Below are 144,179 nucleotides of genomic sequence, written 5' to 3'. Positions count from 1 at the left end.
AAATCCATCCTTTTTGTAGTTGCTGTTGTTACTGTTTTGGGTGTAAGTTCTATTTACCTGTTTAACCTCATAGATCAATTATTAATAAAATTATATACTCATCAAATTTTCTTCTTTTTCTAACCTCAAGTAGAGAAGAGAAATGATCCAGAAAAATATATTAATGGGCCAAGTTTTTTAGAAAGGGTGAGGATGGCTCCAGGGCAATAAGGAAAGTGCTATGAGCACATGAAGTACACAGAAATGATCTCGGGAAAGCTGCTGAGAGAAAGCTTCTTTTACAAGGAGTATTTCTCATTGCTAAGTTCATACCCTTTTACATTAAGATGATAATATTGAAAATAAATTTAAAAAGAGGAATAAGGGAAAGAATAAATGGAGGAGGAGGGGTTAAGGCACCAATTTGAATTGGAGAAAAAAATAGAAGGAATATAATATATTTTATTTCATCTGTTACCTAACATTACCTATATTACCTACATTTAGCCCTTCTAAGATCAGAATTTTCATTGCTTTACTTCCTGAAAATAAAACCAGTTTTGTTTTTTTTTTTCCCTCTAGTTCTAGTTATTTTTCCGCCTGGTAACCTTTTACCCTTTTCTGGACCTGGAGGCCAATGAATTTTTAACTCGAAATGATGCAAATATGTGTCAGGAAATAATGAGAGGATGTAATATAAGACAAACATGAGCCATATAATTCCATTATGAACCTGGGCTGATGCTGGAATAAGTACATTAAGGTTAGAAATTTATACTACCTTATTAAATACTCTAACTGGGATATAAATTTTTTTGAATGTATGCAATCAAGTTGAATTAAGTCTCCTATTTTGTGTGTAAGAATAGGGATGGGAGGAAGTATTAATAGTTCTTATTTTTCTAAGCTATTCTAAACTGATTAGGTGCCCCTCACCATCTGGTAAAAACTGCTTTCAGTTTAGGCTCAAGGGCTTCTGGAAATTTATCTCTATATTGCCATTTTTTAATATTGGTTATTATGCTTACTGACTTGTATATACAAGTATAGTACCTATATTTTTACTCTAAAGCATAAGCTTAATAAAACAATGTATCTATCTTGGTCATTTGTGTTTCTCAACACAAATACATTTGTGTACACAGTGTATTATGTATTACTAGTACTGTCATCTGGTAGCCTGCTAGAATTATGTCAGTGTCATGGATTCAGGCCCACCTTGGCCACATAGGACTTTCATTGCAAAAGTATTTTCATTCACACAATGATACTAGAAGAGGACCATTCTGAAAGTCTTGTATGCCCTCCTGTCTGTCACCCTCAGCAGCCAGTTCTAAGTAACTATACTGTTTAACATACCTGGTTTGAGTCATCCATCTGCCTAGGTGTTCCATCTTTGCACCTGCCCACCACGTCTACTAAAGGCTTGCATTTAGGGGAATCTGAGGCTTTAGAGAAACATGTAATGTCTGACTAGGACTAAGAGTTTCCCAAAGGCAGGGGATTAGGTGTCATGGCCACAACTGTATTTCTAGTGCCATAAACTCATTGTAAAAAGAAGGAAATATCAAGAAATTCTGAACTTGAGTAGGGTTCACAGCTTTATCAAGGCAGCACATATTAGTAAACCTTCAGAAATAGTAAGCCAAAAAGAACCATGCAATAAAATCAGGCTGCTGGTTCATTGGCTTTTCCCAAATCCTCTCCCTGTCCTAACTTGATGATAGGCCCCCACCTTCAGCACTTCCCCTCTTGTATTGACCTGAAATCATCATTGTTAGCTTATCTAAATTGGTTTATTTATCCAATATATTTTGTTTCAGATCAAGGGTGATTTGCTGTATCTTATTTTCTATTCTCTTTGGCTGAAAGTCCCCATTGAACATGCCACCAGAATTATGCCTTTTATTTATTTCCAATTCTCACAGTAGTGGGCTGAATAAAAATCGATGTCATTCCTTTCTGTTCTGTGAGATTAAGTGCCTTCGGGGACCAATAATGTGAAGGGGCAGGATATAAGATAACGAAGAAAGGAAGAATCTATGATAAATTTGAGAGCTTGTACCCTGCCTAAAGCCATGCACTTTAAAAATAAATTTAGACATTGCAATGAACAAACTGTACATCTGCATGCAGGATTACACCCCAGGTCTGCCTGGTCTACCTGTGTGATAGCCTCATGTTGAGTCTTTAAATGCACATGCTAAAATCTTAGGTAGAGGCACAGCTGGATATAGGCTGACTTTACCAATGTCTGAGACTGACTGTCCCCAAAGCCTGCACCAGATGCAGTAATGGGATTGCAAGATTTAAAGGCATGACCATCAGTCAGAGCTTGCTGTCTGCATTCTCTTAGGAAGGCCCCTTATTGACACAGATGAAACAAATAGAGTCATTGTCCCCAGGTGACTAGGTGTCTGTTAATTCTCAGAAGGATATTCCCATGCTAAAGAAGAAAGAATAAGGGAATATAAATAAAGATGTGGATTCTCTACTGTGCTAGAACACAGAAGCTGCAGATGCTGTAGGATTTGAAGCCTTTCCACGCTCTATCTGGAACAAAGCAGCCAGAAGCCTGGTAGGTGTCATGGAGCTCAAATTTAATTTCTCTAGGATGCTTTTGTCTTTCCCAATGAAAGTATTGCAGCTTTTACAGATCAATTCTATGTCTTTCACAGAACTGGAGGAAAAAAATGCCTCATGGGTTGTCCTACCTAAAGATCAAACTATATTTTGGTCAGGGTTTATGCCTAAAAAATTTAGGATCCATATGCGGGATGGGGTACTTATGTGTATTTGCATGATGAATACACTTGGAAAAACAAGGTTGTTGACAATAACTTATTTATTCATGAGATAGTTTTGGAGCTTTATAAGAAAGTCCTCAGCATGGAATCTTGGAAATAGTCTATTTTTGAGGGGACTCACTGAACAGGGATGTACCGTGTGTCATTTTTCTCCATTTGTCTGAATCCCACTCTTCTGACAAGGACAGACTGTACTGGTAGAGCTTTATTTGGTCTATAGCTCCTAAAAGGGGCATTATCCATGTTGTCATTGGTACTGGCACAAGGAGCATGAGCAGGATCAAATCCAAATACCAGAGGTAAGAGCCTGCATTGGTCACAGATCTAAAGGGTAGACACAGAGAAGCCAAAAGCACTGGGAAGGGAATTCAAGAACAGGGAGAGAAGGGAAAAAGCTGTTACCATTCTGAGCAGGGTCAGTAGCAACTGCAAGGAAAAGTTGTGATTGCTTTAAATGGCAGCTGTCATGTGTGGTATGTGGCAAGGGCACATTAACCACATTGGAAAGGCTGAGACAAAATGGACACTTGATACTGTGAGTAGGAAGTATGTTCTCCTCATCAGCCTTATCACTGCTCTTCTCCCTATGGCATGTCCATACATACCACTAAACCTCCTTCATAGCTCCTAACTCAGGTCAACTTGAGGCAAAAGTCCTTTCAAAATACTGGCAGTAGAAAGAAAATCTGGCTACTGTTTCCCTTCTCCTTCATACCTTTCTGTGTCCACCCATCACCCTCTAATTTCTTCTATCTGGATGCGACCTCCTCTTTACCCTTGCCAAGAAATGCTAAGAGACCTTCCATGAAAGGACAAAGGCTCATGCCTGGCCATTTGTTTTGGCAATTACAGTGATCGTCCTGCTGGCGGCTGGTCACCTGAGTAATAACAGCTGGTGTCAGAGGAGCCCTTCCTCTGTCCCTGAGGAGCTAAAATCACTCACGCTGCCCTGCCTCAGGCTACTGTCCAGTCTGATCAGTGGTGCTTGGTACTGGAGATCCAGCTGAGGTTTGGGGCCTGTGGTTCTGGGAGTGATGCTCAGTAGGACAGTTGATATGAGGAGAGAATTAAAAGAGTATAGAAAGGTACAGAGAGAACGCACAATTCTGGTGGACAAATTTAAATATTTGTGTATTTGTTTCATGTGCTTTTGTTTTTTGAATGAAAAATTTAAAAATTACTCTTAAATTTGAAGTTACTATTGACCCATAGTTCAGTCCCATGATACACATTTATACTGCCATGATTGTGATAGTGTGTGTGTGTGTGTGTGTGTGTGTGTGTGCATGCTTGCTTGCATAACTTTTTAGTTTGGGTGTTAACAAACTTTTTCTGTAAATGACCAGGAAAAATATTTTAAAATTTTCATTTTATAAATTTTATGTAGATATATACTGTCTCTAATATGTATACATTTATTTTCTCTTTTTTAAATAAAATTCTTAAAAAATATAATAAGCCCACAACTTATTATACCAAAACAGGCAGATAGCTGAGTTTGTCTCTGCACCATAGTTTGCCAGCCTCTGTGGCAGATCAATTTTATTTTTTGACATCCATGTACCATGTACAAGAACATAAGATTTAAGCCTCCTTTAGTTTCTGTTACTATAGTGTCTGTGTTTTATGTGAGTACATGACCCCTGACCACATTCACGGTATTAGCCTACAACATATTCCACTTAGTTTACTTGATGTATAAATCTCAACAGGTGGTGATTTCAGGAAAAAGGTGTCAAAATGCCTTGTTTCTTCTGAGCTATAAAGTTTGGAACTGTATTAGAAAATAAGAATAGATTTGAAGTATAGCATAAAGGTCTTAAATGAATGCTATGAAGAACCTGTTTAAATATACACCATTTTTTATGTAGGAAAAATTTAATTACATTATTTCTTGACACCTAAGATTGAGCTATATTAAATAACCCACAACGGAACTTGGTTATGATCAGTAAATAAAGCTAAGAATTTCTGACTATTCTTGATATTTGGTTTGACCCAGGGACAGATAAACAAGAGACGGACTTACAATGTTTCTTCTCAATGCCTCAGAGGTTGAAGTCTCCACTTTCCTGTTGATTGGGATCCCAGGGCTCGAGCGTGCGCACATTTGGGTCTCCATCCCCATCTGCCTCATGTACCTCATGGCCATCCTGGGCAACTGCACCATCCTATTCGTCATCAGAACAGAGACTTCCCTGCATGAGCCAATGTATTATTTCCTGTCTATGCTGGCCCTATCTGACCTGGGCCTATCTTTCTCCTCTCTCCCCACTATGCTGAGAATCTTTTTGTTCAACATCATGGGGATTTCTGCTGATGCATGCATTGCTCAGGAATTCTTCATCCATGGATTCACAGACATGGAGTCTTCCGTCCTCCTAATCATGTCCTTTGATCGCTTTGTAGCCATTCGCAGCCCCCTGAGATATAGCTCCATCCTCACCAGCTCCAGAGTCGTGCAAATTGGGCTGGCATTTGCTATTAAAAGCATTCTCCTGGTGCTTCCCCTTCCTTTTACTTTAAAGAGACTCAGGTACTGTAACAAACACCTGCTATCTCATTCCTACTGCCTCCACCAAGACGTCATGAAGCTGGCCTGCTCTGACAATACGGTTAACTTTTACTATGGTCTGTTTGTTGCACTCTGCATGATGTCAGACAGTGTCTTCATTGCTATTTCCTATGTGTTCATCCTGAAGACTGTGTTGGGTATTGCATCCCATGGGGAACGGCTCAAAGCTCTTAACACCTGTGTCTCCCATATCTGTGCTGTGCTCATCTTCTACGTCCCCATCATCACTTTGGCTACCATGCATCGCTTTGCTAAGCATAAGTCACCATTAGCTATGATTCTGATAGCAGATGCATTCTTGCTGGTACCACCGTTGATGAATCCCATCGTGTACTGTGTAAAAACTCGCCAGATTAGAGTAAAGGTCCTGGAAAAACTTTGCCTGAAGTCTAAATGATGGGGCAAAGGTGGAAGTTCCATTTTCTCTACAATAAATTGTCTTAAGAGCAGGACAGTGTTTCATCTCAATAGGAGATGGTTTCGTTTACTTTATAGTCTTTAAATTAACATGAATTAATTAGTTAATAAATTAATTTTATCTCCTTGTGTGCTGATAAAAAGAACTCCCCCACCCAAAAAAATTGTCAGTCAAGTTGATGTGCTTTGTAAAGGAAGAATAGTGTCCTTGGCTAGCCAGCGGTGGTGATAGCAACCATTATATACTTGAAGGTTTTGACAGAATTGATGTGGATTTGACCAGTGTCCAGAAGAGAGTAAGAACCAGGACAGCAATTGAGGCTCTTCTGTGATAGAGAGAGAGTTCTTTGCTACACTGATTTAGAAGAGTAATAAACACATGGAGGCAGCCAGAGGTCTGGGCTTTAGTTCAATATTGATTTACTGCTTTTCATTTAAAATACATTCTTATGTAATTCCAAAAGAACAAGAATGTTTCAATATCAAAAACTTTATCAATGTGTTAAAGCAGACAATTACAAATTTATCAGTGGATGCTGAAAAAGCATTTCATAGTATTAGGAAGGTAAGCCTTTTAAAAAGTAAGGCTGGGTGTGGTGGCTCACACCTGTAATCCTAGCATTCTGGGAGGCTAAGACAGGAGGATCACTTGAGCCCAGAAGTTTGAGGTTGCAGTGCGCTATGATGATGCCATTGCACTCAACTTGGGGTGAAAGAGTGAGACTCTGTCTCAAAAAAAGTAAATAAAATTGAAATATAAATTAAATATTTAAACATTATAAAGTTTACCTAAAGATCTAGAAGCAAATCATCATTTTAATAGGTGAACTCTGCAATTTCTATTAAAATCAGAAATGAGATTTAAATGTTCACATTCACTATTATCTTTCAAAATTGCTTTGATGATTCTAGTGAAGTAAATGACAAACAAAATGAAATAATATGTATGACTACTGGGAAAAGTTAATAATAATTTATTTTTACTTATATATGCTGTATGCAAATAAAATCCAAACATTAAAAAAAAGTAACTGTAAGGCATTTGATAATTTGGTAGCATGTTTTAATGCAAGATAAGACATTTTATTTATAATAGCAACAAAAAAGATACATCTATAAAATACATAAAAATAAACTTAAACTAAGTAAATACTTTTATTGGAAATATAAAAATGTTGTTAATAATTGAAACACTTATATATTCTTGGATGCAAAACTTATAATTAATGCTTATTTTCTTATATTTAACCCATAAATAGAATGTAATTATTCTTAGAAATTTAAAGCTTTTGTTTGTTTTGTGTGAAAGGGATTACTTTATATCACATATTAAGTAAATCACACTATGAAGCTACTGTAATAGATCAGTGATATGTCACCATCCATGAAAAGATTTGTAAAGCAAAAACAAAATGCATAAACATATATATATGTGTGTGTATGTATATATAATTTATAAGATGATTTACATAGTATTTTATATCAGTGAGAAAGAGAGAATGTATTTAACAGATGATTCTACTCTTACTACATATTCTCCTTGATTAATACATATTTGGATTTCTGACATAGGAAGACTTAAAAGTAAAAACTGTTATAAAAATTTTAGAACAAAAGTATAAGAGATGATGTGTAGAATATAGGGGTCAGTTATATCTTTTTTAAAGCGATATATGAAATACAAAAATTTTTAAGAAAAGTAAAGGTTGTTACATAAAGGTTGTTGCTTGTTATATAAAACTATCTATATTTACTTTTTGAGTTGGTTGGCAAAAAAAGGTCAAAGACAAATATTAGATTGGCAAAGACATAAAATTAAGATCTTTTGCAAATTTACAGATAAAATAAATGTTATAGACATTGGCCTAGGCAAAGAATATATGAAGAAAATCCCCAAAACAATCACAACAACAACAAAAATAAATAAATGGGACCTGATCAAATTAAAAAGCTTCTGCACAGCCAAGGAAACTATGAGGAGAGCAAACAGACAGCATAGAGAATGGGAGAAAATATTCACATGTTACACATCTGATAAAGGGCCGATAACTAGAATCTACATAGAACTCAGGAGAATCAGCAAGAAAAAATCAGGACTGGAAAAAGTGGTGGAGTAAAGGTAACCCCCTGGATTCCTGCTCCCAGAGAAGGAGACATAGATCTTGGTCTCCTACATGTGAATGGATCTCCCCCCTACAAGGACAGCATCTAGAATCCACAGAGGTTCAGCACAGGACTCTCAAAACAAGAATAAACAAGGTGACCGGGAGATAAGGTCGGTTCTCTGAAGAGTGCAAAACAAACAATAAGGCATAGAGCGTGGGAGGGTGCCAGTCCCCCCAGGCCAGGCGGTGAAGTGGGGTCAGACCCACAGGAGAACTCCTTGCTTCCCCATTGACTTCCACACCCACCCAGCCAGGGACCTGTCTAAAGTTGGTGCAAAATCGCAGCAGGAGAAGAGGGTACTGGAGAGTGTAGTCATTAGTGGAAAGTACTGTGAACTCCCTGGAGCCCCGTGCTAGGACCGCTCCAAGAGGGGAGGAAACCAAACTGAGCTGATAGGGGAGGCAGTTAGATGTCTTGTTCTGGTAATGAGCGGGGCCAGTCCTACAGAGCTGTTCACTAAGTCAGGGACTCTAAGCTGTAACTACCTTGGACAAATAAGACTGCATAGGGTGGGTCAGTGAGAGTGAGAACTATGGCTGTATGGGCATTAGCCATAGGGAAGGCAGCATAGAGGAGGCAATGGGGCATCCTGATGACTCAGACCCCCAACCCAGCACCTGCCACCTTCAAAACAGTCGCCCCCAGTGCTGGTGCCCTGCGAGTGGGCAAGTGGTTGCCACTGAGGGAGTCCACAGTGCAGCCATTGTGGTGCGATACAGTGTGGTGGGCATATCCCCTCCCCAGTATAGAGACTCTCCTGACAAATTCTGCCCCTACACAATCTGCAATTGGCTGGCCAGGCCTGGCTCGATCAAGGAACTACTGAGAAGACTCAGACTAGAGAGCTACCTCCTCCCCCTAGCTTGCATCTCTCCTGCCAAAAGTGGTAGGCTCCACCCCTGGAGGTGGGGTAAGACAAGAAAAACCACTCTCCCCCAGATCTAGGGAGAATCCGCTGGGCCTGTGTGCAGTTCGTAAGTAGGCAGTATAAAAGACTTTGCTTCCCAGAACAGTTTAAGTCACCCAGTTGATCAAAATGCTGGTGCTGGATCTCCTCCCCTGGTCAGTGGCCAAGAGTCAGGGACATGGTCAAAGAACAAATCCCCTGCAAGTGGCCAAAATAAGCTCCACAAGTAACCCCTCCCATCAGGGGTGCCTTCCAAGTGTGCTGGAAGAACTCTCCCCAGTGCCAGATCAAGAAACTACAGAAGAGAGGACCCCTGGCCGGCACAAAAAATATCAGCTGGTCCAGATGTGGAGAGCTCAGCAAAAGAATTCTGGAATTTTGAAGTATCAAACTGAAAACTCTTCCCCTAAGAGAAACACCAGCTCTCAAGAAATGGAAACTGACCAAACCCAAAACCCTAAAATGACAGAAGAAGAATTTCAAAATTGGATTGTAAGAAAGCTCAAAGTTATGCAAGAAAAAATGGATAACCAACACAAAGAAACCACAAAGAAAATTCAGGACTTGGAAAAATAATTCACCAAGGAAACTGAGATCTTAAAGAAAAATCAATCTGATCTCCTGGAAATGAAGAATTTATTCAGGAAAATACAAAACACAGTGGAAAGCCTCAAAAATAGTGTGGACCAAACTGAAGAAAGAATCGCAGAGATTAAAGATAACACCTTAAAAATCAAATAAGTTAATCACAGAGATAGATCAGAAAAATAAGAGACATGAGCAAAGCTTACAAGAATTGTGAGATTAAATGAAGAAAAATAACCTGCAGCTCCAGTGGATTCCAGAGGAGGAAGAAAAAACCCAAGGGATGGATAAGCTATTTGAAGAAATAATTGAGGAAATTTTCCCAGGTCTGGTCAATAACTTAGAATTAGAAATACAAGAAGCCAAAGGACTCCTGGGAGATACAATGCAAACAGGAAAACACCACGACATGTAGTCATCAGACTGACTAAAATATCAACAAAAGAGACCCTCCTACAAGCTGTAAGGTGAAAGAAGCAAGTTACATACAAAGGAAAACAGATCAGAATAACACCAGATTTCTAAACATAAACATTATAGCAAGGAGAGACTGAGGCCCCATTCTCAATCTTTTGTAACAAAATGCCCAGCCTAGAATCTTGTACCCTGAAAAACTAAGCTTTACATATGAAGGAGAACTTAAGACAGTCTCAGATAAGCAAAGTCTGAGGGAATTCACCAAGACAAGACCAGCCCTACAAGAAGTACTCAAAACAGTGTTGTTCACAGAACAACATAATAAATACTCACAAACATAAAAACATCCAAAACCTAAAGATTAAAGGCCAGATATTACAATGGCTCAAGAGAGAAATCAAAGCAATGACGTCCAACCCAACAGAATGAACAGTAATCTGCCTCACCTATCAGTTCTCTCAATAAATGTGAATGGCTTAAACTCCCCACTAAAGAGACATAGGATTGCTGAGTGGATAAGAAAATAAAAGCCAAGTATCCTCTGTTGACAGAAACACATCTAATCTGCAAGGATGCATATAGGCTAAAAGTAAAGAGGTGGAGATCAGTATTTCAAGCAAGCAGAAGCCAAAAGAAGGCTGACGTGGTGGTTCTGATCTCAGATGATTTAGTTTTTAAACCAACAAAAGTAATGAAACACAAAGATGGTCATTATATACTTGTGAAGGATACAGTTCAACAAGAAGATATAACAATTTTAAATATATATGCACCCAACTTACGTGGACCCAGATTCATTAAGCAAACCATACTGGATCTAAGCAAATTGATTAATAGCAACTACATAATAACCGGAGATTTCAATACCCCACTGACTGCACAGGAAAGATCTTCCAAACAGAAAATTAATAAAGAAATAAAGAACTTAAACAAAACTCTAGAACAATTGGGTCTGACTGACATTTACAGAACATTCTACCCAAAATCCACTGAATATATGTTCCTCTCATCAGCTCACAGGATATTTTCTAAGATTGACCATATCCTAGGACACAAAGTAAGTCCCCTAAAATTTAAAAAAATAGAAATCATACCATGTATCTTCTTAGATCACAGTGGAATAAAAGTAGAAATCAACCCTAACAGAAACTCACATTTCTACACAAAAAGGTGGAAATTAAACAACCTTCTACTAAACGATTACTTCACCAATGAACAAATCAAGATGGAAATAAAAAAAATTCTTTGAACAAAATTACAATGGAGAGACAACTTATCAAATCCTCTGGGACACAGCTAAAGCACTACTGAGAGGAAATTTTATTTCCATAAATGCCTATAACCAAAAGTCAAGAAGGTCACAAATAGACAATTTAATGAATTGACTCAAAGAGCTGGAAAAAGAACAGACCAACCCCAAACCCAGCAGAAGAAGTTAAATTAACAAGATCAAATCAGAACTAAATGAAATTGTCAACAGGGAAGCTATGCAGAAGATTAATAAAACAAAAAGTGGGTTCTTTGAAAAAATAAACAAAATTGACACACCTTTGGCTAGGCTAACGAAAAGCAGAAATGAGAAGTCTCTAATAAGCTCCATCAGGAACAAAAAAGGAGACATCACAACTGATCCAAAGGAGATACAAGCTATAATTTATGAATACTACAAAAACCTTTATGCACACAAACTGGAAAATGTGGAAGAAATGGACAAATTTTTAGAAACACATATCCTTCCTAGGCTCAACCAGGAAGAAATAGAATTCCTGAACAGACCAATATCAAGAGCCTAAAAAGAAACAGCAATTAAAAATCTTCCTAAAAAGAAAAGTCCTGGACCAGTTGGTTTCACAACTGAATTTTACCACACCTACAAAGAAGAACTGGTGCCTATCCTGCAGAAAGTATTCCACTACATCCAGAAGGATGGAAACCTCCCCAACACATTTTATGAAGCAAATATAACCCTGATACCAAAACCAGGAAAGGATGTAACAAAAAAAAGAAAACTACAGACCAATATCCCTAATGAATATAGATGCAAAAATTTTCAACAAAATCCTAGCTAACTGAATCCAGATGCTTATCAAGAAAATAATCCATCATGACAAAGTGGGCTTCATCTCGAGGATACAGGGATGGTTCAACATATGTAAATCTATAAATGCAATTCACCACATAAACAGAAGCAAAAACAAAGACCATATGATTCTTTCAATAGATGCAGAAAAAGCTTTTGACAAAATTCAACACCCTTTCATGATACGAACACTTAATAAAATAGGCATAGAAGGGACATACCTAAAAATGATGCATGCCATATATGACAGACCCATAAGCAACATCATACTGAATGGGGGAAAATTAAAGCATTCCTACTTAGAACTAGAACCAGGTAAGGCTGCCACTATTTCCACTTCTATTCAACATAGTGTTGGAAGTCATGGCTATAGCAATCAGACATGAAAGGGGAATTAAAGGTATCCAAATTGGGGCCGAAGAGTTCCAACTTTCACTGTTTGCTGATAATATGATATTATATTTAGAAAACCCCAAGGATTCAACCAAGAGACTCCTGGAATTAATAAATGAATTCAGTAAAGTCTCAGGATACAAAATCAATACACAGAAATCAGAGGCATTCATATATGTTAACAACAATCAAATTGAGAAAAAAATCAAAGACTCAATTCTCTTCACAATAGCAACAAAGGAAATAAAGTACCTAGGAATATACTTAACCAACGAGGTAAAAGATCTCTACAGGGAGAACTATGAAACACTGAGGAAGGAAATAGCAGAGGATGTAAACAGATAGAAATCCATATCAATCTCGTGGGGTTAGCAGACTCAACATCATTAAAATGTCTATACTACCCAAACTGATCTACAGATACAATGCAATACCTATTAAAATCCCAACATCATTCTTCACAGATATGTAAAAAATAATTCTACACTTCATTTGGAACCAGAAAAGATCCTGCATATCAAAAGCAATTCTAGGCAATAAAAACAAAATGGGAGGTATTAATATGCCAGATATCAAACTATACTACAAAGCTGTAGTAATTAAATCAATATGGTATTGGCACAAAAATAGGAATATTGACCAGTATAACAGATCTGAGAACCCTGATATAAAACCATCCTCATATAGCCATCTAATCTTTGACAAAGCAGACAAAAACATACATTGGGGAAAAGAATCCCTTTTCAATAAATGGTGCTGGGAAAACTGGATAGCCACTTGTAGAAGGCTGAAGCAGGATCCACACCTTTCACCTCTCACAAAAATTAATTCATGCTGGATAACAGACTTCAACCTAAGGTATGAAACTATTAGAATTCTAGAGGAAAATGTTGGAAATACTCTGCTAGACATCGGCTTAGGCAAAGAATTTATGAAGAAGACCCCAAGGCAATCACAGCAGCAACAAAAATAAATAAATGGGACATGATCAAACTAAAAAGCTTTTGCACAGCCAAAAAAATAGTCATGAAGTAAACAGACAACCTACAGAATGGGAGAAAATTTTTGCATCATACATATCTGAAAAGGGGCTCATAAGTAGAATCTACTTAGAACTCAGGATAATCAGCAAGAAAAAAATCAAACAACCCTATCAAAAAGTGGGCAAAGTACATGAAGTGAAGCTTTTCTAAAGAAGACAGAATAATGGCTAGCAAACATATGAAAAAATGTTTAACATCTCTAACCATCAGGGAAATGCAAATCAAAACTACAATGAGATATCACTTAAACTCCAGTTAGAATGGCCTTTATCAAAAGTCCCAAAACAACAGATGTTGGCAGGGATGCGGAGAGATAGGAAAACTCCTACACTGCTGGTGGGACTGCAAAGAAATATGGAGATACCTTAAAGAGACACAAGTGGATCTACCATTTGATCCAGCAATCCCATTACTGGGCATCTACCCAAAAGATGAAATGACACTCTACAAAAAAGACACCTACACTCGAATGTTTATAGCAACACGATTAACAACTGCAAAGCTGTGGAAACAACCCAAATGCCCATCAATTCATGAGTGGATTAATAAAATGTGATACATGTATACCATGGAGTACTATTAAGCTCTAAGAAACAATGGTGATATAGCACATATTGTATTTTCCTAGATAGAGCTGGAACCCATACTACTAAGTAAAGTATTCAAAGAATGGAAAAACAAGTACCAAATATACTCACCAGCAAACTGGCATTAACTGAGCAGCACCTATGTAGACATATAAGAAGTACATTAACTGGGTATTGGGCAGGTGGGAGGGGGTAGGAGGCGATGGGTATATACATACATAATGAGTGAGACGTTTACCGTCTGGGGGATTGTGACGCTTGAAGCTCAGACTTGTGAGGGAGGGGGACAAGGGCATTATTTGAAACCTTAAAATTTGTACCCCCATAATATGCTGAAATAAAAAAAATCAAACAACTCCATTAAAAAGTGGGCAAAGGACATAAACAGAAACTTTTCAAATGAAGACAAACTAATGGTCAACAAACATATGAAAAATGTTCAACATCTCTAATCATTGGGGAAATGCAAATCAAGACCATGATGAGATATCACTTAACTTCAGTGAGAATGCCTTTTATCAAAAAGTCCCAAAACATAATGAGTGCAATGCACTCCATCTGGGGCATGGATACACTTGAAGCTCTGACTCGGAGGGGGAGTGGGGGCAAGGGCAATATATGTAACCTAAATATTTATACCCACATAATATGCTGAAGTAAGAAAAAAAAAAAGATTAAAAAAATGTCCCAAAACAATAAATGTTGGCATGGATGTAGAGAGATAGAAACACTCATACATCATACATTGCTGGTGGGACTGCAAATTAACACAACCTCTGTGGAAAGTAATATGGAGATACCTCAAAGAGCTACAAGTAGATCTACCATTTGGCCCAGCAATCCCATTACTGGGCATCTACCAAAGGAAAAAAAGGCATTCTATAAAAATGACATCTGTACTCGAATGCTTATAGCAGCACAATTCAAAATTGCATGGATGTGGAAATAACCCAAGTACCTATCAATACATGAGTGGATTAACAAAATGTGGTATATGTATACCATGGAGTTCTACTCAGCCACAAAAAACAATAGTGATATAGAATCTCTTATATTATTCTGGATAAAGCTGAAACTCATTCTATTAAGTGAAGTATCACAAGAATGGGAAAACTAGCACCACATGTACTCATCATCAAATTGGTATTAATTGATCAACACTTATGTGAACATTTAGTAGTAACATTCATGAGATGTTAGGCAGGTGGAGGTGGATGGATATATTCACACCTAATGGGTGTAGTGTGCACCATCTGGGGGATGGGCACACGTGAAGTTCTGACTCAGGTGGGGCAAAGGCAATAAATGGAAGCTAAATATTTGTACCCCCGTAATATGCTGAGTTTAAAAATAAAAGTCTCAAAACAACAAAATTTGGTGTGGATGTGAAGAGATAGACACTCATACAGTGCTGGTAGGACTGCAAACTAGTACCACCTCCATGAAAAATAGTATAGAGATACTTCAAAGAAGTAAAAGTAAAAGTAGCATTTGATCCAGCAATCCCACTACTGGGTATTTACCCAAAGGGAAAAAAAAGACATTCTATTAAAAAGACATCTGCACTCAAATGTTTATAGTAGCACAATTCACAACTACAAAGATGTGGAAACAACCCAGGTGTCCACTGATACGTGAGTGGATTAATAAAGTGTGGTATACATATACCATGGATACTACTCAGCCATTAAAAATTATGAACTAATATTCATACCTCTTGTATTAACCTGAATGGAACCTGGAGACCATTCTTGTGAGTGAAGTATCACAAGAATGGAAAAACAAACACTACATGTACTCATCATTAAATTGGAACTAATAGATCAACATTTATGTGCACATATAGAAATAACATTCATCAGAAATCAAGAAGGTAGAGTGGGGAGGAGGGGATGGGTAAATTCACACCTAATGGGTACAACATACACTATCTGGATGATGGGCACACTTTGATCTAAACTATATGAAAGCAATGTATGTAACCAAAACATTTGCACCCCCATAATATTCTGAAATTTAAAAAAATTAAAAAGAAAAGAAAGAACCCAATAGAAAAATGGACGACAATTGTTTGAATAGGCCATTCATGGAAGAAGAAACAAAATAATCAATAAATGTGTGAAATACATTCATTTTTACTATTAGGAAAATTAAAAATAATGAAAACAAGATAATTCTCACTAGTAAAATTGGTAAACATTTAAAAATACCAAAGTAGTCAATTTTGGTGTATATTCCAGAAAAAGGAAGTCTCCTACATAGTGTAGAAATATAAATCTAGATAGCCTTTTAGGAAGGAATCTATTATAAACAGAAAATAAAATCTCAGGATACCCTCCAACTCCTTATGCAAAAGATTCCATTTTTCTCTTCCAAAATTCTCCTTGTCTTATGGAAAAATATAGATTTTTCTGAGTCTTACAAGAATATAACCATTTTGTCTCATTACCCCCATCCTCATACCTTGTTTTTCTTCTCTATGCCTTTAAATGTTCAAATTTCCAAATTCCCTTTCAGAAAAAACAGCAACAGTTTTGCCTGTGGTTAGTGTTTTTTCTGGACACATCCTCAGCTTTGGGTTAGTAAGCCTCCATTGATTGAGATTTTGTCTTAGTCATTTATATTGGGTGGACACTACCAATACATGCTTAAATTTTTTAAATGTGCTATCCTTTAAAGCTATCAGTCATGCTCTGCAGTTCAGAGATCAGTCTTAGAGAAATAACAGCATAAGCACACATGGGTAGTTGTATGAGAATGTTTATTACTACATTGTTTAGAGTGACATAAAACTGAAGACAACACTAATATCCATTAATAAAAAATAATTGAATAAATCACAGTTCATTCATACTATGGAATATTATGTAGTCATTCAAATGAATTCAATCCATATCAATTGACTTAGAGGGATTTATACCAAAAGAAAAGCAAGATACAGAAAAGCATACAGAAAGTTGTTCAACCATTGTGCTACAAATGAGGCAAGCTCCTTGTATATATGCACTAATAATTGTATTGACATAAATAAGAAAACATTAGGAAATTAACCATGTTTATAGAATAAAACTGTAATTATACTGTGTTAGTCCACTTTTGCTGCATACCAACCCCAAAATCTCAGTGACTTACCGATACAGCATTTGTTATGATGCTCGCTGGTCATTAAATTGACAGAAGTCCTCTTGATCTAGGCTGCTTTGACTTTGTGGCTCTGCTTCAGTTCTCCAGGCACCAGAGACTGGCCCCAGGCTGTGGATTTGGCTGAGGTCTGCACCACGTATCTCATTCTGGAAACCAAGTTGACGGGGAAGTACCTCCTAGTGAGGCACTACCCTAGTATAAGGATTCAGACCCCATTGTAAAATCACAATTAAGCTCCTGCTCTTACCACATACACTAGCATCTTGTTGACCCAAACAAGTTATGAGCACCGCAGTGACCAGAGAAAATCATGTTTCTAAGTTCAAATTCAGAGTGATGGTAAATACCATCTGCACACTTTGACCCTGATGATGTGAGTGTGGTTGTGTAATACTACCACTGGGAAGTAAAGAACTGAGATCAATAATTCTACCACATGTAAGATTCCATTTATATGAAACATTATAAGTGTTCACTAAAAAAGGTAATTGTAGTTAAGTTTTGATGACATGATTTATGGTATTTTTTATTTATTCTATTTTTTCTGAATTATGTGAAATTTTTTAAATTTATTTAATGGAGAAATAATAATTGTACAGATTCATAAGATATGTAGTGATACTTCCATACATATAATGTATAGCAATCAGATCAGGATAATTAGCATATCCATCATCTCAAACATTTATCATTTCTCTGTGTTGGGAACATGAAATAAAGCATACATATTTAAAATTTATACCAACATTTGAAAACTAAAGGATGAAGAAATATTACTTTCCCTCTTCTTTTTCCTGGACTGATCAGAGTTAAACAGCCTGGTTCATGGTGTGAGGAGCTAAGTGAGAGACTTACTTGAATCATCTGCCTTTATCTAATCCCTAAGGACCGGTGAGAATTCCTACTTCCTATGAGGGTCCAAAACTGGTGGAAGGTCTTCCACCCATTTGTGTAGAATATTTCTGTCTTCTTTTTCCCTTGCCATGCAGCTGTTTAACTCCTCAGCTTTCTCCATTATTCAGGTACAGATATAGTGAGGGAATTAACTGCAATAACACAACAGCCACACACTTAAATGGCTGTGGCAACGTCTCCACTCTGGCCCTTTCTATGCCATTGACATGCAGTGTAACAGTGGGAAGATCACCTCCATTCCCTGGCGCTTGTCATTTTTCATGGCTAAACACATGCACACTTATAGAGACAGGCAGACACACCCATGTACCTGCCCTTATGTGTGCCTGTATGACCATTTCATGCCTGTGCACTGAGTCCTCAGTTATAGAAACTTTTGTATCGGGAGCCCTGTAGCACCAAATGTGGAGGGACATCCTCCTCATTGAATACACCCCACCTTCCCTGGCTGTAACCTCTTGAGTATTCTCTCTCGAATCTCCTTCATTTTGACACTGTAGAGCACAGGGTTTATCAGTGGAGGAAGCAGGAAGTGGACATAGGAAAGCAGGGTATGGGCGTGCTGAGGGATTGGCAGCTTCAGGCGGTTAATGAGAGCCAGGAGGATCATGGGGATGTAGAAGAGAAGCACAGCAGACAGGTGGGCAGCGCAGGTTTGCCCAGCCTTCCAGCGATCTTCCTTGGACCCCACACCTTGCAACACTCTGCCAATCAGGCCATAGGAGAGGAAAATAAGCAGGGGGTCCAGTCCCATGGCTGACAGGACCACGAAGAGGCTGTAGAGTGCACCCCAAGCTCCCGGGCAAGCCAAACGGGCCACATCGGGGTGCAAGCAATAAGAATGTGTCAGGACCTGTGGGTGGCAGTAAGGCATGTGGGCCAGGAGGAATGGCAGGGGCAGATGGAGACCCAGGCATCGGAAAACAATGGCCAGGCTGATCTTGCTGATGACGCTGTTGGTCAGGAGTGCCGGGTAGTGGAGAGGTCGGCAAATGGCCAGTGCCCGGTCGACAGCCATGGCGAGCAAGACAGAGGACTCCATGACGGAAAAGACATGGACAAAGAACATCTGTAGAAGGCAGGCTGAGGCAGGGACAGCGTGTGCATCAGCAAGGGCGAGGCCCAGCAGTGTAGGCATCAGAGCTGTGGCTAAGCCAATGTCAGACACGCTGAGCAGGAAGAGGAAGAAGTGCATTGGGCGGCGCAGGGCAGGTTCCAGAGCAATGATGCAGAGGACGGTACTGTTGCCCAGGGCAGAGAGCAGGTAGATGGCGAGGAGGGGCAAGGCCCACCAGGAGGGTGCAGCGGACAGGCCTGGCATGCCCACCAGCAAGAAGGTGGGGGCCATTGACGTGCTGCTATTGGGGGTTGCCAGGGTGGGAAATGTTGACATAGTTCAGGATTCTGCTTTGAACTCTGGAACCTGAAAACGGATTAGAAAGAGTCACTTAATGCTGTGTCAAATTTACATGATGCTTAGCCTGCCTCTTCCCTCCCCTGACTCACACAGTCATATACAGATACATTTCCTCTTTCCACCCACATTCATTCAATAGTCTATGAAGTATTCATGCCTTGCCTTGGAGCTTTTTCTGTAACTGTCCTAAAAGCTCCGTGGCTCCATTTCTTTCTGTAAATTGTTTTCCCTTTGTTGTTTAACTGTGCCTATCCCTAGTGTTTTTCGAATTTATCTTCCCCCTTTAGTGACAAACTCCTGAAAAGAGGGTCTATACTCTATATCCATTTTTTTTTCTCCTCCCAATTTCAGACACTGTGGCTTCTGTGCTGCTTTAACACATTCACATTTTGGTATGCTTAACCTGCTTTTATTAGGTCACTAATTGCTCCCTTTTTCCTAAATCAAGGGACACTCATTTTTTCCAAGCTTGATTTATTTCTTAATGATCTTTGGCTGGTATGAGTCCATTTTTTACTTTTCTTTTTAACTCTACTTCTTAGAATTTAACTTTTTAGTTCATCTTGCTGTGTCCCTATAACTTTTACATTGGTACTTTTGAGGAATCTTTACTCAGTCCTCCTCTTTTTCATCAGTGGTCTTATCTACTTTCATGACTTCAACTAAACTTGAAAACTTAGGAATCACAAATATATTTCCTTATTCTATCTTCATCCATATTCATCTCACTATGGAAATCTCTACTTGGATGTCCCATGCATTTTAAATAAATAATCCCAAACAGATCTTAACAAATGCATCTTGAAACCTCTCCCAGAGTACTCAGTTTGGAAACAGTGAAGGGAAAACTACAACAATACTAAAATCAGTGAGACATATCTTGGTTCCCTAAGTCAGTTGATGCTGGTACCACTCATTAATTTTCCAAAATGAAAGCCTCAGAAGTAGACTCTTCTCACATATGACATTATTATATTTAAAATTTCAACAAGAAGGACTGGGCAGACACTATAGTCTTATCTCCTTCCCTTAGCCAAAAGCCCCCCAAATATTTGGAAATTCCAGACAAAATGACCATGAAAATAGAGATCTAAGGAAAAGTAAAATAAAAACTTATATTCTTAGGGAATGACATAGATATAAATTAACCTTCAATGTTTATTACACAATTCTAAATGTATATGTCCCAAAACATGAAATTAAAAAAATTCAATACTATGCAGTAATTCTCAAATTAAAAAAGGAAAATAAATGTAACAAAAAGCTTAATTGATCCCACAGAAAATGTTAAGAAAGGAGTAAATAGAAACAGACATTCGTTTCTGGTGTGATAGAGCGAGGAGGCTGACCAATCCTGCAAAGCATCTGCAAAGCTGGCCAACTGTCACCAGCATCCACTTCAGCACTCTGGAAATCCACCAACGATGTCGACCTGTGTATTAAAAATACCACTTTTGGCATTCTGATCTGGGGTCCCTCTACTCACCCCTACTGTCTCCAGCTTTGTCTACAGTTCTGGGACAGGGAGAGCCAACAGCTTTGTTCTGGCTGCCTGCGGCAACATCCTTTATTCTGAGCATTGTAAGTCAACATGCCAATTCTGGTGGCAAGTAAATAGGGAGGGCCAGTAACCTTAACCCCCCGACATTATGGTCTTCTTGGGGGTGATACATCTGCCAGCAGACTAGCTGAGGATTTAACATGAAGTTATGGCTGAAAGGAAAAAAACCCCAGATTTGGTAAGTGGAATTCACAGGAAGAAATGAAGAGAACCAGACATAGTCGATATGTGGGTAAACGTAAAGGACTCTAGACATGCTTTTCTTAATGTTCTCTAAATTTCCTTGAAGGACATATATTATGTGAAGAAACAATTATAATGCTGTAGTGTTGGGATATATATATATATACATATATATATATACATATATATATATTATACAAAAAAAGGGAGAATGGAAATATATTGAAATATAATTTTCAAATTTTACTAGAGTTAGGTTGATATTATTCAAAAGAAAATTATATGTTACTGTTGTAACTCTAGAGCAACCACAAATAAAATAGTTTAAAAACATAAAAAAAATCAAGAGATGCATTAAAATGGTTCATCAGAAACACTTATTTAACACAAATGAAACCAATGGAAGAAGAGAAGAACAGAAAAGACACAAAACTAACAGAAAACAAATAACAAAATGGAAGGTAGAATTTCAATCATATCTATAATCACTAATGGACTAACCACACCATACAAAAAGCACACATTGTTATGCAGATTAAAAAAACAAGTTGTAACTACATTCTCTATTGAAGTGACACACATTAGATTCGAAGGCATAAATAGGATGAAAGTAAAAGATGGAAAAATACATACCCTGCAAAAAACCATAAGAGAAATGGAGTGGCTATATCAATATCAGACTAAATAGACTTCAAGACAGAAAACATTATGAGACAAAGTGGGACATTTCATAATGAAAAATGGTCAATATCAAGAACATATAATAATTATAAATGCCTATATAAATAAAAATAGATTCCTAAAATACATGAAACAAAACTGACAAAATTTAAAAGAGAAATAGGCAATTCAACAACAAAACTTGGAGATTTCAACATTACAATCTTAATAATTGATAATTATACAAAAAATCAGCAAGGAAATAGAAATTCTGAAAAACACTATGAATCAAAAATGACATTTATATAATACTCTCCACAACAACATTATTATGCACATTCTTTTCATACTCATATAGGATCTTCTGCATGAGAAACTATAGTCTGGGAGACAAAATAAACATTAATAAATTTTAAAATATTGAAATCATACAAAGCATGTTTCAGGCTAAAACAATTAAATTAGAGCACCACAGTACCAAGAAATCTGGACTTTAAACAACACACTTCTAAATACCAATGAGTCAAAGAAGAAAGAATCAGGAAAACTTAAAACTATTTTAAACTAATATGAAAAATACTATGCAATGTATCAAAACTATGGTATGCAGTTACAGCAGGGCTTTGAGGGGAATTTATAGCTTAAGATATCTATATCAGAAATAAAGGTCTCAAATTAGTAGCTTAAGCTTGTACCTTAAGTAGTTACAAAAAAAATCAAACCCCAAAATAAACAAGTATTGGTGAGGATTTGGAGAAAAGGGAACCCTTATACATTGTTAATGGGAATGTAAATTGGCATAGTCATTATAGAGAACAGTATGGAAATTCCTCAAAAAATTAAAAACAAAACTGCCATCTTATTCAGCAATCTCACTTCTTGGTATGTATTATTGTAAATACCAAATCCCACTATGATTCTAAAGAAATTAGAGCAATGTGATATTGTCACAGGTAGACTATTATATATCAAAAATCTAGAAATAGATTTAGATCTATAGAATAGATCTAGAAATAGATCTATTTCTAGATTTTTGATATAGATTTTTTTCTTTTGGCCTTTGTGTGTGCAAGATATAGATTTTTGATATATAGAAATTATATATGTGTCATTTAAAATCTATGGGGCCAAGATAAACTTTAAGACATGTTGTATTTTTAAAAGTTTAATTTAGATCTCAGTCTTATAGCATGCATTGAAAATAAATTCTAGATAAAACCAAGAATGAAAGTGAGGAGAAAAATATCATTATATTTAGATTAAAAAAATAGGATACTTTATAACATTGAAACAGAAATGTTTTCCAAAAACTGGACCCAATATGTTCAAACTGTAAATTAAAATAATAAAAATGTGACGATGTTAAAATTAAAACATCCAATATGACAATGGTACTAGATATGAAGTTAAAAGGTAAGGGGCAGAATGAAATAGAATGTCCAAGAATGGGACAATATTTGCAATTTACATTACTGATGAAAATTTAAATTTTGGAATTCATAAAGAACTACAAATAAATAAGAAACAGATGGGTAATCTAATATAAAATGTGGCAAAATGTGAACAATGATTCATTTAAGAATAAATATAAATGATAAACAAATGTATAATAAAATCAATCTCAGTGCTTATTGAGAAAATTCATATTAAAAATGATAAGAGATTCTCTACCTATTATATTGGATAAAATTATAAAAATTGATAAAATTATGTTTGGGAAAGGTATTAAAAGACTTCTTTGAATCAAGCTGATAAGATCATGACATTTTACAGCACCTCTGGGAGCAAATTGGCAGACTCCATTAATATATGAAATCAATTTCATTTGGCAATTGTAGATATATATATATATATATATATATATATATATATATATCAGAGAGAGTCTTATGCATAAAGAGAAATTAAAATAGTCTGTGTTTCATAAATCTTTTACACTTCTATTTTGTACTTTTTAAATTCTACTTTTCTAAACTTTTCTCCTGAATTTGACCCCTCTTCCTGAAATGTCCATTTAGCTTTCTTATTCCTTTCTCAAAAATTTCCCATTCACCTCTCATCTATGACTCATATGAGTTTCCTAAAATATGTTTCTTCACAGCATATTTCTAGTCCTCACTTCTCATGACCCTTAGAGCCTCTGCCTCTCCACATGGAGCTTGTCAGTGGCTGGGCTTGTAATCAGGAGAATAGAGGTTTCTGATGCATATCATGCATTTCATATTATGTCCCTGCTCATTAAAAACAGGTCGGGTAGCAGATGTGTTTGATAGAAGATAAAGTAGAGGAAGTTTGGGACAGGTGCCTATTGAGAAAAGCCTGTGAGTCTTTGTGGGAATATTTAAGCCACCGCATGGGACCTTTATGTTCCACAAGTATACTCCTTACCAGAATTTTGAAAGCCTTCTTATACATACCTAACTAGCATACAAGAATTATATACATCTTCTCTTATGACCACTGTTCATTCACAAAAGGATATTCAACATTTAGTAAGCAATGTCCGTAAGCACACATAACATAGACATACACACATGCACAGGCCCACATCTAAATTGATGCACAGAAACAAATACACACACATACACACATGTAAGAATCATTTACATCATATACAGAAATATTTATGAGGCAGACTCAAGTCAAATTATAGGTATTCAAACAAAATGTACATTCATACTCATATATATTTTCAAGGATGCAGAAATATCCAAATAAATGCTTATTCTCTAAGATAGAAGCACTTCTGTATATGTACTGATATTTAATATATGTATATATGCATATGCTCACATAAAAAAGAATGTGACTACACAAATACCTGTACATGCACATATGTTGTTATTTTATATACATTTATCGCTAAAAATCTTGAGTGGCAAGTATTCTTAATTAATTCCTTGTTTCTTCACACAATTAGACAAGTAAATGCAAAGACTTGATCCTTTTTCCACAAACACACATATGTAGACAATGAATAAGTTCTTTTCCTTCACATATACACATATTCACAAAAAGCCCTTCGATATGAAGCATACATGCATTTATACAGATTAGAAAAGAAAGTGATCATAAACACATCTCTTGTGATTACATCTCACATCATACATACTATTACATCATTCTTATTTTACTCCAAATATTTGGTAGATTACTGCAAGGACAAGTAAATATTTCTCTTGTTGAAATCATCCTGTCTATAGATTTAGTTTTTTGGATTCAAATTATAAGCGGGGATATTGTCACCAAAAGACATTTACAAATATTTTTATTCATTACCAGATTGGTTCCCAGTAAGACTATTAAAGGGATGGAATATGGGATATTTAGGTATATGGGTGATTGGATGCTGGTGAAATGGAGAAATCTGAGCAGCCACATGGAAACAGCAGATATTATGAACAAATTCTATCACTTTACACTAGTGTTCAGACCCTGCCCTAGCTATGAGGGTCCTCTTCAAAATTCTCTCTAGTACTTACCAGACCAGTATTGAAGAGTGTGGGTCAGACAGGGTCTTTGGCAGCAGATAAATGCTGCAGTATCAGAATCGGTTTAAGGAATGGGAACTGTGAGAAAATATACAGCATTGACTCTCCAGGAGTTGGGCCATAGGGATAAACCAGAGTAGGAAGAAATGGCTAGGAGGGGTGGACTTATCACCAAGGCAATTGTTGCCCCATCTGTATCTTGAGAGACCCCCATGTGTCTCCGACTTAACCCTGAAAGTGCTAAGAGAGATATCGTCAGTGCTGAGCACCAAGCAGTTTGCTGGAGAAATGTGGTATATTCCCTGGATAAATTAGCTAATAAAGTAAAAGATCAAATCAGATATATTATGTCCATAAAATATGGACATGGTAAGAGATCTATGTATATAGGGATCAAAAAATTAACAATGACAACAACAAAAGAAAAACAAACACAGCATCTAGGGTTAAGAAATAAAATACTATAGGGAAGAGACATTATTAGGTAAGTTACAGGTCCTCAATTTAGATAATAACCTCCCATATTCTAAGTTTCAAATATTTGTGGGTAGTTGGAACATACGGTAACAGTCGGTTCTGCTGCTCCCTATATTCACATGATTTCTCATACTTGTCTTCACAAAAATTCCTATGGGATTCATCCTTGCCCTGAAGAATCTGAGGATGAGGAACCAAGCAGATTATCACTGTAGCAAGGTAGGTAGAAAGTCAGACCATATATAAGGGATGGAAGATACTGTCATTGAATTTGCAAGATTTCCTAAGTCTTACCACCACCCAGAATCTTTGGTCACCAGTAAATTTAGAACTATACTACACAATTTTGAGACACCTCTCAGCTATAAATTTGATCAGCAAAGCCTTCTCCAAGTGCTTTCCTAGCTTTAAAGTATTGTATTAAATTATAATGTCCTCCTTTATCTCTAGTTGTATTAGTCTTTTACCCAATTCCAAATACTGCATGCTGCTTCATAGCCCTTGCCTTTGCACCTATGGTTATGTCTGGCTTCTCTCAATTTTCCATCTCAGGAACCAATTTATCCTTACTAGAATTCATGCTACCAGCTCCCACAGGCCTTCCAATATATTACTCCCCTTCAGATGAATCTCTCCTTATTCTACTACCTCTATCCACGAACTCTGCACATCGGTATAGCATAACCTAGCTCACTATTGTAACTCTTTCTACACCTTCTTCCTATATTGTGAGCTATTTGAAGATAAATACTATGTTTTTTATTTTATATTTTTCATTTCTATAACTATATTAACAACATCTATCCTTTATACCTAAAGTGAGTGTGGTGAATGCCATGAGTTGTTTTGAAGATTGTGCTGAAACAAAGTATTCTCTCATTGCTCAGATACTGAGCTTCACATCTGTCTATCTTCTGCAAAAGGCACTGTGTTTTTTCTTATCGCTCCACCTGCTCCATCCTAGTCCCTCAGCCTCAGTCTACATTTTAACTTTTCAGAAATTGAAGTAACTTCCTGAGAAGGTTCTGATTCTTTGTCCTTTCTCCTTTCTTTCTTTAGAGGCTCAGGAACAGGAATTGACACACCTTTTCTCCCTGCTCCTTCCTCTCTTTTCTGCTTCGTCTCCCCGTGTCCTATCCTCTTCCTGTTTATTCTATCACTGTCACTCCCAATCTTAGTGTCCTATCCCATACCTGCTTCTCCCTTTGTGCAGTACACTCACCACACCTGGTTTCTCCCAGCGACTCTTACACACTTTGGTGTTGTGGTGAGTTGCCTTGACTGCATTCTTTATGCTACCTGATTGAACCATGTCTGGAGGTGTGGGGTACAGGAAAGGTGAGCACAGGTGTCCATCCTCTCATTGCCAGAGCCCCATGGGAGAGCCTCAATGAGACTAGTTAAAAGCCTATTTTTCTGCCCAGCAGGAGGACCATAATGACCTTTGAACTGCAGCAGGAATGGAAAAATCTCTCCATCACTAGCACCCCGTTCTGCTCTTACAGCCCATGAAACAGGTCCTGCTCCACCCCATACTAGTCCTGAATTCATAGACTTTGTAGACCCTAATGCTCTGTTATGTCCTGACCTGTCTGCTCTTGTGCCATTACTATAGCCCCTCCCCAGCCTTTGTTCAGAGAATAGATAATGAGCCCCAGAGGGTGCTCCAGTTCAGTCCTCAGAGACACTTTCTGATTTTGATGCTTACCTTTGTTTTGACTAATTGCCATCAGCTTAGTGGGATAACACATGGGGTTCATGGCACTAAGGTCACAGGGTTCACCTCAGGCTGCATCCTCAAATAACTCAAGGACTGCCTGGGCTTCAGAATGAGCTCTTATCCTTGTTATGATTTAATCCCCATATCTGGCCACACGTGCACACTGTTACATATAGTCAAATCTCTCAGAAATGCATTAGCTAGCTGAAGGGTGAAAATCCCATCACTCTTCTGGGCCACTTGTTTTGACTCTTTCTTTGTCTCTCTTCCTTGTACTTTGCACTTTTGCATTTTTCCTTCCATGTCTTGTTATTAATAAATATCCTATTTTCTGATGGATCAAGTGTCACCAGACACCCCTATTCCCCTTCCCAGCCTGTGTTTTTTTTTGTCACACCCTGAACATAGTCAGCCCAAATCTCTGTCAACAACTTGGGCATTCATTGTGCACCATGCCATGCACTGCTCCTCCCCTCCTTCAGACCTTTCTGGGAGTGTTTTTGTCCTGTAATCCCTGTAGCAGACCATGGAAACCAATCCGAGATCACAGATTTATCCTGGCTGGTCCCTGTCATTTCCATACTCCCTTTCAGGAGATGGTGCATTAATCTTTCTATCCCCAGGGTACAGCCAAATGTCTCCTGGACTCAGCTTACAGTTTCCCTTCTCCCACTTCCTTCTAGACAATTCAAGCCAGTGTTATCTATTAGACCTGGAGGCTGCCCTCAAACCTACCAGCTGATATTTAACCCCATGTTTAATGGGACAGTGAATATTGATAAAATTCACCTTAGTGTAACCAGTTCCCCATTAAACAAATTTCAGTGACCTCTCTATAAACCTCTCCTTTAACTAAGTACTTGTCATTTTGAGTTATTTCCCCCAAATGGTGGATTTTCTGTGAGACAAAAGAGCTAAAATTCTGAATGACCCTGGGCAGACTTCCTGATAAGATTCACCATCCGTGACACTCTGCCTCAATGTACCCTAGACATCAAGACCTACCCAAGGCATATGGACCCTCTTTTAAACGTCCATGATGGACGTTGGGGAGATGGGGAGATGGATTTGAGGCAGCTTTTTCCAGTTTTCTGACAACTACTAAAAATTCCTTTTTTCCTTGTCAATCTTTGTTGTTGTTTTTGTCTCAAATATTGATTCTTCATGCGGCGAGTAACTTTATCAAAACACCTGTGCCATTTCAACAACATTACCTCCTCAGAACCTCCACAATTCCATATTCAGATTCTGTCTTAGGCTCCCTATTCTTTTCTATGTACCATTCCCTATCCCTTTGTCATCCTGGGACCCAAGGGTTTCTTTCCTCCGATAGGGCACCTGTATCTACCTGTTCTATGGTGTCCTTGACATCCAGGTTGGTAATTTATCAATGTGAGAAATAAATCTAGCGTAATAGGTTAGAGGGAGGGACAGAATTAAACTAGCCCTAGAAGCCGCCTTTTCTCAGATGAACAAATGTGTTGTTTGATATTGTATTTCATGAGAACACAGTATGGTGCTATTGAATTCAGATATAGACCAACCTTGGTGAAAATATCCACTTTGCTACTTTCTCACTATAAGGCTATAGACAAGCTACTTTATATCGATGAGCTTCAGTTTCATAATAAGTAAAAAGAGCTCAAATATAAACTGAATGGAATATTTAACACAATGCCTAACTCCTATTATTTACAGTATTTGCTGATGAATATCAGTTTTCTAGTTTCCTCCCTTTGCTGTCTAAAATGGGTTTCAGATGTGGGGGCGGAGCAAGTTGGTGGACGAGAAACACCGCCAGACAGAGTATCTCTGCAAAAAAAGACAGTTTCTAGAAGAAATTATAAGAAAGAAACAAGCAGACGAGCATACACTGGATGAGGGTTGGAAGGAGGGGTACCGGAGACTACGGGAGACACCATGAAAGGAGGTTGCAGAGGAGAACTGGAAGCAGAGACCTCCCAAGAAGCTCGGAGACCAGCAGCAAGGGTAGGTGGAGCAGTTAACTTTCCCCTCCCTTGCATCTCGGACTGCTGATGGGCTCCCCAGCGGGTGGAGAGACCTGCAGACACCAGCCTAGAGATTGCCACTGCCAGTGAGCAGTAGCAGACATGGCACCAGGCTCCCAACTCCCTCAGGGCACCTCTGTGTGCACAGACCTGACCGGATGACAGGTGCCATATTGCTTCATTCTCCCCTCCTCCTTCTCTATCGGCCGCTGCCAAGAGAGACAATATAGCTACCAGCTGGAGGCATCTCCAGGGAATGAGACCTTCCCTTTGGGGGCCCTTTAGCTGACTGAGGGATACTCAGACTGTGAGCTCTCTACCTGCCAGCCCTCCCAAGTGCTGCTGGCCTGGTGATTCCAGGAGAACAGGGCAGACCCTGAGGCTGAGAGATGTTGACCCAGCTTGTGCTCCCATGGGTGAATTAGGACTTGTACTCCTCTCTCTGGTGGGGTTAGGGAGTGAATTCCAGGGCCCATAGGTCAGACCTATGGACCAAGACCAGATCCTGTGCACCCAGGTCTCACATTGCCCGGGGCACAGACAGGATATTTGTGAATGAGCCTGCTAGGGCATGTGTGCCTTAAAGGGCAGATCAGCATGCTTGAGGGCAACCCTCCTCCAAAGGGAGGGCCATGTGCCTAGCCCAGGTTGCAACTTGGTGCAGGGAGCCTCCCAGCCTGCATCGAAGCCAGAGGAGACCCGGTGGTATGGGGTCTGGCCTGCTGGCAGAGGCCCAGGAGAAACTGTGGAGTTGGGGAGGGTGGAAAGGAGTGGGGTCCACTCCAGACTGTGGGTCTCAGACAGCCCCATCCCCACACACAGACTTTCTGACTGAGTGGGGCCATTCCAGCCCCATCCCTGACAGCTTTTCCCAGAAGCAGAGAACAGAACTTTGACCTGCTAACAGCATTTGTGGTGTCTGAGGGCAGGCTTAACAAACCCAGCTCTGCCCAGACTCACTCCCAGACCAGCCCTCACTGAGGTGAGAATAAGGACACACCTGGAAGTCCTAGGGCCTCACCAACCACCTGAGGCACTAGTGTGCCTCTCCAGAGTAACAAAAGCTGGTTACAGGACCCAAAAACAACAGTGTAGTCTGCTCCTCCTAGCAAGTGGCACCTACCAACAGTGAGGACATTCTGCACACCCTTTTATGGCATCCACTGACATATCATACAGGGTGTGGTCGAATCTCACCCACAAACACCACCTACTGGCTCAGAGACTAAACAGGGCGTGCCATTACCCAAACAAAAACCTAAAGGTAAGAAGCAACAACTGACCCACATGGGAAGAAATCAGTGAAGGAACTCTGGAAATATAAAAACTCAAATGAAAAGCACACCCCCAAAGAGGAACACCAGCCCCTCAGAAATGGACATCAACTAAAATCAGATCACTAAAAGTGACAGAAGAAGAATTTCGAGCTTGGATGGTAAGAAAATTCAGTGATTTGCAAGAAAAGCTAGATGACAAACACAAAGAAAATGCAAAAAGATTCCAGGACCTGGAACAAAAATTCAGTAAAGAAATTGAAACAATGAAGAAAAATCTAACCAAACTCTTGGAAATGAAGAATCAATTCAGGGAACTACAAAACACAGTGGAAAGCCTCAAGAACAGGGTAGATCAAAGAGAAGAAAGAATCTCAGAGATTGAAGATAACACCTTCCAATTAAATAAATTAGTCACAGAGACAGAGCAGAGAAACAAGAGAAAAGAGCAAAGCCTAAAAGAGATATGAGATTATATAAAGAAACCTAATGTGAGGGTTATAGGGTTACCTGAAGGGGAAGAAGAAAACACTCAAGGGTTGGATAAGCTATTTGAAGATATAATAGAGGAAAATTTCCCAGGCCTTTGTAAAAATCTCGATAAACAAGTTCAAGAAGCTCAAAGGACCCTGGGAGATTCAATGCAAACAGGAAGATGTCATGACATGCAGTCATCAGACTGACCAAAATATCAACTAAAGTGGCCCTTCTAAGAGCTGTAAGATGAAAGAAGCAAGTAACATACAAAGGAAAGCCAATCTGAAAAATGCCAGACTTCTCTACTGAAACTTTACAAGCAAGGAGAGACTGGGGCCCCATTTTCACTCTTTTGAAACAGAATAATTCCCAGCCTAGAATCTTATTCCCTGCAATTTGTGTACGAAGGAGAAACCAAGACTTTCTCAGATGAGCAAAGACTGAGGGAATTCACCAAGACAAGACCAGCCCTTCAAAAACTACTAAAAACAGTGTTATCCATGGATCAACAAAATAACCACTCACGGATGTAAATCTATTCAAAAGCTAAAGATCAAAGCCAAGGAACCAGAATGGCTCAAGAGAGAAAGTAAAGCAACAAAGTTCAACCCAACATAATGAACAGAAATCTGCCCCACCTATCAGTTATCTCAATAAATGTGAATGGCTTGAATCCCCACTCAATGGACATAGGCTGGCCAAATGGATAAAAAAATACAAGCCAAATATCTGATGCCTTCAGGAAACACATCTAACCTGCAAAGATGTAGTTAGACTAAAGTTAAAGGGGTGGAGAACAATATTTCAAGCAAACAGAAGCCAAAAGAAAGCTGGCTTGGCGGTGCTGATTACAGATAACTTAGTTTTTAAATCAACAAAAGTAATAAAAGACAAAGAAGGTTACTAAATAATAGTGAAGGGTACAGTTCGACAAGAAGACACAACAATTCTAAATATATATGAACCCAACCTTGGTGCACCCAGATTCACAAAGTAAACTCTACTTGATCTAAACAAATAAATAAACAACAACACCATAATAGTCAGAGACTTTAACACCCCTCTACAGCACAAGACAGATCTTCCAAACAAAAAATCAACAAAGAAATAATGGACGTAAGCAGAACTCTAGAACAAATGGGCCTGACTGACATTTACAGGACATTCTACCCCAAAACCACTAAATATACATTCTTCTCATCAGCTCATGAGTCATTCTCTTAGATTGACCATATCCTAGAACACAAAGCATGTCTCAAACAATTTAAAAAACATAGAAATCATACTATGTATTTTTTCAGATCACAATGGAATACAAGTAGAAATCAACCCGAATAGGAACTCTCATTTCTACACAAAGTCATGGAAACTAACAACCTTCTGCTAAATGATCACTTCATAAATGAGGAAATCAAGATGGAAATCAAAACATTCTTTGAACTAAATGACAAAGGAGACACAAATTACCAAAACCTGTGGGACACAGCTAAATCAGTCCTGAGAGGAAAGTTCATTTCCACAAATGCCTATAACCAAAAGTCAAAAAGATCACAAATAGACAACCTAATGCATCATCTCAAAGAGCTGGAAAAAGAAGAACAGACCAACCCCAAACCCAGCAGAAGAAGTGAAATCATTAAAATCAAATCAGAACTAAACGAAATTGACAACAGGGAAACCAAATGGAAGATTAACAAAACAAAAAGTTGGTTCTTTGAAAAAATAAACAAAATTGACACACCTTTGGCTAGACTAACGAAAAGCAGAAAAGAAAAATCTCTAATAAGCTCCATCAGGAAAATAAAGGAGAAATTACAATGGATGCCACAGAGATACAAGATACAATTCATGAATACTACAAAAGCCTCTATGCAAACAAACTGGAAAATGTGGAGTAAACAGACAATTTCTTAGAAACACACAGCCTCCCTAGGCTCAACCAGGAAGAAATAGAATTCCTGAACAGACTAATATCAAGTACTGAAATTGAAACAGCAATAAAAATCTTCCTAAAAAGAAAAGTCCTGGACCAGATGGTTTCACACCTGAATTTTACCACACCTACAAAGAAGAACTGGTACCTATCCTGCAGAAAGTATTCCACAACATCCAGAAGGATGGAAACCTCCACAACACATTTTATAAAGCAAATATAACCCTGATACCAAAACCAGGACTGGATGCAACAAAAAAAGAAAACTACAGACCAATATCCCTTATGAATATAGATGCAAAAATTCTCAACAAAATCCTAGCCAATTGAATCCAGGTGCTTTTAAAGAAAATAATCCATCACAACCAAGTGGGCTTCATCCCAGGGATGCAGGGATGGTTCAACATATGTAAATCTATAAATGTAATTCACCACATAAACAGAAGCAAAAACAAAGGCCATATGATCCTCTCAATAGACATAGAAAAAGCATTTGACAAAATTCAACACCCTTTTATGATAAGAAAGCTCAACAAAATAGGCATAGATGGGGCTTACCTAAAAGCGATACAAGCCATATATGACAAACTCACAGCCAATATCATACTGAATGGGGAAAAATTTAAAGCATTCCCATTTAGAACTGGAACAAGAAAAGATTGCTCACTATCTCCACTTCTATGCAACATAGTGCTGGAAGTCCTTGCTACAGCAATCAGACAAGAGAGCAGAATTAAGGGTGTCCAAATGGGAGCAGAAGAGATCTCACTCTTTGCTGATGACATGATATTATACCTAGAAAGCCCAAAGGATTCAACCAAGAGACTTCTTGATCTGATAAATGAATTTGGTAAAGTCTCAGGATACAAAATCAATACACAGAAATCAGAGGCATTCATATATGCCCAAAATAGTACAAGTGAGAACAAAATCAAAGACTCAATTCCCTTCAAAATAGCACCAAAGAAAATAAAGTACCTAGGAATATATTTAACTAAGGAGGTAAAAGACCTGTATAGGAAGAACTATGAAACACTGAAGAAGGAAATAGCAGAGAATGCAAGAGGTGGAAGAATATACCATGCTCATGGGTTGGCAGAATCAACATTGTTAAAATGTCTATACTACCCAAAGTGGACCTACAGAGTCAATGCAATCCCTATCAAAATGCCACCATCATTTTACACAGATATTGAAAAAATAATTTTACGCTTTGTATGGAACCAGAGAAGACCCTGTATAGCAAAATTAATCCTAGGCAATAAAAACAAAATAGGAGGTATCAATTTACCAGACTTCAAACTATACTACAAGGCTATAGTAATCAAAACAGCTTGGAAATTGCACAAGAACAGGGGCATTGACCAGTGGAATGGAACCAAAACCCCAGATATAAAATAGTTCTCATATAGCCAACTAATCTTCGACAAAGCAGACAAAAGCATATACTCGGGAAAAGAATCTGTATTCAATAAATGGTGCTGGGAAAACTGGATAGCCACATGTAGAAGACTGTAACAGTACCCACACTTGTCATCTCTCACAAAAATCAACTCACACTGGGTAACAACTTAAACCTTATGTGTGTAACTATTAGAATTCTAGAGGAAAATGTTAGAAATACTCTTCTAGACATTGGCCTAAGCAAAGAATTCATGAAGAAGACCCCAAAGGCAATCACAGCAGAAACAAAAATAAATAAATGGGACACGATCAAATTAAAAAACTTCTATACAGCCAAGGAAACTGTCAAGGAAGCAAACATACAACCCACAAATGGGAGAAAATTTTTGCAAACTACATATCCGATAAAGGGCTGATAACTAGAATCTATTTAGAACTCAGGAAAATCAGCTAGAAAAAAATCAAACAACCCTATCAAAAAGTGGGCAAAGGAGATAAACAGAAACTTCTCAAAAGAAGACAGAATAATGGCCAGCAAACATATGAAAAATGCTCAACATCTCTAATCATCAGGGAAATGCAAATCAAAACCACAATGATATATCACTTAACTCCAGTGATAATGGCCTTTATCAAAATTCCCAAAACAATAAATGTTGGCATGGATGCGGAGAGATAGGAACAGTTCTACACTGCTGGTGGGACTGCAAACTAGTTCAACCTCTGTGGAAAGCAATATGGAGATACCTTAAAGCAATACAAGTAGATCTACCATTTGATCCAGTGATTCCACTACTGGGCATCTATCCAAAAGATCAAAAGTCACTTTACGTAAAAGATACCTGCACTCGAATGTTTATAGCAGCACAATTCACAATTTTGCAAAGCTGTGGAAACAACCCAAGTGTCCATCAATTCATAAGTGGATTAATAAATTTTGTATATATATATTATGGAGTTGTATTCAGCTTTAAGAAACAATGGTGATATAGCACCTCTTGTATTTTCCTGGATAGAGCTGGAACCCATTCTACTAAGTGGAGTATCCCAAGAATGGAAAAACCAGCACCATATGTACTCATCAGCAAATTGGTATTAACGGATCAACATCTAAGTGGACATATAGGAATAACATTTATTGGGTGTTGGGCAGGTGAGGGGTAAGGAGAGGATGGGTGTATACAAACACAATGAGTGAGATGTGCAACATTTGGGGGATGGTCACACTTGAGGCTCTGACTCGAGGAGGGAGGGGGGGCATGGGCAATATACATAAGCTTAACACTTGTACCCCCATAATACGCTAAAATAAAAGCAAATAAAAAATAAATAAAATAAATAAATAAAATTTGTTTCACTCAACAGATCATTTCTGATCACCTGCTATATGCCAAGTTTTGTTCTAGGCTGCAGTGGTAAACAAAGAAGATAAGACTTCTTTTGTGGATCTAATATTTCAGAATTGAGTGACAGAAAATAGATGAGTCAACAGTGATGAAAATTTCAGATGGCTCTGTATAAGGTCTATTAAATAAACTGAAAGGGTCATAGGATAATAAATGCAGAGTGGCTAAATTTTATATGAATGATAACGTGTTTGGAGAGGTAATATTTAAGCTGAGACCCAAATACTGATAATAAACCAGCTATGTGGAGATATAGAGAAAATGTGTACCAAGGCAGTGAGGCAAGACTAAGCTTGGTGTTTCTGAGGAAAAGGAGGGTGACCAATGTACCTGGAGTTAAAGGAAGGAGGGAAAGATTACAACAAGAAGTAATTGGAGGTATTCACAGGGCTGTGCTATGTGCTGTCATGAGACATGGTTAGGGATTTTTATTCTAAGTACATGAGAAGACATCAGTGTGTTTCAAAAGCAGAGGGGTGTAAGGTTGTGATTTGTGATTTTAGAAAGTTGCTTCCACCTGCTGTGCAGAGTAAGAATGGACTTTGACAGACAAAAATGGAAGCAAGAAGATCATTTAATGGAAACCTTTCAAAGCAATTAAGAGTGGAGGAAAAGTGATTCCTATTGCCTCTCAAACCAATATGTTTGTACATTTGTATGTGACACCACCATCATTTTATCTATCTGAACAGAAATTATGAAGTCATATTCTCTGATCAATCATTATTTACCAAGTTCTAATTATCTATGATCCTATCGATAGTGCAGCTTGCTCTTCTGTCCTGTTGTCTTGACCTTCATTTATGCTGTGTTAAACTCATTATGTCTCCTACTCTCCATTGCCTCCTCCTCTTTGAAAGAATATATCTGATCATTTTATTTTCTTCTGCAGAATTTTTCCACTGTTCATTCCCCATGCCTTGGATAAACTCCAAATTAGTAAGGCATTCAAGGAACCTAACACATTTATTATAAGCAGCGAGATATAGAGGTTAAGACATTGCAAGTAGAGCAGTTCTACATGTTAATTATCTGAAACAATATTTAAGGAGCGATTCTGTGATACAGGGATGAATTTTATTTAACTTAAGAAACTCAACATTGTGAGAGACTATGGCATTCTAAGCATAATATGCATCAATACTAAATTACTTTGGGACTATATAGATGAATGATAAGTGAATAAAAAAGTTTAGAATATGAACCTCATTTTATATAAGCATTTCTTCCTTACCTAGCCATAGTGACCTTCAAGATCCAGGAAGTCCAGAGCACGCGTAGGACAGCGAGGGGCCCTTGCTCTTTTATTCCTATGCTAAGTAATTACTATAATGTAATTCTTACAATTACCTCAGGAATCTGGGACGATTTTCTATGTGAGATCCTCTGTTCTCTTCTGAACAACGAGGATGATAATTACCATATCCACTTCACAGGATTACATTTATGAGGATTTATGAACATTAGAATGATTATATTATGAGATAAATGTAGTAATTATGACTAATTAAGCTCAGCGTTTATATAGGATATTATTATTGCTGCTGCTATTATTATTATTGATAGGACAGGTAGAAACAGTAGCTTCTGAAGGTGATTATTAGATATTGTGGCATATTTATTGCCTTTTGGTTGATTGGGACAATAGTTAATGACTTCCTGAAGGAACTTTTGCTATACTTTTACACAGGGCATGATTTATGACTAGACTTACTAGATTGACATTGAAGACTAAAAAATGCAGGTGGAATATCAAAAGAAATTTATTTATCAGGGAATTGTTTCAACTTTAGAATCCCTTTTGAATTGGAAAATCATAGACTCACTTTTCCTTGAGTTTTTGTTGTTGTTGTTAGTTTTCTTGTGTTTTGAGAAAAATAAGGGGAGGTATCATGTACTCACATGTATTCGGGGTATAGAAACAGTGAGATGGCTAAGAGATTGTAATTGAATAGTAAGTATCCTCTGGAACTTCCCAACCCCTCAAGCACACACACACACACACACACACACACACACACACACACACACACACAAACATGCACACTCACACACACACACTACTTTCATAATAGCCTCCCCAATACTATCTCGTTTCCCAGAAATGAGAATCTAGGGAATGATTTGACAGCCCTGGAAAGACCTCCTGGGTCTTGAACCCCTGGGAATAACTCTGTTTGTGGATCTGTGAAACTCGCCATGGCACAATAAAGAGAGGAATGCTGGAGAGGCTCAGGGCATAAAAGTCCTCAAGGGGTAGTAATGATGATTCTTCCAGATGAGCCTCATGCTGCTTAAGAATCTTCTTCTTGCTGGGGTTCCTCTCAGCAACCAGGTAAATTTTTCAGTAAAACCAGAGGATATGGTTTGTCTGTGGCGAGAGTATGTTCAGATATCATTACTGAAGTCTCTCATTGACTTCCAGTCACTCCCTTCTGTGCCCCTTTTCTTCCTTGCCCTTGAGTCCCCAACCCAAGCACCTATGTCCTCTGTGTTGTCATCTTTCTCCCTCCCATCTGCTTTAACGGAAAGATGTGAAGTCAACCACCTTCTTTAACATAATGGCGTATAGGTGACCCCTTTCTAAGAGGTGGGTAGGTATCTGATCCTCTTTAGTGAAGGCAGTGTCTTTAAAGGGAGGGGAATCCCAATCACTGGAACTAAAGTAGGCAGAAGGTAACTGTCACCTACAGAACACTGCATGCTTATCTCCATGTTGGTTAGACATTGAGTCTTTAAAATCCCTTCTCTATAATTTAGAATGATTGAAGTTGGAAATGGTCCTTTTGAGAGAAGAATTTGTGCCATTATCTGGCGAGGGGTGTTTACAGTTAATCCCTGCATCAGGAGGGCTTTTATCCCTGTTTCCTCAGGTCTTCAGGACCCATCATATGTCCCAGTATGATGAAGGGTAAAATTATCTTTTTAAGACCAGTCCCAATCTGATTGTAGTATTTCCAAGTGTCCTAGAATGTCTAGAAACATGGAAGTTTTCCTACTACTTATAGTAAATGAAAGTTTGCTTTTTGTTTCGGCAATTCCTGTAATAGAGAGATTTTATAATTTACTTTATTTTCTACCTGTTCCTTCAATCTAAGATCTATAATGAAGTCATATAACTTGTGACAGCTTAGGGGCAGATACAGAACATTTACACCGCCGTTTTTCCCCCAAGTGTGGCAGTGTAGATAGCAGAGGGTCCAGACCAGAGAAGACTTTCAAAGGCAGAACTTGGGGTCAAAGACTCAAGTCTCATAGAATAGACTTGAACTCTACCTATTTTCTTGATGCTCACCAACACAGATAAAAAAGTCTGAGGACCCATATCAGGGAGTAGGGGTCTTGAGCAGAAGATGCAATTTTGACTTTGTATTCCCTAAGTGAGCCCCCAAGCTCCCATTGCACTTAGTTGTGATTTTCCTCAATGAGGCTATGCACTCCCCCGCCCCCCCAACACCCCTGTTTTCTCATCTGTGTTGCACCTAGAAAGGTATTTGACTCAGGGAAAGTTATTTTCTTTATCTAGGTTTAAGGTTTTTTATTAGTAAAATGTGAAATAGATCAATGTTACCTCTGCCGTATTTTGAATTTTTTTTTTATTTTTTTCTCTTCTCTCCTTCCCTCCTCCCACCTTATTTTCTTCTCCCTTCTCTCACTTGCTCATTCTTAAAATTTTCCTCATTACCACTTTTATTACAATTATTTAGGAAACTTAATAAGCAAATTTTTCCTCAAAATGTCCTAACACACACACAAAAACCTACAACAACAGTTTATTGGAAGGACATAAAGTGTATTTTGGCAATCTAATAGGCCATGTATTTGAACTAGCAGTCAGCTATCTTAAGAGACAATATAAGATAAATCTTATGTCTTCCATAAGTGCAATGAAAGGAAATGGATATGTTATAGAAATAAATATGATATCCTGGCTAACACTGGAGGAAACATGATCAGAAATCTTTCAAAGAGGATTTTTTGGGGAGATTTTGAAAAAAGTTATAATATGGTGTTTGAATCATCATAAGAAGGCTCAGCCAGATATGTATGTAGAGAGAGCAAGAGCCTGGGGGTGGGATGCTTGATACTTACAGAGCAGAAGGTAAATTATTTTTAAAAAATTACAAAGAGTACAGAATTAAATGTGATTCTTTGTAAAGAAGAGAATCGATCAGTCTTTACTTTCAGTGATTACAAAAAACTGGCTGAGAAACCCAAACCAACAAAAAACAAGAAAAGATAAACCCAAATCCAATATCAATACTGAGAGTATGTGAGTAGCAGAACATTTTTATTTCAAGTACCCATAATCAGAAGAACACATTTTTCTTCTAGGGACTTTGCCTTTTAATCCACACACTAATCCTGTGGAGTAGGTGTTGTCTTTGCACAACATATTGCACATGTAGGGACTATACTGAAGACCGGGGAAGCTGGGATCTGAAGACGGGAAATATGGACGTCAGTGCTTTTACTACTACGTTGCTTCTGAGTCAACTTGATTCCAATCAATTTATAAAAGGAACTGATAAGTGTCTTATGTTTGAGGGCTTTTCAAAGAGAGAGTGTTCTACCTGTGACTGGCAATCATGTCCAAAGTTGACTGACTCCACCAGGGGCCTTTACTGGTTCTGGCAGTATGAGCATACCTTCCAGATCTCCACTGAACCTCCATACTGGCTTAGTCAGGGTGTAACGTGATCACTGTGCCTTAGTAATAAGAGATTGCTGAATAATCGTGATCCTGAAAATGTCTTCAGGTAAGCCCTAGGTGTCTTACTTTCTTTTGGACAGAATGGGTTACTCTAAACAAGAATTGCTATTATTGCTTTCCAAGGTATAATTTATTTCCCCTTATACTAATATTTCACTAATGTAGAAATGATAAACACATTTCATTTTACACAATTGAAATGGTTGTCTGTGGTTCTACGGTTGAGAATGATTCTAAGGCTACATCCAGCCTCAGGGAGAGTGAAAATGCACCCTACTCAAACAGAGGCATAGGCACGTGCTCTGTGTATTTCCACCCCTACCCTCCATACATGATCTGTCACCTTCATGAGAGTCCTGAGAATAAGGCATATGATGGGTGGGGATGACATCTTTGTAGGTACTTAAATAATTCATATTTTATATTGAAACATATTTATATTGACTGGGTTATTATGTCCTCAGCCTTCGACTCAACAACTTGTAAGTTATTGTTTAGAAAGAGGGGAGAAAGGACAGGAAAAGCCATCAGATGTTTTACCTAATGAGTTGTTACTACAGTGTATATTTTAAATATGACTTGTTTTTACTTGAGTGAGTAATTTTCCCCCTGCTCATTGGAAACCTCAACAGGATACACCGTGGAGTAGTAATTTCAGGGATTCCGTCCTTTCTTACCCTTTGCCGCCCCCTTATATGCACACCCATGTGGAAATAGAATGGCCCCACCCCTTGGGAAGTCAGAGTCTAACATATTGTTAATCTCTGTCATTGTATTTTTAGTACTCCATTCATCAGGATCTCACAAGTTCCCTTCCCATGCCTACTTCACACTGGCGTCATGGCAGATAGTAACCACTCCCACTTTCAACATCTTTACTTTGTCTTAACTGGAATCCCAGGGCTTGAGCAAAAGTATTACTGGATGGCATTCCCGTTGGGTGCTATATATGCCATTGCCCTCTTTGGCAATGGTGTCATCATTGCTACCATCAAGTCTGAGTCGTCCCTGCATATCCCCATGTACTACTTTCTGTGCATGCTGGCTTTGGCAGACATGGGACTTGCCCTTTGTACTTTGCCTTCTATGCTAGGCATATTCTGGTTTAACTACAAGTCCATTGCTTTTGATGCCTGTCTTGTTCAGATGTATTTCATCCACACCTTCTCAGCCATTGAGTCTGGTGTGCTGGTGGTGATGGCCTTTGATCGGGTTGTGGCAATCTGGAGCCCCCTCAGGTATAGCACCATCCTAACCAGTGGTGTGGTCTGCAAAACGGGGGTGGTCATCTTGTCAAGAGCAGTCTGTGTCGTCTTCCCTGTGCCTTTCCTTATCAAGCGGCTCCCCTTCTACCGCTCTAACATCTTGTCCCACTCCTTCTGCCTTCACCAAGATGTCATGCGCCTTGCCTGTGCCAGCACCCGTGTCAACAGTCTCTATGGCCTCATCGCTGTCATCTTTACCAAGGGTTCTGACTCCCTCTCCATCCTCCTCTCCTATGTGTTCATACTCCGAACAGTGATGGCCATAGCCTCCGGGGAGGGCCGGCTGAAGGCACTCAACACCTGTGTTTCACACATTTGTGCTGTACTCATCTTCTATGTGCCACTCATTGGGGTGACTGTCATTCATCGTTTTGGAAAGCACCTGTCACCACTGACTCATGCCCTCATGGCAAATGCCTACCTTCTTGTACCCCCTGTGCTGAATCCCATAGTCTATACTGTGAAGACCAAGGAAATACGAAGAAAAATCATCCATATATTTGTTCACACCAAGATTACTGTGGAAGGTTAGGGTTGACTAGTTTGAGAGAGGAAGAATTTGTTCTGTAAAAGGTCAGTTATGACCAGGAGAAATAAAGGTTTATTTATTTATTTTACATGTTTTATGCGTGATTTGAATTGGGCAAAGAAAGATTTCCCTGCTCACAGAGAATACTTTCTTTCCTTGTGCCAAATTGTCTTCTTCCTAATACAGAAAGTGCAGCATCCATAAGAATTGTTTGATGTTCTGTCTTATAACTATACATTTAAGGCATATAACAGCTGAAGGTAGGGAACATTACTAATTACATTTTTAAATAACTCTTTTGAACAGAAATAGACCATGGGTTTTTAATGCCTTTAGGTTCATTAAATTAATTTAACATTCCAGTTTAAGAGTTAGGAGTGGCCTCCATAGCCTAGTAGGAGAGAAACAAACTATACTCATTAAATAATAAGAGAATACCTGGGGAGAATACATTAAATTAATGTACATTTTATTGAATGCATTTTATTAAAATAAAATATAAATCAGAAAAATTAAAAAATGTAATCAGAAAATTTAAAAAATTCAGAATTAAGAATACAAATGTGGGCCGGGCGTGGTGGCTCATGCCTGTAATCCTAGCACTCTTGGAGGCAGAGGCAGGAGTATCGCTCAAGGTCAGGAGTTCAAAACCAGCCTAAGCAAGAGCGAGACCCTGTTTCTACCAAAAATAGAAATTAATTGGCCAACTAAAAATATGCAGAAAAAATTATACCATATGCTTATATCATGTGCATAAAATATAATTTAGATCTTCTGGACTTTGTGGGGAGACTTGAGCTCTACCATGCCTGGAGGGCCTTGTTAAGAGTTTGCCAACCTTATCACAGCCCTGAGTCTGGGATGGGGACTATAACCCTAGAGCTGTTCCTGTTGTTAAGAGGCTAGACCTAGAGCGACTTCCTCCAGTGTGGGGGAAAAGGTCCTAGAAGCAGTGTAACGCAGCCACCATTATCAAGGGATGAACAAGATTCTCTGAGGACTTTTGGATCTTGGGTGTTTTCAACCACAGGGGGTGCTTGAAATTTGGGTGATAGAATTTAGAGGTATTCTAAATCATACTCCACATCTTAGAGACAAATAGAAATGTTCCTCATAGTTGCTATCTCTGGTGTCTTAAGTACATAAAGGTGGCCTCCAGAAACAAGCATAATGGTGAGTTTGTTATTTTCCCATATCCCCTTTCAGCTTTCTTCATTGTCTCCTTTAAAGATGAAGAAGGTAGCTGCAATAGGATCAAGACCAGAAATATTAGTAGTCATAGCTACAGTATCAAGTACTGACCACAGTAACTAGTGTTTTTGTGGATTAAGACACTTTAAGATAAGGATATTATCCTGGTTTACTTTTGTGGGCCTAACGTAATCACAAAGTCATTTAAACATGAACGATGGAGGCACGGGCATCAGTATCAGAATGATGTGATGTGATATAAGATTGACTTGACTCTTCATTGTTGGCTTTGAAGGGATCCACAATCCAAGGAGTATAGAAGCCTCTAGAAGCTGGAAAAGGTAGGTCTCCCACAGGACCTCTTGAAATACATCCCTGATGAAACTTTAATTTTAGCTCAGAGAGACCCATTTCAGACTTCTGACTTCCAAAATAGTAGGATAATAAATTTGTATTATTTTAAACCATCAAGTTGTGGTGATTTGTTACAATACCAATAAGAAACTAATATAGGGATTGATGTTGAAAATAAAGAAATAAAGGTGGGTTTTGTACGCTGATAGAAACACTTCTACACTCACCTCCTAATTCTTCCTATTTGAATTCATCCTTAGACTCTAGGCGGTCATCTCAGGTGGAAACCATTCTCTACTGTTCAAAATGTGAAGCCGACTGTTTTATAAAAAAAACAAAAAAACAAAAAGAGGGCCGGGTGCAGTGGCTCATGCCTCTAATTCTAGCACTCTGGGAGGCTGAAGCGGGCAGGTCCTTTGAGATCAGGACCCGCCCAGACCAGCCTAGCAAGAGCGAGACCCTGTCTCTATCAAAAATAGAAAAAATTAGCCAGGCATGGTGGTGCATGCCTGTAGTCCTGGCTACATGGGGGGCTGAGGCAGAAGGATAGCTTGAGCCAAGGAGTTTGAGGTTGCTGTGAGCTAGGCTGACTCCATGGCACTCTAGCCAGGGCAACAGAGCAAGACTTTGTCCACCACCCCCCCTCCCGGCCCAAAAATGGTATAGCTTTAGAAAGTACAAATCATTATTTAGAAGTGGAAAGAGATACAGGCAATCTAAAATGATATAGGGTCCCAAAATGTATTGCAACAAGCTTTAGGATGTGATGTAATCAATCCCATTTATCTATCTATAATATATTTTCATAGATAAGCATCACACATCAGTGGGAATTTGAAAAATGCACACATAGATGTATGGGCAGGGATGTGTATCCACTTTCAGGTATGCATGCACTTCCATATAAAGCTGTACGAATAGATGTGTATGCACACAGAGATATATATATTGACAACTCTACACAGCAATGGAAATAAACTCACACATCTCTAAATAGTTCTGCACATACATCATTACTCAAATGTTGACACATTCACCTTTATGATTTGTATAACAACCCAGATAATTTTTAACAATTTATAATCTCATAGTATTACAAGTATTTAGATCCATATAACTTTATCTGCACACTATATGCTCATATATACATGAAAACTACATGTGGAGTCAAATTCGGCCCATAGCCTGTGTTTGTACAAAACTGTGGACTTTTAAAAATATTTTTAAATGGCTGTATTAAAAATAAAAAGAGAGAGAAGGAAAGGCACAGACATGGTATGTGTCTGAGAATTATGAAATATTTGCTTTCTGGTCATATAGAGAAAAAGTTTGTTGACTGATAGATTAAAAAATTATACATGCAAGTGCACACACAATCATGGTAGCAGAGGTGAGTATGGTGGGACTGGGTCAACAGGAACTTAAAATTTAGGAAAAATGTTTTACCTCTTCCATAAAAATCACAAAAACTAAAACACATGAAACAAACACACAAATGTTTACATGCAAACACAAGTGTTGCTCTCTGTACATTTCTATGTTCTTTGAATTCTCTCCTCATCTCAACTGTCTCACTGAGCATCACTCCCAGAACCACAGGCCCCAAACCTCAGCTGGATCTCCAGTACCAAGCATCACTGATCAGACTGGACAGTAGCCTGAGGCAGGGCGGCGTGAGTGAGTGCAACTCCTCAGGGACAGAGAAAGGGCTCCTGTGACCCAGCTGTTATTGCTTTAGGTGACCAGCCGCCAGCAAGAAGATCATTGTAAGTGGTGAAAACAAATGGCCAGGCATGAGCCTTTGTCCTTTCATGGAAGGTCTCTGAGTATATTTCTTGGCAAGGGTAAAAAGGAGGTCGCATCAAGATGGAAGAAATTAGAGGGTGATGGGTGGACATAGAAAGGTATGAAGGAGAAGGGAAACAGTAGCTGGATTTTCTTTCTATTGTCAGTATTTTGAAAGGACTTTTGTCTCAAGTTGACCTGAGTTAGGAGCTATGAAGGAGGTTTAGTGGTATGTATGGACATGCCATAGGGAGAAGAGCAGTGATAAGACTGGATAAGGGTGGATGAGGAGAAAACACTTTCTACTTACAGTACTGAGTGTGTCAGTTTTTCAAATGTGGTTAATGCTTTCTTGACACACCACAGCTGTCATTTGTATGTGCTTATAGCAATCACCACCTTTCTGTGCAATTGCTACTGGCCCTGCTCAGAATGGCCTCAGCTCTGTTCCTTCTCTCCCTGTTCTTGGATTCCCTTCCCAGTGCTCTGGGCTTCTATCTGTGTCTTCCCTTCAGATCTGTGACCAAGGCAGGCTCTTATCTCTGGCATCTGGATATGACCCTGCTCATGCTCCTCATGCTGACATCACTGACAACTTGGGTAACTGTCCTTTCAAGAGCTCTAGACCAAAAAAAGCTCCAATACTGCAGCTGACAGTCTGTCCTTGTCAGAGGAGTGGGATTCAGACAGAGGGAGAAGAGTAGTAACATACCATCCATATCTGCTTAATAAGCGCCAGCCACTCATCTACCTCCCTTTGCGAAGTGCCTGTTTGATCGTTTGCTTATAGTTTTAAATAGCTGTTTGTTTTTCTATTAATTGATTTTGGGGCTTTCTTTGTTAGATATATGTACGTCGAATATTTTCTCTATCTGTGGCCTGCCTCTTCACTTTTATAATGGTATATTTTGAAGTAGTTTTTTTTTTTTGAAGTGCAATTGTTGTTACTCTTTTCTTTAATGACTAATGCTTTTGTGTACTGTTTAAGAAATCTTTGCTTTCCTCAAGTTCATGAAAATATTATCCTGTGTTTTTTTTTTCTTTTGGAAGCTTTATAATTATAGATTGCAAATTTAGGCTTATGTTACATCTCAAATAGAGATTTATTCTTTTTGTACATAGAGGTAGAAAGTGAGGTTCATTTTGTGTTTTTTGGACAGATACCTTGTTGTTCTAGTACCATAATGACATTTTTATGTCACTGAATTGTATTGATTTCTCTATTGAGAATCAATGAATTATATGTTTGGAGTTATTTCTGGTTTCTTCATCATTTTTCAGTAATATATACATTATGGAATATATATATTACTGAATATTATTATATATTCAGTAATAAATATATTCATTTTTCTATCTTTGCATAAATACTAGGCCACCCCTAGGGTGCCAGGGACAGTAGGCAAATACATTTTGTAAAATTCCTGTCTAGATAAATTATTTCATTAAAACTGTTTAAAAGTCCACCAGCCCATGAAAGGTATAATTATTTATGGATGTACTTTTAGAATAACGGATAGATATGAGCTTTTGTTTTATTGGTTTGCTAGGACTGCCATACTAGACTGCCACAAATGGAATAAGTAAACGACAGAAATTTGTTGTGCTGCAGTTCTGTGTTTTTGTTGGCTGTGAGGGAGACTCTGTTCCACGTGTCTCTCCTAGCTTCTGGTGGTTTGCTGGAAACCTTTGGTGTACAGATGCACCACCTTGATAGAGATCATGTCCTTCATGATCATGGCCTTCATTTCCACATGGCATTCTCACCATGTGTGAATCTCTGTGATCAAATTTCCCCTTTTAGATAAGGACTTCAGTCATACTGGATTATGATGGCATCATATTGTGGTATGAACTCATTTTAATTTAAATACTTGTATCTTCAATGACCCTATTTCTAAATAAGACCACATTCTTACATATTGAGAGTTAAGGCTTCAACATTTGAACATTGAGGGGAACTCAATTTAAACCATTAATTGTCCAATCAAGGAATATACGTTTTCTTCTTTGTTTTGGGGGGTTTTTGATGTTTCAGGGACTAAGCCCGTCATCACAATGTTGATATCAACAATATTGTCTCTGAAATTGGAGGAAGGCAGAGTGTAGACCTAGATATTTCCCCTCTAACCAGACTTGAATCTCTACTTGAATGTGGTAACACACCCCTGTTGGAGAAGATGATGGAGAGAGCATGATGCTTAGGCGAGTAAGAAGCAAAGAGGCAGGCAAAAGCCACTCCATGTCCCCCTTTCTCAGGTCAAAAATAAGGGCTTTAATCTTCACCATCAGTCCTGGAAGTTCTACTCCCAGAGGAGATGCTTAAAATAAGGAAAAATATAGCATATCATTAATCTTTATATTAGATTCATGTAATATATATATATGTGTATATATATACATACACCCATATGTATGGAATCAATGACATGAAAGAACCTGAGATGAGTAGAAGAATTAGAAAGATGGATGTTATACTTAAAGATCAAAATGCTCAAAAATTTAGTGGTCTAGTGTCTCTGATCTGTGACAAGGTCTAGGCCATGACCATAGGTGATTGATGGAGACATAGTGGAGAGAAAGATGAATAGGGTATGAATGTGGCCCAGCTTTCTACCTAGATATATGGAATATATATATATATATATATATATATATATATATATATAGAGAGAGAGAGAGAGAGAGAGAGAGAGAGAGAGAGAGAGAGAGATATCCCAGAATCTCATGTCAATATCCTTGACAACCTTCTTTCTTTCACCAAAACTTCCTTTCCAAACATGCTTCTTGCCCCACCCTTATAACCTTACAATTGAAGATTGGTATGCCTCCAGGTTTATAGGAACAAATCTTATCTGGGCTCCCAGTATAGCTGAGAAATCCTTGTATCTTCTAAGGGAGACTGGGCTTCAGGGGAGGGATGTAGGCCATGTTCTTAAGCTTTCAATGTGTCCTGCAGAGGTACCAGCTTTGGAACTACTGAAATGATGAGGGGCAAATCAGGAGGGTGAATCAGAATAATACTGACATTTCTACTACACACTCATTTCAGCCTGCCATCCTCCACTGATCTTGAAAAGTCATGTGCTTGGCCTGAGGGGTACTTTTTTCAAGGGCCCTGGTGTCACGTCTGTTGGAGCCACTGAGTCATTTGGGTTGGTAGAAGAGTCACAGATGAGGAAATACAGTTCCTACCCTCGATGGCACATTCTATGTGGGGAGGAAAGTGCCTCTAAAAACAGAATAAGAAAAAAGAAAGTTAAAAGACTGAAGTTTTATCTGCTTACATTGTGCTGAGCACTTCACCAATCCAAAATCCAAAAGAAACAAAGAAAAAAAGTTTGCAATCTGAGATGAAAACAAAATTTCAATGTACAATGTCAGCCTAATCCCCAAAATAATAAAACCTTGAATATTTCTGTAAACCTGGACTCTAACAAAAACAATTATATTTCTGATTTTGTAAGGCTGATATTTAAAAATAAATTATGACCTTGTGACTATGATGATCATAACCTACCATAAGCACACCAAAGTAAACCTGATAACCTTGGTAATTTTTGCATTATTTTTCTCCATTTATATGTATGTCAGGTTTTGTATTTTGTGAAGCATGTCTTCTGAAGTTTGACAGCTTTGGATTCTGTTCAAGTAAGTCTTTATTTCTGTTTTTAAATGCTTATTTCTCAAATCTTCCTTTGACATCTCATCAAACATCAGATTAAAATAATCAGAAAGTGCTGAGAAAAAATAATTGCAAGAATACCAGTAGGTATATATAGAAACTGAGAGAGAGGAAGTTCTGTGTATGCTTTTGTGTATGCTGTGTATGCTGTGTATGCTTCACTCAACTGTTCAGGTTGAGTGAAGAGGGCCTTCCAGCCTCACAAAGTCTCAGAAATGACTTTGGCACCATCTCCATTGGAATATCTTTGCCTGTTTACATAATACCCACTCAGAAGTGGGGGGCATTGGGACCATACCTACCTCAGTAAACACTGAAGCAGTGACAGAGGGTCAATATCCTCATCAAACCCACACTACTTGTAAATACATACTCTTATATATATACTGATATGCAACTTCACACTTTCAGGTACATAGCTAGGCATGTGCCTTCACAAAACATGTGTATTCAATGACCTCTCACTCAAAGCTTGATGGTAGAAACTAATTACACATACTTAAAGTAAATGATTATTTATACTTTCACATATACACATGCTTATACAAACACATACTCAAATTCATATGCAAATTCATCTCATCTCGTATGCATGTATTCATTAATGTGGCTCTCAGATATACATACTGACTTATATAGCATTATCAACATACTTCTATATTGCACAAAATATCCTTTCAATTGTAAATATGCATACTCTAACAAAATGTGCATACAGATGAACCCACACTCATGTAATTTCAATAATACATTTGAAATAATGTATTTATTTTAATACTTTTGAAAGCATGCACATACTTTCAAATCCCCTGCCCTCCCATTTGTGCATACAGAGGAGAAAGGAAAATTAGAGGTCAATGTTTCCAGCTTTAGTCTCCAGTCCCAGAGGAAGCCAGTGTGCATATGAGGCAGTGGGACTCAGTGGGAGTGACAGCACTAATGCTCTGGGGAGGGAAAGGCTAGACACTCCTTTAAATAGGCCCTGTGAATTTCAGGACCTTGTTAGAACTGCTTATGGTCATGCTCTGCTTGGTCAAACGTAGAGAAGAGTGCAGGGTGAGTGATTTACTGTGTCTGAGTCACCTCTTCCCTTCCCAGAGCAGTACAACTCCCAGAGGCTGTGAGAAGCAGGAAGGCCAGGCAAAACACTGCAGAATGGCCTGACTCACTGGGATCTTCAGGCTCCTGGGATCTAGGACCATGGGGTTTGGTTCTGAGATGGGGAGAAGACTCAGTGCTCCTATTGTGTCATCCAGGGGAGCTTACGGAGGTAAGAAGACTGCCTCCACATACAACAGCTCTGTGAAGGAGGTTGGCACTGAACCTCACCTTGCTCCGGCATGAGGAGAGCCTGAATTTCTCTGAAGCTATTTCTTAGTAAGAGATCAACCTATTTTATTTTTTATCCCTTCACTGGCTTAAGCAGCACAGCTGACTGATGGACTCACTATTTCCACACAAAGAGTGGAATAATTGAAGTCCAACAGAGCCAATAAGTATTATTGCTCGACTCAAACCCATCCTCACAGATAAAAGCTGAGCTCTTCTCAGTGGGAGAACATGGTTCTTGGAAATGTTTTTCTCAACCAAAAATTAAGCACTAGTTTTATAACTTTGATTTTATTTTGGGGAACAGAAAAACTCAATCTAAAGTTAAAAGTTTGATTACCCTAGCTATTATATTTGAAAAGGACATGACAACTTCAGCTGTTAGTATGCTTTATACCCACAAGAGTTTTAGCCTATGAAGTATTAAAAAATAACATACATAGTAGCAGTTTAGGGGAGGAAGTAGTGTTGGTCAAGAAGGAAAATTATATTGTTCTTCTTTTTCCTACCTTTTAGAGAATTCTACCCTTTTCCTACCTACATAATAGCTATAGGTTTGCTCAAACAAGTACTGCTACCTTGATGACACTGGTGAAAATTCAAAATCACTTTATCTGGGTCCAGGGGCTTTGCTCTATTCCTTTCTGCTTGGACAAGTAGGAAAAAGAAGAACAATGTAAATTAACACTACGATGGCTAGACTGACTACTTGCAACAGAGACTATATGACCTACAAGTCCTCAAATTTTTATGATCTGACTTTTTACAGAAAAAGGTTTGCTAACCCCTAATCTAGGATAAGCTTATACTAAAGATAATACATTTAATTGTAGGTATACAACTGGTCACTCAGTTATTTTCCAGCCCCAAACCTCATGGTAACAAATTTAAAGTCAAAGATAACTCAACATCTACACATAAACTGCTCTACTGGCTTCCAACCCTGAGAAGTTACTCAAGAAACTTAACAGAAGTATAAGAAGATCTGTGGGAAAGTTTGAAAAAAACCGAGTTGTTAGTTATAAAGAATACAGGGGCAGGAATCACTATGATATTATTTGTCAAGGTAGTTTTCCCTTAGCAGATTCTACTTTCAAGAAAAGTACTGATTCTTGAAAAATAGCTACCTTTGTGGCTAGTATGATGTACCCCACTTTGATGACATAAACATGGATAAAGAATGAAGACTATCATTTAATGCTGCAAAATTTTATTTATGAATACAGTTGAAGTCATTCCAGTTTATCATTAAACCCAATGATCCTATTACCTAATTTCCCCATTTAAAACACTTATAAATAATAATGACAGTTGCTTTGATTGTTGTCACCTGCAGAGAGTAAATTACCTTCCCAGCAGAGAACATATTAGCCACACTATGGTGTTGCTTTCACGGAACAGCTCTTCTCATCCTGTGTCTTTCATCCTACTTGGAATGCCAGGACTGGAGAGTGCCCAATTCTGGATTGCCTTTCCATTTTGTGCCATGTATATCGTGGCTATACTTGGGAATGTCACTCTTCTTCACATAATCCGAATTGACCATACTTTGCATGAACCCATGTACCTCTTTCTGGCCATGCTGGCGATCACTGACCTGGTCCTCTCTTCCTCCACCCAGCCTAAGATGTTGGCCATATTCTGGTTCCATGCCCATGAGATTGAATATCATGCCTGCCTCATCCAGGTGTTCTTCATCCATACCTTTTCTTCTGTGGAGTCTGGGGTGCTCATGGCTATGGCCTTGGACCGCTATGTGGCTATCTGCTTCCCACTCCAACACTCCAGCATCCTGACCCCATCAGTAGTGGTCAAACTGGGGGCCGTCGTGCTGATGAGAGGGTTGCTGTGGGTGAGCCCCTTCTGCTTCATGGTCTCCAGGATGCCCTTCTGTGACAACCAGGTCATTCCCCAGTCATACTGTGAACACATGGCTGTGCTGAAGTTGGTGTGTGCCGACACCAGAGTAAATCGTGGGTATGGGCTCTTCGTGGCCTTCTCTGTTGTTGGCTTTGATATGATAGTCATCAGTATGTCGTACGTGATGATTTTGAGAGCTGTGTTTCAGTTGCCTTCAGGTGAAGCCTCCCTCAAGGCTTTTGGCACCTGTGCCTCCCATATCTGTGTTATCTTGGCTTTTTATATCCCAGCCCTTTTTACTTTCCTCACCCACCGTTTTGGCCATCACGTGCCACACATAGTACACATCATGGTTGCTAATCTCTATGTCCTGGTGCCTCCCATGCTCAATCCCATCATCTACGGAGTTAGAACCAAACAGATCAGGGACAGGGTTGTCCAAGGATGTTGTGGGAAAGACCCCTGAGCCAAGAGTCACAACATAACCATCATTGCTATTGCCCCACTAATCTAGATATGCAAATGAATTTGAAAAACCGTGACGTGTCATCACAAAGCCAATTTATAAACAACTGGTGCAGGGTAAGAGGAACCATTTTTAGGATACCTAGAACAGAAGGTCTCTGGGTATGAGAGTTGTGATGGATAATAACTTAGTCGACCTATGTTTATCATCATAAGAAAGCAATAAAAGTATTTTTACCTATTAAATAAGTGAATATTTTAAAAGAATGTCATCTTCCACAAACAATGTAAACAAATAAAGCAAAATATTATTTTTACATTATTGGTAGCAGTATAAATTGGTAGACTTTGTTTAAGAGAAATTTAAGAATTTGCATCCAATAGTTTAAAAGTATATATATTTTTCCCATCTGAGAATCCACATAAAAGTCAAATATTAGAAGCAAATATATATATAATGCCATGCATAAAATCATTATTTATAACAACACAACAAAAAACATTTATATATTGTTCTGTATGAAACCAGAAGCAGCAATGGGCAAATGAATATCAGGTGCCATTTATCTATCATATTTGCAATAAGTATCTAAAGATGAGAAAAATTGTCAAGATATTAGTAAATAAAAAAGAAGAATTGCCTATAAGGTTTGATGCCAATTCTAAAACAGAACACATATGCATAAAAAGAGATTGAAGAAATACATACAAATTCTAGTAATAGCTACTTGGAGTAGTGAGGCTTGTGACATTTTCATTTTCTTTTTGAACCTTAGTGTATTTTTAAAAATTATTCTGGATTGAGGAAGTTTTAGTATGAGAAAAAAGTAATTAAAATAACTATGAATGCAAACAGGAGAAGTTAATTCAGTGCCAAAAACTAAGGGTAGTGAGTAGGCAGTCTGAGAGGAGATAAAGGTCCACAGAAGCTTGAAAATTTGCATGTAAAACTGCTGCCAGACCACAGCTTTGAGAGACTGCTATCAATGAGGATCAGGTGGGGTCAAGTTTTGGTCTCTCTTCTCCAAAATTTGCTGATTCCCTGAAGACAATGAATTTCATAACGTTTTTGGAAAAGAATGAGGAAGAAGATTCTCATCTGAAGATAGTATATTGTATTTTAATAGTATATTTTAATAATGTTTTTCTTTTGAATTAAAATTTTAAGCTGCTTTTAAAAGCATGTTTCCTATCATATCATTACACTTGAATTGATAATCTCTTCACTGTTTTTTTTTCTACCAAAGCCAATAGTGAAGAAGGTTCTAGAATTCAGGGTCTTATATTACTAAAACCAACATTAGATAAAGGCTCCCTGAGAGGAATTAGGAACACGTTTGCTTTTTACAGAAGAAAAAAATTATTGGAGCCTGAAAATGCCCCAAGATAAGAATGGGTGCTTTTTCATTTTTCTTTTTTTGAGATAGTCTCACTCTGTTGCCCTGAATAGAGTGCTGTGGCATCAGCCTAGCTCACAGCAACCTCAAACTGCTGCACTCAAGCAATCTTCTGCCTCAGCCTCCTGAATAGCTGGGACTACAGGTGTGTGACATGTCGCCAGGATAATTTTTCTATTTTTAGTAGAGATGGGTCTTGCTCTTGCTCAGGCTGGTCTCAAACTCCTGAGCTTAAGGATTCTCCAGCCTTGGCCTCCCAGAGTGCTGGTATTACAGGTGTGAGCCACCACACCCAGCTAGAATGGATGTTCTGAAGGAGAATTTTTATTCTTCCCAGATTTCAGAGTTCAAGGGACCGTGATCCCTTTATCAGCAAATTGGTTAATCAATGTGATAGTCTTTCTTTCTGTTTTCAAAATTAGCTTCATTACTATATAACTTGCAACAATAAAATGCAAGATTTTAATACATAGTTTGGTGCATTTTAATGTCTATGTAGTTGGCAGCCCCTCAATCAAGATAGAGAATGTTTCCATCACTTCATAAACATTTATTTTGTCCCTCTGTAGTCAATCAGCTCCCCTCCACCACAAGTAGGAAACCCTGATCTGATATTTTTTACTATACACTGATTTTGATGGCCTTAGAATTATATACAAATAGAAGAATAATGATATATTGAGTTCATCATATTTTGCTGAGTATACTGTTTCACCCATGCTGTTGTGTATTTTAGTAGTATATTTTCTATTTTTTTTGAGTGTTATATTTTATGATTTCAACATACCTCCCCTAGTATATTGATTCCTCTCTCCATTGCTCCAGCCCTTCTAGTCTTATACTTTCACACAAACCAATCTCTTGTCTGTCTTAGAGCTTTGCTCTCACTCTTCTCACTTCTCCAGTCGTTCCTCTGCAGAAGAAGAAGATAGCTCCCTGCCATCACACCCCAGGTCTCAACCAATGGCATCTACCCAGGGAGATGTTTGTTAATCTACCTGTCTTAACTGGATCCTGAGCCATGGATTTGTTACATCAATTCAAATATTTTGTTCCTTCCCAATCAGCACAATATATAATTATTAATATTTTATTATTTATAATCTGTCCCTATAACTTAAGTATAATTCCATGAGAGTGTAGTGTAGTTGTTCACTCAGCTGTCCTAAAACCTAGCACACAGCCACAAAAAGGCCATATAATGAATGAATAAATTTGAAAGTTTACTGTGTCTGATATCATTGCTGCAATAATTCCAATACTGTCCCAAAGATGGCATGTGCAGTTCCATTTTTTCCTCATTCCTCTAAAACAGAATACAGTACCAGACTTCTCAGTCCTGAGCAGTCCTTTTGTTATCTCCACAAAATTAAAATTCTGGGGGGAGGATCAAGATGGCGGACGAGAAACACCGCCAGACAGAGTGTCTATGCAGAAAAGACAGATTCTAGCAGAAATTAGAAAAAAGAATCAAGAAGACGAGCATAGAGCGGACGAGGACCGGAAGGAGGGGTACCTGAGACCCTGGGAGACTCCACGGGAGGAGGTTGCGGAGGAGAACTGGAAGCTGAGACCGCCGGAGCAGCCCGGAGACCAGCAGGAAGGGTAGGTGGATATGCCGTTTCCCCTCCCCTGCATCTGGGACTGGTGGTGGGCTCCCCAGCGGGTGGAGAGACCTGTGGACACCAGCCCAGAGATGGCCACCACCAGCTATCGGTGAGCCTGTAGCGGACGTGGCACCAGGCTCCCAAATCCCTCGGGGCACCTCCGTGTGCACAGATCCGAGCCACGCAGCAGGCGCCATATTGCCTCCTTCTCCCCTCCGCCGACCCTACCCGCGGCTGCCCAAAGAGACAATATAGCCACCAGTCGGAGGCACCTCCAGAGAACGGGACCTTCCCTTTTGGGACCCTACAGCTGACTCAGGGGAACTCAGACTGTGAGCTCCCTACCCGCCAGCCCTCCCAGGTGCTGCTGGCAGGGTGATCCCAGGAGAACGGTGCAGACCCTGAGGCTGAGAGACATAGACCCAGCTTGGGCTCCCTGTGGGTGAATTGGGACCGACACTCCTCTCCCTGGTGGGGATACAGTTTGAACTCTGGGACCCAGAGGTCAGACCTGCAGACCAGATCCCGTGCACCGAGGTCTCGCATTGCCCGGAGCACAGAAGGGATATATGTGAACAGCCTACTGAGGTGTGTGTGCCTTCAGGGGCAGATCAGCGTCCTAGAGGGCAACCCTCCTCCCAAATGGAGGCCGTGCCCCCAACCCAGGTGGCGTTCCTGTGCAGGGAATCTCCACTCAGGCATCACAGGCAGGGGAGGCCTGGTGGCGTGTGGTCTAGCCTGCTGGCAGAGGCCCAGGAGTAGCTGCGGAGTTGGGGAGGGTGGAAAGAAGCAAGACCCGCTCCAGACTGCAGGTCTCAGACATCCCCACCCCCACAAGCAGATTTTCTGGCTGAGTGGGGCCATTCCAGCCCCTCCCTGACAGCTTTTCCTGGAAGCAGAGAACAGAACTTTGACCTCTGCTAAAGGCATTGGTGGTGCCTGAGGGCAGGCTTACCCAACCCACCTCCGCCTAGACTCTCTCCTAGACTAGTACTCACTGAGGGGGAGAAAAGGACACACCTGGAAGTCCCAGGGCACCACCGACCACATGAAGCACTAGAGTGCCTCTCTACAAGAACAAGAGCTGATAAGAGGACACAAAAACAACAGCATAGCCTATTCCTGCAAGCAAGGCCACCTACTGACAGGCAGGACATCTTCCACACCCTTTACATCCTCCACACCTACTGACTTATTATACAGGGAGTGGTCGAATCTTACCCACAGACACCACCTACTGGCTCAGAAACTAAACAAGGCGTATGAATACCCAAACAAAAACCTAAAGGAAAGAAACAACAACTGATTGACATGGGAAGAAATCAGCAAAGGAACTCAGAAAATATGAAGAACCAAACGGAAAACACGCCCCCAAAGAGGAGCACCAGCCCCCTAGAAACGGACACCAACCAAAATCAGGCTACCAAAATGACAGAAGAGGAATTTCATATGTGCATCATAAGAACACTTACCGATCTGCAAGAACAACTCAATAACCAACACAAAGAAACCACAAAAAGCCTCCAGGACCTAGAACAAAAGTTCACTAAAGAAATAGACACAATGAAGAAAAGTTTAACCGAACTCCTGGAAATGAAGAATCAATTCAGGGAACTACAAAATATAGTGGAAAGTCTCAAGAACAGGGTAGATCAAACAGAAGAAAGAATCTCAGAGATTGAAGATAACACCCTCCACCTAAATAAAACAGTCACAGAGAAAGAGCAGAGAAACAAGAGAAAAGAGCAAAGCCTACAAGAGATGTGGGATTATATGAAGAAACCTAATGTGAGGGGGTTGGACAAGCTATTTGAAGATATAATAGAGGAAAATTTCCCAGGCCTTGCTCAAAATCTCGATATACAAGTTCAAGAAGCTCAGAGGACCCCTGGGAGATTCAATGCAAACAGGAAGACATCACGACATGCAGTCATCAGACTGACCAAAATATCAACTAAAGAGGCCCTTCTAAGAGCTGTAAGATGAAAGAAGCAAGTAACATACAAGAGAAAGCCAATTCGAATAGCACTAGACTTCTCTAATGAGACTTTACAAGCAAGGAGAGACTGGGGCCCCATCCTCACTCTTCTGAAACAAAACAATGCCCACCCTAGAATCTTACTGCCTGCAAAACTAAGCTTCATATATGAAGGAGAAATAAAGACATTCTCAGACAAGGAAAGACTCAGAGAATTCACCAAGACAAGACCAGCCCTACAAGAAGTATTCAAAACAGTGTTACGCAGGGAACACCATAATAAAAATTCACGAATATAAAAACAACCAAAACCCAAAGATTAAAGGCTAGATAATACAATGGCTCAAGACAGAAATCAAAGCAATAACATCCAACCCAACAGAATGAACAACAATCTACCTTACCTATCAGTTCTCTCAATAAATGTGATGGCTTAAACTCTCCATTCAAGAGACATAGGCTGGCTGAATGGGTAAGAAAATACAGGCCAAGTATATGCTGTCTTCAGGAAACACATCTAACCTGCAAGGATGCATATAGACTAAAAATAAAAGGGTGGAGATCAATATTCCAGGCAAGTGGAAGCCAAAAGAAGGCTGGCGTGGCAGTTCTAATTTCAGACGATTTAGTTTTTAAACCAACAAAAGTAGTGAAAGACAAAGAGGGTCATTATATAATGTTGAAGGGCACAGTTCAACAAGAAGAGATAACAATTTTAAATATATATGCACCCAACTTAGGTGCACCCAGTTTCATAAAGCAAATCTAACTGGATCTAAGCAAATTGATTAATAGCAACTCCATAATCACCAGAGATTTCAACACCCCACTGATGGCACGAGACAGATCCTCCAAACAGAAAATTAATAAAGACATAATGGACTTAAACAAAACTCTGGAACAATTGGGTCTGACTGACATTTACAGGACATTTTACCCCAAATCCACTAAATATACATTCTTCTCATCAGCTCACGGGACATTCTCTAAGATTGACCATATCCTAGGACACAAAGTAAATCTCAAGAAATTTAAAAAAATAGAAATCATACCATGTACCTTCTCGGATCACAGTGGAATAAAAGTAGAAATCAACTCTAACAGAAACTCACATTTCTATACAAAAACGTGGAAATTAAACAACCTCCTACTAAATGATTACTTTGTAAATGAAGAAATCAAGATGGAAATAAAAAAGTTCTATGAAGAAAATGACAATGGAGAGACAAGTTATCAAATCCTCTGGGACACAGCTAAAGCAGTTCTGAGAGGAAAGTTTATCTCCATAAATGCCTATAACCAAAAGACAAAAAGATCTGCACCTGGCTAATTGTTTTTATTGTAAACATGGGGTCTTCCTATGTTGTCCGGGCTGGTCTAGAACTCTTGGCCTCGAGCAATCCCCCCCCACACCTTGGCCTCCCAGGGTGCTGGGATTGCAGGTGTGAGCCACCACATCCAGTTGGCTCAGAGAATTTAACACATTAACTGCCATGAGAGTTGTATTTAACTCATTCTAGTTTTGACCCTGAGGCCACGTGAAGTATATATAAAATCTGACTTGTTGATGTTCTTATTGTTACAGTTAATATTGACAATTTAATTCTAAAATTATGGATTAAATGAATAGAAGTCAATAAATTTTGTTTTTCTATTTATGTTTACCATTAAATTACACTCAAGGGTTTTATTCTATTTTTGTAATAAAACACTGTGGCCGCAGGAAAAAAAAATTAAAATTCTGAAGGATGTCATGAAATAAAATAAATGTGTTGTACAAATAGCAAATTGTCTCTCACTTCTTTTTATAAAAATTAAAATATTTGTAACATTTTACACTTCTATTTAAGCAATGTATTATGTAATTACTCTTTACCCAGCATTTTGCAAGAGGATGGAGGATATTCATAGAATAGTGAACAATAGAAATTGACAGGCAGAGCATCTAATTTACATGATTTTCACCCAAAACCAAAATACCGAATGTCTATAATTCCAGCCCCAGTATAGAAATGAATTATTTAAACTGTGCAGCTCTGTCATGATTGTAAGTAACCTTAAGTATTCTGTATTAATGAAAACAGGTGATTCTCATCATTTCTTGTTGAATCCTTGTGTCCATGAAATCAAATATGTGATTAAATTCGAATGCGTCCACAGTCATTTACAGAAGCTATGCAGTGAGCACGTTGAGTGAGGGACTTGATTTCCCATTTGTACATGGGCAGAGTCATCATAGGGTTTCTCTTCCCTTAAGCAACTCAAACTTATAATCACACAGATTGCAGGCAGACAGAGACAGCAGAAAGAAACAGCAAAGGCAGCCCTTTGCCAGGTCAGCTTCTTGTGATTATTAAATGTTAATCAGAGTTAAGCTGTGATCTCAGGACTCATTTCCAGAGTACTTTCAAGAGGGAACTTCTTCTTCAGTATTGTCTACTCTGCACAGAGCCAAACATGGTGTCATTAGTATGCTGATATTTAATACTCAAAACAGCAGCATTTACTGACGAATTAATGTGTACCCAGTGCACTGCTTAATGCCTGGGAGAAAGAGATAAAAGTCCACAGCGCTTCTTAAAACCTGGCTCTGTGCTCCCACAGCACCTGCTCCATTCTGCTGTCAATATGCACACTCCGTCCTCTGCACCCCAATGTCCAGGTCTATGTCTGCACCCATGCTTTCCCCTTCACAAGGAGCAATGGTCCTTTGGTTACCTAAGATCTCAGAAATACTAACACAGAGCAGGCATCAGTGGAAACCAGTGGAGCTCACAGTCATGCCAATTAGGAACTAAAATGCATACTTTCAATACTCCATTGTTGACTATTGTGGGCATTTGTGCTATGTGCATAGGTCCATGGTTCAGACCTCCCCTAGAAGATGATGAGGCTGATGGCTGCAGGTATGTGAGGTTCTGTTTCCCCACTCTAATGTGGCACATTTTAATGTTCACTCTCAGTCTCCTAACCCTGAAGTCACTGGCTAATCCTGCTCTGTCTTATGAGGCCAAGGCTTCCGAGGAAAGAAAGGCCTAGGGGAGGCAATGCCTGACTTTGCAGAGCCGTGTCCTTCCCTTCACCCACCCCCACACCAGACAAAGCCGGACTCTCAGTCTGTGGTTTCTAGTTCTCAATGTGTCTGTCTTAAGTTTGGACCATCATGGGAAAGATTTGGAATCCTCTAGTTTTGAGAAGTCCTTCGGATGCCAGTCCTAATATTTCTTGGTCTTTGCAACATTGCATTTTGGTGTATGTAAGTAGATGTGATCATCCAATTATATTATGTAGATGAGGAAACAGAAACAGAAGAATATACATAATGACTTTGGGTTTATTTCTGAGCCAGAAAGAAGAAAAGAGGCAGAAAGAAGAAACACAACAAGCAAACAAATCAACAAAAACCAGAGCTCCCATGTGTGAATTGATTTTTTCTAAGAAATCAGCTAGAAGTCTTAGAGAAACTTATAATTAAGAGCTGTGTTTTACCTAATTTCAAGGAGAAATTTACAGTGTAATCCAAAGTAAAGATGCCCCTAAAGTTGTATAAAACTGCACCTCAGGGAGAGATTAAAAAGTAAATTTTACTTGTGCCAATTTCTGCTTCTTCTTGTGCCAGCTCCACTGAAACCTAATGGTTTGAAAAGAGGATTGAGGTCTAGAGGAAGCAGATAGGGACAGGATACCTCTCACCAGCTTTCCCCATTTTAATTGGCTTCCTGACTGTGTAGAAAGGGCTCCGTGGATATTCTGGACCAGATGTGCAAGGGCAGTTTTCTCACCTTCAGAAACAGAGCAGTAACAGCGCACAGCCACTGTGGCACGTGGGCAGGACTTTGGGGGGAAGGTCTGTTGAGGGGAGAGGAAGTGTTGCTCAGGAGTAGAGAAGTCTGACATATGTGGTAACACAGACTCTGAACCAACTGTGATGATGGCTTTAATTACAAACAAAACGTTTTTTTATAGCTAATTTTATTTCGTCTAAATGGCATAGGATCACTTGAGCCCAGGAGTTTGAGGTTGCATTGTTCCAGTGAGCTATGATGACACCACTGTACTTTACTCAGGGTGACAGAGCCAGACTCCGTCTCAAAAAAAAAAAAAAAAAAGAAAAAAGAAAAAAGGGTTGTTGAGAGAATTTACTGATACGACCTATATCAGTAAATTGATAGCATTTTTAGTTGGTATTAACAAAATAAGTGATATTATTAATAAGTATATTAATAATAAGTGTATTATTAATACAATGTTGTAATATCTGCTTACATTGTTGTCTGTATGCATGTTTCTTTACAGAGAAATATTTCAAAGATTGATCAGAAAATTGCTGCAATTTTTTCTATATTCCCACAGTCTAGCATCATGACTGGCATTTCATCTGTGTTCAATGTATATTTATTGAATGAATAACTATTCACCCTAGCAACTTGGTTATATAATGATTATCACAATTCTTAAAGCAGATATTATCCTCAATGCAAAAGCACATTGCCACCACCTATGTACACTATGTTTTTAAACCTCTGCCCTTTGCTGAGAATTTTCACTTGCCTCATACAAGCCCAAGAGTAATTTTATTCAGTAAAGTTCTACTGGATCCTGTAGTACATATGAAAATTGATGTCACTTGTGATGGGTCAAAAGTACAAAGGCAAAGTACTCATTAGTATACTAAGTATGTGGCAGAAAATTAGAAGTATGATGGATCTGTAAAGAAGTGGTACCACTTAAAAGAAAAGGTATGACTCAAGGAACCACAGCTGTGCCTGCTTTAATTTCAGAGTAGACTTAATTCACCCAATGAATACCTAAACATAAGGTAAATACTTTTGGTTCTATAACAGTTTTTTTCCTTTATTTGAAGGAAAAACATATATTCAGATAGCTTGTCCTTGGCAGGCAGTACTAAAGGGCTTCTGGTATCCTTCATATTGTAATTAGTATTTAATTAATAACTAAGGAAAATATTACTTAATATTATAAGAGTAAACACTCATAAGTATTATCTGGACAAACAGGTGATAATATTTTTCTCACTGATGCTCATCTCCAGTTTCAAAGAAGCATATGCTATTACTTAATTAGGTTAGATATTGTTTACCAGACACCAAAATGCATACATTCCAAAATAAAGTATATACAGAACAAGAATAACCTGTTTTTTTATCTTCACCCACAAGCCTTGTCCACCATTACATTTTTGCAGATGTGTAAAGTTTGTGCCATAACTGTTGAAAATTGAAATATTAATATAAATTCTTTCAGTGGCTGCTTATTCTGCATCTTACATGTGATTCCATTCCACTAGGCCCTGCTCTTTCTCTGGAAAATGTGGATTATCCGTCTTCTTATCTGTTTGGTCTTCACACTATAGACAATGGGGTTTAGCACAGGCGGGAGTAGCAGGTAGATATTGGCCATGAGTGTGTGCACTACTGGTGGTAAATGCTTCCCGAATCTGTGGATCATGGAGGCACCAATAAAGGGGATATAGAAGAGGAGAATAGCACAAACATGAGAGAGGCAGGTGTTGAGGGCTTTGAGTTTTTCAGCATTGGAGGCAATGCCCAGCACAGTCTTCAGGATGAGTACATAAGACAAGAGAATGATAAGGGCATCGAGCCCCAGTGTGAGGATGACTACGATGAGACCATACAGGCTATTGACACGAGTGCTGGCACAGGCTAGCCTCATTATGTCTTGGTGAAGACAGTATGAATGAGACAAGACATTGGAATGGCAGAAGGGGAGCCGCTTTATAAGGAAGGGCACAGGGAAGACCACACAGATTGCCCGGGTGAGAGCAGCTAGTCCAATCTTTCCAATAACGCCATGGGTGAGGATGGAAGCATAGTGTAGTGGGTCTCGGATGGCCACAAATCTGTCAAAGGCCATGGACACTAGGACTCCTGATTCTGCTATTCCAAATACATGGATGAAGAACATCTGTGTGATGCATGCATCAAAGGAAATCTCAGGGGCATTGAACCAGAAGATGCTGAGCATGGAGGGCAAGGTGGACATGGAGAGACTAATGTCAGTGATGGCCAAGATAGAGAGGAAGTAGTACATAGGCTCATGGAGACTCTGATCCACCTTGATGACAGCTAGGATGGTACCATTTCCCAGGAGTGTTAGTGCATAAAGAAATCCCAGAGGAAAAGCCATCCATGGGTTCTTATCTGGCATCTCTGGAATACCTGTCAGAATGAAACTGTGGTGGCTGACATACGATGAATTCGAGTTCATCATGGTGTTCTCACCATCGGGTGAGGCTGGCTTCTCCCACTTAGCTCACAGCTCCTAAATTGAAAATATATTCTGATATAAACAGGAAAATGGCTTTAGGGATCTATAAATAGAATGACAGAGGGAAGAGTAATATTAAAAACTAGCATCTGAATGTTTTTTTCTTTTGCTCCTAGAAAGTCACATGTGATGACCTCCCTTCTCTTTGATTTAATTTTTTTATCTGCAAAAATGGGGATAAGACTAAATAGTAATTGTTTAGATAGTAGAGAATTAGACTCTTCTTTTTATAGCTCTCCAAGTTTGGCAGAAAAGAAGCAGCCATAAACAAAGACTTAACAACATAGAGTATTTTGCTAAATACATTAAAAAACAAAACACCAAATTCACACTACCATCACCACACCCACACACCCACACGCAGTCCCATGGCCATCACAAACCCACATCCATACATATCCATGCGTGTGTGTCAGTGTGTGTAAATATAGGTCTATATCAATCACCTGCCTAGGTATCTATTCCACTGTATCTGTAATGAACTGCATGTGCAAAATAGACACATTAGTGGACAATTGCTCATATTATCAGTTAATCTTCACAAATTTCAATAATTTATAATTTTCCATAACCTCACTTTAACAAGGAGCAGAGAATAAAGGTTATTGCCTCAAGAGAAGAGCCACAGATGAAACTTTTTGTTGGTCTCCTAACACACCAGAAATTTTGGAGCCATATTTAAAAACATTTCCTTCATCAAATCAACACTTGACCAATTTCCAAACCTATCTCTAAAACACGAAAAAAATTATCTCCTTTCTTCCTCTTCCTTGAGCCAATAAATCATGTATCCTATTTCTTCCCAGCTTTCTAACTGATCTTAGTGCATCAACTAGTGCCCCATTCCAATACATTCTTCATTGTGCAGTCAGAATAGACTTTTTTCCAAAAATTAGCAAATCAATTTATTCATCAGGAGCAAAATGACTTTAAGGGATCCCATTGTACTTAAAACACAGTTCAAAATTCTTTGCCTGCAAAGGACAGCAAGATCCAGCCCCTCCCTCTTCAGTACCAAGTCATGCCATTTACTCTTACCTTTGGTCTATTTAATCCAGCCAAATTTGTAGTCTTTAAATTCCTGGATCTCACTGAAATATTTCCTGATATAAAATTTCTACATGTGTTCTTCCCGATTCTTTGTGCATTTCATCACTCCCTGTAAAGTCCCTCTTTCTTGTTCATCACCTCCTTGAGCACATGCAAAGCATATCTTAACTTTTCCATACCAGTTGAATGAAGAAATAAAACAATGAATGAGTGAATATGGAGATTGAATGCCAGCCTTCTTTCAAGCAATCTTGCATGCTCTCAAACCCTTTTCTATTTTTCTATGAGGCCACAAACAAAAACTTCAATAGGGAGTCTGTGAGAGATAGTATGGCCATATTTGTTTTCACCGAGGTATTTGTGAAAAAGGAAAAAGATATCTCGAGAGCTGGTCGGGGAACTCTGAGCTTGGGATAGGATTAGGCACACATGACCAGGCGGGTTTCCTTGCTCATTTTGTTTCCTGTTTCTCTGCTGTAGGATGAGGATTTTCTGTTTGGGAAACATGAATAGAAAGAAGTTATTTTGCAGATTCTAATTTCTTAGACACAGAAGATTCTTTGAAAGGGAGTATAGTCACTTATAAATGTTGTGTTGTGTCTTCCTAACAGAATCTCAGCCTCTTCAAAAAATATACGTTCATGTTATGTGAAAGCCCTTCACTTGCTTGGGTCTGCTGATCCCTCATCCCAAAAATTCTGGTGGCTTTCACTTGGGAAGAATCATTTGGCTTATCCCTACTGGAGGTTTTCTTGGAAAATCTTTAATATCCTTTGTCTAGATCCCGACAGCCTCCTGAAACACTGTTCTTCTATGAAAATAGTTGATTCTTGTTTTCCCCTTCTGTGATGCTGGTTTTGACTCTGCTTTTCTTTATCTGAATGTGTTTTACCTTATTTTCCCGTTTTCACCCTCATTCTTATCTCTACCATCTTTCTTCTTTTCATCTCCCTTAATTTTTTAGCTCCCTCCTTCTCTATCTTTAAAGGAAATCTCTGTGTATTCTTCCATCTCATCTTTATTTTATATTTATCTATGCACTATGTCTTCCCTCACAGTATATACCTTCTTTTATTCCTAAAAATAACACCTGCATTTTACTTTTTCTTTTCATCTTTGTTTTCCAATACTGCATGACACTGTGTAGACTATTATCTGTATTTATCATATCCTTAACTAGAATTTCTGCAAGGATTTAATGAAAAATTTTACATAAATAATTCAATACAGTGCTTGCTTTTATGTAGAAGGCATACAAAACATTTTAAGGTTAATTTGTTACCAGTATCAACCTCTGTGCTCCAGTTCAGAATCAATTGGGCTCCTTCCCTTCCTTGGAACTAGCGTGCAGAGCACTTATGAAGACAACCCAAACCTCTTGTGGTGTCTGTGGCCATTATGATTCTGTGAGCATTTCACAACTTCTCTGTAAATAATCCCTTGTGGGGTGTTATGCAGTGCCACCTGGGCTATTGCCTATTTCATCTCCATTTCTCTACGAACTCCAACTCTTCCTTTATTTGTCAGACTGCCCTTTCTTCAGCCAACACTTATCTCAAAATTTTCCTCAGTTTGCTTTTATTTGCATCCTCTCAGCTAGTTGTGAACACACACACATGCATATGCACACATACATGCACACACACTGATTTGCCTCATGCTAAAGCACTGACTTTTAAGATTCTAGCTGAATTTTGGTCCAGGGCTTCTGACTCCAAAGCCAGTCTCACTCTCAATGATGGAATAGTGTCGTAATTGGCCTCGCAATAGGGCTGGAGTCTACTGTTGTTTTTGGATAGAGAGAATGATTGCCTGGACTCTGTCCTTCAGGAACACAGAGGCAAAGTTCTGTGAATTTACTGGACTTCTTTGGTTTCCTAGGTTGTCTTTCCAATATATTACATACAATCTCTTTCATTTGTTTTAAGGCATTTTTTATAATGATTTTTTTTATCATTGAGATAATTCTGAAAATTATACAGCCAGCTGATTACTTCAGACTGTGCCTTTTTGGGGTCAGTTCTTCAAATGTCCACAGACCCTTTCTATCACATCTTTATGCCCCTTTGATCTCATTTATTTTCCTTCACAGTCATATTCACATTATTACAGCAGAAAACAGAAGTCAGATATAAAACATTATTTTGGGGATACTTTAGGTCAGTTGTGATTGAGAGTGTATGGCAGAAGTTTATCTATTTATTTTAAATTACTAAACCCATTTCTTTCCCAGTGTGTATTACAACCTGAAGGAGACAACGTACACCATAAGCATTAAGGACTAGTGCCTAAATATAAGTGCATCTATATATTTTTAAATAAGAGATTATGAATATGTCTAGAAACCTATGATTTTCCTGTATATTTATAGGATTAATTATTATATATTATATAATATATATTAATATAAAATTCTATGTCTGATAGATGTTATAATATATTTTATATATTATATGGTCTGTATTATATACAATACATACTACATATAATTTTACTATATTATACATATTTCTAAGATACACTACATACTATATATATTTCTATAGATTAGGTTTTAATTTTTTAAACTATCTTTAAGCAATGCTATTCACTAAGGGCAAAACTTAAATGACCAGATCTTTAATTTCAAGGAGTTTCGATCTTTTGAGAGTGCTTAGTGGGGACAGAACTAAATACATACAAAGTGCTTGATGCAAATTTTATGAGTGCTTAGCTGGTGGTATGGACTCCCCTGAGGACATCTAGACTTGCCTAATCCCTTTGTACAGAATCCGATGTCACCTCTAGCATAACCTCCTCCAGAAAGACTCCAGATTATTCTAACAGTCAGAGTTTTCTATTGTCTTCCAAAGGTGTGCTTCTCCATATCTAAGATGGCAAAGTCAGTACAAAGAGTAGTCTGTTAAGTCTGATACATCTTCTTTGAAATCATGGCTTTAATTTTTCAACTCTTTGATCTTAGGGACAGTTATTTAACCTGCCATTCATTCAGCATTTCCTTGTTGTCCATTATTAAGCAACTTCTCCTGTATAAGTGCAACTATTCCTTTCCTTCCCCATCAGCATTCTTACAGCCCAATATGTCTAGGGGAAATCACACAACCACATTGACTACTGCTACTTTAAATGTATTTATTTATTAATAAATTTATGACTTTATTACCAAAGTCATCATGTATTCCTTCAATGCTTTCAGACAATCATATTTTATAACTTTTCTCCTCCCTTAGATAATAATTTCTTACCAATCCTTTCTCCTCAAACACCCATCCTCTTACCCAAATACTTGCTCTTTATTGATGACTTTGCTTCTTCCATCATTAAGAAAATTAAGACAATCAGAAAACAACATCCAGCACCCCACACTACATTTATTCCCCTACTAACAGTGTCAAATATACACTGACTTTTCTGTTACCTTATATTATAAAGATTAGATGAAATATTCATAGTCCTTTCTAAAATCCAATTCTCTAGTCTTTCCATCAGATTCTATCCCCTGTTGTCCACTCAGGAACATAACTTTAGCAATTCTTTGTCTAACTCTTTCTCATCATACAGTTTTTATCCTGTACATGATTATTTCCACCAGCATCAAACATCCTGTCAGGTTTTTCATCAGGAAAAAAAAAGTGTCCTGCCAGTGTTTGTTGCATTTCTTTGTTTTCTAATATAAATATTCTAAAGTGCATGTGTGTATGTGCATGTGTGTGAGCACATGTGTGAGTATGTATGTATATATGTATATATATACATATATGTGTATAGCAGTAGACAAAGAAGATTTTCTGCCTTCTTCAGAGGAATATATTGGTGAATCCAATGTAAAAAAATATATATGTAAAACTGGATAAATTATTTTTAAAAAAATCTAATACTCTGGAAATTAATCCAAGACAGGCAACATATTGAAAAACTTATACAGCTTCTTGCAATAATGCTACTCTTCCACCACTGTCAATAATAAGAATAATAAAATCAAAAAAGTAATTTTACCAGGTTTGGGCTGGCTGACAAACCAGCAGTGTGGCCTGAGTTTGCAAATAGGGCATCACTGAAAAATTTAACAGGGAGAACCTGGAGAGTACAGTTATGAAAGGGACAAAAAGCTTTTCGTGCATCCCTTGTTTTCTGAGAAGCTATTTTAACATGTGGGGGAAACTCCAAAGAGCCTGCTGGAAAGTGAAAGCAGAGAGGGACATGAGAACTGGTTGAATATGAAACGTATTCCCACACAACTCACAGATTCAGTGGCCCAGTGTTTCTGACTTAAGGTTCTTGGTAACAATTTTGGCCCAAATTATTGGCACACCATCAAGATGTGGAGACTCATAAGCAATGCCTAGGAAGCCAGGCTAAAAATTGGAATAAAAATAAAAATAATCTGAGAGTACACATCAGTACTTAGTGGGAAAGATTTCACAGTTTAAATTCAGACATATTACTAAAAATAAACAAACAAAAGAAAATAATAACAAAAACACAAGAACTATCTTAAAAGCAATTAAGAACCTAAGGTTTCTATGCTATTGTATATAAGGTACCCAGTTTTCAACAAAAAATCTGTGAGACTTTTATAGAAATAGGAAAGCATTGATGATAATCAAGAAAAATAGCAATTAATAGAATTTGACTATGAAATGGCCCATGAGTTGATTTTAGTGGACAAATAATTCAAATAATATATTTTAAATGTGTGCAGATTATTTTAAAACTTATATTTAAATAACAAAAGGAAATATGATGATGGTGATTGAACAAATAGGTAATCTCCATAGACAATATGGGAGTATAAAAAGGAGCAAAATGGAAATTTGAGTTGAAAATTACAGTGTACTAAAATTAAAAAATAATCATGAGTTAGACTCAATAGCAGACTTGAGATGGCAGAAATTAGAGTCTAAGAACTTGAAGATAGATAAATAAAAAAGTAATAAAAGAAAATAATATATAGAAAAATATTGAAGACAAATAAATAGTGTCAGGCATTTGTGGGACAACATCAGTGTACCAATATCTGTATGATGGGGATTCCGGAGGAAAGATGAAAGTGGCTGAATCAATTTTTGAGCATATATAATATTGCAAATATTCTAAATTTAGCAACAAAAATTAGTCTACAGATTCAATAAGTTCAAGAAAACTAAATTAGAATAGGAAGCTGTTAACACATAGACACCACATCATAAAACTGCCAAAAATCCAAGACTGATAGCAGCAAAAGAAAAATGACTCATCAACTTATGGGGTAAAATAGATTGAATCAATGCCTGGTATTTCATCTGGAAAAAAAAATGGAGGCTGGATGGAATTGGGTTAGCATATACAAAGTTCTGAAAGAAAAAAAATATGAAAATAAGAATTCTATATTCAGTGAAACTCTCCTTCATAAATAAAGGGAGAGGGGAAGAGTAAGATGGCTGAGTAGAAACCTCCAGGGATTGTCTCTCTGCACAAAACCCAAATTCAAGAACTATCCATGCAAGCATGCACCGTCAGACAATCAAAAATCAGGTGAGTGATCATACTATCTGGCTTTAACATTATATCAAGAAAAGAGGCACTGAAGAGGGCAGAAAAGATGATCTTGCATTGCCTATGAAACCCCTCCCCTGTGCCCTGGCAGTGCCACCCCAGCAGGCCAAGTAGAGAGAGCATCTGTGTGCCTGGGGGAAGGAGAGTGAAGTTATTATGGGAATTTGCATTTAAACTCAGGGTCACTCTGGCACGAGGGAACACAGCACAGGGCAGAATTCTGCCAGTGACCATGGAGAGAGTATTTAGATCAGCCTGGCCAGAGGAAAATCCTCCATGCCAAAATCTGAGTTCCAACTACCCCTACCACCAGCTGACAAAAAGCAAGCTGGGGCCTAGGCTACACTCCTAAGGCAATAGGGCTATAAGGGCTTCAGTCCTTGTGCAATTTCTGTGTCTGTGCAGGTTCAGAGCCAGTAGACTTGGGTTTCACATGACCCAGTGTGACACCAAGTCACCCCTCTCCCAAGTACAGGCAGTGTGGCTCAGGAAAAGCTGTCTTCCACTCAGGGAAGGGAAAGGATAATGTTCAGAGGATTTTGTTTTATAACTCAGGTATCAGCTCAGACATGGTAAAATAAAGCACCAACCAGACTTCTGAAGCCCCTGAGTCCAGGCCTTAGTTTCTGGAAGGCATTTCTAGACCTACCATGAGCCAGAAAGAAACATGTTGCCCCCAAAGGAAGGACCCAGTACTGGTGGGGTTCACTACCTGCTGACTAAAGAGCTCTTGGGCTTTGAATAAACATCAGAGGTAGCCAGGCAAGTTACCATGGACTTTTGGTGAGACTGTGTTGGCTTCTGGTGTGACCTGGCAGTGGTGGCCACTAAGAAGTGCCCTAATCACTTCTTCCCAACTCCAGCAGTCCAACACAGAGAGTGAGGGAAGAGAGTGAGAGTTGTTGTCTGATAATCCAGAGAATTTTCTTGTGTCTTACCCAATCTCACCAAGGCAGTACCACCAGGAGTCTGTAAGAGTCACAGCATTACTGGCATTGGTGCATGCCCAGAGCTGATGGAGCTGCAGTAACCAGAGACTTAGACCACAACATTGAATTCCATTTGAGTATCTGGAAAGCCTTCTAAAGCATGAGTTCAAACAAGCCCAGAATGCAAAGATTAAAATAAACACCTAACTTTTCAATGTCCAGATATTGATGAACATCCACAAGCATCAAAAACATCCAAGAAAACATGACCTCACCAAACAAACTACATAAGGCACCAGTGACCAATCATGGAGCAATATACATGAATTAGCAGCAAGGTTTGACATTAATATTCCATCAATATTGGAGCATTTGAAACAAATCAGCAAGGCAAAGAAGCTGGGTAGATGGGTACTGCACGAATTAAATGAGTATCAGAAGAGAAATAGTCCCAAAGCTTGCCTTTCTTTGCTGTCATGACATAAAGGTGAACCATTTCTATACCGTATTCTTATATGTGATGACAAATGGATTCTTTTTAATTTTTTTCCAGAATATGATGGAGGTACAAACATTTTAGTTACTTGAATTGCTTTTGTACAGTTTGAGTCAATGTTAAAAGTGCATCCATCTCCCAGAAAGTATGCATTGTACCATTAGGTATGAATTTCTCCCCCCCCTCCTCCCCCTCCCACCTGTTTGATTTCCACTGAATTTTACTACCATATGTACTCATAGGTGTTGAACAATTAGTTCCCATTTAGCAGTGAGTATATGTGGTGTTTGTTTTTCCATTCTTGTGATACTTCACTTAAAAGGATCCATCCATGTTGTTACAAAGGTATTAGTTCCACTTTTTTTAATGGCTGAGTAATACTTCATGGTATACATATACCACGATTTATTAATCCACTCATATATTAATGTTCACTTGAGTTGTTTCTACATCTTTGCATTAGTGAATTATGTTGCTATATACATTACAGTGCAAGTGTTTTTTTAATAAAATGTCTTTTTTTCCTTTGGGTAAATACCCAGTAGTGGGATTGCTGGATCAAATTGTAGGTAAACTTTATTTCTTTGAGGAATTTCCATACTACTTCCATAGTGGTTGAACTCGTTTTCAGTCCCACGAACAGTGTGTAAGTGTTCCTTTCTTTAACATCCATGCCAGCATCTACTGTTTTGGAACTTCTGGATAAAAGCCATCCTAACTGGAGCTAGGTGATATCTCCTTGTGGTTTTGATTTGCATTTTCCTGATGATTAGAGAGCATTTTTTCATATGTTTATTGGCTATTGGTCTATCTTCTTTTGAAAAGCTTCTGTTCATGTCTTTTGCCCACTTTTAAAAAATAGATTCTTTTTGACAATCACAAGTGTTTGGCCCAATGGTTGGATAAAGATGAAGTACCAAAACACAATCCCAAACTGAATATTTATGAAAAAAAGCTAATGGTGTCTGTTTGGTGGTCCAGTACTAGTATTATCCACTACAGCTTCATGAAACATGATCAGTTGATTACAGGGGGTGTCTACTTCATCCAATTGGATGAAATGACTAGGATGCTTATGGTTAAGGAGCAAAGATTGGTCAATAGTGACAGGCCAATCCTCTTGCAAGACATCACTTCACCACGTGTCGCACAAACCACAATGCTCAAAGTACAGAGGCTGGATTTGGAAACACTCTGTCATCCATCATATTCACCAGACCTTGCACCAACTGACTACCACTTTTTCCAGTCTTGGGACCACTTCTTGCAAGGACAAATACTCAATTTTCAACAAGCTATGGAAAACTCCTACAGTGCTTTCATTGCTATTAGCTCTGCAGGCTTCTTCACTGCTGGCAAAAACAAACTAACATTAATATGGCAAATTTGATAGTTTAGATGCATACTTTGATTAATTGTACTGCCTTTTATATGAGATATGACAAATGAACGTTTGATTCAAAATAGTACGTTTCATATTTAAAGACCTGAATGAACAATATTTGATTGCATAAGAAACTGACTATAATCAACAATAGGTTACAGTATGCTTTAAAAGAACTAAAAGAGAAGAATAGAATTGTTCCTAATATGAAGAAATAATAAATACCTGAGGTGATGGATACCCCAATTACCCTGATTTGATTAATTCATATTGTATGCTTATATCAAAACATAACATGTGCCCTATAATGATATACAATTATGTACCCATTATAATTAAAAATTAAAAAAACTAAATTTAAAATAAATAAATTTCCTAATAAATATAAATCTAAAGATTTTATTGCTAGAAAATCTACCTCACAAGAAACAGTGAAAGACTGTACTCTTGGTGAATGGAAATGACACCAGGCATTATCTTGAATCCAAAGAAGAAATAAACAGCATTGAAAATGACAAATGTATAGGTAATAAAAAAGATCACTTATGTAAATAATATTATGTTTTTAGTTTATTTAAAAACACAAGTTGTTTAAGTAAACAATGAATTATTTGGTTTATGATGTGTAACACAATAGGTATAAAATGATTTCATAAAGGATTGGAGAAAATGGATGTATGCGGTAGAAAATTTGTAATATTTTACTGGGAAGTGTAAAGTAAGAAGTTAAAGATGCATTTTATATATTTTAGGATAATTATTAAGAAAATAACTCAAAATATAGCTAATGAAGTATTAATACAGGAATTAAAATGTTACAATGAATGGTACAATGGTGATGGGTTAGATTTTGAGAAAGAGGGCAAGACCTGAATTTTGGTTTGGGCACCTAGGAGGATTGTGGTATCTATTGTGATTTATTGAAATTATATATAAGCACATAGGAAGAAACAGGTTTTTTTGTTTTACAGTATTTTCCATGTTAAATTTGAGATTTTATTTTATTTTATCCTATTATGGGGGTACAAGTGCTAAGCTTACGTATATTGCCCATGCTCCCCACCCTCGAGTAAGAGCCTCAAGTGTGTCCATCCTCCAAACGTTGCACATCTCACTCATTGTGTTATATACCCATCCCCTTCTCCCCCTCCCACCTGACCGAAACCTGATAAATATATTTGATATCCAAGTGGAGTTACCAAATAAGAAGCTGATAGGGAGATTTAAGCAGAATTCTGGCCTGAAAATATATACTTACAGGTAATAAGCATATAAATGATATTTAAAGGTTTATTAAAAGCTTTTTTTATAGTAATACTTAAAATATTACTCATTGAGAGAGTGGAGTTAAATTAAAGTATAGGGGAAAAGACCAAATAAAAGATTCACCAACATTTTGTGATCTAGTGAGAAGATAAATCAACACCGGATATTGAGAAGTGGAAATTGAAGTAGGAGGAAATATCAAACAAACAGTTTTGCAGAAACCAAGAAAAGAAAGTAATTCTACGTTATAATTTTGCACTGTATTGAATCCTGCTGAAAAGGAGAGTAAGTTGAAGAATGGTCTCTGAGTTTACAATAAGCAAGCCACTGACGACATCTGGAATACAATGTTGAAAGTCTTTGCTGTGAAAAAGAATTAAAAGCATGAGCAATAACTAAAAGACACATGAAACAAAGGCAAACTATTCTTTTAACTTTTTTAAAGAGAGAATTTTAAACATTAAGCCATAGAGTATAATTGTATGTTGATATAACTAGTGATGCAGCATGCATATAGGACCCAAGATTAGTTCTGTTTGCATGGGTTACTGTCACAGGCTTGCACTGGGGAAAACCAGGTCCTCTGAGACCACGACAAAGAAGACTTGCTCAGAAGCTGGAGTCTGTCTGGACTTTGGCCCGAGAGGCATCTCCAGGAAGTCAGCCTCTCATGTTTCCATAGGATCACTCCAAAGGAAACTGGGATCTGCCCTAACTTTACTGCTTTTAAGTCTCTGTGCTACTGTGACTGTGAGCATTAGAAAAAACACGAGTTTCCCAGACCAGGCTTTGGGTGAGTTGGAGAGAAATCTGAAGTGCTTCTTTGAGGGTACTGTCACAGAATGGAAGGGACTGCAGTATGGACAGTTCATAGAAAAATATAAAGGTCAGAATTGAGGGGTGGGAGTTAGGGAAGTCCTGGCTGAGCTCAGTCCACTGTTTTGTCTGGAATTTGAATTTAATGGGAAAAATTACCCCTAAAAGTTGATCCTCTTCTTTACAACAAAACAGAACTTCAAAGCACAATGATCAGAGTACCTGGATTTAACTTTTAGTTTTGAGATTTGGGTCAAATTAATTAACTTCTCTCATCTTTGTTTTCCTATTGCGTGCAGCAGCAATAATAATAGTCCCTTTCCCGTAGGCTTTTTGTATTGTTAAATGAGATAGGATATGTAAAAGGCTAAGAAGAAAGCCTGGAACAAAAATAAGCAATCAATAAATATTAGATATTTTTGTACTTAAAGGAGTACATAATTTTAATATTTTTATCCATTATTTTTCCATTGTTTATCATATAAGTTTATTGCTTGTGCTTTCTACATATTTATAAAGAGCCCAGAATGACCACAGTGCTCAGGAAGCATTTTTTTTCATTTCTGTCTCTTTTTTCATTAAAATAGAAATAACTCTTCTAACTGTAGATCTGGGAATTAAGTGGAAAGAGGAGTACCTTATTTTGCCAAAGGCTAATTAGTGAAACAAGAGCCTTGCAGATTGTTGCTCCTAAGTCCCAAATCAAGTCCAATGACAAATACGTTCCTTGCCCAAGTGAGAGCTCAATCCTAGGCTCCCACATGAGACAAATCAAATGGCCTTTTCATTCTAAATCCTGGAAGAGTGCCACTGGTTTTGGGATTAAGCTCCATAGATTGCCAGCACAGTGTTTCTTTTGTGGTTGCTAGTTCTTCTGAATAAATTTTCCTTTTTGTTCTCTTGTTATTATTGATGTTTTTACTACCTTTGACTCCTACTCATGTACCATCCTTGAATTTCTGATTTATCCAGGACTTACTTCCTCTAAATTTTTTACAGTAAGCAGTAATGGTTAAGTGCAAAGTCACTGAGACAGATCTACAGAAGCCAACATCTTGACCCTTGCAATACCCACCACTTGCAAGACATAGATTTTAGTGTTGGGATAAATTGGCTGAGGGATGGAGAGATATTAGCAATACAGAATTTGATGGAAATATGAACATAATATGTGGATAGGTTTGTACATAAATTTAACAACATATAAATAGATTTCAGAACATAAATATTTTGAGAGATAATGTTTATACTTAAACAAACATTACTAAAGTTATGGATAATGGATGAACATTGAATATAGCTAAACATTAGTGGTGTTTATTATTCCCTGATGCTTATCTAAGTGTCCTATCCATATTCCTAATGAATACTCTTAACAACCCCATGGTAGATACTATTATTTTCATTTTCATTGTAAAGAGGTGAGGGGTGAGCACAGAGATTATTAAGTAACCTGTTCAAGGTCATACAGCCAGGATTCAAACTCAACCGGTCTCTCTCCAGGGTCTTTAGTTTTAAAGCTATTTTCCTTTTCAAATTTTCAAAACAGAGACAAAGAAAGAGATATAGATAAAGAGAGACAGAGGTTATACAGTATATAAGTGACAGACCCTCATATCTAACTGGACCAAATATTTGTCAAGAGGTCAGCTAGGATGTTGCTATCCTTTAACATGGCAGTCTGCAGCCCTGACTTTTCAAGTTTTAATAGAATTTTCTTCAGTGAGAAAAATATTCTACATTTGTACTCAATAATTCTAATACAGTAGCCACTAGCCATAATGTGGCTATTGAACACTTAAAATATATCTAGTACAACTAAGGTGAAATTTTAATTTAATTTGTTTAAATTTAAATAGGACATGTGTCTAGTTTCTACCATGTTGGACAATGCAGCACTAAACTACTGATTCCCAAGAAGTTTGGGATGACTCTTTTCTGTCTCCATTCACTGTCAAGCATTCATTCTGTCTTTTGTGTCTGCTCTGAATTTTATCTAGTGGCTTTTTTCCTTTCTGTGATCCAGGTTCCTATTTCATGTTTTTTTTTTTAATCCTTTAAGTCTGAGTTCTTAACTTGGGTCCATGATGGTTTTCAACAAAATGTAAATTCACTTAATATTTGTGCAAAATTTTTTGTGTGTGTGTATTTGTGTGTGTGTGTCTGTGCACATTCTTACCTGGTAGACCTTTTATGAGGTTTTCTGAAGGGTCATGATAAAAACAAGGTTAAGCGCCACTACGGCACTGCTCTTTCTTTTAATACTGAACCCTCTGTCAGCTGTGGCTAGACTGACCTAAAAAGGTGATTGTCTTAGATGCACATTTGAATATATATTCTTAAAGACAATAGCACAAAATTGAAATGGAAGAGAATAGATTGTGTGGTACTAAGATTTTAATTTTGATCTTTGTCACTGTAAGCAATGGGGATGAATGTCTAGAATAGCCCATAGATCTACACAGGCCTTACTTAGAGCTATAGTGAGAAATGTAGTTGTTGCCAACTCAAGATGGAGCTTATTAGAGCAGCCGTATAGTAGCATGGAATAAAGAGAATGAGGGTCTCTATGGAGGGACGGAGAAAGAAGTCCAGATGAGTTTTCAACACTACAGGTGCTGACTTTACTAATCTGAACAATGCTTGAATCTCTCTTTTTGGAAACTCTTTATGAATGAATTTCACCTAGCTGAACCAGCTGTTAACTGCAAAACTTGCAATATTAAGAGGTTATTCTAATCCCTAAGGAAGAGAAAAATCAATCTCAGAAACTCTTTCCAGATGTACCTTAGGACAAAGAAATCTAATTGCAATAAAAAAAAATTGTCTTTTTGACAGGTACTGAGTAATTGAGACCAGTAATAGGAAGACTTGGAATGTTCCAGAAAAGGTACTAAAGCAACTCTACTTTGGTTCCCAGATATTCATCTACTACTACTGCTATAAGGAATTACCACAAACTTAGTGGCTTAAAGTAACATGTATTTATTATGTAACAGTCTGCACAATGCCAAATTTTTCCTTATTATTGCAGTCTGAAAGATAGCCAACTCCTTGATGTTTTCAAATGATTTATATCCTTCTTGGGGGCAAATGCTAATTGAAGTTTTTTTGTGTGGTTTTTTTTTTTTTTTTCCTTTCTCATAAGTATTTTAGCATTCTATGATCAGTAACAGAATTCTTGCATCATGGGGCATATCAATTAGTCTATGTATCAAGCTGTGAACATGGATGTGTTAGAATAATAGTTTAATTATTCTCTCTTCTGGCTACTTATTATCACATACAATAAGTATCATCTAAATACTTATTGTCACTGATTCCATTGAAGGATGTTTGACTTAATGAGCTCTTCTCTTTTTGTCTAGTCAACCACTGTTCCACTATGTCACTGTTCAACCAAACTGCTGATAACCACCAGACCTTCTTCACCCTGACTGGGATTCCAGGAATGCCAGAGAAGGACTTGTGGATGGCCTTGCCCCTTTGTCTTCTGTACAGCACCACATTCCTGGGCAATGTCACCATCCTTGCTGTGATCAAAGTTGAGCGAAGTCTCCACGAGCCCATGTATTATTTTCTGGCCATGTTAGCTGCTACTGACCTTAGCCTTTCACTATCTTCCATGCCCACCATGGTCAGTGTTCACTGGTTCAGCTGGCGTTCAGTAACTTTTAATGCCTGTATCACCCAGATGTTCTTCATCCACACCTTTGGGGTAGTGGAATCAGGTGTTCTGGTGGCCATGGCCTTTGATCGCTTTGTGGCCATCCGCTTTCCTTTGCACTATGCCACCATTCTTACTCATGGTGTCATTGGCAAAATTGGAGCAGCAGTCCTGTTGCGGAGCGTGTGGGCTGTGCTCCCTGTGCCTTTCCTCATCAAAAGGCTACCTTTCTGCAACTCCAATGTCCTCTCCCATGCATACTGCCTCCATCAGGATGCCATGAGGCTTGCCTGTGCTGACACACGTGTCAATAACCTCTATGGCCTGCTGGCTGTGATCTTCACCATTGTATTAGATGCCTTAATCCTCTTGGTGTCTTATATTCTAATCCTCCAGGCAGTATTGGGCATAGCTTCCCAGGAAGAGAGGCTCAAGGCTATCCACACCTGTCTCTCTCATATCTGTGCAGTGCTGCTTTTCTATGTGCCTCTCATTGGCATGACCCTGGTTCATCGCTATGGGAAGCATCTGTCACCACTAATACACACATTCATGGCCAACGTCTACCTGCTGCTCCCTCCTGTGCTCAATCCCATTGTGTACAGCGTTAGGACCAAGCAGATCCGGCGGCGCATCATCCAGGTGTTCTGTCGGGGCAGGGTTGGCCCTTAACAGCATCTACTCTTTCAGTGCAAATGTAATCAGCTCAGAGAAGAGTATCAAATGCAGCACTGTTCTATAGAAATTCCTGCAGAAATGGAAATATTCCATATCTCTGCTGTGTAGTACAGTAACCGGTAGCCACACATGGCTATTCAGCACTTCAAACATTGCTAGTACAAGTGAGGAGCTAAATTTTAAATTTATTTAATTTTAGTTAATTTAAATGCAAATTTCCATAGTCATATGTGGCTATTAGCTACTGCATTGAACAGTAGAAATACAATTGGTTTGAGATGACATTGCGTAATGGTTTCAATGAAAGCAATAATTTATTGCAGCTTGATAAAAATATGAACTTTTATATTTCAAAATGGTATATAACAAGTTTTTAAACATTTATACACAATAACATTCACTCATTTTGGTATATAGTTCTATAAATTTTGAGAAATACATAAAGTCATGTAACCACCATTGAAACCAAAATATAGAACAATTTTATCACTCCTCCGAATTTGTTAATGGTGTTCATTTGTAGTGAATTGGTCTATTCATACACAGCCTCTCACAAACACTTAGTGGTTCTCCTTCCTTGTAATCTTTTTCAGAAGTGTCATGAAAATGGAACCTTGCAATAGTAATATATAGTCCTCTGTGTCTGGATGGCTTCTTAATATAATGCATTGAGATTCACTCATATTGTTGCATGTATTGGTGGTTTATTCTTTTTTATTGTGGAGTAGTTTTCCATTGTATGCCATTGTTTAATAAGTTTTATGAAAAATATTTCCAGATTGTTCTTGCTCCATTATAGTCACTCAGGTATTTGGTGCAGAACATAAGACATTTATTTTATTTTGCCTTTATTTTTATGTTTAGTTATAGATTTTATAAATATGAGGTGAGCATGTGTGAGTGGTTGAAAACAAGAAAGAAAAATATTTAAAAATATCATGTGCAAAATATGAGAGCATGGTGTATTCAGAGAGTTGGAAAAATTAGAAATTCTTTGTGTGTTTTAGATCCCCATTTCAACCTCACTTCTGTCCAGAGGGCTTTTCTGATCTTCCTTTTAATATGTCACAGTTTCTCACATTGTACTGCGATTATCTAACAAATATCTTCCCTGCTATTCTATATGATCCCTAAGAACAGGGACACTTTCATTCCACTTCATTGTATCCCACATATTTAACATAGTTTAGAACATATGGTAGAGACTCAATATATATTTTTGAATGAATGAAAACTGTACTTTATTAATATTGATTTCATGCTTCCTATCCTTTATGTTCTCATTTAGTATTCATAAATCTCATTTGAAATTTTCAGAGTCACTCATTTTAACTCTCGGAAACCAGGGGAAAGCAGTGATGTTTACGTATGAATTTGAGCACTACTTAATATGTAAATTCATGGAGTTACTCAAGGTTTCCAGATACTCATTGAGATAAGCACTTTTGCTCAGTGTGCCCCATATGGATATAGTGAGTACATAGATGGGAAAATGTTTCAAGAGTATAAAAAGCAAGAGAACTTTAAACATGAGCAGGATGATTGATTCATATTTACTACATACTCTGAAAAGTTGGATTCTAGTCAAAATGAGGCTTAAATCAGGTGTGCGCATGCAGTTGGGAATCAAACAATCCATAATATAGATAGATTGATGACCATGTAATTAAACCATATTTCCTGAAGATATGAATGGAAAGAGTTGACTGTAGAAGGTAGTATGACATATTGGTTAAGATCAAGAGCTTTGAAGTAAGATAGATATAGTCTTGCATACCAACTCTATAACTTGCTAACTTTTAGATGGGTAAAGTTATTCAAAACCTCTCTGAATTTCACTTTCCTCAGCTGTGAAATAATGGATAATAATACTTAACTTATAGAGCATGAATAAATAAGACAATGTATTTAAAGGGTATAGTGCAGTTTCTATCATATATTATGTGTTCGTCAAATGTTAGGTGACTTATGCTTAGAAGGTAGGTGGGCTGCAGACATGACTCAAATATGAAGGCTTCTTTTAAGGGGTGCTTCTGTGTCAGAAGAGGCCAGGGAGATAATGGGAATGGCCAGGGGGATAATGAGAGCTGTTAGAAAGAGAACATATGGCAAGCAGAGGGATGACTCTTTCTGCCCTCTCCTGATCCAGCTCTGACATTCAGGGAGCCTCTGTGGCTGAATATCTATAGCCTAAGGCTGGGGGAAGAGGAATGGTTGCAGTTATCTGACCCAGGAAGGTAGTTTGCGCAGATGCCCATTACTGTCAGCCCCCAGGGCCAGGGCTATGCTCCTAGCCACTGATAGATGGGGTTTGCTTGGGCCTGGGAGCGTGGTTTGAAGATGTGTCTGGGAGATGTGTCTTGGCTGCTGTAGAGGAACATGTGAATATGGGTCCCATCACTCTTACTCTAATCAGTACACTTACCAATCAAGGAAAAGTGCCCTGTTGCCTGGGAACTCTATTAGGCTACCTATAAAGCCCCCACCCTTGGGAGCTGGTTTAGTTCCTGCTCTGGGATAGGGCTGAAGAGAAGTTGGTCGTGTTTCCCACTGACGTGACCAGGTAAGATGAGTGAATATATGGGAAGAGACCAAAGGGAAGGAATTAAAGAATGAGGAATGGTAGGAAAAGGATGGGAGGAAAACGATGCAATGGATTTATGGAAGCTACAAGTGGTGATAAAGAAATGGAGAGATGTAATGATACTTGAAGAAATTGAAGTAGGAAGCAAAGTACAGGAGGGAAAATAAGGGAGAAAGACAAAAGGAGATAGTGCTCAGAATTCTTTTTCTCTGGCCATAATTACTCAGGAATCAATCAACATAATTAATTAAATGGAGCTTTCTACTGTTGTAGATCCTGCTTTAGTAGCTAGTATTGAGAGATGAAAAACATGCACACCTAAACTTTCAAGGAACTCACACTCCTGGCAGAAAAGGATGATATTTACGCATATAAATTACCAATCTCAGCTGTGCATCGTTATTGAGAATCAAATGAAAGGTCCAAAAATTAAGTGGTGCAAAGATTTATAAGTGGAGGATAGTTTCATTTTAACATGTCCTGGATCTGTCAGGGCAGGTTCTGAATCATGGGAGAAAACAGAATTCAGTGCTGAGAAATAAACAGAAGTTAGGGGTTGGTAATGAAAAGGATGAGTATATATCATTATTGATGCCAAATAAACAGTTATGGTGACCTTTGGATCACTACTTCATTGAGTTGGATGTTATCTATGTCATCTCACCTGGTCTTTTTGTATATGAATGGGCAGATGTTACCTTATGCCTGGATGGTCACATGGAGACTTGTACTTGAGGATAGAAAGCACTAGCCTATTCCTCTGGTTAGTGGGCAATGCAGAAGAAACCTTGCTGAACTTAGGCACTAAACTTTGACCTATGCCTGGCTTCAAAGTGTATGAGCTCAGAGAGAGAAAGCTCTTTGCTTCTGCTTCTTCTATTCTCCAAGAAAAATTTCTTCAGTAGCAAGATGAGCCACTGTATCTTATCCTCCTACCCCCCTCACATTATCCCATGTCACTTTTTTGGTCTTTGTGAAATATCATTCAAAGAACAGAAGATAAATAGTATCTGCTTTGTGGGCATCTTCTGTCTCATTTACTCTTCCACACCAAAACTCCCCTCTACATAAATCAGCACACGGAGACACACACAATACACACACATGCAGACATTGACACATATTTGTAAACACATTGAACTCCATAAACATTCTTCTTTCAATGAGTCATGAGGACACAGTTCTCTATTTTACTTATTTCTCATCTCTATCCCTCCTCTGTATCTCATAGATATACAATAGGTGATTTAAAAATTTATATTTCAAAAGAAGGAAATTACAATGTCCAACTATCCATACTGTCTCATTAGCCTGTCTCTCTGATAGTCAGAAGTGTAATAAAAAATAATGGACTTTGAAGTCAGTCAATCTGGTTTTGAATTTTGAATTTATATCTATTTTACCTTGGATATATTATTTACCTTCCTGGGTTCATTTTCTTTCTTTAAAACAGGAGAAAAATATCTACTTTGAATTTTCCCTGGGATTATATGAAATGATATATGAAGTGGCTAGCCAAATGTATTTCTTACACAAAGAATCTTAATTATTTTATTTTTCTCTTATTCTACCCTCCTTCCTCTTCCAGTTAGGGAGAGAGGATGATCCCTATTTTTATGGGGTCTAGGGAAGTAATTTTCCCTGGGTTTTTCTTTCAATACTTCCAGGCTCAACCTTCATTCATGTATTCTTTATCCATTTCTCTATCATCTACCACATCTACCATTTATCAATGTATTGATGTAGAATATTTGAGTTGCCATGTGCCAATCATTATGTTTGTCTCTAGATAAAATATAAAGATGGACAGCATATGTGTTGTTTTTCGAAAGAGTCAGTATTCTAGTGGGGAAAAGAATATGTCATCATAGGTACCCAGACTGATTTGTATGTGCTTCTCGGTTAGTTATGGAGCAACTTATAAAACTTGGAGATTTAATACAAAGACTCATCAGGTTGTAATTGTGGCTTTTGTTGTTTTGTTAGTATTAATATGTGTACATGTGTGTGACCTAAGCATGTAAGCATTTTCTACTTCAACCCAGGGCTAGTCTGAGCAATAGCATGGAGATGAGTCTAGGGAGACTGATGTTTGTAATCAAGAGAGAGTAGAGGCAGGAGAATGGGGCCAGGTTCTAACAGGAAAAATCCAGGAAGCTGTAGAATTATGTGATAGGTACAGTAATTAGACTGGGGGTTTTGAATAAAGAGAAATGACTGTGTAATTTGAGAAGGGTTTACGAAAGAGTTAGGACTTAAGAAAAAGGGATCATTCTAACAGATATTCTTCTTCTTATTTTTCTTTTCAGGGTGTGTCCTCAACCCACCATGCTAATTTTCAATAACACCACATCCTCCTCCTCAAACTTTCTCCTTACTGCGTTCCCTGGGCTAGAACGTGCTCATGTCTGGATCTCCATTCCTGTCTGCTGTCTCTACATCATTGCCCTCTTGGGAAATAGCATGATCTTTCTCATCACAATTATTGATCAGAATCTCCACAAACCCATGTACTACTTCCTCTCCATGCTCTCAGTTGTTGATCTATGTCTGACCATCACAACCCTTCCCACTGTGCTCGGTGTCCTTTGGTTTCATGCCCAGGAGATCAGCTTCAAAGCTTGCCTCATTCAAATGTTCTTCCTGCATGCCTTCTCCTGCCTGGAGTCTTCAGTGCTGGTAGCCATGGCCTTTGATCGCTTCATGGCTATCTGTAACCCACTGAAGTATGCGACTGTCCTCACAGACATGATGGTCCTGGTAATTGTGCTGGTTGTCTGCATACGACAGGTACTTTTCTCAAGTCCTGTAGTTGTAGCCATACAGACTCTGTCTTTCTATGGGGGTCAAGAGCTTTCCCATCCATTCTGTTACCACCCAGATGTGATCAAATACACACGTTCCAACTCCTGGTTCAGCAGTTTTTGTGGCATGTTTCTTCTGTTCTACATGAATGCCACTGACTTACTGTTCATTCTCTTCTCCTATGTCCTGATTCTCCGTACTGTTCTGAACACTGTGACCCCAAAGCAACAACAAAAAGCTCTCAGCACTTGTGTCTGTCACATTTGTGCTGTCACTGTTTTCTACATGCCAATGCTCAGCCTGTCTTTGGCACACCGTCTCTTCCGCTCCACCCCCAGGGTGCTCTGTAGCACTTTGGCCAATATTTATCTGCTCCTACCACCTGTCTTGAACCCTATCATTTACAGCTTGAAGACCAAGACCATCCGCCAGGCTATGTTCCAGTTGCTCCGATCCAAGTGTTCCCAGGGCCGTCATGTGAGGGGTCTTAGAGGAAGGAGGGATTGAAGGGAGAAAGCTGTTGGGACATAAATAATGTGTAGGTAGGAAATAGAATCGGACCAGTGTCATCCACAGGCATTTTGATCCTGAAGCCATTCAACTGAATTATAGGAGTGATAAGAAGAAAGTAATTTTTTCCTGAGCTTATCAAAGTATTTTTATTTTTAATACAATTAAAAACTGAATCAATTGTGTCTATGCCTCTCGAACATTTAAAACAATGTCATAGACTCTTCCACATGATAAAAGCATAATAAAAATCATTTTAATTTAGCAGAATAATTCAATTATCTGCTTTAAAACAGGACTTTTTAGACCAGAAAAAAAAATGACAATTTTAATTTTGGGTTCAGCTAAAGAAAAATTTTGTCCTCCTGAGGTCAAATTTCCCACAGGGCGATGGAGATTGTTCCTTGAGCTGGCAAGAGGGAAATTTACATGTGTGTATAAAGGCATACACTTAGAAATTCGCAATTAAAATATTCAGAAAAATCTTACACATTGGTTTCAGTTCCTAGAGTCACTTCTGGAGAGTGCTATATCCTTGCAGATGCACTCTCTGTTCTCTCTTTTCTTTAATCCTTTTTTTTCTAGTGAAAAAGTTATTTTTTTCAGTTCTAATTGCTACTTTTTATACCTCCAATCGGTCCAATATATAAAATTACACATTAAGTCAATTATTATTAAATTTGTTCTATAAAATTTAGAGTCAGTTAAAGGCTGCACTCAAGGATCCAGAAGGCCACAGGTCCCCAAGGCTGCAGGTCTCCCTCCCCCCACCAAATTCTGATTTCATAGCCACTCTTCAGTGCTGGCTCTTTCTCACATCTCACGCCTGCAGCTTCTTTTTTATTTGTCCTTGTTTCTTGGGTTGTTAATTCTCTACAGAACAGCTATTAGCTCCCTCAACCTTATGGTGTACTTGTCACTGTAGAATTGCAGAGTAACTTTGATGCTTTCAAGTAAGACATCTTTGGATTACTTTTATTAACAATATTTGTTTTGTGAAGAAATAACTTTAAGCGCAGGGTTGCTTGGAGTTGCAAGAATTCTCCAAAGTTTTCTTTCAAACAGAGTTTCGACAATTTAGTTCCACCCAGGATAATTCACGTCTGAGCACAGTGGACCAAGAATTGGTGGGTCCTGATTTGACCCACCTGTCTCCTACCCCATGTCACCTTTCTACTCTTTGGTAGACAGGTAATACCCATACCAGTCTTTGATTTGTTTACCTCAGTGTAAACAAGCTGCATTGTTCAGCTCAAGCACTGACAACTTTGTGACTCTGCTGTGCTCAAATCCCAATGCCCTTTGCTTTAATCATTAACAATAATATTCACATATTATTTATAATTAAAATTATTTATATGATTTTGTTTTTATGCAGCATATTCAGGTGATTTAGATCACACAAGATTGCATGGCAGAAGCTATTAAATTAAGTGGAAAAAAGAAAGTGCACGACCATCCTATAAAGTAGTGTAACTGGAAATAAAATTCAAATTTTCAGGCTCTAAACTCAGCATTACAGCAAAAATGTCTCTTGGCTTTGTGCACTCTGAGGGCAGCTCTGTTTTCCAATTGTACTACAGTTAAGTATTTTACTTTTCAATATTTCATTCTCTTATTGCTGCCAAATAAATATCTTTTTGGTTGTACCCTCATCAAAAGGAAAAAAAAATACAGCTATTATGCAAAAGTACAAGAATCTCAAGATATATCTAGTTTCTATACATTTGTTCCGTACTAAGAATTAAGGGCAGGAGAATTCTTTTAAGACAGACAGCAGGTTAGTAAACCCAGAGTAAAACCACAACCTTAAGGATTATTTATAAGGACTTTGTAGGTTTAAGTAAGAATACCAGGATTGGGGTTGGGCAGATAAAACTGTCACAGAGTTGAGCGTGTACTAGGCGAAGTCACTTGGTGACTTCAGGAATCTGAGGACTTCAGGAAATGATATAAAATGCCAAACAATATTTTTTAACATTCATGTTATTGAGCCCAGACATCAGTGTGCCTAGAGATGGAGAGGGTTTGTATAGCAGCTGAAAGGGACAGTGGCAATGAACACCTATGAGCTGGGAAACAAGAGACCATTTTCCTTAGACAGTGTCACACTGTGGCAGAGGCTCTGACCCTGGAGTGAACGTGTGGCAGAGTAGACGACTCAGATCATACCCTAATCTCACCATCCAGACTCTTCTACATTAGATAGCTCTTTCAGATGTCTCTGCTCTTATAATTGCTTCTTTTTTTTTTTTTTACCTGCCAAATGTTTATTATTTATTCATTTTTTTTCTTCTTTTGAAGACTTTTCTAAGGTTTTTCTTGGTAGATCTACAATTCTCTATTCACAATTCAGAAATTTTAAAACATTTGAAAAACAATAGCTGTTTTTTTTTTCATTATCTTAACATGGGTGCCAAAAATTATTGACTGAAAAACCTAACAGGAAAAGATATGAACATATATATGGGTTATTATTTATTCATATATTTCAATTCAGAAATATTGCCTCGAAGGCCATATGGCCTTTTAAATGTATTAAAAATTCTAAATTTTAAATGTTTTAGATGTAAAATTGTGAAAATGCACAATAATTCTTTCAGTTTTATTTCAGTCAATACCTAGGGCAGGCTTCCATGTGTGTTAATCTTTTACTACTTCAAATGTACTTTTCATACCTGACTCAAAATGCAACCTGCTTACTCAACACCAGAAACATTTTTATCAGTTAATAGGATATGAATTTGTGTTTTGTTGTTAGTTTAAGCAATGTATTTAATATATTTGGAGCTTTCTTCTGATTATAATTGTCATAAATATTATATATAATTAAATTTGTGAATATATTAAGAAATATAGAAAATTATTAAAAACATTAAAAATACAATAAATTATTCACAACCATACTGAGAGATTACATGATACAGTCATGTACTCCAAAATGACGTTTCAGTCAATGACAGACTACAAATATGACTACAGTCCCATAAGATTATAATTCTAGTATTTGATTGTACCTTTTCTATGTTTAGATATGTTTACAGACACAAATACTTACCATTGTGTTACAATTGCCTACAGCATTTAATACAGTAACATGCTGTACAGTTTTGTAGCCTCGGAGCAATAGGCTATACAATCCAGGTTTGCATAACACTATATGATGTTCCCACAATGATGTATTTCTCAAAAGGAATCCCAGTGTTAAGGAACTCATGAATGTATAATGCCTAATCTTTTTTTAAAAAGCTAACACATGTACGCACATGTATATATTCATCAACTGAAATAAATAGTTTATACCCGTGTATATCTTACTTGTTTGCTTGATTTTATTCATTATTCTCTATTAAATTGTAAAATTTTATATTAGACTTCATTCACTTCTAGGAAGCTTTCCTTTCATTCTCCACTTAGGCACATTGCCGTTCTTTTATGTATGCTTTCTTAGTTATGTAATTGAACTTACCATACTTTACTCAGCATATCTAGTTATTTATTTATATCTCCTCACCACCAGACTGTAAGCTCCTTGATAGTAGGCCTATGGCTTATCTTTCTTTTAATCCTTAACTCCTAACATAGGGTTTAGCAAATACCACTTAGTTGTTGATCCTGTGGTGCATTGGTGAATAATATTTAATCATATTTGTACATCATGGATTACGTTGTTATTTCTTATTAACATTTCAGTAACCATTGATATATATTTTTATAAATATATATTTTGTCTTCTGATTATGTTCTTAGATTCCTGGAAATGTATATGATTAAATTTAGAGGGAGGCAAAATATCTGCTGGGAGTCTAGTATAGTGGCTAAAGTTGTAGGCTCTGGAATCATACTGTATGAGTTTAGATTTATTGTCTTAATATTTTATGGCTCTATATACTTGGAAGACAATTGTTTAACTTAAATCTTTAACTTTCTAATCCAGAAAAGAGGGGGAAGTAAAAAAATCTACCTTTCCATGCTCTTGCTAAAGTTAATGATGTCGATTCTGGTAAACACAAAGTCCAATGCCTGGCACCTGGTAAGCGCTGGATATATCCTGTTATTATCCTCTAAATTTTGCCTATTTAAATTTTATACACATAACTAATTGGATTTTTGTAAAAAAATGTAACACTTTTTCTTTTACTTTTCCATTGTAGTTATTTGGTTAGAAAATCATTTCCATCCAGAAATGATTTATTTACTTATATTTAAGTATATTTTAAGTTATCTTTGCACTTAACTGTTAATTTGTTTATAGATGTAAAACTTTAAATAGCTTGCCATTTTTTCCTACCTGTATTATTTGACTAATCAATTTATTTTATATAATGTTCTGATATCCCTTGATTGTTAAGTTTTCAAGACTTATATGGTGTACTGCAGTATGTTCATTCTCTTTGTTCTGCTCATCAATTTGTTGAATAAATACAATTTTACTGCTGTTTAATGAATGTCATTATCATATTGAGCTACATTATTGTCTGTATTGTGTTTGTTTTATTATATATTCTCCAGTTTTCTCTTATACCTCTATTTTTAGAATTATATTGGTAATTACCAAAGAAATATTACTGGAAGCTTAATTAGAAATATTAAACCTGTCTGATGATTGAGAGAAACAATTTTTATCCTATTAATTCTTCTGATCCAGAAACATTTATTGACATTTTATGACTAGAGTCATTTCTGTATAGTACAGATATGAATTTCTGAATTGAGTTCAAACACTGAAAGGGGGATAAACCTTTGTCTTTGTGTCTTTCATGAAAGCATATTTGCTTTTCCTTGTGGTTTGACAGACAGGAACCATTTTATAGGACAGCTTCATTGACTTGAAATCTATAGTTATCCCTTACTATTTGGCAATAAGTTTTCTATGATGCCAGATGTTCAGTGCACTTGTAATTTATCATCATATTCCTTGTTGTTAAAGGCTTTCTTGTTGTTTTGACTTTTTTTCAAAAGTAGTTGGGAAGTATGTCAGACCACTAGTCAGATACCATTTTATATATACTCTGCAAGTAATGGAGATATGCCAAGGCCAATGAATTTGATTACTACAATTCCTTTCAGGAAACGAAATACAAGTAGAAGAGACACACGTGTGAACTAATAATTATAACACAATCTGGAGACTGATTGAGGGCACAGAAAAAGAATTGACTAGTGTACCCTGGAAGGAGTCGAGCAAGGTTGTCCCTCCCTTCCTTGATTAGGCTGTGGGCATCTTGCAAGGATCAGCTATTGAACAATAAGAACTTACCTAAACTCACCTGGGGACATAGCATATATAAGAATATTTACCTATTTTTAAAATACAAGAATATTTGAACCTTCTTCAAAATGGTTCTTTGAAACAAAAATAATATTAATTATTGGTGAGTTCAATGTAGGCAGTAAAATATTGAAATCCATTAATTGAAATAGTTTTCTCTCAATTTCTAATACAAAATTGTTAAGAATTGATTTATCTAAAATTTTACAGTTTATAACATTATCTACTACTAAGTGCTCACAAATAAAAGATTGACAAGAAATAAATGAATTTTACAGAAAATAATTTGAGGTACATGATCATCTTCAGTTAGCAACTTATCTTTTTAAAATATGGAACAATTCATTCATGGATTCAATTTTATATTATATAATACAGTTATTTTCTGCTTCTTTAAAATTATTTTTATTCATGCTGCTTTAAGGGAAGTAAAAAAAGATAAAATTATTTCTAGCTTGTTTAATATAAATTGACTATATCAGAGTTTCAACTATCAAGTGCCTAAAGAAGCAAAGAATCATTATTTTAGAACATATATTTTAGAACAATTAAGAATATCAATGTAGCCGGGCATGGTGGCTCAGCCTATAATCCTAGCACTCTGGGAGGCTGAGGCAGGCGGATTGCTTGAGGTCAGGAGTTCAAAACCAGCCTGAGCAAGAGCGAGACCTCTTCTCTACTATAAATAGAAAGAAATTAATTGGCCAACTAATATATATAGAAAAAATTAGCCAGGCATGGTGGTGCATGCCTGTAGTCTCAGCTATTCGGGAGGCTGAGGCAGCAGGATTGCTTGAGCCCAGGAGTTTGAGGTTGCTATGAGCTAGGCTAATGCCATGGCACTCACTCTAGCCTGGGCAACAAAGCAAAACTCTGTCTCAAAAAAAAAAAAAAAAAAGAAAGAAAAAAAAGAATAAGAATATCAATGTTTTAAAGCCACATACTTACAGCCAACTAGTCTTTGACAGAGTCAACAAGAACATACACTGGTGAAAGAACACCCTTTTCAATAAATGATGCTGAGAAAATTGGATTGCCATAGCAGAAAAATAAAATTGGACCTTCATCTCTCACCATATACAAAAATCTACTTAAAATGGATTAAAGACTTGACTATAAGACATGAAGCCATAAAAATATTAGAATAAAACCTAGGAAAAACTTTTTTGCACATTGGACTAGGAAAAGTACTCATGACTAAGACCTCAAATGCATAGGCAACAAACACAAAAATAAACAAATGGAACTTAATACAGAAGAAATAATCAACAGAATGGACAGCCTTCAGAATGGGAGAAAATATTTGCAAACTATACATCTGGCAGGAGACTAATATCTAGACTTTAGAAGGAACTCAAACAACTCAATAAAAACAAAAAGAAATAAATTAATTAATTTAAAATGAGCTAAGGACGTGAATAAATATTTTTCAAAAGAATTACTGCTTTTTAAAAATTTTTAACCTTTCCTACTTCCTACTAATAGCACAACCATTCCTCTGCTCCCCTTTTGGTAGCTATGACTTATTAGAACTTTCGAGTAATGTAGGAAAAAAAGGAAGTTTTTCTAAAAGAATGTCATCAGAGAGTTTATTGTCATAATTTAAGATTATGAAAGCTATAAAGTAAAAGAATCACTGGTTGTCCCTATTTGATTGTTAAGAACAAAGGACAAATATTATTAGCAAACTCATACTTCACAATAGACTTCTTTCACTTAAATAGGAAGTCAAAAATTCCCACAAAATTGACTTAAGTCTTCTCAACAAATACAACGTCTCTGAAGGCCACATGAAAGAAAATCAACAATTGGAATGGAGTAACATCCTTTCACCTTTAGCTTCTTTCGTATTCATTGTCTCCAAGGGGATAGAATCCCTTCTTCCACATGTACTCACCCTTATGCTGTAAACAATGTAACAAAAATCACATATCCATGTGTTCATTCATGTTTTTAATAATATTCATTGATTGTCCCATACATGCTTGCAAATGTCCATGTCAGTCCTATGCTCACAGATGTCTTAGCCCTATATATTACACTGATTACCATCATCCCTCGGTGTCCATAAAAGATTGGTTCCAGGACCCCTGGGGATACCAAAATCTGAGCATGTTCAAGTCCCATATATAAAATGGCATTGTATTTTCATATAATCTACTCATATCCTCCCACATACTTTATCTCTAGATTACATATAATACAATGTAAATGCTGTGTAAATATTTGTATCTTTAAGGGAATCATGACTAAAAAAGTTTGTACATGCTCAGTATAGATGAAACCATCCTTTTTTCATGAATATTTTCAATCTGTAGATGAAGAACCTGTGGATATGGAGGGCCAACCGTATAAGGATAATTAAGAAAGATAATGATAAATTATTGATAATGCTTTGATTAGAAATATATTGTTTTCTTCCCTGTTCCTGGCTGACCCTGCCCTGCTTTGTCCCATATCTTTATTTTAGACCTAGTTTTCCCAAAACCTTTTCTCGAATTTGACGTGTCTTCACACAATATACAATGGGATTCATTAGAGGTGGCACTAGCAAGAAAATATCAGCAATGAGGATCATGGCCATTGGGGACTTATGCTTGCCAAAGCGGTGCATAGATGCCAAAGCAATGATGGGCACGTAGAAGATGAGCACAGCACAGATGTGAGAGACACAGGTGTTGAGGGCCTTCAGCCGCTCCTTATGGGACCCAATTCCCATCACAGTCTTCAGGATGAACACATAGGACACAGCAATGAACACACTGTCTGACATCATACAGAGAGCAACAAAGAAACCATAGAAAAAGTTGACTGTGTTGTCAGAGCAGGCCAGCTTCATGACATCCTGATGGAGACAGTAGGAGTGAGAAAGCAGGCTTTTCCTGCAATATGTCAATCTTTTAAGAGTGAAAGGAAATGGGAGTACTAGTAGCATGCTTTTAATGAGAAACACCAGCCCCATTTTGGCAACCCTGGCACTGCTGAGGATAGAGCTGTATCTCAGAGGGTTGCGTATGGCCAAAAAGCGATCAAATGACATGATGAGAAGCACTGAGGACTCCATATCTGTGAATCCATGGATAAAGAATTCTTGAGCAAAGCAGGCATTTGGAGAGATTCCTGTGGCATTGAATACAAAGATCCTCAGCATAGTGGGTAGGGAGGAGAGGGACAGGCCCAGGTCAGAGACAGCCAACATGGAAAGGAAATAATACATGGGTGCATGGAGTGATGGCTCAGTCCTGATCACAAAGAGGATGGTGCAATTGCCCAGGATGGCTACCAGGTACATGAGGCATATGGGGATGGAGATCCACACCTGAACATGCTCCAGCCCTGGGATTCCAATCAGGAAGAAGGTGGTAATTTCAATTTCAGAAGAATTGAGAATGTTCATGTTGAGTCTATTGGAAAGTAAAGTATTTATTCTCATATCTAAAATGACATTTTCAACACTAATCAGTTGTACATGTTTGTCTTCCTCCTTCCAGCATGTTTGAGACATAAACAAAAATATGCAATTTTGAAAGACTTCCCATTTTAAGAAATAAAAGAGTGCAATATTAATTCTAAACATATTATAATAGAGTCAGATGATGTTAACTAACAAGGAGAACCAGAAATAAGGATATTGTCTTGACCAGTCATACATTTCTGTTAAGTGTTCGGGAAAAAAATACTCACGCAAAGAGCAGTAACCATAAATAAATTCTTCTTATGCTATTAGGCTTTGCTCCTCATCATCCCAATCCAATGAAAAATTATATAGAGTCAATCTAGACTATAGGGTTATATCTTTTTACTTTGTCCAGAGTAAGCACAGAATTAAAAAAAATAAATAAATAAAGACAACGAAATTCCAGGAAGTGGATTTGTAGAGAGTAGAAAATTAGATTTCTCTAATTTCTAGTCATTTGCTGCAAATACTTTTAAGGCCATTCCTTAAGCTTCTAAAAGCTGTTTTTACTCACAAATTCTCCATAGTAAGCAGTCCAAAGAAAGGACAAAAAACAGGCCATATAGCTTGAATATTAGTCCTCACTTATAGCATAGTGAAAATGCCACTTTATGGTTAATTATTTATAATCAATAATATTAATAATCACATGCTTATTATTGATTATTTATTTCAATTTAATATAATTATAATAAATTATGATTAATTCCTTTAACTCACATAGTGTTTTGTGTTTCTAAATATCTTTCTGCTGATATCAATATATTTCCAGCCTGAATTTATCCCTGTGGCTTTGGAAGATTCAGTTGTTCTTGCTAGTTGTCTCTTTTTTCCTGATATCTTTGGCTTTTGTCTCAACTCCATTCTATATACCATTAACAAAGTCATTTTTAATGCTCCTTTTTGTCCCCCAGCCTATTTGCAAAAACTTCTTTGCATAATGTAATATATGCATATATTATTTAAATTATACTTATATATTTCATAAAATATAGTCTGGATTAGATGAACTCCTGTTTACAGGTTTAAATAGCAACATCAAACTAAGTAAAATCCTAAGTGAAAAATAACTTTATAGCTATGTAATCTCTCATTCCTCCAATAATTCCCTTCATGTTTATAATAAAATCTATACATCTTACCATAGCTGATAAGGCCCAAGAGGATAAGACCTCTAGAAACATCTCCAGTGTACTACGACCACACTCCTTTTCATAACCCCTCAAACATTCCGACATCTTTCCATCTCAGGACTGCTATACCTCAGCTCCAAACGCACTTTACACAAATGTCTGGGTCGTTGTTCAGAAGTCACACCTAAGAAAGGCTTTCCTTGAACACCCTAGCTGCTTCAGTAATACTCTAGCCCCTTGGTCTGATTTATTTCTTTTAAATGTTTTTTAGGTAGCATTTACCATAAGAAGGTAAATTCACTTATAGCACCAACATTGCTTTGTATGCCTCTGGCACATAGTAGATTATCAATATATTTATTAGATAAATGAATAAATAAATAATATCTATTAAGACAACATCAGTGTACTTATTGACATAATGAGATCAGTTTTGTATTTTTAAAATATACCTTATTAGAAAATCTTAGGTTAAGGTAAGCATTAGTTTAAAAGAATATTTATTTTTTTATTTAGAAAATAGGGGTCTAACTCTGATGCCCAGGCTGGAGTGCAGTGGTGCAATCATAGCTCACTGCAGCCTCAAAATTCTGGGCTCAAACAATACTCTCATCTAACCCTCCTGGATAGCTGGAACTATAGGTGGGTGTCACCACACCCAGCTAAATTTATTTTCAATTTTTTAGAGATGAGGTCCCATTATGTTGACCATGCTGGTCTAGAACTTTTGGGATCAAGTGATCCTCCCACCTCAGGTTCCCGAGTCACTGGGATTATAGGCATGAAAGAGTGTTCTTTATGAAATATTAAAAAAAATCCTATTGACTTTAATAAATGACCTACATAAAATATAAAAATGCAATTACCAAGATTACTCATTAGCTTTTGCATGTCATTGCAAAATTAATTAACTAATTACTTAATTAAATGGTGCATTTTATTCCCAGATGCTAAAGTGTGGGGAAGAAAGAAAAGTGGAGTAGGTTGAAAGGGAAAATAGGAAAATGAGAGAGGTGGGGATTAATTTTTATTGCATTATACTAGATGTTTTAAGTCTGTTATTTCCCTCGATCCTCACATGAGACATTAACTACCTTCTCAAAGAAACATGTATTTTTATGAAGAAACATGAGGTTCTAACAGATGTTGCTTGACTCTAAGATTTTTAAATTATATCATGCTTTCTATCTCTTGTTAATTAATATCATTTAAAAATGTGTATATTTCAAGGAAATTGCATTCTACTAAAGGAAATACACAAATTAGGATACCGTATGTAATATAAATGTCAATGAAGGCCAAAGCCTTGAATTTTATTACAGGCCAGATTCATCGTTCTAGAGAATCACCTCCAGGGCTATTGTAATTAATACAAGACATTTCAATCAAATTTCTGACAAAATTACATCAAATAGAAATAAAAAGGCCAATAGTAATTGTTAGTAGCAAAACCCAGGAAATGGAGCCAATTCTGAAACAGTAAAGGTAAAGATGTTAGTGAATAATCTGCCTCGCCAGGTCAAGGGTTAGCATCGGCTTTAGCCTTAGCAAGCTGAGAGGGAAGAAAGAAGAGAGCATAGACATTTTTAAGAGAGAGGCAAAAAGAGAGCATTGGAAGCTATTATGTGCTAGACATTTTGCTAGACTATTTTTTATATTCAAATAGTCATTTTCAAAATCAGTTTGTTCTATTTTTTATGTAAACTTGCAAATATATATTTATCTATGAAGCCTTATGGACCTTATTGATGAACAGGAAATAGTAAAACAGCAGAATTACTTTGAGGATAAGAGATAGAGTTGGCAAAGCCCTAATCAGTCTAAAACCTAATAAACCTATTAGCAATAATTATAATCAGAAAAGGCCCAATGCATTTTTTCCTAAGTACAGTGCCTTATATAGAAAATTTACCCAAATGTTTTTAAGAAAATTGATTTTTTTTGAGAAAAAGTCTTAAATTTTACTAAGAAGAATGAAAATCAAGGGATACTTTCTCTTAGATGATATCTTATTTACATTTACATATTATTTAATTCTCAGAGTATCCTTATGAGGCAGGTACTATTTTTAACTCTGTTTTTAGGAAAGAGAGAAATAACTGATAAGGAATTTAAATCTAGACCTGTCTCATTCCCCTGCTGAGTGCCAAACAAGTACTACCTTACACTGCCCCATGTATTACTTCCTTTTCAATTCACATATAACTCATTTGGCATAACTTGGTTATTGTCTGGTCTCTGTTCCAAAGTTCTTCCAATAACTTGAAGCCATAATGTCAATTCACCTGCCTTTTCTTCTTCTCCTCTGATTCTAGTCTAGAGGCTAGGACCCTACTGTTCATGGACTGATTACTGGACCTGAAATGTCTGCCTTCCTATTCTTTGCTTAGGCAGATAACTTAACCTATCAGAGGAGTTGCCTTATTTTCTTATCCCTATCCCACATAGAGCTTTGAGTCCAGCACTTTGTTTTACTGTGAATGATTAATCGTATGATTTCTAAGATGAACAATACATAGTGGAGTGAAAAGTTTTAAGGGATGGTTAGACAGAAATTTAGCGCCTATTTAATTTTTATAGGTTTTTCTCCAAATTTAAGTGAAACTTGCCTCTTGTCAGGAAATTACAGCTCCTTCCACTGCTCATTGCATCCAATTTTGTTTTTTTACCTCTAAGCCCCTCCTACATCAAAATTTTGGAGTTTCTACCACAGCCATCCACATTTATGTCTTCTCCAAGTCCTTAGTATTCTTGTTTCAGGGACACTTCAGGAGATAAAGCCATATTGAAAGACAATATTATGTTAATGGCCCTATTTCACTTACCATTTAGCCACATAGGGAAACAGAAATGAGTTTAGGCTAGAGCCTTCTCAGCTTTAGTGTCCCATGTCTGCTGGCCACGACTTTTATGTACACACCACAGATTCCTTGAGCAGTCTTCTGAGGTTTGCTCTACTGGAACACCAGTTCCTCCACCTTTGCCTGTCTCTCTAAAGACGTGATTTCCCTGAAATATTTCCTAGAAATTCCCAGAAGGAAGTCTGGTTCAAGACTACCGTTTTATCTCACTGGTTCCCACAAGACCATGACAGAGTTAGACTAGGAGGGACCAAAGGTTTTAGAAACCTGAACACATCAAGGAGAATCTACCCAGAAATAAGGAAAAGGAGTTAAAGCTACCAAGAAATCACTTAACACCAAATTAACTGCTATATTATTTAGGTTCACATTTCTTCATTTCTTTTTTCTTATTCTCAAGAAAGGTGTTTTTCCTTACCTTACTAATGAAATACAATTTACATATAGTAAGATGCAGAAATATGTAGTATACAGCTCCATAGATTTTTATGTACATATGCGAACTAGTAACATTCAACCACAGGAGTGCTAAAATCTCCAAATCTGATTGTGAATTTGTCTTTTTAATTTCAGTTCTCTTTTTGGTTATTTCGTGTATTTTGAAGCATTCCTACCACATGTATATACATTAGGATCTATATAACTTCTTGATAGATTGACCCTTTCATCATTGCAAAATGCCTCTCTTTTTCTTGGTGACAATGTCTTGCTTTAAAGTCTATATTCTATAATAATAATAATACAGCCACAAGGACTATATATATTATATACATGATGTATCTTTTTCCATCCTTTTAGTCTTAATCTGTCCTTATATTTCACATGTAATTTTTATAATCAGCATGTATTTTTAATCCATTGTGATAAGTGCTTTTTTGTAATTGGGTCTTTAGCCAATTTACATTTAATATTTTATTGATACATTTAGTTTTATTTCTATAATTGTCTTGTTTTCTCTAATCCTTTTCTCTTCTTTATTATAGCATTCCTTATTTCTTTTAAATCTTTAAATCAAATTCAGTCAAATGTGTTTCAGTATTTCATTTTATTTCCTCCATTGGTTTTTTAGCTATACTTATTTGTTCTTTTCTTAATAGTTCCTTGAAGTAAGCAACCTTAACTTTTCAGAGTTCACCATAAATTAATAGTATATTGCTCCATATATAATGCAAGAAACTTTTGACAATACATTTCCAATTAACTCATTTTTATCCTGTATATAATTACCATCAAGTATATATTTCTATCTGTGTTTTAAAGCTCTCAATACATTGTAATTTTTAAATAATAAATTATCTCTTCCAGCAATTCATAAAAGATAAAAAATAGTTTATATTTAGTCACATATTCAGCCCTTTTGGTATTCTTCATTTCTTCTTGCTCATACAAGTTTCTGCCTTGTATTATTTTACTTTTGCCTGGAAAACTCCCTTCAGCATTTATTGTGTGTGAGTCTTATGGCTGTGAATTTTCTTGGGTTTTGATTATCTGTAAATGTATATATTTTACTGTCTTTTGAAAGATAATTTTGATAAATGTTTCATTCTAGGTTGACAAATTTTTCTCTCAGCAATTTAGAAATGTAGTCCTATTGTCTTAATTATAGCATTGTTTCTAATGAGAAGTTGGCTGTCATTATTATCATTATTTCTCTATATGAGTATCTTTTTTTCCCCCTGCTTTAAATATTTCTGTCTTTTTTTTTCAGAATTTGACTCAATGTGTCAGTTAATATTTTTGTGTTTATTCTGCTTGGTATTTGCTGCTGTGGCACTCATCTCAAATATAAATGGCCAATTACTCTCAGAGTTTCAGCTTAATAAGTCTTGCACCTATTATTCTTTTATTGTCCTATAGAAAATTATGACTTTTATCCTGTTCAGGACATCCTCCTAGTTTCTCTGGGGGATTAATGTAACTCATTTTCTTCCACATTATAATCAGGACAAAAATCTGTGTAATATATTAATAAATCATGAGAAAAAAATGTATATTTCTATTGTTGACATTATTTATCTTCCTTGAAGATGTCCATGAGTATATTCCTTAACATGTAGAAGACATTTACTTACCTCCTACATGAGGAAGAAACCCTAAACCCATCTATTCCAGAAGTTATTGGTTTGGATCTGCTATTTAAGATAGCATTCATTATGAATTTAGAAAATGAACTCTTAGATAGAAGATTAGCATGCAGGAGAATTTCTTTTTCTTTCTTTCTTTCTTTCTTTCTTTCTTTCTTTCTTTCTTTCTTTCTTTCTTTCTTTCTTTCTTTCTTTCTTTCTTTCTTTCCTTTCTTTTTCTCTTCCTTGTGTATGTGTATGTGTGTGTACTTTCAAGAAAAATACTTATAAAAGTGTGACAGAATCTTGATTGATTAAAAAGGTAATTTATCCTTTAAGGCAGTAACAATGGAGTCCTCAGTTAATGCTGAAGGAAAGTCTGGTACTGGGATAGCTTTTTAGAGTTAGACTACATTAAAGCTAAGAGGGAAAGGGCACAGTCTTTTTTATTCCTAAGTCAATCCATCACTGAATATGGTCTTTCCACCACCAAGAGGCATCAACTGGGTGAAGCAGCTTTATTTGAATCAAAACAATTCCAGAAAAAGGGCTTAGCTGTATTCCAACAGCAGCCAAAACTCCTGGAAGCTGGGAGTTGGTGCCTCAGTTGTGAAATAAGGATGACTAGGTGATTCACTTTATCATTTATTACCATCAACACTTGAACTACTGATATACAACTGTTTCATATATTAAACAGTTGGGAATAGCTTCTTCAGTGTTTGGGTTATTTTATTTGTCCAAGAAGACATATATTTAAAAACATAGTGAATTAACTACAGCAGTCACCATTAAAGGTGTTCTTGAAACCTCAACTGATCTTATTATCTTCCATCTTTATAATCCATTCTAAATTCCCCTCTTCTAAAGGCTAAAAGCTTTACGGTCTGGGTGTTTTTGATGGTGGAGTGACCAGACCTTTATTACCAAAGGGTATAAATGACTGAATACAATGCCCTTCTCAAGCTATCAGTACTGCCCTTGCTAATTTATCATCAAAATTTGTAGGAAATTACTAGGAAACAACTAGTCAACCTCTTGGGTACTGACCATATACTGAACATATTCCATTCCTTCACTGTTCAACAGAAGCCCTATGGATGATCATGGACTGATTACTACTGTCAGATTAGTGACCTCTTTCCTTACCAACTGGTCTTTAGTCTTGGAGGATATCAAGGTTACTAGGCAGGAGTGTAACTTACATTTTATTGTACCCTTACTGTATCTCCAACTCTGGAAATGGGAACCTTTAGTCCAAAAGAATCCAAATTGCAGAACTAAGAAGTGCAAATTGCCCACATAGGTCACTGGAAATAATTGTAAGTGGGGCAACTGTTACATTCCACACTTTTATTTCCAAATACGTGTATTCTAATTATTGGAGTCATACTCATTGTAAGTGTAGAGTTCCCAGTTCTAACAAATATATACATCTTTATAATCACCACCACAATTGAGATACAGAACATTTTCATCATGACAAAATCCACCATCCATGCCTTGTCAAAGGCAATCACTCATTTGCCTTCTGATTTCATTATAGATTATATTTGTTTTTTCTAGAGTTTGATATAAATGGAATTATGCACTATGTAATCATTTGTGTCTTACTTCTTTCACTTAACATCAGGTTTCTAAAAATAATCATTCATCCTGGTGCACGGATTAGTAATTCATTCTTCTACATTACAAGGTAACACCTCATTATGTGAATACAGTACATTTTTTCATGCATAATACTTTTAATTAGTCACTATAAATATCTGAATTGTAAGCATATTTTTAAACATATGGCACATATTATCAGCTTGTTCAACTTTAGAATCTCTCTCATGCCAGTAGCTTGCAGGACTACTTCCTTTTCCATGAAGCTCCATGAATGTTCCCAATTCAAACTTGGCTTTCTTCAACATTTTTACTTTTTAAATAAACGTACCCTGAAGAGAATTACTAGATTGGCGTGACTTTTCTATGTCTTTCCTAAGGCTGTCTAGAATCAATTTCTTAACAACTCTTTTCAAGTCATTTGTCCGGTTCTCTCAGGTCATGATTATATCATCTTCCTCCGGATTTGATGGATGTGTTGGTAAGAGATCTCCTGAATTGGATTGTTGTGTTTTTTAGTAAAAATCAACACAGAGCAGGGGAAGTAAATATCCATGAGTAGTCTTGACATCAATATGATCTTCAATCACAATTCGCTATTTTTTGACCATGAAGTACTTTTTGTCATGGGTAAGAGCCATGCCATGGAAGTTGGTCAGGTAATTGTTTCCTTCAAGTAATTAGTTTGAAATTTTCTAAATGCAACTTTATCAATATTGGATAAATAAGGCTTATTTCCAAAACAAAACCTTGAGGCTATCAGATGCAATTTTGCTTGCTTAAATCCTTGTGATTATGTTTGTCCAATATTTCTTATATTGAGTATAGTTGGTACTTTTATATTATACCAATCTTTCTTAGAAAACTTATCAATCACTTTGTTCATGGCTCTTTTTTGTTACCTTTTATAAGGAGCTTATTCTTGCCAATCACTATGGTGTTGTTTAGAGAAGCTACCACATTTTTAAAATAGATCAATTAATGGCTTTTGGGTTTTTTTTTCAAGTTTTGGGTTATTATTAATATATTTGCTATGCATGATTGATTATATAGAAATAATTATGTTTAAAGATGCTTTCATTTCTTTTGAGCAAATACTTAGGAATGTAAATGCTATGTGACATGTAAGTCTGTATTTAATTTGCTTAATATATGTTGAGGCTATACATTTCAGATTATGTATAATATGATAGAAATAAATTATGTTTCTGTTTTTCCTTTTACTGGTATATACTGTCATTCCTTGTCCTTCGTATGATATTAAGATGACTATGCTAGCTTTCTTTGACTTTATGTTTGCTTTATATATCACTTTTCTTCCATTTTTTTACTTTTTTGCATGTATTCGTTTCAATATATTTTTTGTTAAAAAGCATATTATAAATTTTTTAAAATTTTTGTTTCTAATCTAGTACCCAAGTTCTATGTCATTTAATAGGGAAATTTAATTCATTTAATTTTACTGTGGTTATTTCTTTATTCAGAATTCTCTGCCCTTTAACTTACTATCTTCTATTTATTGTACTTTTGTTTTTCCCTTCTTTCTTGCTTTTCTTTGGCTAGATCAAATTATATTCTGTATTTCAAAAGTTGTTTTATTTTTCTCATGAACATTTCCCTTCAACTCAGGTTCATATTTAACTTTACTTTTCCTTGTTGATTTTTTATCACTATTCCATAAGTCCTATAAGATGACAACTCAGAACTAGGTCTTATCATTTTGGTGCTTTCTATTGATAGTCACAGATCTAGACAGTAACCATCTTATGGTTCAAGTATAGGACAAGAACCTGCTTCTCTAACCAGTTAGATTGGTGGCCTCTGTAAGTAATGTAGATCATTTTTAGGCTTCCTTTATGAATTGTTTGCATATGGCTTTGATTCCTCTCCAAGCAAAAACTGAGGAAATAATTTTAGAACAAGTTGATTATTTGGTAGCTGATCCCAAGAAATACTCACCATAACTGTACAGGAAAAGGAAGGCTTGATACATATGTTATCAAGCAAGTTACTAAAGAATCTTACTCCTTCTGAGTAACTCTGGAAGGCAATTTAGAACATGTGTGTCAAAGTTATTCCTCCTCAGGATAAAGGAAGGTAGAATATTTATAAATTTACATCTGTTAATTATTGGTGAGGGCTGATTCCAGAGTTGCTGGAATGCTGGGTGTAGACAAAGCTTGCTCATGGACATTCTAAATTAAAGAAATGCAGATATTGGCAGTTGGAAGTCCAAGTGTCTAAAAATAATATTTTAAGTACCAAGAGGGTAGGGTGGGTATCAAAGCATCCTCTAGAATAGCCAAGTGACTTTTAATAAATCAGTTTGGTTCAGGTAACTTGATTTCACATGGAGATAGAAACCACCCTTTGTAAATTAATAAAGGGACACAAGGCAAGGTGAGGCCCTAAACTTTGCAAAAGCACAGGCATAGCTAAAAATAATGATAATAAGCAGCCACTGTGCCCTAGTTTTCTTTCCTATAATTGCTACTCAGGAGTCACTTAGCTGATGGTCGTAAAGATTCTTAACTTTCCCCATAGATAACATTACTCTTGTGAAATCTAAGGGTAGTTTTTAAGGTATCTTCCAGGCCCTGCATTCCAGTGGATTGGCTGACTTGCCCAGAACAGTGGCCCATACTGAGGAACTGACTCAACTGGTATTGTGATCCCCACCCAAGAACCAACTAAGCAAAGGAGACAATTTCTACACCCCTGAGGTTCTGACCCGAGCCCAGTCAATTAGCAGACCCAATTGCTTAGACTTTTTTTTCTGATAAATTATTTTTAAAAACTGTTTCTCCCAAATCTTTGGGGAGATGGATTTGAGAAATTTCTCCCATCTCCTTGCATGGTGCCTGTGATAGTAAACTCCTTCTCTCCTATGATCCCTGCTGTCTCAGTGTATTGGCTTTCTCTTGAACAGTGGGCAAAGAACTTGATTGGACTATAACAAGACTGTTTAATCTAATTTATCCTGTGGGAGTTGATTATCTTCTCCAGATGTGGAGCCTGGCCATGAATAGACTTATCCCTGCTCACTATTTTAAATTTCTGTTCCTTTTATCATTCAAAGAGATGTATGTCTTGTATTTGAGCCTGGTTGTATCTTTTTATGTTATTCTTTTCAAATCCTGTTAATAATAATTCTGTTTATTGTTAATGTAAAGGCTTTCCATTATTTTGGCCAAGGCTTTTCTTTTTAATTTAGAAATATGCTTTAAAAAGCAACTTAAAACCATTATCTATCTATATATCTACCTATATCTTCTTATTTTATAAATATATATCTTTTTACTTAAATGTTCTTTGAATTTTATATTGCTTCATAGCCTTGAGTAACTATTATTAATTTAAAACCTTAGTGGCTTACTCCTATAATCCTAGCACTGTGGGTGGCCAAGGCAGAAGGATTGCTTAAGCTTAGAAGTTCGAGGCCATCCTGAGCAAGAGCAAGACCCCATCTCTGCAAAATATAGAAAAAATTAGCCAGGCTTGGTGGCACATGGTTGTAGTCCCAGCTACTCAGGAGGCTGAAGCAGGAGGATCGCTAGAGCCCAAAAGTGTGAAGTTGTAGAGAGCTAAGATGATGCTACTGCATTCTATCTGGGACAACAGAGCAAGACTCTGTCTAAAAGATTAATTAATTAAAAAATAAACCCTTGTTAGACCAACATAAAAATTGAAAGATATGAATGAAGCACAAAGGATAGCCTTCAAAGAACTTCTAGTAAATGTAATGTAAAAATTCAAAGGTATGTAGTTTTGAAATATCTGTTTAGAAATCTAACAGAGTATGACAGGTCATGTCTACTTCAACATTAATCTAATGATATTTGCCAAAAATGGATCATAGACATAAATGGAATTACTGGTAAATCATTTTATAGTTTGTAAAGTGCTTTTAAAAATATCTGATACTTGTATATTACTATCTCCATGTTGTGGATAATTAAGCTGAGGTAAAGAAAATTCAAGTGGTATGGTTTAGAATTGGAACTAAAGTATTTTGATTACAGATATTTTGTAATTTTAACTACATTTTCCAATTTCTATGAACACCACATTTCAAGCTGCTTCTATCAATGTGATTTTAAGTATTTATCTTTCCCTTGAGTAGCCTACCAGTTGTTTTGTCAGCTCTATTTCCCTCTAGTTTCTACTGAAGTCCTGAATATCCCAAAGTGTTAATGTACCAGCCCCAGGCCCAATGGTTTCTGTGTAAGCTTGATTACTCCCAAGGGTCTACAACTCTGAGAAAAACAGAGGTAGGTACATCTACATAATGTCTAGATCAAAGTGGAGAGTTCTTGCTTTTATCTTTCAGGGACTCACTGAGCATCTGGTTCTGATAAAGGAGGTAAAAATCCCTTTGGAAGCCTAAACATAAGTTTAAACAACTTGTGTTTGAATAAATGTCTATGGGAAGGAAGAAGAATTGGCTTCAGTGTGTGTGTGTGTGTGTGTGTGTGTGTGTGTGTGTGTGTCTGCGTGTGTGTGTGTGTGTGTATGTGTGTGTTTGTGTGTGGATAAATGCATAGTGTACAGTATGGTTTGAAAGTTAAATTGGTATAATATGAAGGTTAAATAGAAAAGGTTAAATATCAGGGTATTTCTTAATATCCAAATATCAATAGGGTCTCATTTATTTAATAATATGATAAATAAAAATAAGCTTTATTATCAATTTAAAAAATAATGGCTAGGGGAATTTTTTTTGAAGTGATTATTAGTGGTTTGTATTTGCTGATTATCTTCAGTATGTTAGAGATATCAGACTGCCCAAAGCAACTCTGAGTAGGCATTGTTATTTACAACAATTAACAGAAGAGAAAACATCTGCTTGGTGGCGTAAGCAGGATGACAAGATTCACACAGGGTAAACTGCCAAACTAGGATATATGCTCAGATGTTTGTGCATTAGCCTGAGGACTGATTTTTTATGTTAAAGAATAAAAATTCTAAGTGGTTTGGGCAATGTTTGATCTGAGGACTATCCTTGAAACATTCTATTTTTTTGGAACCTACCACATCCTACCTCTCTGGATATTCCTTTGCAACATGCTCTCAACAATCTTGCTATACTTCAGGGTTCCATGATATTTAAATTCTATAATTTGTACATTTTTCCAGTATGATTTCATTTACTCTCATGATTTCAGATACCAACCATCATGTCAATATTTTTGAACAAACAGCTCTGTTGTGCTATTTTTTTTTCTGAAGTTCATCCATATCCAAATGCATACTGTGTATAAGAATGCGTTTACCAAGGATGATATGAATGACAGGAATGTGCATCAATATTCCTTATTTGCTGCCAGAGAAAAACAGGGAGAAGGTGCTAAGAAATGATTCTACATGTCTTATATTTCATCCATTCACATTAATTCTTTACATATTTGCTGAGAGTCTTTCATATTTCATGTATCATGTTGATGACAGATACATGAAGATAAATAAAACTCTACCTATGCCTTTTAGCATTTAGCAATCAGTGTACATAGTGGTGGTGGAGTTGCACATATAGGGTTTCATGAAAACAGTACAAAAGATTGCATGGAAAAAGCAATGGAAATGATTCTAGGTGTCTTATTACTGATTCAATAAAAGCAGCTCCAGTTTGATATTATTCTATTTGGTTTAATGTATTATTTTGTTTAAAAGGCTAAAAAGTCACTAACTTAGGATAAATTCTTAGTAGTAAATTTTCCACATTGGAGAATATGAACACGTTTAAAGACTTATAGTAAATTTTGAAGATGATAATTCATTAACTTGCCAAATATGCTTTTGAGCATAGTATATACATGAACTCCTTGTTCCCATAGAACTGAGTTTTATGCAAAAGTATGTCTGCTTTTTGTCCATGTGGTTTCAGATCTGGTTAAAGAGCTTGTATTTCCATGCATCATGTCTGTTCTCAATAACTCCGAGGTCAAGCTTTTTCTCCTGATTGGGATCCCAGGACTGGAACATGCCCACATTTGGATCTCCATCCCCATTTGCCTCATGTACCTAGTTGCCATCATGGGCAACTGCACCATCCTCTTTATCATAAAGACGGAGCCCTCTCTTCATGAGCCAATGTATTATTTCCTTGCCATGTTGGCTATCTCTGATTTGGGACTATCCCTCTCTTCCCTTCCTACAATGCTGAGGATCTTCTTGTTCAATGCTATGGAAATTTCACCCAATGCCTGCTTTGCTCAAGAATTCTTCATCCATGGATTCACTGTCATGGAATCCTCAGTGCTTCTAATTATGTCTTTGGATCGCTTTCTTGCCATTCACAACCCCCTAAGATACAGTTCTATCCTTACTAGCAACAGAGTTGCTAAAATGGGACTAGCCCTAGCCCTTAGGAGCATTCTCTTAGTGCTTCCATTCCCCTTCACTCTAAGGAGATTAAAATATTGTCAAAAGAATCTTCTTTCTCACTCATACTGTCTTCATCAGGATACCATGAAGCTGGCCTGCTCCGACAACAAGATTAATGTTATCTACGGTTTCTTTGTTGCTCTCTGTACTATGCTGGACTTGGCAATGATTGTTTTATCTTATGTGCTGATCTTGAAGACAGTACTCAGCATTGCATCTCTGGCAGAGAGGATCACAGCCCTAAATACCTGTGTCTCCCACATCTGTGCTGTGCTCATCTTCTATGTGCCCATCATCACCCTGGCTGCCATGCATCGCTTTGCCAAGCACAAAAGCCCCCTTGTGGTAATCCTCATTGCAGATATGTTCTTGCTGGTGCCACCCCTGATGAACCCCATTGTGTACTGTATAAAGACTCGACAAATCCGGGAGAAGATTTTAGGGAAGTTGTTTAACACATGTAAGTGATAAGAACTTGAATAACTAGGAAATAAATTATCAGTAATCGTTGGCACTTGCTATGTGTTTAACGCTATGATGGTCACTATCTCATGGATGACTGGAAGGAGGGAGTGAAAAGCTATATAATGCAGAATTTATAATAAAGTTGGAAATATAATTTAAAAAGGATAGAAAAAATAATCAGTAGATATATGATATAATTCATAGATGTTTAATTAACATTTTAGGATGAATTGAAAGAAAAGATGTGATAAAGCAGTTGAATTTGAATTAGGTCTTAAAGAATGGTAAGATTTGGGTAGATTAATATTATGCAATTAGCCTTTATTACATATATATATAGTATAATCTTTATACTATCAAGGAAACATAAAATAGTAGAGCAGATAGCAGATATGAAGGATATTAGTGTGGTTGGAATACAGAGTATAATTTGGCAAATATTGAGTATTAGTTTTGGATAAAATGAGTGAACCAGATTTTGCAGTATCTAGAAGAGACTTCTAAAGTCTAAATTTAGAAGGGACTGGAAAACCAGATTAGTCTCTAAACGTATTCGTAACATAATAAATCTAATTTTAAGAACAGTGTGTATGAAAACATGAGCAAAATGGATTGAATTTGGGAGAGATGAGGAAGGGAGATTAACAAGAAATAGCACAATAGTCCTGCTGTGAAGTGATGACTCTTTGGATGGGCACCGAGAGAAAAAAACATTTAGTTTTTGTTGTAACCAACAATAGAAAATTCACAAATTATACTAAGAAATAAGTTTAAATTCTATGATATTGCTGTTTAGTCTTTTCTGTGATTTAGTCTTTTTTCCTGGGCTTTAAAAAATTCAGCCCCTCTGATATGCTTTTAAAAATTGAACTTTTAAAAATTGAACAGTACAAAGAATTTTGTACCATGATATTTTCACTAAAATTTATATTTTAAACTTTTTCTCATGTACAGAAGAAATATTTCAGAGAAAAAAAATCAAATGATTGAGCATACAACTGAAAATTCAGTTTGAAGGATGGCAAGGAATTAAGACATAAGGCAATCTATATAGGGACAAATATATTGCACACAATTGACAATGTATTATTTGCTCAACACTTTACCACATATCTCACATACAGTGTCTCACTTAATCCTTATAACAATGATCTGAAGTAGATATTATTCTCATCCAAAATTTATAGCTTAGACAAAGTGATGTTAGTGAGATGGTCATTTAGAGTTGCCTGGTACTCATCTCCCCCCCAAAAGAGACCAGAACAAGTGCATTTCTACTGTATGTGACTATACACAACTACATTTTGACTGGAGTGACTGAGGAAGTAGTCTGGAGAGCACCAGGTAAGAAGCAAAATCCCTGTGGTGGCCAGAAGCCCAGAATAGCACCACAGAGAGCCAAGGAAGGCACCCTGCCTATTCACACTGTTTCTCTTGCCTGACTTCCCTCCAGCTTGGATTCAGAAGGGACTTTTTATGGGGAAAGGGTAAACTGGAGACCCTCAGCAGTCTCCACTTCCACCAAAGATGTCAGCAGTCCTTGCTATAGGAGAGTCCTCAGTCCTCTTAAGCCCTAAATCTAGGTTGGATAGTTGCTGGGAGCTCACATGACTGCATTGCCTCAGATCAGGAGTCTCCAAATTAAGCACATAATACCCATATAACCTAAGATGTTATGATATGGCACGATCTTGAACCTGGACCCACTGCTATAGTGTGCCCTGTGTTTTGTCTTGGCAGTAACCAGTTTGTGCTGGCTTTGACTGGGGCATGTGGACCCTTGCTCCAATTGTTGCCAAGTCCTGGTAAATAAAGTAGAACTACCTTCTATTGAAATTGGGTGTTAATCATTCTCAAAGCTTTTGTTTAGTATTGTAAGCTTATGTAAGTAAGCTTTGGCTCAATGCTCAGGCAAGTAGCCAAAGTCCACCTCCTATATAATCTCATATCCACCACTACCCAAAGTTAGATTTCTAGGCTTATTCTTTTGCACAATGGCCCATATCCAAACACCAGATCTGCAAAACATGATGTTGGTATCTCAATGGGGATCACATTGAATCTGTAAATCACTTTGGGTAGTATACATACTTTAACAATGTTAACTATGCTGATCCATGAAGCATGTTACATTTTTCCATTTGTTTACATCCTCTGTGATTTCCTTCCTCAGTGTTTCATAGTTCTCTCTATAGAGGTCTTTAACATCCTTGGTTAAATATATTTCTAGGTATTTTATTTTCTTTGTTGCTATTGTGAAAGGTATTGAGTCTTTGATTTGTTTCTCAGCTTGACTATTGTTGGTGCATATGAATACTACTGATTTGTATACATTGGTTTTCTAACCTGAGACTGTGCTAAATTTATTTATCAATTTCAGAAGTCTCTTGGTATAATTTGGGTGTTTTTTTTTTCAGTTATAAGATCATATCATCAGCAAAGGGCAATAGTTTAACCTCCTCTTTTCCTATGTGGATAGGCTTGATTTTCTTCTGTTGCTGGATTTCTCTGGCTAGAACTTCCAGCACCACGTTGAACAGAAGTGGTGACAGTGATCAACCTTGTTTGGTTCCAGTTCTAAGTAGGAATGCTTTCAATTTTTCCCTGTTCAATAAGATGTTGGCAGTGGGTTTGTCATATATGGCTTTTATAATATTGAAGTATGTTCCACCTATGCCTATTTTGTTAAGAGTTCTTATCAGAAAAGCATGCTCAATTTTGTTCAATGCTTTTTCTGCATCTATCAAGAGGATCATATGGTCTTTGTTTTTGCTTCTATTTATGTGCTGAATCACATTTATAGATTTTCATATGTTGAACCATCCTTGTATCCCTCAGATGAAACCTACATGATCATGGAGGATTATTTTTTCTGATGTGCAGATGAACTTGGTTTGCTAGGATTTTACTGAGAATTTTTGCATCTATATTCATAAGGGATATTGGCCTGTAGTTTTCTTTTTTTGCTGTGTTCTTTCTTGGCTTTGGGATCAAGGTCATATTGGCTTTGTGGAATGAGTTGAGGAATATTTCTTCCTTCTCTATGTTATTAAATAATTTCTATAGTATGAGTACCAGTTCTTCTTTGTAGGTCTCATAAAGTTTGGCTGTGAAAACATCTGGTCTAGGACTATTTTTGTTTTCTTGGAAGATTTTTTATTGCTACTTTAATTTTGTTACTTGATATTGGTCTGTTTAAGAGGTCTATTTCTTCCTGATTGAGCCCAGGGAGGTTTTGTATTAACAAGAATTTGTCCATTTCCTCAATGTTTTCAAGTTTATGTGCATAGAGATTTTTATAGTATTCAGAAATGATATTTTGTATTTCCATGGTATCAGTGTAATACATCTTTTATAAATTTCTGATTAAGTTTATTAGAATATATTCTTTTCTGCTTCTGGATTCTGGTTTTATCTGCATATGGAACCAGAAAAGACCCCAAATAACCAAAGCAACCTTAAGCAAAAATAATAAATTGGGAGGCATCAATCTATAGTACAAGGCTATAGTAACCATGGTACTGGTACAAGAACAGAGATATAGACCAATGGATCAGAACAGAGAAACCATCTATAAAACTATCCTCATGTTGTCATCTGACCTTTGACAAAGCAGGCAAAAATATACACTGAGGAAAAGAATCCCTATTCAATCCCTATTCAATCCCAATTCCCTAGGAAAAATGGATAGCCATATGTAGAAGACTGAAACAGGATCCATACCTCTTACCACTCACAAAGGTTAATTCACAATGGATAATAGACTTAAACCTAAGACATACAAAATTCCTTTCTTCCTTAAAAATTCCAAAATTGAAGACAAAAATTCTTTTAAAATTCCTTTCTTCCATCCTCATTGACTCATTAATTGGATCTTTGAGCAACAAGCAACTAGACCTAAACCAAAACACCCCATGGTTTTGACAACAAAAAGATAATTTTATATGGAAGCTTGTGGATATACAATTTTAATGAAAATATAAGAGGATATAACAAACTATTTCTTCTTTGTTCATTGGCTTATGGTCTTTCTGATATGGTCAGTCCCTCAATCCCTTCCCATTTACCTCCCTTAATCCTCAAACCTTCCCTAACATGCTAGAGAACAAGGACAACAAAAACAACACTTCAGATACTTCCCTGAATACATTTTACTCTCTATCACTTCTGCCCCAGCTACACATGTTATTTTTTCAGACTGGAATATACTTTGCATCCTGCCTCTTATAGTTGTTTACTGCCTCATTCCTACATGTCCCTTAACGTTAGCTACTGTGTCAACTCAGGGAAACCTTTTTTGATACTTTCTTCCCCCCATGAGGGGGAAGATATCTATTTTATGCTCTTGTATTAACCTTTTTATACTTTGAGCAATACAATTATATGGTTGTATAACAAATCATCCCAAACTTCAGTGTCCTGGAATATTTATTTATTTTTTATAAACCTGCAATTTGGACTGAATTCAGAGAATGCTTGATAATCTGCTTCACTGGACCCTAGATGGGGAGACTAGAAGGGGTGGTGGCTAGAATAATCTGAAGGATGATTCACTCAGTGGTGGTTGATGCTAACTCAGCTAATTCTGAGGCCTTACCTGAGCCTGTTGGATAGAACACCTGAATGTGGCCACGCTATATGGTCTAGGCTAAATCTCAGATTGGGGGCTGGATTCCATAGCAAGTGTTGAGTGAGACAGAGAGAAGTAGAGATAGATTGAAGATGGGGGAAAGAAATTAAAAAAAGCAGCAGCAAAAAACTTATCACCTTTTATGACCAAGCCTTAAAAGTCTCACAGGGTCATCTCCACAGTATTCAATTCAGGAAGCATTTACAAAGTCCTACCTAGTTACAAAGGGAGAAGAAATAGATACCACCTCTTGAGTAGTGGCAAGTATCTGGAAGAGAATGTGAGATTAAAATTATTTCTGTGGTCATTTTTGGAAAACACAATTTTCCACATTATATTACATTTTATTTCTACTGCCCCAACCCCTGCCAGACCAGAGTGAGAGTTCTGTGAAGGCTGTGATCTCTTGTTCATCCCTGTATATGTTTGTTAGTAAATAAATAAATAAATAAATGTTTCCTCTATTTCATGCTCATTAGATATTATAAAGGATAAACAAGTGTGGGTGCATTTAAGGTGATAGTGCCTCCAATATTAGACCCAGTTAGTAACAAAAGGCATGGGTCACCCGATCTCGGATCTGTTTTGTCTTCACACTGTAGACAATGGGGTTCATCAGGGGAGGAAAGAGAAGATACACAAAACCCATGAACACCTGGACCAGGTGGGGCGTCTGCTTTCCAAAGCGGTGGATAACAGACAGGCCAATCATGGGAGTGTAGAAGAGAAGCACAGCACAGATGTGGGAAACACATGTATTAAGAGCTTTCAGTCTCTCAGCCCTGGAGGCAATGGACAGTACAGTGTGCAGGATCAGAGCATAAGAGAAGAGGATGAGTAGCGAGTCTATACCCACTGTGGAAATGATGACAAACATGCCATAGATGCTATTGGCCTTGATGTCTGCACAGGCCAATTTCATCACTTCTTGGTGGAGACAATAGGAATGTGAGAGGACTGGGGAGCCACAGTAGGGGAATCTTTTGAGCATGAAAGGCAATGGGAAAATGAGTGCTACGCTACGGCCCAGAGAGGCAAGACCAATCCTGCCAATGGCAGCATTGGTGAGAATGGAAGCGTAGTGCAAGGGGCGGCAGATGGCCACAAAGCGGTCAAAGGCCATAGACAGTAGCACAGAGGACTCTAGGAAGGACAAACAGTGAATGAAAAAGAGCTGGGCAAAACAGGCATCATGACTAATCTCTCGTGCCCCAACCCAAAAGATGCCCAGTACTGTAGGAAGGGTACACAAGGACAGACCCAGGTCAGTCAAAGCCAGCATGGACAGGAACAGGTACATGGGCTCATGGAGTGAGGGCTCTGTTTTAATGATAAAAAGAATTGTGCAGTTGCCCAGGATGGAAACCAGGTACACAAAGCTCAGTGGGATGGAGATCCAGACATGCATGTGCTCCAGCCCAGGAATGCCACTCAGCAGGAAAGTAGAGGAGATGCTGCTGCTGTTTCCCAGGGATCCCAGTGTCATTGTGTGTGGAAACAAGGGGAAAGTTGAGTTCTCCCTAAACTCCTGAAATGAATTGAGGAAATGAGAGTGATTACACCCGGAAGAAATTAAAGAGAAAAAAATTAGAATCAAATAGACCTAAAATTGCATAGCTTCTTTCAGGGGTGGTTTCACTTTGGTCCCTGGCTTCCTCCTATCTTTTTGTGGGAAATACTTTTAGTATCAAAGTTTCAATAAGAAACAAAGACATGGAATTGTGAAGTGACTGCTAGGTAACTTGTAAGAGTCAAACTGGGTGAGTTGGCTATTCTACATGAGCTCTTCCATGCTTTTTGCTCTGTTCTGACCTCTGTATCAACCAGGTCTTCTTGGCCTCTGGACTTTTTAGTAGGCTCAGACAATGGGAAGCACCAAAAATTGATAGGAGCATGGGGGTCAGGGATCAGGCTCTTTCTCCATGGCATTGTGGGTTGGCAGTGGCTGTGTTCCACCACTGAAGGCCACAGCTATTGTTGGGGACCTTTCTTCTCCAGCAGCACAAACCTTCTTGAGCTGCAGTAATTGCTCTCTGCTCCTCAGACTAAGGAGTGAGATTTCCTTCACTGTTCCCACTGGCCATACTTAACTTTGCCTACCCCATAACAAATAAATCTTTCATTAAACAATCTTCAAGTGACTCTTTCCTTCTGGGTCTCTCACTAACGTTACAACTTTTTTTTTTCATCTTCGTTTTACCCCTTATCTTACATTGATTTCGTTGTTATCTTTAACTTTATTTTTCTTTCTTTCCCTTTTTTGTTTAACCTCTCCAGGTATGAGAGCCCTAATCCTGGACATAGACCAACCCTTACTAACTATCTCTTCTGGTTTTCCTGACATAGAAGCCTAGCCTTGTCCAGGTAGTTCATAAATGCTACTCAGATCACAGATTTCCAGAGAGAACTGGAAGGTGTGTGAAGATCTGTGAAGCTATTCCCGACTGCTAGAGTAAGAAGGCAAAGCCCCGACACTCCTGTCAGTCAGTAATTGATATTCTCCAGAAGTCCAGAAATCCAACTACTGTGGACTTAGGTGGCAGGACCTAGGTAGCAGGAGAGACTGAAGCATTACCATTCATGGCCACATCCCACATTACAAGGCTGAGTCCAGGAGAGTCCCCAGAACAGAAGGCAGAGATGCTGGGAGGACCCATTCTTCTACAGATCAAGAAATGAAGGCTCAGGAGAGTCTAGTCACTGGGGAGAGTTTCACATGCCAATTTAGGCCTTCTGAGGTGCAGAACAATAATATTTGCCTTCTTAATTAATAATGCCACTAGAATATGAGCTAAAAACAGGTAGGAGTTTAGCCAGTGCTTAGAATATGCTCTGGTTTATAGCAGTTGCTCAGAATTTTTTTCCTTTCATAAGTAAGGGTTAAATTTTTTTTTAGTTACTTGTCAGTAACTTGATGCATGCTTTATCTTCTTAAAAAAAACCTGTAAATAATGTTCTATTGATAGCATGATGCAATAGATGAGAAAATAGAAGCTTTAAGAAAATTATCAACATGTCTAAAATAAGAGAGATAGTAAATGACCAAGTTTTGACTTTTCTATAGATTTCAGGCTCTAAACAACTGCTACACTTTCTTCCCACATAGAAGGTAATTCAGTGTCAATTAGCAGCAGCTAGCTGAATAGGTCTTCAAAAACAGTGCTGACTCTTTAGCTGAATTAATAAATAAGTGGATTGGAGAAATACACACATAAACATAACACATAGACATTTTCTCTGTCACTTTGAAAACCAGTGACATTAATAGCCAATGCCATTAACTCACTGTCCATTTGAAGGTCAGATTGGTGCTCATGCTGTGCTCCTCAGCTTCTTCTGCAGCCATGATTAGTGATCACCACGTTACATATCAAAGTGAATTCAGAAGAGCTGTGATAAACTTACCTGTCAGAGGTAGACAACCTACATGGTGGTTTAACAATATGACTCATAAAACTCAAGGCAGAAAATATTTTTGACATTAAAATGAAGTAACGTAGTGAAGAAGAAAGAAATATAATTCCTGATGAACACCTACTATTTTCTAGTCTCTGTATCAGGAACATTGCAAAAATAATCACATGTAGGCTTTAGAAAGACTTTGCAAGTTAGTATTATTCCATTAATTTTCACTTGAGAAAAGAGGAACTTAGAGAATTTGATCATGTGCCTCAAGTCATACAGCCAATCAGTGCTGGAACTGGAATTCAAACTTAGATCTCTGAAGCTCCAAAGTACATATTAAAAATTTGGAAAAATTAAGGTTAACAAGTCCAGACAACTGTTTAAATTAAGGCAGCCTGAAATGGGTGGAGGTTAAATGACAAAATATATGGAGAAATATTGAAAATTTGTTTCCCACCTGTTTGTCATAAGCTCAGATAAACTCTCTTTGGGATTGGAATTTGTGTTCACATGGTCAGGGGTAGGGCAGGATAAGAATCAGAGAAAGAATGATGAGAACAGGTTGGAGGAGAGGACCTAGAAATAAAAGAAAATCTAGAATAATTAAGAATAATTAAGCCAGTTGATATCTGTATGGGAAAGATCACCTTTAGCCTGATGGACAGAGAGATCTTAGTAGTATGTGCTTCTTAATGAAGATCTTCAGATTATCCATTATCAGGTTTGGTGAGGACTTTATTATTCCTGACCAGTACTAAAGCAGTGTTCCAGAGTAGGGTGAGATGGGGGGATAGATTTAACCCATGACCTTTCTGCCCCAAGTTGCTTTGCTTGGAGACTACTTCCTGAAGGGATTTAAGCAAGTTCAATGGTTGTTCTGATTCTATTATTTATATTCTGTGATCACTCAGGGAAATGTCCTTTTATTTCACAGAAAAATTTTCCTCCCAGAGGGTCAGATTAATTCCTGTCCATTAATTCCTTTGCTTCTTGGAAATATCTCTTGATTCAACAAACCTGTGTCTGAGACTAACAGATAGATGCTGAACCCTTAATAATTGAGCTCATCTCATTCCTGCACTGCAATTTTGTCCACCTAACTTGATTGTCTCTCTGGGTGTCATCAATATTCCTGTTGTTACCATACAGGAGGCAGCTAGCTCTCTAGTCAGAGAACCAAGTGAGTGAATGAAGAGAAAGCTGCTGTCTGTTTTCTGAGTTAGTGCTAAGATCAGACCTGGGATCCCATGAAACAAGCAAGATCTTACTTCGGCAGTTGCCATATTTAGCAGGCACCCTCTCAGCCTTTCTGTGACCAAAGTCCTTTCTCTCACCTCTCTCTCCAAAGCTCAGGAAGTATTGAGAGACTGGAGGACAGAAGTTTAAATCCCTGATTTTTATGCAACGGCCTATTGAGACCATTTCAAGGATTTTTAATCAAGTCTCTATCAGGACTGGCTCCCTGGACCTCATTACCTCATACCTTGGGGATAAGGGAAAAAGAGGAGAGGAGAGTGGTTTTATGAGATGCCTAGATGGGAAGCCCAGAGGACATTATGCACTTGTAGCTACTTCTAAAGGATACGATGAAAGTTTTGAACAAACTCCACAACATCAGGAAAGCAGAGTGGGTGTTGTTGACAATATTTTATGTGTGATACAGTATAACTCCAGTTTATGCATACTGGATGTGATACTGTTCATGTTATATATATAACCAGGTGTGAATTTAAAAACGGTTTTTTATTTTTTATTTCAGAATATTACAGAGTTTCAAATGTTTACATGATATACATTGCCTTTGCATGGCCTGAATCAGAACTACAGCGTGCCCATCCCCCGATAGTACAAACTGCACCCATTAGATGTGAATATACTCATCCCCCATCCCCCTCCCACCTGCCCAACACCCAATGAATGTTACTTCCTTATGTGCACACAAGTGTTGATCAATTGGTACCAATTTGATCGTGAGAACATTTGGTGCTTGTTTTTCCATTCTTGTGATAATTCACTATGAAGAATTGGCTCCAACTGAACAAAGGATAATACTAGAGATGTTAGTTCACCATTGTTTTTTGTGGTTGAATAATACTCCATGGTATACATATACCACATTTTATTAATCCATTCATGTTTTGATGGTCACTGTGGATAACAGACATAAACCTAAGACATGAAACCATAAGAATTCTAGACGAAAATGTTGGAAAAACTCTTACAGTCATTGGCCTAGGGAAAGAATTTTTGAAGACCCCAAAAGCAATCACAGCAACAACAACAACAAAAATAAATAAATGGGATCTGATCAAATTAAAAAGCTTCTGCACAGCCAAGGAAAGTATTATTAGAGCAAACAGACAACCTACAGAATGGAAGAAAATATTTGCATGCTATACATCCAACAAAAGGCTAATAACTAGAAGCTATATAGAACTTAAGAAAATAAGCAAGAAAAAGGGCTTTTTAAATTTAATGTTTTTCCCATCACCAATGGGAAGAAGGAAGTCAGGCAAGGATCTTAGAGACACAGTGATGGTTTTGATGGTTAATCTTGGTACCCCAGATAACCCCATATTCCCTGTATTCTCCTGTGCCACCTATACTCAGGGACTCTATCTCCTCTTTCTTTCTCTGATCTGCTCAGAACTCAGCCATTTGTTTTTAGATGTCAAAGAGAAAATTGAATAAAATAATCAGTTCTTATGGTTAAAACTAAAAAGGAGGTTTTATATGTTAATATAAGGATATGAAGAGTTAATCATCCATTTTTAGGCCCTAGGAGAGCTGATGGAGAAAAGATTCTAGAGATATGGAGAGGCATTTCAGTGTTTTCATTGCCTAGATAATTAGTATCCAGCTTATTGCATCTCTCCTGGGAATATAAAGATATAAATATTAAGGGATTTCCCAGAGTCCCCAAACCATTCATAAGAGGTTATTTTAATTCATTGTCTTGATATCTTTGGAATGTGGCAGTCTTCTTCTGGCCACATTCCAGTAATATTTGGTTGAGCATATGTATACATTTAAGTGTTACAAAACAGTGTTTTTCAAATTACAGTCCCCGGATGACCTAGATCAGAATCTCTTGTGATGTTTGTTAAAATGCAGATTTCTGGGCCACACCTCTGCAGGACAGAATCAGAAACTTTGACATTTGTGACAACCACAAACGTTTAGTAATTTTCATATATCCTTGTCCTTATCATTTGTTTTCAACTCTTATTCCATAATTTTTTATTCCCTCTATAATTTAACGTATATTTTCACTTTTAGCCTGGAATTTGTTTCAAAACACGGTTACTTGTATTAAGTTGCTAGAGTTGTCATAACAAAATACCATGAACTAGGTAGCTTAACAGCAAAGATTTACTTTTTCAAAATGTTAAAGGCCAGAATAATCTAAGATTAAACTGTTGACAGGTTTGGTTTCTCCTGAGGCTTCTCTACATGGTTTACAGATGGCCGCCATCTCACTATGTCCTCACAAGCCCTTTCTTCTGTGTGTGTGCACTCTTGTTTTCTCTTCTGGCATCCAAATTTACCCTTCTTACAAGAATACCAGTTATATTGGATTATAGCCCACCCTGCTCACCTCATGTTAACTTAATCACCTCTTTAATGTCCACATCACCTGTTTATCCATACACCTATCACACATTTATTCACCTGGTGAACAAATATTTTATAACAAATTAGTAATTTGCATATAATAAAATGACGTTGTGTGAATGAGACAAGAATGTAGAATTGCACATAAAATGGAGATAAATTGGCTGGGCGCGGTGGCTCACGCCTGTAATCCTCGCACTCTGAGAGGCCGAGGCGAGTGGATTGCTCACGGTCAGGAGTTCAAAACCAGCCTGAGCAAGAGCAAGACCCTGTCTCTACTATAAATAGAAGGAAATTAATTGGTCAACTAATATATATAGAAAAAAGTAGCCAGGCATGGCCGTGCATGCCTGTAGTCCCAGCTATCCGGGAGGCTGAGGCAGCAGGATTGCTTGAGCCCAGGAGTTTGAGGTTGCTGTGAGCTAGGCTGACGCCACGGCACTCACCCTAGCCTGGGCAACAAAGTGAGACTGTTTAAAAAGATAAAAATAAAAAATAAATAAAATGGAAATAAATAATCTCTATTCTTCAGGGAAAATCTTAGTTAGAAAAATAAGACTGTACTTATTCATATACTCATTGGTTCCTTCAGGCATTAATTTACTCAACACATATATTAAAACTTGAATGCAATTTTCTCTCTCTTCCTCTTCTCTAATCTGTTACTATTTCTATCTCTTCTCTTTCTCTCTCGAACTCTCTCTTCTCTCTCTCTTTAAAAGAACTTAAATATGAAATTAAATTAATTCTTAGAAAAAGGAACAGATTTGACAAAAATGTAATGAATTTCAACAATGAATTTTATTATTTTTTATTTTTCAAATAAATTCTTATGATTGTAATGAAAATAAAAGTAATAATTTTTTAAAGTTTGAGAATAATATGTATTATTATTTTAATGTGTAATCCATGTACTCTCACTTACCCAGCACTTCCAGGTCTACAAGATTTGAAAATCCCAGACACCCCATGAAATTTGCAGACAATGAACTCTCCTCATTTCATGGATGCCTAGGATACTGCCTGGCATCAAACTGGTTCTCAGTATATATTTGCTGAACAAGCTGGTGAGGGAGGTCACAGAGCTGTTGACGCTATGCCTAGATTTCCTTTCTTGCCTTACTCTCTCCCAGAGCTCTGTCATTAGAATTCAATATGTCATATGTGACCATCCTAGCTCTCTCCACATAGCTCCCCAAACCCACTCCCCTTAGTTCCCACTTGGTGAAGATCTGACAAATTGATTACCCGGTATTGTGAGAGAGCAAACTCTTTATAGTGAAATCTGCCTTCTTTCTCTCTCTTTTTACCATATTCTTAAAGAAATATACATTCCTTAAAGAAAAAATTCAAATTTCAGATTTATATTTCAAAATGCATTCATGAAAGGCAGGTGTGAAGGGTTGGAGTGTGGCTTCTCAGGGCTTGGCAGACCACACTATGCTACTGTGTGATTTCTTCATTAGAGTGAAGAATGGGGCTTAGGTCAGAGATGAACAAAAAGGTGGGGAATACGATATTATGTTTTACAGTTACCTACATTTCTGTCTTTATAGCATCGTCTTTATAAGAGCTTTTTGTGGTCACACTTAAGAAACCTTCTCTTGGGTTTCAACATCATTCAGATCCTTGCAAGGCCTCAACTAAATCTCTTTCTTGTTATGAACATCTAGTAGAACCAGAGGTAGGCCATCTGAAACTGCTTGTGTGAGTGGGAGTGGGGGCATGTTTTGTTGCCTCCTTGAGTCCATGAGTATGTTTCTATAAGCACAGAGCTCTTTGCACACAGTGGTTCATTCATGCCTATGTGTGTACACTAGTGTGTCCTTTACTGTATTTTATAGAACATGACAGCTTAAAAGCAGTGAAAACAGACCCAGGTTTAGAATACATGAAACCCAGCTTTGTCTCCCAGTCAATTGCTGTCTTTCAGCACCACTCTTCTCCAGTGTAACATGTGGATAATAAAATCCAATCTGCTGAGTAATTGGGATGATTAACCACAGCCACCATGAAATTCTTGGTGTATGGGAGGGAGTCAACAAGCAGTAGCTATTGTTACCGCTAATATTTTCAACCACCCTGTTAGATATTAATGTGTGCATTTTACACTGAGGGGGTATAAGACAAGCCATTAGACTGAACATAGCTGCTTTCCGTCATCTTTCCTTGCCTTTCTCTTTTATTACTCTCTTCCTCCCTATCTTCTTCCCTCTCTTTGCCTTTCCCTCTTTCCTATCTTCTTTCTAGTCACAATTTATCCACCACTTTCTCCTATGGCTTCTATACCCAGGAAATGCTTTACTTTAGGAAAACTCACGTTCACATGTCTCTAAAGAGATAGGCCTCTGTGCCATTTTGGTTACTTCAGCTTCCTTCCACATCACCTCATCCCCAGTGCACTTCTGATTGAGCCATGACTATTTCTCTGACTTCCAGCCTGATTCCTTCCAACCTAAGTCCCATTCTAACCATTGACATTTGGAGATTGGGCTCTTCCCGAAACTCATGTGCCTCAGATGGGGTGGCCTCCTATAAGCATGTTTCTTGACACAGAAAGAAAACCTTAATTTTTTGAGATGAGGTCCTAGATATAGTAGGTGTTATGAGAAATTATGATCTTTATGAAAATAGTGACGATGATACAATTAAATACAAAGTGAGCACAAAATGATTGAACATAATACCTTCAGTATGATTCCAGGCAGTGCTGTGTGAAGTTCTGCCAAGGACTTTTGGGTTTATTCCTCAGACCCAAATGGGGAGAATTACATTATGAAAATCCCTTCATGTTAGATTCAAATTTTACCTATATTTATGACTTATTTATGTTGATGATCCTCTATACAATATTTAATATGCTAAATGTAATCTTTTCTCTAATAGTCTACCATAATTTTGAAAGTATGCTTTAATCCAGAAAATAAAACTAATAGTAAATAAATCCAGCTACTGTCATTACTCACTGATGTCAGACTTCATCTCTGAGTCTTTCCTTAAGCATAGAATTGTGGAGATAAGTGAATATTTATTGAATTTTGTGGAAGTGAATATTCATTGAATTTTGTGAATCTAGAGAAAGCTAATCTTTGAAGTGAAACCATACATATCTATCTATTTTTTGTCCCGATTTCTAAACAATCTTCTAGGAGCCGAGTAACAAGTTGGTAAAGAAGGTACAACCAAAAACAGCAGAAGGTGTCGAAGCAGCTTGCAGGACTTTGATACTCTTATGGCAAGTGGATGGAGGACTTGTCTTTTTTGAACTCTGTGAAAGATATTCTTCCCAAATTGACAATGGGGAAACTGATCTGATCATTTTCATGTAGTCAAATTTCTTATAGCACTACTAGTTATAGTTCCTTCCTCTTCATGGTGAAATATTTTATCTTTGTGTTTCTCTTCCAATGACTTCATTTTTGTTATCTAGCATACAGGCCAAGGTAACCATAAAGAAAGGAAATTTCTAAGCCAAAACTCTCCTCTTCCCCTGACCCTCGGTAAAGCCCTAGATTAGGACATGTCTACCTACATGAATATATAAAGTGTTATAGCTCACTCCTTATGCATCTGGACATATGTGCTAACATACAGCAATGAATTTATACAAATTGGCTTAGGGGGAATAGATACCAACACAAACTAGCACGGCATGGCAAATACACACACACAGAAACATCAAAAAACACTCAGAAAGAACAACAGTAGTGTGTGAGTGCACACATGTGTGCTTTGATATTGCTAGACAAAGAGATTAGAGAAACATCCTGCAAATAAGTACAAAATAACACATACTTTTCTCCCACCTTTTTACTCCTGGAATATATGTAATAGTGAAGGAAGAAATCAAGTTGCTTGACTAGTTACTTGGATGGTGGGTGATAACCCTCAACCTCCATTATCTCTCTTGAGGATTATCCATGAATATTTTTTCATTGTTTCAATTTGATACCTTCCCTCAAGCTCCCAGGGCATCTTCTGTTCCTTTTTAAAATTTTCGGGTATGTGCTTAGAAAGCACTGTCATGAAAAGGCATTACTTGGGACATGGGTATGGATATGTGCAAGTGTTGTCAATAAATAAAAATTACAATTATAATATAGTAACAAAAGTAAATAAATTAAAATACAAGCTTAAAAGATCAATCATCAATCAAATTCCACTGACCAAAGAATTGAAAGTTGAAACATATGTACTCTTTTGAATTTTCTCAAATAATAATATTAAATAGTTAATATTTTTGGAGAATTATATTTTTGTCAGTTATTATGTTAGGGATTAACATAAATCATCTCATTTAATCTTCACAATATACCCATAAGGAATGAAGGTATTATAATTACTTCCATGACCATTCTGCAATTGAAGAAAAGGAAAACCAGAGAGTTAGTTAACTCTTCCGAGGTCACAATGTCTGCATGCTGCATAGGTAATTTACCTTTTTGTTGATATTCAGTACTTTATTGTTTTGCCACAGCATAGTTGAAACCTAATGTACCTGTGGGCTTTATGCCCAAATCTTCTTCCCTTCCGTATAGCTTAATCCTGCTGAAAACACCTAAGTGACTTTACAAATTCAAACTTCTTAATGATGCGTTGACGGATTTGCTTGGTCTTGATGCTGTAGACAATGGGGTTCATGAGGGGTGGTACCAGCAGATACACATAAGACATGAGAAGGTGTACAATGCGGGGAAGATGTTCACCAAAGCGATGCACAAGAGACAAACCAATCATGGGGGTATAGAAGAGTAACACAGCACAGATATGGGAGACACAAGTGTTGAGGGCTCGGAGTCGCTCCTGGTGGGAAGCAATACTCATCACCGTTCGAAGGATAAGGGCATACGAGAGAAAGATGAGCAGGGAGTCCACGCCCACTGTGCAGGCCACGACAAAGAGCCCATAGACATGATTGACAATGATGCTAGAGCAGGCCAGCTTCATGATCTCTAGGTGCAGACAATAGGCGTGGGCCAGCACATGGGAGCGGCAGTACTGGAAGCGCTGAAGGAGAAAAGGCAAGGGGAGGATGAGGAGGGCACTTCTAAGCACTGAGCTTAGGCCCATCTTGACAATACGCTCAGGTGTCAGGACCGTGGAGTAACGCAGTGGGTTGCAAATAGCCACATAGCGGTCAAAGGACATGGACAATAGAACCGATGATTCCACTAGAGACAAGGTGTGGATGAAGAAGAGCTGAGTGAAGCAGGCAGGGACACCAATCTCTCTGGCATCAAACCAGAAGATGCCCAACACAGTGGGCAGTGTGGAAAGGCAAAGGCCCAAGTCTGTGAGGGCAAGCATGGCCAAGAAATAGTACATGGGCTCATGGAGGGTGGCGTCAGTCCGGATGACATGGAGAATGGTAAGGTTCCCCAAGATAACTGTCAAGTAGATGGTGCAGAAGGGGATAGAGATCCAGCCATTGAGATGTTCCACACCTTGAAAGCCCGTCAGGAAGAAAGTGGCTTTTTGGAGGCTGCTATTAGAAGGGATTATCATAGCTTTATAGTCTTGTATTTACCAACCTGTAATATAGAATGAGATTCCTGGAGAATGACAGGGCTGAATTCTTACTCACCTAATTTTTCCAGGATCATTAAGTCAACAAAGGTCTGCAGATCACATGGGGAAGAGCTGCGGGCTTGATCTATTAGCCTTTTCTAGAGGGCCTAGGAAGGGGACTTTTATAATGGATTACTATAGCTCATGAAAGCCATGTAATTTAGCTTAATGGTGGTGTGTCCACCAGTATTGGCCTCTCAGAGATTTAATGAGGTCATCTAAGATGGCTCTTTTTTATGTGCTCCTCCATGAAACAATTCTCCAATTGAATCACTAGAGCTTTCAGAATTTGTGTCATATATATGGGGGGTTGGTAGTACACACCACTTTGCATGATTATCTACTTGAATCAGGTATATGCAATGTGCTTTCAAGTGTATTTGTAATTTGCCTGGGGATTTTGCTTTATTTCACAGTGCCAAGCCTACAGGGGAGACCAGGAGGTGTTTAGCAAATGTTTGTTGAATTCCATGGACTCCTAACATGTAACTAGAGAGATGCCTCTCCTGTATCTACATAACAGCTTTTGGTGGGTTAGGAGAGAAGTGGTAGTGGGCAAATCTGAAGCCTGGAACTGAAGACCATCTTAGAAGAATCTGGAACTTTAGAAAACAGTTACAGGAAAGGGGGATTTCGGCCTTAGTTCCGAGAGAAACACCAGGAGAGATGTGTATCTCCAATATCAGGAGGGTTAGGCCAAGACATAGAGATGGGGATGGCAAAGAAGTGTGCATCAGGTATGAAGCACAAGGAGCAAAGAAAAGAAATCTGAAATTACAAGGGAACATCTCTAATCTTCAGTTTAGAATGAGGAAGCTAGATCTGAAGGCTCTCAGTGAGATATATGCCTCTGGGGCTTGGATTGATAACACGCCTGTTCTTATAAAATCTGAACTGAGTTCTCTTTTGCTCTGCCTTCAGAGCTTTTATTAAATTACATTGCAAAATTCTGTATTGTGTTCTACATATATAAGTGTGATGCGATCAGTGCAGTATCACATGCACAAAAAGCTTAAAATATATAATATTTATTAAATATATTATGTGCCTATTATATTTTTAAAGGCTTAATATGTATTACATCATTAAAGTCTGAGACAAATTCCATCATATAGGGTCTATTCTTAGGAGCATAGTACAGGTGAGAAATTGTTGACACAGAGAGGTAAAGTGACCTGGGGAAGGTTACAGAGCAGTCAAGGTTGAGGATAAAATTCAAACCCTGACAGTATACTCCAGAGCCTATGTTATTGACTTTTATACCATATTTCCTGCTACTACTGCATAGTACATGGCTGCTACAAGAGTCCGACAATTAAAAAAATGAAAAAAATCCATGAGATTTTTACTCTGGACAAGTCTGTGGATAGCCATTTCCATTATATGAATAACATCAGATTAGCCAAGATAGATAACATTAGAGAGGAAACATGTTTTATGGATCAAGTTCAGTTGGGGGTATGCTAGATGTAAGTGTGAAAAGGAATTCCTGGGGAAAGTGTCTGGAAGATATCATATGTAGTGATCTTTGGACTCACTAATATGAGTGAGGGCTTGAGTTGTAGAATATCTGCCATGGATATGGAGAAAATTGCTAGGATATGCAATGTGAAAAGGAGACAGGAACTCAGTTCATAAAACTGAAAACTTTTAAATGAGGGTAGCACATAATATTAAAACTGGAAAAGAGACAGAGAATGGAGAATCAGAGACACAGGATGAAAATAGTAGTACATAATGTTAATAAATTTAAGTCACCACTATTGACCATAAAAAAGAGGTAAAGTAAGTGTTTTCAAAAAGACATTACACTTATGGTGGTGAGGTCATCATTAATTTTTCAGATAATGTTTCAATATGCAGGAAGTGGATTATGAGGGCTTAGATTATCAGTGGGTGAGGAGGAATAAATAAAAACGTCTACATTTTGTATAGTTTTCCTTCAAGGGAAAATCTACAGATGAGTAAAAATACCAGGAATTTTTCAGGAAGGAAGATAGGAAGTTAAGGATTTTTTTCAAAAAGAAAAATATGCCACTACCTTTTTCTCAGTAAGGTAGTGGCATTTTGAAGGGCTGAGGATAAAGAAAGACCAAAATTTCCTGTCTAGTTCACACTTCAAGTAAAAAAAAATACTAATATTGTAATACAATAATTAATATAATAATAAAACCCTTCTAGTTTTATGATTCCAAAGGGGAAGCTTGAAAAGGATATAAAAAGGGATGGCAAGGAAAGAGAAAGAAATGAAGAGAAGTAGAGGCTTGGAAGGGAGGTGGGCTGTGAAAGACAAAGTGGGTGTCATAGAATTTAGAGAGCATGCTGCAGGCAGCTTAGGCAGTGAAGCAAAGAGGTTTTGAGGTTGGGTGCATTGATTAATGAAGAAAAGAGCAACAGAATTTTTAAAAGGAATAACAATAAAGAAGGGGAAATTTCCCATCTTAGTGAGATGCAAACACAACTTTAAATGTATGTGTGTCTTTTCAGCCACCAGACTCAGAGTGAAGCTTGCTTCTATCCGTCTTACTCAGAGAGTTTGAGACACACAAGAAACCTTCAGAGATCATCCACTGCACCCCTGTATCCCTAGACAGGGAAGAGTCATTCTGCCTACCTATTGAGAAATTGTATTTCTCAATAGAAATTGCATTTATAGTATTCCATCTCAGCTATTTTATCACCTTCAAATATATTCCTTGCATATTATATTTTGGATATGATTAAGGTTCAAGGGTATAAGGCATGAGGAGGGAGAGAAAAGATAAAAGCAATTCATAAAAAACACCTGAGAGTTGGAATTATTGCATCACTAGAGCTTACAACTATGGCACAGGTTTGCAGCCTAATAAAGTTTGCAGAATAAATATTGAATAAATGTATGAATGAATGGATAGAAAAGAGATGAGGTACAGTAGAGATTAAGCACAATAATTTCCTTCTCAATGGCACTCATCTTCAGATCAAGGGATCAGAGAAGTGTCAGATGATTCCTTCACTAGACTACATGAGACATGATCCTCCCTTGAGTTCTAACTTATTGGAATAAAGGAATGTCATCATAGAGTCTATGAAGGAGACAGAGAAGAGGTGGGCTGAGCAGTTATCTCAGTGATATTCTTACTCCCTCTGATTTGTATTCCTCATATAATTTCACACAAAGTTGTTTATTTTTATCAACATCTGCATTGGTGACAGTCTACAAAATTATTCCCAAAGACAATCATGACCTTATCTAAGTATAGAGCTTGATTGTTACAAAGTGCTGTCAAATCCACTTTAATATTTAATTACCATAAAGCAATTTTAAGGTAAGGAAGGTAGAGATTACAATTTCAATTTTGAAGTTCAAGGACCGAGTGGCAGCAGGGATTAAACAAAATGATGAATATGACTTTTACAAGATCATACACAGTGACTAAGCTGGAACTAGAACCACAGGTCTCCTAACCCCAGTCCATCCACTACTCAAAACTTCCTTGATTGATGGGATGTGGGATTTAGCAAGCAGCTAAAATGGAGAGCTCAGTCTTTGGCCCTGGTTCTATGTGCCCAGTTATCTCTGTGCTCTGACTGTCGTCGCTGGGATTCTGTGTGTAATACATACCTGAGCACCAACAGCTGGAGAGAAAAGGGCTTGGAGGGAATACTTCCATCCAGAAGTCAGGTTGGATGGTGGCTTGGCTAAAGGAACAATCCTTGTTTAAAACTCAGAGTCTTTTTGAAGAGCCCAGAAGCTTCTCCTCAGGGCCCTTTCCAAAGGCTGAGAACTCTCTGAAGAGTTCTTATAAGCTCTTTTCTGAGGATGGAGGCCACAAGAGACCAAGAAAACACAATATCTGGAAAATGAGGTACACAAATTAAGTATTAGGAGGAGAAAATCTCATGTCTGTGGGCAAATGATATCTTCTAAATGTTAGGATATTTCAAGTTATGGATATCATCTTGTGAAACTGGTTAAGAAAGACCTAGCTAGACCAGAAGGCAAATATTTCATGAGAGAAATAGAGTGAGAGCTATCTAGAGAGCAGTTCCAAATAAAATATACAGCTGATTTCAACCTTATCTCTGATACTTTCTAGCCATGTGACCCTATGACCACGGGCAAATTATTTAATTTTTCTGAGATTATTTTCTTATGTCTTACAAAAAGGAACTTCTCTCCTTGTTTTGTTTTTGTATTGAATGCAGATTCTGGTACTATCAGGTATTCTCAGCTATTAACTGCTAGCGTGATTTGGTTTGAGTTTAGGGAGAAGGAGGATTCCCCTCAGCCTTCAGTCTGAAACTATAGGTTTCTTAATTACTGTTGGCTGTTCTTTGTGTGTTCTTCCTAGGACACATGCAATTTGCATCATAATTCTGAAATTTATACTTCAAATGTCAATTTAGTACCGTCAAATAATTCACCAACCCATTTACACTACCAACATCTATATCAAGAGTTCTTTCAAAATCAATTTAAATAATTAAAATAAACATCTGAACAGAATAGCTGATACTTAATTGATTCTCAGTAAACACCATTATTAAAATCATTAGTAGAGTGACCACAATCCTTGTTTAACAATACTGTACCTACTTTATACATGTTGTCTTGGTTTCCCAATCAGTTTGGAATCTGTCCCAGATTTTTTATTTTTTCATAGTGTGTTATAAATAAGTACTTCAAAATGATGGGTTGCTAGATCTCCACTTTGAACTTCAAGATTCTACTGCAGCTTAATATAATTGCATATGAGATACATACACAGTGCATACAGTTCTCATTTTAACACATTTCTAAATCTGAAAAATGACTAGTGATCTCCCATCTCTCTTTTCTTAATCATTTCCAGTGTGATACCAACAAAGCCATAAAGACAGGAGTAGGCAGGATCTTCACTGATAAAATGAAATGTAGTGGCATATAAGCATGCAGCCATAGCTAACTTTTTCCAACTTCAATTGGAAGTTGTACTTGACAATGCCGGCCCTTCCATATACTTTTATTTATTCATTCATTTAAATCAGACACTTTGGTTACTTCTTTGCCAAAGCTGTGAAATGAATGAAACCACAGGGCTGCAAGTAGCCTGGGGCCAACAGAAAATTATTTGATTAAGTAAACCCAAAAATATGTGCAGGAAATAAAGACCAATGCCTATCTAGTGTTTATCATTTATTATACTGGTATAATTTATTTCATTGTTTAATAATATTAATTTTTGATAAATCTATTGGCATAAAAGAGGCTGACAAATAAAAGTTCACACTTCAGATTTAAACAATTTATTTCTACTTCTCAGCAATATCTATAATAAACTTATAACTTGCACAAGATGTTTGTCAATATGTAGCATAGTTGTGGTGGCCAAACTGATATAATCGATCACCACATGTACTCAGCATGAAATTGGTATTAACTGATCAACACTTAAGTGCACATATAGTAGTAACATTCATTGTGTGCCGGGTAGATGGGAGCGGGGAAGAGGGGATGGGTATATAATCACCTAATGGGTGCAGTGTGCACCATCTAGGGGATGAACATGCTTGAAGCTCTGATTTAGGTGGGGCAAAGGCAATATATGTAACCTAAATGTTTGTACTCCTGTAATATGCTGAAATAAAAAAAATTAAAAAAATTAAAAAGATGATCTTTGGAAACATGGTTATAATTACTTCATTCTAAAAATTGAGAGTCAAATATATATATAGTGAAAAAGTTTAAAAAGTAATAGGTATGTGTGAGAATGTGCACATGAGAAGATAAATGTAATTTTTTTACAAAGGCCACTAAAATAAGCTATGGATATATAGTAATTTGAGGTTCTTTTAATTATGTAATTGGTAATAATGACTCATATGACTCCAGAGTAATAGCACTGACAATGTATAGTTTTAATTTATATCCAAAGATACAGTTAATATACATATTTTAAAATCCTTGAGTCTGTGCATGATGTTTTGGAATTAAATAAATCAACCATTGCATCATCATGAACCTTAAAACTGAAGAAGCAATTTATCCCTTCTCTTAATAGGTTTTACTTGTTAGGAAAGTAAGGAAACAGGATTCTTTCTTTCTTTTTTTTTTTTAAAGACAGATATAGATATGGTACTTTTTTCATGTTATTTTACTGTCACTTATTCTAGAAAGCAGGAAGTAGAAGCTTCCAGTCTTCCAGTAAGGCTCAAAGTTCTATATATATAATCTGAGAATCAGAGAGCTGAACTTTCCCATGATCACAGCAGTGTTAAGGGTATTTAGGGTACTGAATATCAAAGGCTATTGATTTTATGAGCTCTGTCTGATTATTAAACCCAAGAACAATCTATTTATATGTTTAGTCCCTTTCTCATTCCTTCCAATCAATTTATTTTTGGACAAAATTTCCCCACAACCTTTTCCCGGATTTGACGGGTCTTCACACAGTACACAATGGGGTTCATGAGTGGTGGTACCAGAAGGAATATATCAGCCATGAGCACATGGACCATAGGAGACACATCCCTGGCAAAACGGTGGAGCATCGCTGCACTTAGCATGGGCACGTAGAAGATGAGCACGGCACAGATGTGAGAGATACAGGTGTTAAGGGCCTTGAACTGCTCTCTGGGGGTTCCTATTCCTAGTACAGTCTTTAAAATCATAATGTAGGAGAAAGTAATAAACACTAAGTCCAACATAGTAGAAAGTGCAGCAAAGAGTCCATAAACAACGTTGACTCTGTTGTCAGAGCATGCCAGCTTCATGACATCCTGATGGAGACAATAGGAGTGGGAGAGCAGGTTTTGATGACAGTATTTCAGCCGTTGCAAAAGAAAGGGCAATGGAAGAATCAAAAGAACATTCTTGGAAGTCAGAAAGATGCCTGTTTTGATGACTCTCGGGCCAGTTAAGATTGTGCTGTATCTCAAAGGATTGTGGATTGCCACGTATCGGTCAAATGCCATTACAGACAGCACAGAGGCTTCCGTGACTGTGAACAGATGGATGAAAAACTCCTGGGCAAAGCATGGAGCTGCATGAATTTCATGGATACCAAATAGGAATAGTCCCAATGTGGTGGGTAAAGAAGAGAGGGATAGCCCTAGGTCAGAGATGGAGAGCATGGAAAGGAAATAGTACATGGGTTCATGGAGGCTTTGTTCTGTCTTGATAAAGAAGAGGATGGTAAAATTCCCCAGGAAAGAAAGAAGGTACACAGATGAGAAAGGAATGGATATCCAGATATGACTCTTCTCTAGTCCAGGAATCCCAATTAGAAGGAATCTGAGAATTTCAATTTTTGTGTCATTAAGAGGAGACATGACACACAGAAAGATACTAAACCATATGTTGCCTCAATGTAGTTGGAAATTTCTTAAATGAAGTTACGATAGAAGATACCTCTTTCTGGTATAATGTACATCACAGATACTAAGAGGGTTGGTAGACACTTCTTAAAGCCAAATGTCTATATTTGTGCTGTCAGTTCAGACTGTAAAAAAAAAACACAAAAACAATCAAACACATACACAAATGAAAAGAATATGAGAATATGACCTGCTTTCTCAACAAGGCATGTTTTTCAATTTGTTAAAGTATCAAGTAATTTGGACTTTTAATATTTAACAATTCCAGATAATCTTTTGACCACATGAAAGTACTCATGTAACAATCTCACAAACCAGGTCTCTAATTTCATGGCGCTCTTATTTCAGTTTTATAAAAACTTCCTGATGAAGGGAAACAAAATCTTGAAGGAAAAGGCAACATTTATTGTAGATTAGAGATGAGATTCATAAATTATTCCATACATATATTCATACCTATACATCTCTATATGATAAACATTTGAAGTAATGGCTGAACTAGAAGTTTATAATTATACAGTCTTATAGTTAAAAGGGACCTTTGAAAATATGTAGTCTTACCCTCCTGCCTATATGGAAGCCACTCTAAATCATGCTGAGTAGGTGGTCATTGGTTTATACATCCTTACTTATTACCAGTCTTAACATATTAACTACTACCTAAAACTTTCTACTTCTGCTTGAGTACTCATATTGCTTTTCTTCTTTGAATTGATTTGATATATGTTTCTAAAAAAATCCTATCTTCTTTTCTCTGAAAGTGCATAGTCTAGTCCCTTTTACTCAAAATAGCTTCTTATTTTCCCTATTATTATTACTAAGGTCTGTCTTCTCCCACAATTAGAATAAAGAGGGTAGGGAATTATGCACTGTTCACTACCACATTTCCAGTTCCTAGCATAATAAGTGCAATTTAGTTGTAGACCCATAATTATTTATAAAATTGAATATTATTTCCCAAAGTTGAAGACAGGAATAGTTTTCTCCATTCTTTAGGGTAAACTTTGTCTATTCCATCATATAACATGTATGTGAGTTTTGCTTGTTTGTTTTGCTTTGTTTGTTTTAGATTCTTCATTTTGTGCACCTCAAACAACAAGAAATATTAGACGTTTTTAACATATCCCAAACACTGTTCCTTGACTATTGGTTCAAGAGAGGGTCTATCTCTTCCAAAGTCTTTATTTTCCATTTTTGTAATGATCTAGAAATTATTAACTCTCCATTTAATCATCCATACAATCTTCCTCATTTTTAATTACTTGTCAAAGTTGATTCTTTTCCAAGAATATTGGGATTATGGGAGAACATTTGGTTCTAGAAAAGTATAATCTCTTCATGTTTCTGGGTCATACTGGCTGCTTTGTTGCTAGATTTTTCTCTTCTTCACAACCTTTAAATGGGTGAATGCACAGAGTACTGTCCAAGGACCTGAGTCATTGGGAACCTATAGCTCATTAAAAATAAATATTTGTAATTTAATAGAAAGACCAAATCTGCATTGAATGGCATAATATACATCATCTCATGTGTTTACAAATTTCTCTTAAAACTCCTAAAACTCTGAGCCTCAAAACAGTGCTGGGTATAGCTAAAATAATCTTATGTCAATAGACCGAGGTCATTTGTGTTCTGTCATTTGTCTAACAATTGTCTTAAAGATTGCATTGTTTCTTAGAGGTAGTCTCTATTGAGATTTAATTCAAATGCATGGGATAAACATACATAAACTTAATCATTATATTATACATTATTATATTTTAACTTTTAGGTAATAATATGACATTCTGCTAAAAGATTTGGATAGATTTTTCTCACTTATGTTATTATTTTACCCATTTTATAGATAAGAAAACAAAGTCTTAGAGAGGTATAATAACTGTCCAATGTCATGTATCTACCTACCAGCAGAAATAAAGGGAATTACATGATATTTGAAATGTACTTCCTTCTCACACGTATCACCCATATTGGGCATTTCTGGCTCAGCATTCCTAAGACTTCTCCAGCCACACACTCCCATCAACATGTACACACTGTCTCTCTCCTTGAAAGTTCCCTAGTATTCTCAATTTTCAAGGGCATCTTTTGGCTCACTTTGTTAATTTAACATCCAGTCCATTTCTTCAGAATCCAAACAGAGAGGACATGTAATGAAAACTATGTCACATAATTTGAAAAAGTAGAACTATATCTTACTTTTTTTAAGGCAATATGACACTCCACCATGAAGTCAATGGTAAGAAAAAGACTAGAAGCAGGGAAGAATCCTTCGGACTCCCCTTTCTGCTTGCAAGCATTGTCTTATGAAGCCCAGAGAGCCTCTGGGGATGCCTACAGGTAGAGATGTTTGAAAAATGACATCATACTTCATGGAAAAATCTTCTAAATGTTGACTCAAGGGACAAAGATCTAGGACTGAGCCCACAACGCAGGCGTAGATTGAGGAAACTGAGTGTGATCAGAGTTTGGGGGTCATATTCAGATTCAAGAGATATTCATCAACTATTGACCATGGCCCATTTTTTCCCCTAGCTATGATTAGTCAGTACATCCAGAGGCAGGTCATCCAGTTGTTTAGAGGCCCAAGTTCTAAAAGAGATCAGACTATCAATTTTCTTCCAACTTGAAATTACATTCCCCTGTCCTTATGCTTATTGACCATTAAGATTTCCTCATTTTGAAGTGTCAGATAAAGTCTTTTGTTCATTTTCTGTTGTATTATATTTCTTTTCCACATTTATTTTCAGAAATTTATATATATATAGGGTAAGTCATTTGTTGGTTGACTATAGGATATATAGTCTCCCACTATATCACTTGCTTCTTTAGTCTTTTAATCAGTCCTGTTTATTCAATCAATAGAATCAGCCATTCTAGGTTACATAGATTTTTACTACATATGCTTTGTAAGCAGGAGATTCTCTTTGTAACAAATATGACCAAACTATGGGGCAGCAACCATAGATAACCAACCTGTCTTTCCAGTATAAATCATATGCAAATAATCTAATATAATTAGACTGGTGTAATGAACACTGGAGATTTAAAATGGGGGAGGATGAAAGGGGAGAAGGGATAGAAAATTACCTATTGGTCATGGTGTACATCATTTGGGTGATGGGTACACTAAAAGGCGAGACATCACCACTAGACAATGTGTACATGTAACGGAATTCAACTGGTACTCCCTAAATTTATTAAAATTAACAAAATTAAAATCAATCAATCAATATATAAATAGGAAATAGAGATGTGGAAATTAGAGACAAATTCACTTTGGCTTTTCACTTTTTATCTATAATGTTTTAAGCTTTCTCGTCTTCATTAATACACAAATACACACAAGTTCTTATATAGTATGTGATAATGAAGTGCTTTAGCTATCTGAAGACTTTTTCAAATGATTATTTGATTCAGTAGAGTTTGAGTGGGCCATAAATTACTATATGTTTAATAAGTCCCCAGGTGATACTTATGCTGGTGGTCCAAGACCACACTTTTGAGATATGCTACATGAGTACTCTGCTATGTGGTTGTAGATGGAAGCTAATCTGTTTGATTGATTTGCTTAGAAGGTGATTAATTTTGTCTGGAGAAGAAAAAAATATAAATAAATAATTTAATTAATTAATAAAATGTTTTTACTACGTTTGTTTTTTCTCATCTTAAAAGTAAAACCCCTATAAGACTGCTGCCAAGAAAAGAAGCATGATTGATAAAAAATGTCTTTCTCAAATTAAGTTGACTAAGGAGAGCTTCTGTCGTGTTAAAATGATAGCATAGATTATCTCACATTTTAAAAATAATTATTTCCCTTTTCAACTATACCACATTTATTTGTTATCCCAGGGTCTCTTTAGGAGTTCTTGGATGTCTGTCTGCTCTATCTTCTATTCCTGTCATTTTCTCTCTCATCTTAGTGTGAAGACTGAAGCCTAAATCAAAATTATATGAAAGTGGGGATGTAGGTTAGCCTTATCTCTCTTTAATTTTGAGGGGCTATTTTAATATGTTATCATTGACTTCTGGGTTTACTGCTTTTTATTCAGGGAGAGGTTAATTTCTACTTTCTATCATAAGAAGTTATCTTCCATTCCTTTGTTTCTAAGAATATTTTAAAATCATAAAATACTACCATTATATTTTATTGAACTTTTATTTTGCTTTTGTTGCTTTTGTTGCAATATAGCTTCTTTTGTTGTGATATATTTAAATGTATATTTTAAAAAATTCTAATAATTTAAAAAATGGTATTGATCTCACAAAGCAATAAGAGATTAAAACATTTAACAAAATGGACATAGATGGGACTTACCTAAAAATGATACAAGCTATATATGACAAACCCACAGCCAACATCATATTGAATGTGGAAAAATTGAAAGCATTTCCACTTAGAACTAGAACCAGATAAAGGCAGAAGAGGTCAAACTCTTTGCTGATGATATGATCTTATATCTATAAAACCCTAAATATTCTGCCATGAGACTACTGGAATTGATAAACAAATTCAGCAAAGTCTCAGGTTACAAAATTAATGTACAGAAATCATTAGTATTCCTATATGCCAACAACAGTCAAACTGAGAACCAAATGAAAGACTCAATACCCTTCACATAGCAACAAAGAAAATACAAAGAACATAAAATATCTAGGAGTATATTTAACTAAGGAGGTAAAAGACCTCTACAGGGAGAACTATGAAACACTGAGGAAGGAAATAGCAGAGGATGTAAACAGGTGGAAAACCATACCATGCTCATGGTTTGGTAGAATCAACATTGTTAAAATGTCTGTATTACCCAAAGTGATCTACAGATTCAATGCAATCCCTATTAAAATACCAACATCATTTTTTGCAGATCTAGTAAAAATAGTTTTATGCTTCGTATGGAACCAAAAAAGACCTCATATAGCAAAAGCAGTCTTAAGCAAAAATTACAAAGTGGGAGACATCAATTTCCCAAACTTCAAGCTATGCTACAAGGCTATAATAAAAATGGCATGGTACTGGCACAAGAACAGAGACATCAATCAATGAACAGAACTGAGAACCCAGATATAAAAGCATCTTCATATAGCCATCTAATCTTTGATAAATTAGACAAAAACATACACTGGGGAAAAGAATCCTTATGAAAGCCTAAAATATTGTTGAAACTTTCAAGAAGACTTAAGTAAATATATAGATATGCCATGTTCAATGATTGAAAAACTATATTGTTGAGATGTCAATCCTTCTCAAAATAATGTATTGAATTGCCACAATTCTAGTCAATTCCTAGTATGTTTTATTGTGAAAATTGATAAGTTTATTATAAAATTTATACTGAAATGTAAAAGACCTAAAATAGGTAAGAGAAAAAAGTTAGATGAATTACACCATTAGATTTCATGACTAACTTTATATTTATTAATCTGTGTGGTTTTGACATGCAAATAGGCAAATAGACTAATAGAATAACACAGATTCCAGACTTTGACACATACATATAAGTTCACTTATTTTATGGCAGTGACACAATTCAATAGGGAATAGATGGCTCTTTCAACATATGGAACAATTTATATACATATAAAAACAAATAAATCTTGAGCTTTATCAATAAATTACATTGAGTTGGATAATAGGCCTAAATATTAAATGTAAAAGGAAAAATGTAGAAAAAATTGTAATAGGCCAGGTGTGGTTCATGTCTGTAATTTTAGCACTTTGGGAGGCAGGGTGGGAGGATTGCTTGAGGCCAGGATTTTGAGATTAGTCTGAGCAAGAGCAAGACCTGTTCTCTACAAAAAATAGAAAAATTATCCAGCCATGATGGCATGTGCCTGTACTCCCAGCTACTGAGGAAGCTGAGGCAGAAGGATCACTTGAACACAGGAGTTTGAGGTTGCAGTGCGCTATGATGCTGCCACTACACTCTAGCTCAAGCAAAACAGAGCAAAACTGTGTGTCAGAAAAAAATGTGATAATATCTCCATGATTTTGGGATAACCATGGAAACAAAGTGGCTAACACTGAAGGAAAAGGATTTCAATAATCGAAATTAATTAATAGAAAGAACTCCTATAGAAAAGCCAACTACCCACCACTGAGAATAAGTATTCTCCTTACATATCTCAAACAAAGGATATATAAAGAACGCCTACAAATCAGTAAGTAAAATGTAATAAAAAATACATTTGATTGGCATTCTTCAACTTGCATTTAGGAAAATGCAAATTAATACCACAGTGAGATATTATAGCATATAGATTAGAATGGCTAACATTAAAAGGATTAAAAATCCCAAATTTTGGTGAAGATGTGGAAAACTAGAACTCTCATAATTTTTTTTTTATTTTTAATTTTTAGCCTCTTTACGTTAAGAGGCAATGGCCCAGAAGTTTCTATCTGAAATTTGTGTTCTGTAGATCACCAGGAATTGATTTCTTTCTTCTAATACTTATTTTAAAAGTATTTCGGACAGAAAACTCCAGGCCTAGGTAATCTATTTAACAAATCACTTGAAACATTTGACTAAGGAGTAACAAAAATCATACATGTATATTTCTAGATATTATAAAAAGAGAGATCACTTCTTAACAAGATTTTGAGGCAAGTATAACCTATATTTCATAACCAGATTAGGACATCACAGAAAATAAGTATGAAAGACCAACATAACCCCCAAATTGTTTCCAAAATCTAAAACAAAGTGATATCAAATCTAATCTGGTGGTTACACACACACACACTCACACACACACACACTCACATTTTGATCCTATTGGATAAATTCAGACATCAGTCATTTCACATGCAAATATTAACAGATGTAATTGACCATATTAATACAAAAAGAAAGAAATCATTCGGTAGTCTAGATTTATGAAAAAATTGACTAAATTTAGTACTGATATTGATACCACAATGTGTTAAACTATAAATAGAAGATAATTTCCTTGATCTTAGTTTTTAAAAAATAAAAACTACATTGATTATCAAGTATTAAACTTACTTTTTCCAGAAGATCAGGAAGAGGAAGAAAGTACTCACTATGCTCACTTCCAAAATTTAATAGAGTCCTAGTCAATACAACTGGGTGAAAAAAAAATAAATAAAAGGCACAGAATTTGAATAAAATAAATAAAGATTTATCATTACTCACATACAATATTGTGAATCATTAGTACATGCAAAATATCCATATATAAATCATGAGAATCAATAAGTTAATTCATCAAGATAATTAGGTACCTTTTTTATATCCAAAGGCACATCCTGGCAACAGAAAATAGAAACTAAAATTTAAAGTGGTATGCTCACACTGTTGGGCTCACATTACCATAAATTACCATATATCAAAACCTAATATAAAATTATCATTAATGATAGTAGTGGGTAAGCTCAAGGAGAGAAAATTATGTTCAATGGAACACAACAGAAAGACCAAAAAAAGAACATGTATTCATTTACATTATATGACAAAAGCAACATTGTGATATAGGGGATAAATAATGCCTTATTCAATAAATGTTTCTAAATGAACTATATGTGCATATTAAATATATGCCTTGATCTTACCTCAGCATTCATAAAAATGAATCTTACCTAGCTTGTATATCTAAATGTCAAAAACAAAGCCTTAAATCTTTCAAATATTATGTAGACAAATATTGATGATGTCGGTAAATTTGTCAGTTATTTATTTATTGCCCAGGTTCAAAAATAGCCTTCATTGGCTATTCTACAATAGTGCAATTGGACTCAATGTACATTTTTTCCTTTGCAGATGTATGATGTTAAACTTGGCCAGCAGAGGACGCTACAGGGACATCTATAGGAAAAATCCTGAGTACTTCTGTGTTTTTTTTTCCCCAGAATATTACAGGGGTACAAATGTTTTGGTTATAAAATTTCCTTTGCATCGCCAGTTACAGCTACAATGTGCCCATCCCCCAGACAGTGCACACCGCACTGGTTAGGTGTGACTTTACCCATCCCCTCCTCCCCATTCCCATTTGCCCAGCACATGATGAGCGTTACTTCCTTGTGTGCATGTGTGTTTGATTAGTATCAATTTGGTGGTGAGTACATGTGGTGTTTGTTTTTCCATTCTTGTGATACTTCATTTAGAAGAAGGGGCTCCAGCTCTATCCAGGATCATACAAGAGGTGCTAGATCCCCATTTTTATGGCTGAGTATTACGCCATGGTATACATATACCACATTTTATTAATCCACTCATGTACTGAAGGGCACTGGAGTTCTTTCCACATATTTGCAATTGTGAATTGTGCTCCTATGAACATTCAGGTGCAGATATCTTTATTATAAAATTTGGGGTTTTTTTTCCCTTTGGGTAGATACCCAGCAGTGGGATTGCTGGATCAAATAGCAGGTCTACTTCATTAGTTCTCTGACATATCTCCACATTACATTCCTTAGAGTTTGTATTAGTTTGCAGTCCCACCAGCAGTGTTACTTCCCACATGCAGAAATCAAAGCATGTGAAAAACAGTTAATAGTGATCCTCACCCCATCAAATTTCACCAGTACCTCTGTGACTAGACTGTTAACTGAAACTTGCAGTTACTCTAGTGGTTTGCTTCCCAGATACTCTATCTGCAACCCAAAGGGTTCCTAGATTCCTGCTTCCTAGATTCTCAGTTCAAGCTGTGACTTTCTTTCCACCTACAAGGTGTCAATTGCTTGACAGTTCCAACTGTGGCTCCTTGCCTGCCAGCCTTAGCCTACCTCTCACATTGGAGGGGTGATTCTTTCTTCTCAGCCCTGAAAACGAATTTCAGCCTGCCAGCCTTGGCCTACCGCAGGGGCTGTGAGGGTGTTTTTTTCTCCCCCAAGGCAACTGAATGAACTTCTCTGGCATCCAGTGGGCTGAAACTACACATTCTGCAGTGAAATCTTAACCTACCTCAGGTTTGGGAAGGACCTTCCCCTCTTCCAAATTTGTTCCTTCCTTGAGTATTCTTCCTTAGCTCTAGGGTATTATTTAGTGTTCTTTACTCCTTTAAAATTAATTTCCTAACTAAATTAATAATTATATTAACTAATCCTATTCAAATTCCTGTGTGGTTTTTGTCTTCTGATTGGATCCTGTATGATATAGGAGACACATATTTCTTTATAAGTACATAAAAAGCACCTACATGAAAACAAATTTATGAATTAGACTTTATTAAAATCAAGAACATTTCTGGCCATCAAATCTGTCATTAAGAGAGTACATAGAGTATAGATGATATTGTAATACATGTACCTTACAGAATCAGCTCCAGAGTCACAGAGCTATTTGTAATTCTCTAGGCTCATAAATTGGGTTTGACCTACTACTTAAAACTTAGAGAGTTAAAAACCACGGTTATTTCCTCTTGAATTTGCATCCTGTTCCATCTGCCTGAGAAAGGATGTCTTTAAGAATTTTATTTCATCCTTTGTCTGTCACACGTTTTCTGGGATCTTCTTATTCCAAGGTTCTCTAGGAAACAGACATTGGGGTCAAATTTAGTGTGCAGTGTTTTTGATATTGAGAATGCTTGGGAGAAGCGTTTTTGGAAGAATAGGAATGGAAGTAGGTAGCAGTGGGAAGAAGGAGAAGTTGAGTGGTAAATCAGACCTAATGAAAATCTTGTCCAACACCACAGGGAGTTCTGGAGCTGAAAATGTCCAACCTATTTTTCCTACATCAGGCCCAAGAGGTCAGGCATTTATGCCTTGATGTCTCTGTCATTGAATGGGTCATAATTGTAGGGAAAACACATTTCTCCAGCAGAGGCACTCCCTGAAAAGGTTAAACGATGAAGTCTCTCTACTGGAGTCCTTGCCAGCAGCTGGAGTTGCAATTCCATCATTGAAATGGGACCAGGTAGTGCATCTCCATGTCCATCACAACCCATGTTAAAGCTCCTTTTATTGGGGCTGGGGAGGAAGAGTGCAAGATGCTTTGTGCAAGTTTTAAGTTTTTGCTGGAGATTGGAGAATATTACTAACATGTATTCTTTCTAAACCTTTGTCTTTCCTTCCTGCTACCTCCTCTTCCTGGAATACTTCTCCCAGTGGTATGCTAATAACCCAGCTCTCTAAGAAATTTTTTCAAAGCTCTGGGATGTAGCGTGCTCCAATTTCTGTGTTTTAATATTAATATACCTATTATGACCA

General features: G+C 37.2%; 12 protein-coding genes across 12 annotated transcripts; 6 read left to right on the top strand and 6 right to left on the bottom strand.

Annotated features, from left to right (window-relative positions):
- Window positions 1-4,816: 4,816 nt before the first annotated feature.
- Window positions 4,817-5,758, top strand: LOC105883429 (olfactory receptor 51A7-like). The gene has a single exon (XM_012786499.1). The coding sequence runs from the start codon at window positions 4,817-4,819 to the stop codon at window positions 5,756-5,758; it is 942 nt and encodes a 313-aa protein (XP_012641953.1).
- Window positions 5,759-18,436: 12,678 nt separating this feature from the next.
- OR51S1 (olfactory receptor family 51 subfamily S member 1) lies at window positions 18,437-19,408 on the bottom strand. Its single transcript, XM_012786497.2, has one exon. The coding sequence runs from the start codon at window positions 19,406-19,408 to the stop codon at window positions 18,437-18,439; it is 972 nt and encodes a 323-aa protein (XP_012641951.1).
- A 22,173-nt stretch (window positions 19,409-41,581) lies between these two features.
- On the top strand, window positions 41,582-42,538 carry LOC105883437 (olfactory receptor 51H1-like). The gene has a single exon (XM_012786506.2). It carries the CDS (start codon window positions 41,582-41,584, stop codon window positions 42,536-42,538), a length of 957 nt encoding a protein of 318 aa, XP_012641960.2.
- Window positions 42,539-52,251: 9,713 nt separating this feature from the next.
- On the top strand, window positions 52,252-53,205 carry LOC105883427 (olfactory receptor 52R1). Its single transcript, XM_012786496.2, has one exon. The coding sequence runs from the start codon at window positions 52,258-52,260 to the stop codon at window positions 53,203-53,205; it is 948 nt and encodes a 315-aa protein (XP_012641950.1). The 5' UTR covers window positions 52,252-52,257.
- Window positions 53,206-63,490: 10,285 nt separating this feature from the next.
- On the bottom strand, window positions 63,491-66,867 carry LOC105883376 (olfactory receptor 51H1-like). The gene is made up of 2 exons (XM_012786440.3): window positions 66,828-66,867; window positions 63,491-64,489 (listed from the first exon to the last, which is right to left on the bottom strand). The coding sequence occupies exon 2, from the start codon at window positions 64,436-64,438 to the stop codon at window positions 63,491-63,493; it is 948 nt and encodes a 315-aa protein (XP_012641894.2). The 5' UTR covers window positions 64,439-64,489; window positions 66,828-66,867.
- Window positions 66,868-79,356: 12,489 nt separating this feature from the next.
- LOC105883375 (olfactory receptor 51H1-like) lies at window positions 79,357-80,310 on the top strand. Its single transcript, XM_012786439.1, has one exon. The coding sequence runs from the start codon at window positions 79,357-79,359 to the stop codon at window positions 80,308-80,310; it is 954 nt and encodes a 317-aa protein (XP_012641893.1).
- Window positions 80,311-85,228: 4,918 nt separating this feature from the next.
- Window positions 85,229-86,212, top strand: OR51T1 (olfactory receptor family 51 subfamily T member 1). The gene has a single exon (XM_012786438.2). The coding sequence runs from the start codon at window positions 85,229-85,231 to the stop codon at window positions 86,210-86,212; it is 984 nt and encodes a 327-aa protein (XP_012641892.1).
- Window positions 86,213-93,948: 7,736 nt separating this feature from the next.
- Window positions 93,949-94,884, bottom strand: LOC105883426 (olfactory receptor 51A7-like). The gene has a single exon (XM_012786495.2). It carries the CDS (start codon window positions 94,882-94,884, stop codon window positions 93,949-93,951), a length of 936 nt encoding a protein of 311 aa, XP_012641949.1.
- Window positions 94,885-108,525: 13,641 nt separating this feature from the next.
- Window positions 108,526-114,603, top strand: OR51A7 (olfactory receptor family 51 subfamily A member 7). Its single transcript, XM_012786437.2, has 2 exons — window positions 108,526-109,442; window positions 114,579-114,603. Exons 1-2 carry the CDS (start codon window positions 108,526-108,528, stop codon window positions 114,601-114,603), a joined length of 942 nt encoding a protein of 313 aa, XP_012641891.2.
- A 29-nt stretch (window positions 114,604-114,632) lies between these two features.
- Window positions 114,633-115,574, bottom strand: OR51G2 (olfactory receptor family 51 subfamily G member 2). The gene has a single exon (XM_012786494.2). The coding sequence runs from the start codon at window positions 115,572-115,574 to the stop codon at window positions 114,633-114,635; it is 942 nt and encodes a 313-aa protein (XP_012641948.1).
- Window positions 115,575-125,647: 10,073 nt separating this feature from the next.
- Window positions 125,648-126,613, bottom strand: OR51G1 (olfactory receptor family 51 subfamily G member 1). Its single transcript, XM_012786493.2, has one exon. It carries the CDS (start codon window positions 126,611-126,613, stop codon window positions 125,648-125,650), a length of 966 nt encoding a protein of 321 aa, XP_012641947.1.
- A 6,414-nt stretch (window positions 126,614-133,027) lies between these two features.
- On the bottom strand, window positions 133,028-133,789 carry LOC105883372 (olfactory receptor 51A4-like). The gene has a single exon (XM_012786436.1). The coding sequence runs from the start codon at window positions 133,787-133,789 to the stop codon at window positions 133,028-133,030; it is 762 nt and encodes a 253-aa protein (XP_012641890.1).
- Between the last annotated feature and the right edge of the window lie 10,390 nt (window positions 133,790-144,179).

This window comes from Microcebus murinus, chromosome 4, assembly GCF_040939455.1.
Source record: "Microcebus murinus isolate Inina chromosome 4, M.murinus_Inina_mat1.0, whole genome shotgun sequence".
In the NCBI taxonomy this organism is placed as follows: Eukaryota; Metazoa; Chordata; class Mammalia; order Primates; family Cheirogaleidae; genus Microcebus; species Microcebus murinus.
Note: the sequence above shows the minus strand (reverse complement) of the source record. Positions and strands in the feature narration are given on the sequence as shown.

Bases quoted from the DNA above. Each gene is read 5' to 3' on its own strand.
- LOC105883429 (XM_012786499.1), top strand. From the start codon at position 4,817: ATGTTTCTTCTCAATGCCTCAGAGGTTGAAGTCTCCACTTTCCTGTTG.
- OR51S1 (XM_012786497.2), bottom strand. From the start codon at position 19,408: ATGTCAACATTTCCCACCCTGGCAACCCCCAATAGCAGCACGTCAATG.
- LOC105883437 (XM_012786506.2), top strand. From the start codon at position 41,582: ATGGCAGATAGTAACCACTCCCACTTTCAACATCTTTACTTTGTCTTA.
- LOC105883427 (XM_012786496.2), top strand. From the start codon at position 52,258: ATGGTGTTGCTTTCACGGAACAGCTCTTCTCATCCTGTGTCTTTCATC.
- LOC105883376 (XM_012786440.3), bottom strand. From the start codon at position 64,438: ATGATGAACTCGAATTCATCGTATGTCAGCCACCACAGTTTCATTCTG.
- LOC105883375 (XM_012786439.1), top strand. From the start codon at position 79,357: ATGTCACTGTTCAACCAAACTGCTGATAACCACCAGACCTTCTTCACC.
- OR51T1 (XM_012786438.2), top strand. From the start codon at position 85,229: ATGCTAATTTTCAATAACACCACATCCTCCTCCTCAAACTTTCTCCTT.
- LOC105883426 (XM_012786495.2), bottom strand. From the start codon at position 94,884: ATGAACATTCTCAATTCTTCTGAAATTGAAATTACCACCTTCTTCCTG.
- OR51A7 (XM_012786437.2), top strand. From the start codon at position 108,526: ATGTCTGTTCTCAATAACTCCGAGGTCAAGCTTTTTCTCCTGATTGGG. The intron at 109,443-114,578 runs GTTTAACACATG...GATATTATAAAG, and splicing joins GAGAAGATTTTAGGGAAGTT to GATAAACAAGTGTGGGTGCA.
- OR51G2 (XM_012786494.2), bottom strand. From the start codon at position 115,574: ATGACACTGGGATCCCTGGGAAACAGCAGCAGCATCTCCTCTACTTTC.
- OR51G1 (XM_012786493.2), bottom strand. From the start codon at position 126,613: ATGATAATCCCTTCTAATAGCAGCCTCCAAAAAGCCACTTTCTTCCTG.
- LOC105883372 (XM_012786436.1), bottom strand. From the start codon at position 133,789: ATGTACTATTTCCTTTCCATGCTCTCCATCTCTGACCTAGGGCTATCC.